General features: G+C 44.8%; 6 protein-coding genes and 6 long non-coding RNA genes across 14 annotated transcripts in view; 2 read left to right on the forward strand and 10 right to left on the reverse strand.

Moving 5' to 3' along the window:
• Nucleotides 1–9,113: 9,113 nt before the first annotated feature.
• Nucleotides 9,114–10,527, reverse strand: LOC144902107 (uncharacterized). Its single transcript, XR_013630366.1, has 2 exons — nt 10,273–10,527; nt 9,114–10,203 (listed from the first exon to the last, which is right to left on the reverse strand). It is a non-coding gene; the product is annotated as an uncharacterized LOC144902107 (long non-coding RNA).
• Nucleotides 10,528–15,752: 5,225 nt separating this feature from the next.
• On the reverse strand, nt 15,753–16,517 carry LOC144902142 (uncharacterized). The gene is made up of 4 exons (XR_013630431.1): nt 16,392–16,517; nt 16,187–16,332; nt 15,940–16,094; nt 15,753–15,841 (listed from the first exon to the last, which is right to left on the reverse strand). It is a non-coding gene; the product is annotated as an uncharacterized LOC144902142 (long non-coding RNA).
• Nucleotides 16,518–21,702: 5,185 nt separating this feature from the next.
• Nucleotides 21,703–24,674, reverse strand: LOC144902100 (uncharacterized). Its single transcript, XR_013630358.1, has 3 exons — nt 24,606–24,674; nt 22,256–24,145; nt 21,703–22,173 (listed from the first exon to the last, which is right to left on the reverse strand). It is a non-coding gene; the product is annotated as an uncharacterized LOC144902100 (long non-coding RNA).
• A 164-nt stretch (nt 24,675–24,838) lies between these two features.
• On the reverse strand, nt 24,839–25,865 carry LOC144902101 (uncharacterized). Its single transcript, XR_013630359.1, has 5 exons — nt 25,740–25,865; nt 25,535–25,680; nt 25,288–25,442; nt 24,983–25,189; nt 24,839–24,906 (listed from the first exon to the last, which is right to left on the reverse strand). It is a non-coding gene; the product is annotated as an uncharacterized LOC144902101 (long non-coding RNA).
• A 3,346-nt stretch (nt 25,866–29,211) lies between these two features.
• Nucleotides 29,212–29,672, reverse strand: LOC144902131 (uncharacterized). Its single transcript, XR_013630415.1, has 3 exons — nt 29,580–29,672; nt 29,414–29,486; nt 29,212–29,332 (listed from the first exon to the last, which is right to left on the reverse strand). It is a non-coding gene; the product is annotated as an uncharacterized LOC144902131 (long non-coding RNA).
• A 2,288-nt stretch (nt 29,673–31,960) lies between these two features.
• On the reverse strand, nt 31,961–33,030 carry LOC144902091 (uncharacterized). The gene is made up of 3 exons (XR_013630346.1): nt 32,892–33,030; nt 32,420–32,666; nt 31,961–31,990 (listed from the first exon to the last, which is right to left on the reverse strand). It is a non-coding gene; the product is annotated as an uncharacterized LOC144902091 (long non-coding RNA).
• A 13,379-nt stretch (nt 33,031–46,409) lies between these two features.
• stag1a (STAG1 cohesin complex component a) lies at nt 46,410–72,168 on the reverse strand. 2 transcript variants are annotated; one of them, XM_058056420.2, is made up of 32 exons: nt 71,965–72,165; nt 56,562–56,724; nt 55,917–56,037; nt 55,673–55,828; nt 55,492–55,588; nt 55,353–55,429; nt 55,064–55,268; nt 54,837–54,988; nt 54,672–54,745; nt 54,200–54,323; nt 54,022–54,120; nt 53,864–53,943; nt 53,587–53,694; nt 53,404–53,518; nt 53,056–53,173; nt 52,869–52,972; nt 52,637–52,729; nt 52,214–52,507; nt 51,967–52,037; nt 51,719–51,887; nt 51,244–51,336; nt 51,003–51,177; nt 49,878–50,017; nt 49,693–49,794; nt 49,410–49,558; nt 49,196–49,324; nt 48,512–48,714; nt 48,271–48,439; nt 48,070–48,186; nt 47,884–47,998; nt 47,709–47,789; nt 46,410–47,434 (listed from the first exon to the last, which is right to left on the reverse strand). In XM_058056420.2, the coding sequence occupies exons 2-32, from the start codon at nt 56,588–56,590 to the stop codon at nt 47,411–47,413; spliced, it is 3,783 nt and encodes a 1,260-aa protein (XP_057912403.1). In that variant the 5' UTR covers nt 56,591–56,724; nt 71,965–72,165; the 3' UTR covers nt 46,410–47,410. The 2 variants fall into 2 exon arrangements, with proteins under 2 accessions (XP_057912403.1, XP_057912402.2); XM_058056419.2 differs by having other exon boundaries at nt 55,064–55,429; nt 71,965–72,168.
• A 1,208-nt stretch (nt 72,169–73,376) lies between these two features.
• On the reverse strand, nt 73,377–78,553 carry pccb (propionyl-CoA carboxylase subunit beta). The gene is made up of 14 exons (XM_058056422.2): nt 78,257–78,553; nt 77,627–77,746; nt 77,462–77,530; nt 77,333–77,389; nt 77,151–77,264; nt 75,892–76,002; nt 75,691–75,799; nt 75,502–75,622; nt 75,041–75,122; nt 74,851–74,974; nt 74,568–74,776; nt 74,193–74,291; nt 74,034–74,133; nt 73,377–73,531 (listed from the first exon to the last, which is right to left on the reverse strand). The coding sequence occupies exons 1-14, from the start codon at nt 78,503–78,505 to the stop codon at nt 73,410–73,412; spliced, it is 1,686 nt and encodes a 561-aa protein (XP_057912405.2). The 5' UTR covers nt 78,506–78,553; the 3' UTR covers nt 73,377–73,409.
• Nucleotides 78,554–78,947: 394 nt separating this feature from the next.
• Nucleotides 78,948–84,404, forward strand: msl2a (MSL complex subunit 2a). Its single transcript, XM_058056421.2, has 3 exons — nt 78,948–79,936; nt 80,439–81,832; nt 83,030–84,404. The coding sequence occupies exons 1-3, from the start codon at nt 79,795–79,797 to the stop codon at nt 83,330–83,332; spliced, it is 1,839 nt and encodes a 612-aa protein (XP_057912404.2). The 5' UTR covers nt 78,948–79,794; the 3' UTR covers nt 83,333–84,404.
• Nucleotides 84,405–84,734: 330 nt separating this feature from the next.
• LOC131107268 (tumor necrosis factor ligand superfamily member 10-like) lies at nt 84,735–90,563 on the reverse strand. Its single transcript, XM_078798971.1, has 6 exons — nt 90,366–90,563; nt 87,248–87,385; nt 86,859–86,904; nt 86,676–86,777; nt 86,197–86,465; nt 84,735–85,895 (listed from the first exon to the last, which is right to left on the reverse strand). The coding sequence occupies exons 1-6, from the start codon at nt 90,483–90,485 to the stop codon at nt 85,686–85,688; spliced, it is 885 nt and encodes a 294-aa protein (XP_078655097.1). The 5' UTR covers nt 90,486–90,563; the 3' UTR covers nt 84,735–85,685.
• Nucleotides 90,564–93,422: 2,859 nt separating this feature from the next.
• Nucleotides 93,423–97,953, reverse strand: LOC131107153 (neutral cholesterol ester hydrolase 1-like). The gene is made up of 5 exons (XM_058056896.2): nt 97,718–97,953; nt 97,015–97,261; nt 96,872–96,941; nt 96,634–96,805; nt 93,423–94,073 (listed from the first exon to the last, which is right to left on the reverse strand). Exons 1-5 carry the CDS (start codon nt 97,850–97,852, stop codon nt 93,459–93,461), a joined length of 1,239 nt encoding a protein of 412 aa, XP_057912879.2. The 5' UTR covers nt 97,853–97,953; the 3' UTR covers nt 93,423–93,458.
• Nucleotides 97,954–106,228: 8,275 nt separating this feature from the next.
• Nucleotides 106,229–142,258, forward strand: part of ppp2r3a (protein phosphatase 2, regulatory subunit B'', alpha) — a 38,324-nt gene continuing 2,294 nt past the window's right edge. The window contains exons 1-7 of one of the 2 annotated variants that reach the window (XM_058057890.2): nt 106,229–106,431; nt 128,034–131,178; nt 140,374–140,679; nt 140,738–140,841; nt 140,945–141,047; nt 141,155–141,229; nt 141,735–141,978. In XM_058057890.2, the coding sequence (XP_057913873.2) occupies nt 128,728–131,178; nt 140,374–140,679; nt 140,738–140,841; nt 140,945–141,047; nt 141,155–141,229; nt 141,735–141,978 (3,283 nt within the window). In that variant the 5' untranslated portion in view covers nt 106,229–106,431; nt 128,034–128,727. Of the gene's footprint in view, nt 106,432–128,033; nt 131,179–138,830; nt 139,225–140,373; nt 140,680–140,737; nt 140,842–140,944; nt 141,048–141,154; nt 141,230–141,734; nt 141,979–142,258 lie in introns of those variants that run through there. The other variant, XM_058057891.2, reaches the window with a different exon arrangement.

A 142,258-nucleotide genomic window follows, 5' to 3' on the forward strand; every position in this document is an offset into this window, starting at 1 on the left:
GCTGGCCCTTTAAGGCTGGCCCTCTAAGGCTGGCCCTTTAAGACTGGCCCTTTAAAGCTGGCCATCTAAGGCTGGCCCTTTAAGGCTGGCCCTTTAAGCTGGCCCCTTAAGGCTGGCCCTCTAAGGCTGGCCCTTTAAGCTGGCCCTCTAAGGCTGGCCCTTTAAGGCTGGCCCTTTAAGCTGGCCCCTTAAGGCTGGCCCTCTAAGGCTGGCCCTTTAAGCTGGCCCTTTAAGGCTGGCCCTTTAAGCTGGCCCTTTAAGGCTGGCCCTTTAAGGCCGGCCCTTTAAGCTGGCCCTTTAAGGCTGGCCCTTTAAGCTGGCCCTTTAAGGCTGGCCCTCTAAGGCTGGCCCTTTAAGACTGGCCCTTTAAAGCTGGCCCTTTAAGGCTGGCCCTCTAAGGCTGGCCCTTTAAGGCTGGCCCTTTAAGGCTGGCCCTTTAAGGCTGGCCCTCTAAGGCTGGCCCTTTAAGACTGGCCCTTTAAGGCTGGCCCTTTAAGGCTGGCCCTTTAAGCTGCCCCCTTAAGGCTGGCCCTTTAAGCTGGCCCTCTAAGGCTGGCCCTTTAAGCTGGCCCTCTAAGGCTGGCCCTTTAAGGCTGGCCCTTTAAGGCTTGCCCTTTAAGGCTGGCCCTTTAAGCTGGCCCTTTAAAGCTGGCCCTTTAAGCTGGCCCTTTAAGGCTGGCCCTTCAAGGCTGGCCCTTTAAGCTGGCCCTTTAAGGCTGGCCCTTTAAGCTGGCCCTTTAAGGCTGGCCCTTTGAGGCTGGCCCTTTAAGCTGGCCCCTTAAGGCTGGCCCTTTAAGCTGGCCCTCTAAGGCTGGCCCTTTAAGCTGGCCCTCTAAGGCTGGCCCTTTAAGGCTTGCCCTTTAAGGCTGGCCCTTTAAGCTGGCCCCTTAAGGCTGGCCCTTTAAGCTGGCCCTCTAAGGCTGGCCCTTTAAGCTGGCCCTTTAAGCTGGCCCCTTAAGGCTGGCCCTTTAAGGCCGGCCCTTTAAGCTGGCCCTTTAAGGCTGGCCCTTTAAGCTGGCCCTTTAAGGCTGGCCCTTTAAGCTGGCCCTTTAAGGCTGGCCCTTTAAGGCTGGCCCTTTAAGCTGGCCCCTTAAGGCTGGCCCTTTAAGCAGGCCCTCTAAGGCTGGCCCTTTAAGCTGGCCCTCTAAGGCTGGCCCTTTAAGGCTTGCCCTTTAAGGCTGGCCCTTTAAGCTGGCCCCTTAAGGCTGGCCCTTTAAGCTGGCCCTTTAAGGCTGGCCCTTTAAGGCTGGCCCTTTAAGCTGGCCCTTTAAAGCTGGCCCTTTAAGGCAGGCCCTTTAAGGCTGGCCCTTTAAGCCCTCCCCCTTAAGGCTGGCCCTTTAAGCTGGCCCTTTAAGCTGGCCCTTTAAGGCTGGTCCTCTAAGGCTGGCCCTTTAAGACTGGCCCTTTAAGGCTGGCCCTTTAAGGCTGGCCCTTTAAGCTGGCCCCTTAAGGCTGGCTGTTTAAGCTGGCCCTCTAAGGCTGGCCCTTTAAGCTGGCCCTCTAAGGCTGGCCCTTTAAGGCTGGCCCTTTAAGGCCTGCCATTTAAGGCTGGCCCTTTAAGCTGGCCCTTTAAGGCTGGCCCTTTAAGCTGGCCCTTTAAGGCTGGCCCTTTAAGGCTGGCCCTTTAAGCTGGCCCTTTAAGGCTGGCCCTTTAAGCTGGCCCCTTAAGGCTGGCCCTTTAAGCTGGCCCTCTAAGGCTGGCCCTTTAAGCTGGCCCTTTAAGGCTGGCCCTCCAAGGCTGGCCCTTTAAGACTGGCCCTTTAAGGCTGGCCCTTTAAGGCTGGCCCTTTAAGCTGGCCCCTTAAGGCTGGCCCTTTAAGCTGGCCCTCTAAGGCTGGCCCTTTAAGCTGGCCCTTTAAGGCTGGCCCTTTAAGCTGGCCCTTTAAGGCTGGCCCTTTAAGGCTGGCCCTTTAAGCTGGCCCTTTAAGGCTGGCCCTTTAAGGCTGGCCCTTTAAGGCTTGCCCTTTAAGGCTGGCCCTTTAAGATGGCCCTTTAAGGCTGGCCCTTTAAGGCTGGCCCTTTAAGCTGGCCCTTTAAGGCTGGCCCTTTAAGCTGGCCCTTTAAGGCTGGCCCTTTGAGGCTGGCCCTTTAAGCTGGCCCTTTAAGGCTGGCCCTTTAAGCTGGCCCTTTAAGGCTGGCCCTTTAAGCTGGCCCTTTAAGGCTGGCCCTTTAAGGCTGGCCCTTTAAGCTGGCCCTTTAAGCTGGCCCTTTAAGGCTGGCCCTTTAAGGCTGGCCCTTTGAGGCTGGCCCTTTAAGCTGGCCCCTTAAGGCTGGCCCTTTAAGCTGGCCCTCTAAGGCTGGCCCTTTAAGCTGGCCCTCTAAGGCTGGCATTCTAAGGCTGGCCCTTTAAGGCTTGCCCTTTAAGGCTGGACCTTTAAGCTGGCCCCTTAAGGCTGGCCCTTTAAGCTGGCCCTTTAAGGCTGGCCCTTTAAGCTGGCCCTTTAAGGCTGGCCCTCTAAGGCTGGCCCTTTAAGACTGGCCCTTTAAGGCTGGCCCTTTAAGCTGGTCCCTTAAGGCTGGCCCTTTAAGCTGGCCCTCTAAGGCTGGCCCTTTAAGCTGGCCCTCTAAGGCTGGCCCTTTAAGGCTGGCCCTTTAAGCTGGCCCTTTAAGGCTGGCCCTTTTAGCTGGCCCTTTAAGGCTGGCCCTATAAGGCTGGCCCTTTAAGCTGGCCCCTTAAGGCTTGCCCTCTAAGGCTGGCCCTTTAACCTGGCCCTTTAAGGCTGGCCCTTTAAGGCTGGCCCTTTAAGCTGGCCCTTTAAAGCTGGCCCTCTAAGGCTGGCCCTTTAAGACTGGCCCTTTAAGGCTGGCCCTTTAAGGCTGGCCCTTTAAGCTGGCCCCTTAAGGCTTGCCCTTTAAGCTGGCCCTCTAAGGCTGGCCCTTTCAGCTGGCCATCTAAGGCTGGCCCTTTAAGGCTGGCCCTTTAAGCTGGCCCCTTAAGGCTGGCCCTTTAAGCTGGCCCTCTAAGGCTGGCCCTTTAAGGCTGGCCCTTTAAGCTGGCCCCTTAAGGCTGGCCCTCTAAGGCTGGCCCTTTAAGCTGGCCCTTTAAGGCTGGCCCTTTAAGCTGGCCCTTTAAGGCTGGCCCTTTAAGGCCGGCCCTTTAAGCTGGCCCTTTAAGGCTGGCCCTTTAAGCTGGCCCTTTAAGGCTGGCCCTCTAAGGCTGGCCCTTTAAGACTGGCCCTTTAAAGCTGGCCCTTTAAGGCTGGCCCTCTAAGGCTGGCCCTTTAAGGCTGGCCCTTTAAGGCTGGCCCTTTAAGGCTGGCCCTCTAAGGCTGGCCCTTTAAGACTGGCCCTTTAAGGCTGGCCCTTTAAGGCTGGCCCTTTAAGCTGGCCCCTTAAGGCTGGCCCTTTAAGCTGGCCCTCTAAGGCTGGCCCTTTAAGCTGGCCCTCTAAGGCTGGCCCTTTAAGGCTGGCCCTTTAAGGCTTGCCCTTTAAGGCTGGCCCTTTAAGCTGGCCCTTTAAAGCTGGCCCTTTAAGCTGGCCCTTTAAGGCTGGCCCTTTAAGGCTGGCCCTTTAAGCTGGCCCTTTAAGGCTGGCCCTTTAAGCTGGCCCTTTAAGGCTGGCCCTTTGAGGCTGGCCCTTTAAGCTGGCCCCTTAAGGCTGGCCCTTTAAGCTGGCCCTCTAAGGCTGGCCCTTTAAGCTGGCCCTCTAAGGCTGGCCCTTTAAGGCTTGCCCTTTAAGGCTGGCCCTTTAAGCTGGCCCCTTAAGGCTGGCCCTTTAAGCTGGCCCTCTAAGGCTGGCCCTTTAAGCTGGCCCTTTAAGCTGGCCCCTTAAGGCTGGCCCTTTAAGGCCGGCCCTTTAAGCTGGCCCTTTAAGGCTGGCCCTTTAAGCTGGCCCTTTAAGGCTGGCCCTTTAAGCTGGCCCTTTAAGGCTGGCCCTTTAAGGCTGGCCCTTTAAGCTGGCCCCTTAAGGCTGGCCCTTTAAGCAGGCCCTCTTAGGCTGGCCCTTTAAGCTGGCCCTTTAAGCTGGCCCTCTAAGGCTGGCCCTTTAAGGCTTGCCCTTTAAGGCTGGCCCTTTAAGCTGGCCCCTTAAGGCTGGCCCTTTAAGATGGCCCTTTAAGGCTGGCCCTTTAAGGCTGGCCCTTTAAGCTGGCCCTTTAAAGCTGGCCCTTTAAGGCAGGCCCTTTAAGGCTGGCCCTTTAAGCCCTCCCCCTTAAGGCTGGCCCTTTAAGCTGGCCCTTTAAGCTGGCCCTTTAAGGCTGGTCCTCTAAGGCTGGCCCTTTAAGACTGGCCCTTTAAGGCTGGCCCTTTAAGCTGGCCCCTTAAGGCTGGCTGTTTAAGCTGGCCCTCTAAGGCTGGCCCTTTAAGCTGGCCCTCTAAGGCTGGCCCTTTAAGGCTGGCCCTTTAAGGCTTGCCCTTTAAGGCTGGCCCTTTAAGCTGGCCCTTTAAGGCTGGCCCTTTAAGCTGGCCCTTTAAGGCTGGCCCTTTAAGGCTGGCCCTTTAAGCTGGCCCTTTAAGGCTGGCCCTTTAAGCTGGCCCCTTAAGGCTGGCCCTTTAAGCTGGCCCTCTAAGGCTGGCCCTTTAAGCTGGCCCTTTAAGGCTGGCCCTCTAAGGCTGGCCCTTTAAGACTGGCCCTTTAAGGCTGGCCCTTTAAGGCTGGCCCTTCAAGCTGGCCCCTTAAGGCTGGCCCTTTAAGCTGGCCCTCTAAGGCTGGCCCTTTAAGCTGGCCCTTTAAGGCTGGCCCTTTAAGCTGGCCCTTTAAGGCTGGCCCTTTAAGGCTGGCCCTTTAAGCTGGCCCTTTAAGGCTGGCCCTTTAAGGCTGGCCCTTTAAGGCTTGCCCTTTAAGGCTGGCCCTTTAAGCTGGCCCTTTAAGGCTGGCCCTTTAAGGCTGGCCCTTTAAGCTGGCCCTTTAAGACTGGCCCTTTAAGCTGGCCCTTTAAGGCTGGCCCTTTGAGGCTGGCCCTTTAAGCTGGCCCCTTAAGGCTGGCCCTTTAAGCTGGCCCTCTAAGGCTGGCCCTTTAAGCTGGCCCTCTAAGGCTGGCCCTCTAAGGCTGGCCCTTTAAGGCTTGCCCTTTAAGGCTGGCCCTTTAAGCTGGCCCCTTAAGGCTGGCCCTTTAAGCTGGCCCTCTAAGGCTGGCCCTTTAAGCTGGCCCTTTAAGCTGGCCCTTTACGGCTGGCCCTTTAAGGCTGGCCCTTTAAGGCTGGCCCTTTAAGGCTGGCCCTTTAAGGCTGGCCCTTTAAGTTGGCCCCTTAAGGCTGGCCATCTAAGGCTGGCCCTTTAAGCTGGCCCTTTAAGGCTGGCCTTTTAAGCTGGCCCTTTAAGGCTGGCCCTTTAAGCTGGCCCTTTAAGGCTGGCCCTCTAAGGCTGGCCCTTTAAGACTGGCCCTTTAAGGCTGGCCCTTTAAGCTGGTCCCTTAAGGCTGGCCCTTTAAGGCTGGCCCTTTAAGGCTGGCCCCTTAAGGCTGGCCCTTTAAGCTGGCCCTCTAAGGCTGGCCCTTTAAGGCTTGCCCTTTAAGGCTGGCCCTTTAAGCTGGCCCCTTTAGGCTGGCCCTTTAAGCTGGCCCTCTAAGGCTGGCCTTTTAAGCTGGCCCTTTAAGCTGGCCCCTTAAGGCTGGCCCTTTAAGCTGGCCCTCTAAGGCTGGCCCTTTAAGGCTGGCCCTTTAAGGCTGGCCCTTTAAGGCTGGCCCTTTAAGCTGGCCCTTTAAAGCTGGCCCTTTAAGCTGGCCCTTTAAGGCTGGCCCTTTAAGGCTGGCCCTTTAAGCTGGCCCTTTAAGGCTGGCCCTTTAAGCTGGCCCTTTAAGGCTGGCCCTTTGAGGCTGGCCCTTTAAGCTGGCCCTTTAAGGCTGGCCCTTTGAGGCTGGCCCTTTAAGCTGGCCCCTTAAGGCTGGCCCTTTAAGCTGGCCCTCTAAGGCTGGCCCTTTAAGCTGGCCCTCTAAGGCTGGCCCTTTAAGGCTTGCCCTTTAAGGCTGGCCCTTTAAGCTGGCCCCTTAAGGCTGGCCCTTTAAGCTGGCCCTCTAAGGCTGGCCCTTTAAGCTGGCCCTTTAAGCTGGCCCCTTAAGGCTGGCCCTTTAAGGCCGGCCCTTTAAGCTGGCCCTTTAAGGCTGGCCCTTTAAGCTGGCCCTTTAAGGCTGGCCCTTTAAGCTGGCCCTTTAAGGCTGGCCCTTTAAGGCTGGCCCTTTAAGCCTGCCCCTTAAGGCTGGCCCTTTAAGCAGGCCCTCTAAGGCTGGCCCTTTAAGCTGGCCCTCTAAGGCTGGCCCTTTAAGGCTTGCCCTTTAAGGCTGGCCCTTTAAGCTGGCCCCTTAAGGCTGGCCCTTTAAGCTGGCCCTTTAAGGCTGGCCCTTTAAGGCTGGCCCTTTAAGCTGGCCCTTTAAAGCTGGCCCTTTAAGGCAGGCCCTTTAAGGCTGGCCCTTTAAGCCCTCCCCCTTAAGGCTGGCCCTTTAAGCTGGCCCTTTAAGCTGGCCCTTTAAGGCTGGTCCTCTAAGGCTGGCCCTTTAAGACTGGCCCTTTAAGGCTGGCCCTTTAAGGCTGGCCCTTTAAGCTGGCCCCTTAAGGCTGGCTGTTTAAGCTGGCCCTCTAAGGCTGGCCCTTTAAGCTGGCCCTCTAAGGCTGGCCCTTTAAGGCTGGCCCTTTAAGGCTTGCCCTTTAAGGCTGGCCCTTTAAGCTGGCCCTTTAAGGCTGGCCCTTTAAGCTGGCCCTTTAAGGCTGGCCCTTTAAGGCTGGCCCTTTAAGCTGGCCCTTTAAGGCTGGCCCTTTAAGCTGGCCCCTTAAGGCTGGCCCTTTAAGCTGGCCCTCTAAGGCTGGCCCTTTAAGCTGGCCCTTTAAGGCTGGCCCTCTAAGGCTGGCCCTTTAAGACTGGCCCTTTAAGGCTGGCCCTTTAAGGCTGGCCCTTTAAGCTGGCCCCTTAAGGCTGGCCCTTTAAGCTGGCCCTCTAAGGCTGGCCCTTTAGGCTGGCCCTTTAAGCTGGCCCTTTAAGGCTGGCCCTTTAAGGCTGGCCCTTTAAGCTGGCCCTTTAAGGCTGGCCCTTTAAGGCTGGCCCTTTAAGCTGGCCCTTTAAGGCTGGCCCTTTAAGCTGGCCCTTTAAGCTGGCCCTTTAAGGCTGGCCCTTTAAGCTGGCCCCTTAAGGCTGGCCCTTTAAGCTGGCCCTGTAAAGCTGGCCCTCTAAGGCTGGCCCTTTAAGCTGGCCCCTTAAGGCTGGCCCTTTAAGCTGGCCCTCTAAGGCTGGCCCTTTAAGCTGGCCCTCTAAGGCTGGCCCTTTAAGGCTGGCCCTTTAAGGCTGGCCCTTTAAGGCTGGCCCTTTAAGCTGGCCCTTTATGGCTGGCCCTTTAAAGCTGGCCCTTTAAGGCTGGCCCTTTAAGGCTGGCCCTTTAAGCTGGCCCTCTAAGGCTGGCCCTCTAAGGCTGGCCCTTTAAGGCTGGCCCTTTAAGCTGGCGCTCTAAGGCTGGCCCTTTAAGGCTGGCCCTCTAAGGCTGGCCCTTTAAGGCTGGCCCTTTAAGGCTGGCCCTTTAAGGCTGGCCCTTTAAGCTGGCCCTCTAAGGCTGGCCCTTTAAGCTGGCCATCTAAGGCTGGCCCTTTAAGCTGGCCCCTTAAGGCTGGCCCTCTAAGGCTGGCCCTTTAAGCTGGCCCTTTAAGGCTGGCCCTTTAAGGCTGGCCCTTTAAGCTGGCCCCTTAAGGCTGGCCCTTTAAGCTGGCCCTCTAAGGCTGGCCCTTTAAGCTGGCCATCTAAGGCTGGCCCTTTAAGCTGGCCCTTTAAGCTGGCCCCTTAAGGCTGGCCCTCTAAGGCTGGCCCTTTAAGCTGGCCCTTTAAGGCTGGCCCTTTAAGCTGGCCCTCTAAGGCTGGCCCTTTAAGCTGGCCCTTTAAGGCTGGCCCTTTAAGCTGGCCCTCTAAGGCTGGCCCTTTAAGCTGGCCCTTTAAGGCTGGCCCTTTAAGCTGGCCCTCTAAGGCTGGCCCTTTAAGGCTGGCCCTTTAAGCTGGCCCTTTAAGGCTGGCCCTTTAAGCTGGCCCTTTAAGGCTGGCCCTTTAAGGCTGGCCCTTTAAGGCTGGCCCTTTAAGCTGGCCCTTTAAGGCTGGCCCTCTAAGGCTGGCCCTTTAGGACTGGCCCTTTAAGGCTGGCCCTTTAAGGCTGGCCCTTTAAGCTGGCCCCTTAAGGCTGGCCCTTTAAGCTGGCCCTCTAAGGCTGGCCCTTTAAGCTGGCCCTCTAAGGCTGGCCCTTTAAGGCTGGCCCTTTAAGGCTTGCCCTTTAAGGCTGGCCCTTTAAGCTGGCCCTTTAAGGCTGGCCCTTTAAGCTGGCCCTTTAAGGCTGGCCCTTTAAGGCTTGCCCTTTAAGGCTGGCCCTTTAAGCTGGCCCTTTAAGGCTGGCCCTTTAAGCTGGCCCTTTAAGGCTGGCCCTTTAAGGCTGGCCCTTTAAGCTGGCCCTTTAAGGCTGGCCCTTTAAGCTGGCCCTTTAAGGCTGGCCCTTTAAGGCTGGCCCTTTAAGCTGGCCCCTTAAGGCTGGCCCTTTAAGCTGGCCCTCTAAGGCTGGCCCTCTAAGGCTGGCCCTCTAAGGCTGGCCCTTTAAGGCTTGCCCTTTAAGGCTGGCCCTCTAAGGCTGGCCCTTTAAGCTGGCCCTATAAGGCTGGCCCTTTAAGCTGGCCCTTTAAAGCTGACCCTCTAAGGCTGGCCCTTTAAGCTGGCCCTTTAAGGCTGGCCCTTTAAGCTGGGCCTTTAAGGCTGGCCCTCTAAGGCTGGCCCTTTAAGGCTGGCCCTTTAAGCTGGGCCTTTAAGGCTGGCCCTCTAAGGCTGGCCCTTTAAGGCTGGCCCTCTAAGGCTGGCCCTTTCAGGCCAGAAACATGTAGCAACATGTCAGTCCACTTTACAAAATTTACCGGTAAATAATCCAACACTTATACATCCAATTCAAGATGGCCATCCTTCATAGTTGCAGTAAAAGTTCACTATTGGCATTCATCCCACTCTACTGTCTAGCAATGTGTTTAGCAGTTGAAATATGCATGTGCTGGAAATGGTGTGTTCCTAACGTCCGAGTGTACTCGGAAGATGAAAACTTGAGCTTCGTTGTCCTTCACATTGTCCCGGAACACATTGGGAGCGTTGTCTCCGTCAAAGGCAATATTAGCGACATCTGGTGGAAGAAGGAAGGCAAAGCAATCTCGCTACAACGAGTGAAAGACAGATCGCCATTACAAACAAAAATGCTTTAATTAGTTCATGTCATTAACAGTTCAATTGCTTGGTGGTCATTATATGCACAAGTTAGCGCCAAAATAACCAGTCCGTTTCAATGCGCGCTGTGACATAAGATGCTCATGACGTCAGCGGTCACGTGATGAAATGGTCACCATTTGGAAGCAGTGTGACTCAGGAAGACTTGACACACTTCGAGGCTTCGGGCTCATTTCACCATCTCTACTAAAAACAAATAGTTGATGGAAAAGCAGAAATCATGAAAATAATGCGTGTAACATCTATTCGCCTTCTTACAGTGTGCATGTTCATCGTTTCGTCGCATGCTTGAGCTTCATGGCCAATTTTTACACGGATTTACGCACCACATTTCCCAAAACGGTGGAAACTTTGGGTCTTGGGAGTTAACTCGGAGTTATGAGGGTGTTAGCGGAGCAATGCTGTCACCTAGTGGCGTTATGGCAGTACTGCAGTGATTTCAAATTGTCACTTTGTTCCAACGATTGAGGGAAGGTTGTCATGTAGCTATGATACCTATTAAGTATCCTCCCTGCTGCGTTAGGAACCTTGGGGGCTGGTCTACAATTGGGTGTGGAGGGGGTGAGGGGTTTCCTTGGGGCTACTCCTTTGCCCTCGGCATGGTTCTGGCTCGGTCACCCTTCTATTTTAACCGCACTAGATACAGGCACGGGACCCACCATAGCCCAGCTGTCCTCCACCTTGAACTACTTGACCAACCCATATATTCATACCGTATATAAACCACATAGAGGCCAGCCCTTTGGAGTGGGTCTCTTTAGTTGACTTATTTTTTATTGCATAATATACACAATGCCATTTCATCACACACATGGGTGAGGCGGGCTTGGCTGGGGTTCCAAGCAGCAATTGAAGACAAGGACAATCCTCCATGTCCAAAGCAGGGATGTCAGAGAGCGGGCGGCAGCAAAGATACGTCCAACAGTTGAGAGTCAGTGAAAGGGCTGCTGGAGTACACGACATCCTCGTCTGAGTTTGCAGCAGAGTCGTACAGCATGGGGTCCACGTCGAGATCCAAATGAGTCTCTAGGATGTCATCGCTCAGTCCTGAACCAACCACAAGAAAGACAGAGGAAGCAAAGTGCACAGTACGGGTCAAAGGTCACAACAACTAACCTTACATGAGACGTCAACACACGTTTGTCTCCATGAAGGTACAGTGCATCCGGAAAGTATTCACAGCGCTTCACTTTTTCTACATTTTGTCATGTTACATTCATGTTTTGAATATATTAAAAATAGAAAACCAAAAAAATCACATTTACATAAGTATTCACAGATCTTTCTACAGCTCAATTGGAGTCCACCTGCAGTAAATTCAGTTGATTGGACATGATTTGGAAATACAATAACTGTCTATATAAGGTCCCACAGTTGACTGTGCATGTCAGAGCACAAACGCCAAGCATGAAGTCAAAAGAACTGTCTGTAGACCTGCGAGACAGGATTGTCTTGAGGCACAAATCTGGGGAAAGATACAGAAACATTTCTGCTGCTTTGAAGGTCCCAATGAGCACAGTGGCCCCCATTATTCGACTAGTCAGGATAGAAGGAAAAATGAATGCAGCAATATATAGAGATATCCTGGATGAAAATATTGTGGGACCTTATATAGACAGTTATTATATTTTCCAAATCATGTCCAATCAACTGAATTTACTGCAGGTGGACTCCAATTACGCTGTAGAAAGATCTCAAGGATGATCAGTGGAAAAAAGATGCACCTGAGCTCAATTTTGAGCTTCATGGCAAAGGCTGTGACTACTTATGTAAATGTGATTTTTTGTTTTCTATTTTTAATAAATTCAAAAAAGTAAAAAAAAAACTTTTTCACATTGTCATAATGGAGTATTTTGAGGTAAGAGATTAAATTAATACAATTGGGAATGAGGCTGTAACTTGACAAAATGTGGAAAAAGTGAAGCGCTGTGAATACTTTCCGGATGTACTGTATGTGCCCTGGGATTGGCTGGCCACCGGTCCAGGGTGTACCCCGCCTCTCGCCCCAAATCAGGCTCCAGCATACCCCCACCCTAGTGAGGATAAGAGACATAGAAAATGAATGAATAACTAAACCATGTTGGTGTCATTCAACAGCTGTACTGTAATCTTACCTTGTCTAAGCTGTTGGGACCAAATTCTTGAGCGTCAACATCCTTCAGTATTCTGTTAAATGGATGGAGAATGCTGCACATGTAATTCATGTGGCAGCCAGAATATCTGTATTCATTAGTGCAGTCCAAAAAAGGAAAAGCAAGGCGATGGGGGCAGAAGGCATACCATGGAGCAGTCCAGAGACAAAAGAACTCCCAAAAACAGCTGGAGGAGGTCGCGGTCCACTGGGCAGTACACTGAAAAAAAATTTGGAGTGCCATTTACTTGAGAAAAGCTAGGTAACAATTTGCACGCACAATTCCCAAGCAACTTTTCCTTGGGAAATACTCTGGTCAAATTTACTTTTTTTGAATGAAAAAGGTACTCTTTGCTAGTAAATTTGACCCCAAACTACCTTTGAATCTACTTCAAAATCCATATAAATGTACTCGCTTTTCAGGATTGTTTAACTAGTTTTCCCTGACTTTATTTGAATATGATTGTGTAGTATTTTTTAAGATGGCCTTCTTTGAATGAAATGATCTTAACACATCTTCTACAAAACATTATTTCAAACCAGAACAGCTTCACTGCATTTGTACTAAAGCTGTATTTACTTCCAGATGACGGTGCACAAAAACGCAACACAGCCACAGGTTGAGGTACCTGTGAAATTAATTCAACATTTCATAACTAAACCAAAGACCTGGGATTTATTCCCTTAATTGGGAATCGTATTATTAGAATGATTATTTTTTGACTTCCACTTTCCTCATGCAGGTATGGACTTCCCACACTAGTGTGCCAGTCGCCTCCTTCTGGACTTTTGGTGTCTACTATACACTCAATTGGAGTCCACCTGCAGTAAATTCAGTTGATTGGACATGATTTGGAAATATAATAACCTTTTTCACATTGTCATAATGGAGTATTTTGAGCTAAGAGATTAAATTAATACAATTGGGAATGAGGCTGTAACTTGACAAAATGTGGAAAAAGTGAAGCGCTGTGAATACTTTCCGGATGCGCTGTATGTGCCCTGGGATTGGCTGGCCACCGGTCCAGGGTGTACCCCGCCTCTCGCCCCAAATCAGGCTCCAGCATACCCCCACCCTAGTGAGGATAAGAGACATAGAAAATGAATGAATAACTAAACCATGTTGGTGTCATTCAACAGCTGTACTGTAATCTTACCTTGTCTAAGCTGTTGGGACCAAATTCTTGAGCGTCAACATCCTTCAGTATTCTGTTAAATGGATGGTCAAATTTATATCTGGCCCTAACGAGCCCTAGCCAGCCCTAAAGAGCCCTGGCCCCAACTCGCCCTAGCCAGCCCTGGCCCCAACTCGCCCTAGCCCCAACTCGCCCTAGCCAGCCCTGGCCCCAACTCGCCCTAACTCGCCCTAGCCAGCCCTAAAGAGCCCTGGCCCCAACTCGCCCTAGCCAGCCCTAACTCGGCCCTAAAACCCTCCTCCAACCATAGCCCTAAAACCCTAACCCAAACATTCAAACGAGATCTATGTTGACTACTTACCCAACGGCGCAGCGCAGACTACTCATGTTTCCTTCGGTTAGCTGGTCCGTTGATACCACCATTCTCTGCCAGTCTGTCTTCTTCCTCTTTTGTTTCAACGCTCCAAGGCGTATTACTGCCCTCCACAGGTTGGGCACAAGTGTAAGAAGGCTGGGGGGGCTGGGGCGAGGGAGTGGGGGGCTGGGGTGTGGGACGGGGGAGGCTGGGCCTAAATGTAGAAGGCTGGGGGGCTCGGGGACTGGGGTGTGGAAGGCTGGGCCCAAATGAGGAAGGCAGGGGGTGAGGGAGGGGGGAGGCTGCTATTTCTACTTGCTATGTACTGCCAACTAGGGGTCACTTTAAAGTAATGCTATTCTACTCGGTAAATACCACCATCTCGTGGTCACTTTAATGGACTGCTGCTTCCAACAATGCAATCTCAATGGGCGACGTTTTTCGCCAGTAACTCCCCAACGAAAGGTCGTATAAACATAGAACCGACTTCTGCCTACACAAATTCAGCTGCAAGCTTTCCGTTGAGACCCCCAAGCCAAACAAACTTGGGTGCCCTCATTCCATCCCAAGACCTGCAAAACATCCTTACCGCCAAAGGACAAAACCCCTGAGACTCCAGCGCTACCCCCTGGGTCAGCACCCAGCGCAAACGCACGAGGAAAGAGAAAAACCTTGACCAAGGTCAGCCACCGGGAGAGGAATCCGGCGATTACGGTGACCAGCTGTCCCTGCTCTTGGATCTGATGGCGCGAGGGGAATCGGTTCCCCCCACTCCCCCACCAACCCGGGCCACAGAGGCCCTTCGGCGTTGGGAGTCAGAATTCGCTTTCTGTTGAGAACCCTAAGAAATTGAAAAATAGAATCCAGGAATCTGAACCTGTAAAACCTGTAAAACCTCATCCCAAGACCTGCAAAACATGCTTACCGCCGAAGGACAAAACCCCTGAGACTCCAGCGCTACCGCACGAGTAAAGAGAAAAACCTCGACCAAGGTCAGCCACCGGGAGAGGAATCCGACCATTACGGTGACCAGCTGTCCCTGCTCTTGGATCTGATGGCGCGAGGGGAATTGGTTCCCCCCACTCCCCCACCAACCCGGGCCACAGAGGCCCTTCGGCGTTGGGAGTCAGAATTCGCTTTCCGTTGAGAACCCTAAGAAATTGAAACCTGTGAAACCTGTGAAACCTGTGAAACCTGTGAAACCTGTGAAACCTGTGAAACCTGTGAAACCTGTGAAACCTGTGAAACCTGTGAAACCTGTGAAACCTGTGAAACCTGTGAAACCTGTGAAACCTGTGAAACCTGTGAAACCTGTGAAACCTGTGAAACCTGTGAAACCTGTGAAACCTGTGAAACCTGTGAAACCTGTGAAACCTGTGAAACCTGTGAAACCTGTGAAACCTGTAAAACCTGTAAAACCTGTAAAACCTGTAAAACCTGTAAAACCTGTAAAACCTGTAAAACCTGTAAAACCTTATCCCAAGACCTGCAAAACATCCTTACCGCCGAAGGACAAAACCCCTGAGACTCCAGCGCTACCGCACGAGTAAAGAGAAAAACCTCGACCAAGGTCAGCCACCGGGAGAGGAATCCGACGATTACGGTGACCAGCTGTCCCTGCTCTTGGATCTGATGGCGCGAGGGGAATCGGTTCCCCCCACTCCCCCACCAACCCAGGCCACAGAGGCCCTTCGGCGTTGGGAGTCAGAATTCGCTTTCCGTTGAGAACCCTAAGAAATTGAAAAATAGAATCCAGGAATATGAACCCTGTGAACCCTGTAAAACCTGTAAAACCTGTAAATCCTCATCCCAAGACCTGCAAAACATCCTTACCGCCGAAGGACAAAACCCCTGAGACTCCAGCGCTACCGCACGAGGAAAGAGAAAAACCTCGACCAAGGTCAGCCACCGGGAGAGGAATCCGACGATTACGGTGACCAGCTGTCCCTGCTCTTGGATCTGATGGCGCGAGGGGAATCGGTTCCCCCCACTCCCCCACCAACCCAGGCCACAGAGGCCCTTCGGCATTGGGAGTCAGAATTCGCTTTCCGTTGAGAACCCTAGAGAAATTGAAAAATAGAATCCAGGAATATGAACCTGAATATGAACCGACATTGCTTCAAACAATATTATGTGTGTTAGCCTGTTAAACTATTCAATCTGCAACATTTTACACACACACTGAATGTTGAACCTGAATTTGCCAACAAATAGTTTAACGTCTGTCACCCCCTTGTGACAGCTCTTAGTTTTCCTCAGTTCCTCGTTCATGCCCTTGTTTTGTATTTCCTTCCTGTGTTGCTCTGCTGTGTTTTCAGTTGATGTCCATTATCTCCCGCACCTGTTTCTCATTATTTGTGATGCCTATTTGGTTCAGGTGCGCGCTCCTTTCTTTGTTGGGTCATTGATGTTGTTTTCTCTGTTGAACATGCTAGTGCGTTGGTCTGCTGCATAGTATCAACAATAAATGCCTTTTTACCTGCTATTGGGTCCTCATCTCTGCATCCTGGGGTCGTGCCGTAAAGCTCCCAAGCCGGAACGTGACAACCTCTCTGTGCTAACCACAAAAAAGAAAATTAATTATCTAACCAGATCATTTAACTTTGAGACAGACAACATGTGGTGCTAAAGTTAGCTTTCTGCTTGTTTAAAGCATCGGCAGCTTACCGGAGCAAAGGTAGCTTAACACACAGCCAGTGCAATCCTAGCCTCAAGAGGCTGACACTGCACTTCCTGCAAGCCCTCCAAAATGCACGCCAGGTCCTCAACAACCAACCCCGCTGCAAATTAAAACAACCATGGCTGCGGTCACATGATGCACCGTCACCGGTACACGCCCAGTAATTTTATGCCTACCTTTCACATACGCTGCTGATGGCACGACAGACCAGAGCCCGCCACCGGAGCGCGCCAACACAGCCTCGACAGGTGAACAGCAAGGAACAATGAGCGCCCCGGTGACGCCAAGACCCATCAATAACCCTGGCACCGCCTCGCAATCGAGCCCCAACAGCTGATGCCAATTCAGGTGGAAGCGCAACAACGCTCAACCTACCAAAAATGCTGCACATGTAATTCATGTGGCAGCAAGAATATCTGTATTCATTAGTGCAGTTCATTAGTGGAGTGGAGTATTTTGAGGTAAGAGATTAAATTAATACAATTTGGAATGAGGCTGTAACTTGACAAAATGTGGAAAAAGTGAAGCGCTGTGAATACTTTCCGGATGCACTGTATGTGCCCTGGGATTGGCTGGCCACCGGTCCAGGGTGTACCCCGCCTCTCGCCCCAAATCAGGCTCCAGCATACCCCAACCCTAGTGAGGATAAGACATAGAAAAGAGTTTCTACCGGAGTGTCCACCAAACTTGACCTAAGAACCCAATGTAGCATGAAAACCAAATAAGACCTGAGACTAGTGTGCTTGGATATACGCAGCGCTCACTTTTGCATCACATCTGCCTCCCGTTTCTGCTGCTCAGTCGAGCGGTCGGAGTCTTTGGAAGTGAATTTAGCCTCATGATCACCACGAGGACATTTGCTCGGAATCAGCATCTGCAACAATTGCATGTGAAGTCTGGTGCGAGTTAAGACTAGAATGAGAGATCGCCTACCTTGAGTTCAGCTCGAAGAAGAATCTGACTCTCTGGGGAGGCGCCATCCAGATGGAACCACTGATCCAGGACCAGTTCTGGTTCCGAGAGCAGCTCTCTGATTGGGACGACTAAGGAACCCATGGGCAACGTCCAGCTGTGAGAGAGCTGGAGAAACAAAGTGTAAAGGTAGTAATACAAGTCAAGTTTGTTGATATCACATGGTGGAAATACTAAAAATAATATTGTTAACTTACCTTGACAACAACATTCTCTTCTCTAGGGTCATGAACCAGGAAGCAGAACGCCTCATTCCACTGAGGTGATGTCGTGCGATCACACACCTACAGCAAAGATGGACGTGTTAGTCCCGGATGCCAATACCCTGGTTATTATTTGGCTAGTTGCCACGCTTAGTAGTCTCACAGTAGTTTTGTGGGATGTTTTTCCAAGAAGCATATCCGCTCCCACTTTTGGCTCTTTTCCACTCTTTTCCACCTGTTGACACGCCACATGGGTCATAATAAAACACAGATCATGCCTCCTCAGTACCTCCTCGACTCACTTACTGGTAAACCATCTGCTTGTTCGATGAAGACAAACAAAAGTCCCACAGATGGAACGGCTTTGTTCTGGTAGGACTGCCTGGAGTAGAACTTGAGAATCTGAAGAGAATGGTTCGATATTAGTATTTTTTATAGTTGAATGAAGCATTAGTACGCTTTTTCTTCTTCTGGAAGCACCCCCCTTATCCAGTTGGTCTGCCTCCGAGGCTGTTGGAAGCCATTCCAGGATCAGGTGAACGCGACCTGACTTGACATCACTGAGCGTGTACTGATACACTGATACATAAAACACACACAATCCTTTGAATGCTTGAACAATTCAATGACAATAATATAAGCCGTTTCCATACCTGATCCGTGTACTGAGAATCAATTATGTCCTTCAGTTTGACCTTCAGCCTGCATGTTGAGAAACATGACAATTATTTCAACCACTTGATAATGGAATGGATTTCTTTTCTCTAATTCATGTTTATTTTTATTTATTTACACTGCAATATTTGATATTTATACATATATATTTAATATCATTTGCGTTCTACATGAATGTTCTAAATGATTCCAACCATATCAAATTCTACAACCTGTCTTTAATATACTGTAAGTGTGTGACATAATTTTTCTTGTGAATCGGACAATAAAGTGTAGATAAAGGAGGATGGCGGTGCTCTTCTCAATACTGGCATCGCTGCGCTGGAGGTAGTAAGCAGTATTATCAAGCAGTTGCAGTATGTGACAGTATCGATAATAACAACACTACTAATGTGTACTGGAAGCAGTACCTTCCCATAAAGTCATCCTTCATGTCCATGTCTTTATCAAACACCTCCAGATGTAACCTGATGGAGCAACAAAACTCATCATTTATCATCTGGTACATGTATTCATAATGTGACGAGTTGCTACTTTACTGTGGCCAGCAAGCTTTCTACAAATGGATTAAGGATTAAATATTCTAAAACAAAAGATTGGGCATTGATACTTTTATGTTGAAAGAACTCAATTGTACATCAATAACTCCTGTAACCACAAATCTCACTCTCTCAATTTCTGCGGCAGTTTTTCCTTGTGTATGGAAGGCATCAGCTGTCATTCAATATATAAGAACGTAGATCCTTGTCCGTTTCCAATTTCAAACCAATCTTCGACTTGAAAAAAGGTTTTGACACTGTAAAGCATAGAATAACCTAAACCATGTTGGTGTCATTCAACAGCTGTACTGTAATCTTACCTTGTCTAAGCTGTTGGGACCAAATTCTTGAGCGTCAACATCCTTCAGTATTCTGTTAAATGGATGGAGAATGCTGCACATGTAATTCATGTGGCAGCCAGAATATCTGTATTCATTAGTGCAGTCCAAAAAAGGAAAAGCAAGGCGATGGGGGCAGAAGGCATACCATGGAGCAGTCCAGAGACAAAAGAACTCCCAAAAACAGCTGGAGGAGGTCGCGGTCCACTGGGCAGTACACTGAAAAAAAATTTGGAGTGCCATTTACTTGAGCAAAGCTAGGTAACAATTTGCACGCACAATTCCCAAGCAACTTTTCCTTGGGAAATACTCTGGTCAAATTTACTTTTTTTGAATGAAAGAGGTACTCTTTGCTAGTAAATTTGACCCCAAACTACCTTTGAATCTACTTCAAAATCCATATAAATGTACTCGCTTTTCAGGATTGTTTAACTAGTTTTCCCTGACTTTATTTGGAGCAATTTATAAGTAATATTTACATGATTTAAGCTACCACCTACACCACTTTTCTAATATGATTGTGTAGTATTTTTTTAAGATGGCCTTCTTTGAATGAAATGATCTTAACACATCTTCTACAAAACATTATTTCAAACCAGAACAGCTTCACTGCATTTGTACTAAAGCTGTATTTACTTCCAGATGACGGTGCACAAAAACGCAACACAGCCACAGGTTGAGGTACCTGTGAAATTAATTCAACATTTCATAACTAAACCAAAGACCTGGGATTTATTCCCTTAATTGGGAATCGTATTATTAGAATGATTATTTTTTGACTTCCACTTTCCTCATGCAGGTATGGACTTCCCACACTAGTGTGCCAGTCGCCTCCTTCTGGACGTTTGGTGTCTACTATACACTCAATTGGAGTCCACCTGCAGTAAATTCAGTTGATTGGACATGATTTGGAAATATAATAACCTTTTTCACATTGTCATAATGGAGTATTTTGAGGTAAGAGATTAAATTAATACAATTTGGAATGAGGCTGTAACTTGACAAAATGTGGAAAAAAGTGAAGCGCTGTGAATACTTTCCGGATGCGCTGTATGTGCCCTGGGATTGGCTGGCCACCGGTCCAGGGTGTACCCCGCCTCTCGCCCCAAATCAGGCTCCAGCATACCCCCACCCTAGTGAGGATAAGAGACATAGAAAATGAATGAATAACTAAACCATGTTGGTGTCATTCAACAGCTGTACTGTAATCTTACCTTGTCTAAGCTGTTGGGACCAAATTCTTGAGCGTCAACATCCTTCAGTATTCTGTTAAATGGATGGTCAAATTTATATCTGGCCCTAACGAGCCCTAGCCAGCCCTAAAGAGCCCTGGCCCCAACTCGCCCTAGCCAGCCCTGGCCCCAACTCGCCCTAGCCCCAACTCGCCCTAGCCAGCCCTGGCCCCAACTCGCCCTAACTCGCCCTAGCCAGCCCTAAAGAGCCCTGGCCCCAACTCGCCCTAGCCAGCCCTAACTCGGCCCTAAAACCCTCCTCCAACCATAGCCCTAAAACCCTAACCCAAACATTCAAACGAGATCTATGTTGACTACTTACCCAACGGCGCAGCGCAGACTACTCATGTTTCCTTCGGTTAGCTGGTCCGTTGATACCACCATTCTCTGCCAGTCTGTCTTCTTCCTCTTTTGTTTCAACGCTCCAAGGCGTATTACTGCCCTCCACAGGTTGGGCACAAGTGTAAGAAGGCTGGGGGGGCTGGGGCGAGGGAGTGGGGGGCTGGGGTGTGGGACGGGTGAGGCTGGGCCTAAATGTAGAAGGCTGGGGGGCTCGGGGACTGGGGTGTGGAAGGCTGGGCCCAAATGAGGAAGGCAGGGGGTGAGGGAGGGGGGAGGCTGCTATTTCTACTTGCTATGTACTGCCAACTAGGGGTCACTTTAAAGTAATGCTATTCTACTCGGTAAATACCACCATCTCGTGGTCACTTTAATGGACTGCTGCTTCCAACAATGCAATCTCAATGGGCGACGTTTTTCGCCAGTAACTCCCCAACGAAAGGTCGTATAAACATAGAACCGACTTCTGCCTACACAAATTCAGCTGCAAGCTTTCCGTTGAGACCCCCAAGCCAAACAAACTTGGGTGCCCTCATTCCATCCCAAGACCTGCAAAACATCCTTACCGCCAAAGGACAAAACCCCTGAGACTCCAGCGCTACCCCCTGGGTCAGCACCCAGCGCAAACGCACGAGGAAAGAGAAAAACCTTGACCAAGGTCAGCCACCGGGAGAGGAATCCGGCGATTACGGTGACCAGCTGTCCCTGCTCTTGGATCTGATGGCGCGAGGGGAATCGGTTCCCCCCACTCCCCCACCAACCCGGGCCACAGAGGCCCTTCGGCGTTGGGAGTCAGAATTCGCTTTCTGTTGAGAACCCTAAGAAATTGAAAAATAGAATCCAGGAATATGAACCTGTAAAACCTGTAAAACCTCATCCCAAGACCTGCAAAACATGCTTACCGCCGAAGGACAAAACCCCTGAGACTCCAGCGCTACCGCACGAGTAAAGAGAAAAACCTCGACCAAGGTCAGCCACCGGGAGAGGAATCCGACCATTACGGTGACCAGCTGTCCCTGCTCTTGGATCTGATGGCGCGAGGGGAATTGGTTCCCCCCACTCCCCCACCAACCCGGGCCACAGAGGCCCTTCGGCGTTGGGAGTCAGAATTCGCTTTCCGTTGAGAACCCTAAGAAAGTGAAACCTGTGAAACCTGTGAAACCTGTGAAACCTGTGAAAACCTGTGAAAACCTGTGAAAACCTGTGAAAACCTGTGAAAACCTGTGAAAACCTGTGAAAACCTGTGAAACCTGTAAAACCTGTAAATCCTTATCCCAAGACCTGCAAAACATCCTTACCGCCGAAGGACAAAACCCCTGAGACTCCAGCGCTACCGCACGAGTAAAGAGAAAAACCTCGACCAAGGTCAGCCACCGGGAGAGGAATCCGACGATTACGGTGACCAGCTGTCCCTGCTCTTGGATCTGATGGCGCGAGGGGAATCGGTTCCCCCCACTCCCCCACCAACCCAGGCCACAGAGGCCCTTCGGCGTTGGGAGTCAGAATTCGCTTTCCGTTGAGAACCCTAGAGAAATTGAAAAATAGAATCCAGGAATATGAACCTGTAAAACCACCCGCACAAAACGAAGATCCGCCACCGACAAACCCTGACATCCAAGGATTGGAACAAGATTTGGAGGAACCTTCCACCTCTGGGAACCCTCCACCTCTGGGACGCCGGAAGGCCATCCATCCCAACCACTTCTCTTCGTTCTCGGCTCGATCCAACAGTTGCCGGGGCCTGCCTGGATGCCGGTATCCAAACAGAACCAGAGGTATCCTCATCCCAAGACCTGCAAGACCTGCAAAACATCCTTACCGCCGAAGGACAAAACCCCTGAGACTCCAGCGCTACCCCCTGGGTCAGCACCCAGCGCAAACGCACGAGGAAAGAGAAAAACCTCGACCAAGGTCAGCCACCGGGAGAGGAATCCGACAATTACGGTGACCAGCTGTCCCTGCTCTTGGATCAGATGGCGCGAGGGGAATCGGTTACCCCCCGGTCCCCTACCAACTCGGACCACATAGGCCCTTTGCTGTTGGGAGTCAGAATTTGCTTGACGACGCCCCACTACTTACGCCACCAAGGGAGTCACCTGCGGAAAAAGGCCAATGGGAAGATATACTGGCGGACATCAGCTTCGACAGCTCTATGTCCGGCTCAATCGGCGGGAGCCAAAAGCAACTGGTCCAGCGTCATCGGCACACCACCAGGAAAATGGTTGATTGGCAACTTGCCGTGCGGAAGAGATTCGTCATCCTGGGAGATTCCAGTTTCCACCAAATGACTTCCCAGACCTGCAGGTGGACAGCTTTCCGGGGGACACCTTCAGGAATGCCAAGGATCTTCTTGCCAACGCAATCGTTCCCACAAAGGTGGAAAAACTGGTGTTGTCCTTCGGGATCAACAGAAGAACCTGGAAGCACAAACACCCCACCTTTGCTAACTTGTGACTATTGTCAGGAGAAGACAGCATGAACATTTCAGTGCATCCTAACCCTTCCATTGGTTAAGACGGGGAGAAGAACCCAGAGTTGAAGCTGCAGATACTGTTTTTGCCCCACAGGCCTGGTGTGAGTGGAGAGCGCTAGCAAGGCTGGCCTTCATCCAGCCTGTAGAAGACAGCACAAACACTTCAGTTCATCCTAACCCCTGACTCCAACCCCGGACCCTAACCCTGGTTGTCAACGGGGGATCATCACTTGTGGTTAATACAAAAATATATATAATTATATTATATATTTATAGATATATAAATACAAAAATAGGGGTCACTGTAATCTACTGCTGTTTCTACTTGGTATGTACCGCCAACTAGTGGTCATCATGCACGTCACATGGCCTACTACAATTTGAGCTTGCAAGTGCAGTAATATCAGAACTGAAAATGACAGATGAGCACAAACTGACAACATGTACATTGTGCAAATGTGGCAAACTAATACATTTCAATGACTCGCGTGGCAAAGAACACTTTCTGGCAGTGTGATCTGGACAATTCTAAATGGGACAGGAAGACAATGGTTGAGAGAAGTTAACAAGGGACACTTCCTATAATTATTGTTTTTGCACAGGTAAATGCTTTGTGGTCAACATTCACCCACCAACTGTAAAATACAATTTCAGGTCAAATTCACAATTTTAGCACAAACTATATACTAGCTATGACTGTACAGCCAGCATAGATGTTCAACAATGGGTGACTTTTTCTCTCCTAAGACTCCTAACTCTCTTCTAAGTTATGACATATGCACTCACACACATCAACTGATGAGATGATAATTAAACTCATTGAATCCCTGAAAGCAACACATCAAGCTGTTGAGTAACACTATCATAAACAAGACCAAAAAAAATGTCCCTACTTAAATGACTGGGGTCAATATCTGGCACCATAGTACTACTGCACCTTTGTTTATTTAACTAACTAAACCAGGTTTAACTAACTATAAACGTTAGCTAAACCATTTGTTAGCTAGAAGGTTAGCCAAAACACTTGTTAGCTAGAACATTAGCACAGTTCAAACAGGCACTTTTGCAAATTTACCATTGGCTTAGCTCACAATACGTCTGTGGTAATGTTGGTTTAATACGAGAATATTACATGATAGAGATAAAGACATGCTACTCACCAGTGACGAAAGCGCACTGCTGCCGTCGGCGGGGTTTGAAAGAAATTCAAAATAAAAGCGCGCGCGCTAAAAATGTACAATAACGTCATACCATTTGTCAACAACATTCCAGCACATGAGGAGCAAATTGCCAGCACATGTCAACAACAACAAAATATAATCATTCACAAAAACAGGACTGGGGCTGCTCTTGGATCAGCTCACCTTGTACAGTATCTACAGTTAATGTCTATAGATACCGTGTTATTAGGAAAATATAGCCAGCCGAAAGCATGTTGATTGTGAGTATGCTCAAAGACAATGTCACTAGAAAAGTCTGATGCAAGACTCCCTTGGTGCACTCTACTTTTATGGCGTTCAATGAAGAGTAGACATTTGTGCTAACTCTAGCACCATGTGTTGTGTCTATTTAAAAGTTAAATGATCTGGTTAGATAATTATTTTATATACTATACCTCTGTCTCGTTCTTTTTTAAGTGTGATCTTATGTGACTGAGGAGTACAGACTGAAAATGGTTGCTCAGATGTGCATAAAGGACACTAAAAAGTCACAATTAAGTATGATATCTTGACAGGTGACTACTCAGTGCACCAAGTGTCTGAAATGTGCACATGCAATCATCATGGAGGCATGGGAGGGGGCTCATTTTTGAAAAGTGGTTGTGCTGCAATCTACAGTGTTTAAATAGATGTTCTAGTGGTAAAAAAAAAAGCTGAACAGAACTTACAGTGCCGAGTCACGTTCGTTGCAGCAACCTGAAAACACATACACAAAATATTAGACAGGGCACCACTTTTGAAGTTTAAACCTCTGTCAGAGCTAGCAAAGTACAACAGAACACACCGACATTGCTTCAAACAATATTATGTGTGTTAGCCTGTTAAACTATTCAATCTGCAACATTTTACACACACACACTGAATGTTGAACCTGAATTTGCCAACAAATAGTTTAACGTCTGTCACCCCCTTGTGACAGCTCTTAGTTTTCCTCAGTTCCTCGTTCATGCCCTTGTTTTGTATTTCCTTCCTGTGTTGCTCTGCTGTGTTTTCAGTTGATGTCCATTATCTCCCGCACCTGTTTCTCATTATTTGTGATGCCTATTTGGTTCAGGTGCGCGCTCCTTTCTTTGTTGGGTCATTGATGTTGTTTTCTCTGTTGAACATGCTAGTGCGTTGGTCTGCTGCATAGTATCAACAATAAATGCCTTTTTACCTGCTATTGGGTCCTCATCTCTGCATCCTGGGGTCGTGCCGTAAAGCTCCCAAGCCGGAACGTGACAACCTCTCTGTGCTAACCACAAAAAAGAAAATTAATTATCTAACCAGATCATTTAACTTTGAGACAGACAACATGTGGTGCTAAAGTTAGCTTTCTGCTTGTTTAAAGCATCGGCAGCTTACCGGAGCAAAGGTAGCTTAACACACAGCCAGTGCAATCCTAGCCTCAAGAGGCTGACACTGCACTTCCTGCAAGCCCTCCAAAATGCACGCCAGGTCCTCAACAACCAACCCCGCTGCAAATTAAAACAACCATGGCTGCGGTCACATGATGCACCGTCACCGGTACACGCCCAGTAATTTTATGCCTACCTTTCACATACGCTGCTGATGGCACGACAGACCAGAGCCCGCCACCGGAGCGCGCCAACACAGCCTCGACAGGTGAACAGCAAGGAACAATGAGCGCCCCGGTGACGCCAAGACCCATCAATAACCCTGGCACCGCCTCGCAATCGAGCCCCAACAGCTGATGCCAATTCAGGTGGAAGCGCAACAACGCTCAACCTACCAAAAATGCTGCACATGTAATTCATGTGGCAGCAAGAATATCTGTATTCATTAGTGCAGTTCATTAGTGGAGTGGAGTATTTTGAGGTAAGAGATTAAATTAATACAATTTGGAATGAGGCTGTAACTTGACAAAATGTGGAAAAAGTGAAGCGCTGTGAATACTTTCCGGATGCACTGTATGTGCCCTGGGATTGGCTGGCCACCGGTCCAGGGTGTACCCCGCCTCTCGCCCCAAATCAGGCTCCAGCATACCCCAACCCTAGTGAGGATAAGACATAGAAAAGAGTTTCTACCGGAGTGTCCACCAAACTTGACCTAAGAACCCAATGTAGCATGAAAACCAAATAAGACCTGAGACTAGTGTGCTTGGATATACGCAGCGCTCACTTTTGCATCACATCTGCCTCCCGTTTCTGCTGCTCAGTCGAGCGGTCGGAGTCTTTGGAAGTGAATTTAGCCTCATGATCACCACGAGGACATTTGCTCGGAATCAGCATCTGCAACAATTGCATGTGAAGTCTGGTGCGAGTTAAGACTAGAATGAGAGATCGCCTACCTTGAGTTCAGCTCGAAGAAGAATCTGACTCTCTGGGGAGGCGCCATCCAGATGGAACCACTGATCCAGGACCAGTTCTGGTTCCGAGAGCAGCTCTCTGATTGGGACGACTAAGGAACCCATGGGCAACGTCCAGCTGTGAGAGAGCTGGAGAAACAAAGTGTAAAGGTAGTAATACAAGTCAAGTTTGTTGATATCACATGGTGGAAATACTAAAAATAATATTGTTAACTTACCTTGACAACAACATTCTCTTCTCTAGGGTCATGAACCAGGAAGCAGAACGCCTCATTCCACTGAGGTGATGTCGTGCGATCACACACCTACAGCAAAGATGGACGTGTTAGTCCCGGATGCCAATACCCTGGTTATTATTTGGCTAGTTGCCACGCTTAGTCTCACAGTAGTTTTGTGGGATGTTTTTCCAAGAAGCATATCCGCTCCCACTTTTGGCTCTTTTCCACTCTTTTTCACCTGTTGACACGCCACATGGGTCATAATAAAACACAGATCATGCCTCCTCAGTACCTCCTCGACTCACTTACTGGTAAACCATCTGCTTGTTCGATGAAGACAAACAAAAGTCCCACAGATGGAACGGCTTTGTTCTGGTAGGACTGCCTGGAGTAGAACTTGAGAATCTGAAGAGAATGGTTCGATATTAGTATTTTTTATAGTTGAATGAAGCATTAGTACGCTTTTTCTTCTTCTGGAAGCACCCCCCTTATCCAGTTGGTCTGCCTCCGAGGCTGTTGGAAGCCATTCCAGGATCAGGTGAACGCGACCTGACTTGACATCACTGAGCGTGTACTGATACACTGATACATAAAACACACACAATCCTTTGAATGCTTGAACAATTCAATGACAATAATATAAGCCGTTTCCATACCTGATCCGTGTACTGAGAATCAATTATGTCCTTCAGTTTGACCTTCAGCCTGCATGTTGAGAAACATGACAATTATTTCAACCACTTGATAATGGAATGGATTTCTTTTCTCTAATTCATGTTTATTTTTATTTATTTACACTGCAATATTTGATATTTATACATATATATTTAATATCATTTGCGTTCTACATGAATGTTCTAAATGATTCCAACCATATCAAATTCTACAACCTGTCTTTAATATACTGTAAGTGTGTGACATAATTTTTCTTGTGAATCGGACAATAAAGTGTAGATAAAGGAGGATGGCGGTGCTCTTCTCAATACTGGCATCGCTGCGCTGGAGGTAGTAAGCAGTATTATCAAGCAGTTGCAGTATGTGACAGTATCGATAATAACAACACTACTAATGTGTACTGGAAGCAGTACCTTCCCATAAAGTCATCCTTCATGTCCATGTCTTTATCAAACACCTCCAGATGTAACCTGATGGAGCAACAAAACTCATCATTTATCATCTGGTACATGTATTCATAATGTGACGAGTTGCTACTTTACTGTGGCCAGCAAGCTTTCTACAAATGGATTAAGGATTAAATATTCTAAAACAAAAGATGCAGATTGGGCATTGATACTTTTATGTTGAAAGAACTCAATTGTACATCAATAACTCCTGTAACCACAAATCTCACTCTCTCAATTTCTGCGGCAGTTTTTCCTTGTGTATGGAAGGCATCAGCTGTCATTCAATATATAAGAACGTAGATCCTTGTCCGTTTCCAATTTCAAACCAATCTTCGACTTGAAAAAAGGTTTTGACACTGTAAAGCATAGAATAACCTAAACCATGTTGGTGTCATTCAACAGCTGTACTGTAATCTTACCTTGTCTAAGCTGTTGGGACCAAATTCTTGAGCGTCAACATCCTTCAGTATTCTGTTAAATGGATGGAGAATGCTGCACATGTAATTCATGTGGCAGCCAGAATATCTGTATTCATTAGTGCAGTCCAAAAAAGGAAAAGCAAGGCGATGGGGGCAGAAGGCATACCATGGAGCAGTCCAGAGACAAAAGAACTCCCAAAATCAGCTGGAGGAGGTCGCGGTCCACTGGGCAGTACACTGAAAAAAAATTTGGAGTGCCATTTACTTGAGCAAAGCTAGGTAACAATTTGCACGCACAATTCCCAAGCAACTTTTCCTTGGGAAATACTCTGGTCAAATTTACTTTTTTTGAATGAAAGAGGTACTCTTTGCTAGTAAATTTGACCCCAAACTACCTTTGAATCTACTTCAAAATCCATATAAATGTACTCGCTTTTCAGGATTGTTTAACTAGTTTTCCCTGACTTTATTTGGAGCAAATTATAAGTAATATTTACATGATTTAAGCTACCACCTACACCACTTTTCTAATATGATTGTGTAGTATTTTTTTTAAGATGGCCTTCTTTGAATGAAATGATCTTAACACATCTTCTACAAAACATTATTTCAAACCAGAACAGCTTCACTGCATTTGTACTAAAGCTGTATTTACTTCCAGATGGCGGTGCACAAAAACGCAACACAGCCACAGGTTGAGGCACCTGTGAAATTAATTCAACATTTCATAACTAAACCAAAGACCTGGGATTTATTCCCTTAATTGGGAATCGTATTATTAGAATGATTATTTTTTGACTTCCACTTTCCTCATGCAGGTATGGACTTCCCACACTAGTGTGCCAGTCGCCTCCTTCTGGACGTTTGGTGTCTACTATACACTCAGTTGGAGTCCACCTGCAGTAAATTCAGTTGATTGGACATGATTTGGAAATATAATAACTGTCTATATAAGGTCCCACAGTTGACTGTGCATGTCAGAGCACAAACGCCAAGCATGAAGTCAAAAGAACTGTCTGTAGACCAGCGAGACAGGATTGTCTTGAGGCACAAATCTGGGGAAGGATACAGAAACACTTCAGCTGCTTTGAAGGTCCCAATGAGCACAGTGGCCTCCATCCCCACAGTGAAGCATGGTGGTGGCAGCATCATGCAGCAGCAGCAGGAACTGGCAGACTAGTCAGGATAGAAGGAAAAATGAATGCAACAATATATAGAGATATCCTGGATGAAAATATTGCTGCATTCATTTTTCCTTCTATCCTGGCTAGTCGAATAATGGGGGCCACTGTGCTCATTGGGACCTTCAAAGCAGCAGAAATGTTTCTGTATCCTTCCCCAGATTTGTGCCTCAAGACAATCCTGTCTCGCAGGTCTACAGACAGTTCTTTTGACTTCATGCTTGGCGTTTGTGCTCTGACATGCACAGTCAACTGTGGGACCTTATATAGACAGTTATTATCTCAAGGATGATCAGTGGAAAAAAGATGCACCTGAGCTCAATTTTGAGCTTCATGGCAAAGGCTGTGAATACTTATGTAAATGTGATTTTTTTGTTTTCTATTTTTAATAAATTCAAAAAAGTAAAAAAAAAAACTTTCACATTGTCATAATGGAGTATTTTGTGTAGAATTTTGAGGTAAGAGATTAAATTAATACAATTGGGAATGAGGCTGTAACTTGACAAAATGTGGAAAAAGTGAAGCGCTGTGAATACTTTCCGGATGTACTGTATGTGCCCTGGGATTGGCTGGCCACCGGTCCAGGGTGTACCCCGCCTCTCGCCCCAAATCAGGCTCCAGCATACCCCCACCCTAGTGAGGATAAGAGACATAGAAAATGAATGAATAACTAAACCATGTTGGTGTCATTCAACAGCTGTACTGTAATCTTACCTTGTCTAAGCTGTTGGGACCAAATTCTTGAGCGTCAACATCCTTCAGTATTCTGTTAAATGGATGGAGAATGCTGCACATGTAATTCATGTGGCAGCCAGAATATCTGTATTCATTAGTGCAGTCCAAAAAAGGAAAAGCAAGGCGATAGGGGCAGAAGGCATACCATGGAGCAGTCCAGAGACAAAAGAACTCCCAAAAACAGCTGGAGGAGGTCGCGGTCCACTGGGCAGTACACTGAAAAAAAATTTGGAGTGCCATTTACTTGAGAAAAGCTAGGTAACAATTTGCACGCACAATTCCCAAGCAACTTTTCCTTGGGAAATACTCTGGTCAAATTTACTTTTTTTGAATGAAAGAGGTACTCTTTGCTAGTAAATTTGACCCCAAACTACCTTTGAATCTACTTCAAAATCCATATAAATGTACTCGCTTTTCAGGATTGTTTAACTAGTTTTCCCTGACTTTATTTGGAGCAAATTATAAGTAATATTTACATGATTTAAGCTACCACCTACACCACTTTTCCAATATGATTGTGTAGTATTTTTTTAAGATGGCCTTCTTTGAATGAAATGATCTTAACACATCTTCTACAAAACATTATTTCAAACCAGAACAGCTTCACTGCATTTGTAGTAAAGCTGTATTTACTTCCAGATGACTGTGCACAAAAACACAACACAGCCACAGGTTGAGGCACCTGTGAAATGAATTCAACATTTCATAACTAAACCAAAGACCTGGGATTTATTCCCTTAATTGGGAATCGTATTATTAGAATGATTATTTTTTGACTTCCACTTTCCTCATGCAGGTATGGACTTCCCACACTAGTGTGCCAGTCGCCTCCTTCTGGACGTTTGGTGTCTACTATACACTCAATTGGAGTCCACCTGCAGTAAATTCAGTTGACTGGACATGATTTGGAAATACAATAACTGTCTATATAAGGTCCCACAGTTGACTGTGCATGTCAGAGCACAAACGCCAAGCATGAAGTCAAAAGAACTGTCTGTAGACCTGCGAGACAGGATTGTCTTGAGGCACAAATCTGGGGAAGGATACAGAAACATTTCTGCTGCTTTGAAGGTCCCAATGAGCACAGTGGCCCCCATTATTCGACCAGCCAGGATAGAAGGAAAAATGAATGCAGCAATATTTTCATCCAGGATATCTCTATATATTGTTGCATTCATTTTTCCTTCTATCCTGACTAGTCTGCCAGTTCCTGCTGCTGAAAAACATCCCCACAGCATGATGCTGCCACCACCATGCTTCACTGTAGGGATGGAGGCCACTGTGCTCATTGGGACCTTCAAAGCAGCAGAAATGTTTCTGTATCCTTCCCCAGATTTGTGCCTCAAGACAATCCTGTCTCGCAGGTCTACAGACAGTTCTTTTGACTTCATGCTTGGCGTTTGTGCTCTGACATGCACAGTCAACTGTGGGACCTTATATAGACAGTTATTATCTCAAGGATGATCAGTGGAAAAAAGATGCACCTGAGCTCAATTTTGAGCTTCATGGCAAAGGCTGTGAATACTTATGTAAATGTGATTTTTTTGTTTTCTATTTTTAATAAATTCAAAAAAGTAAAAAAAAAAACTTTTTCACATTGTCATAATGGAGTATTTTGAGGTAAGAGATTAAATTAATACAATTGGGAATGAGGCTGTAACTTGACAAAATGTGGAAAAAGTGAAGCGCTGTGAATACTTTCCGGATGTACTGTATGTGCCCTGGGATTGGCTGGCCACCGGTCCAGGGTGTACCCCGCCTCTCGCCCCAAATCAGGCTCCAGCATACCCCCACCCTAGTGAGGATAAGAGACATAGAAAATGAATGAATAACTAAACCATGTTGGTGTCATTCAACAGCTGTACTGTAATCTTACCTTGTCTAAGCTGTTGGGACCAAATTCTTGAGCGTCAACATCCTTCAGCATTCTGTTAAATGGATGGAGAAATCATTTCAATTATGGCAACTACAAAATCTAAAATCATCACAATGGTTAGTAGTCCAAACGACAAAGCTGCTTGACAATATTTGTTGGGTTTTTTTTTTGTTTTTTTTTTTTTAAACAAAACACTCAAAATCAACTTAGTTCTTAACCCTAAGATGCATGAGTGACTGGACCCTACACTCTTCCATAAGAGTCCATATTTCTTGAAATGTATAAAAGGTAAGTTAAAAATTTGAATGGTATTATATTAAAAACATGTTTTTTTTCGGAATAACTGGAATATGAAATGATAAAAAAAAAATCATTATGAAGATATTTCAAGAAAACAACCTGACTGGGTCATTTTTGACCCACTTATGCATCTATGGGTTAATACACATTTTTCATCTGTGTCTTGAAACCTAACCTAAACAAAACTCTTTTTTCCTCACAACGGGATATCGTTGAGGAACTCCATTATCCAACTCTTTAAATCAATAAAACTTAAAAGGCTAAACTGCCATTTCCAGATTCAAATAACCATATACATATTGTAATGTTACCTTCTGTAGGGGTTGGCCACCTTGACCCCGGCGGCGGCATCTCTGTGGCGCGTCCTTCACCCCAGGTGTCTAGAGATCGTGTATGTGTATAGGTGAAATTAAAGTTCCAAAATTCACTTCCATGGAATACTTGTCACAAACAAAAACTCCCGCTCCCCGACGGTATCCACAAGACTCAGGTCGCTAGCATACTTCAACAAATGTTTGCGCTACACGCGGTTCCCATGGCTTAGAGGACACTGTTGCTGCCAAAATAATCACATAACATATATAAAAGGGACGAATCCTTACACATTTAATAAACATAAAAATCTCCTGTTCTGCAACCGAAAACAGCTCGCAGTTGATAGCGAGCTAGCTAGCTAGCTAGCTAGCTGGCTGGCAGGCTAAAGGTAAGCTAATGCTAACGTCGCGTATGTCACATTATGACACTGACGTAAACATTGAACAGGAACAGGAAAGGTGACAGAAAACAAGTCAGATAAGCATATGACCTACCCATATGGCTCCACATCGATGAATTTCCTTGTTAAACGACTGTCCACGTCGTCTTCCGTCGTCTTCCATCGTCTTCCCGTGAAAACATGGCGCCCTCGAACTTCGCCTTGGGAAGTCTGAGCTCAAACGATCCTCTGACGCATGCGCAGAATGGCATGGCACAAGGTGGCCATGTTCACTGTGAGTAGCTGCTGCAATCAATTACAGGTGTGACCGGTGGACCAGCCTCCTGCCATAGAAGGGAGTTCTGTAAAACAAAAAAAGGAGGGAAAGCGCAGTCAATATGCTTTCAAACTATATAGAATTCAGCCTGCTGTCTGCTTTAGTTTTTTGAATATGAGCCTCTGAAGTTGAAGGCCGTGTGCTACTTAAGCTAGCTCAATGTATGCCGTTTAAAGGTCACTTAAAGCCATTTAACAATTATAATGTTTTAATAGCGTGTACAAAGAGTACAGAGAGTTTGCGTACTTACTACTCACACTTGTTCAATTTTCTTCAAAGTGCGTAAGAAGCAGGTTGCCCTCAGGCCGTCCCTCTTTTATTTGAAACCGCTCTATAGCGTGCCGGGCGGGGCTTCCGGCCGTCCGTGCTTCATCTGAATGTTGCGACCATCGTTTCCGGAAAGTGCGTCATGGCCCTTTAAGAAAAATGGCATTGTGGGAAGTCTGTGTGCTGTAGTTCTGCGTTTTTGGCACTAGGTGTCTCTGTTCTGCTTGTACACAGTGTGAACGCACTTAAGTGCAAGTATGCAAGTGTATGTTAAAAGTTGGCTTCTGCATGCATGTGCTTCTACCATATAAGACCATTCACTCGGGAAAGAGACGCCCACAGGAGGACTGAGGCTTCCAAAAGAAGACTTTGACTTTGTACCGCCCATAAGCGAGATAGGTCAGAGTCATCCAAGCTCTCGTCCACCTGTTATTTTTGGAGAAAAGGTCTCTGATTTGCTGTGCTAACCCACTGTTCTTTTAAGGAGAAGGACCTTTGGTCAAGCAACTTTTTCCTACGGAGCGACAAATTCTTGGAACTCCGCACCAAGTGCCTGATCTACCCACTATTGCTTCATTTTCCAAGCATCTTCAACTTTGGAAAATCAAACCCGTTGCCACTGATTGTGATCATTTTTAACTTGTCCACTGCTGCTGATTTGTTGTGTGTTATTATCTATTGTATGTTATAATGTTGCATTTTTACATAGTTGGGTAGCCACAAATTATAACTGCTAATTCATTATTGTAGTATGTCATAAGTCTGTAATTCTGTCATCATTTATCTTTTATTCTTAGGCAGGAGAGCAACGTGCAATTCAACAAGCACTTTATATTTCTGTTCTATACACTCTAAAAAAAAATATAGTGGCTCAGCTTAATTCAATGAAGGTAACAATTTGCGTCAATCTTTTTAAGAAATTCCAACTAAAACCTTTCAGTAAATCCAACAAGTCTTTTAATGTTAGAAACTAAGTTATTTAAGGACAACCGACATGATTTACTTCATCCTGCAAACAGTTAATTAAGGTGAACCAACTTCATTTTAATAAAATGGTTCAAGTTCAATTCAGGTGAACCAACTCAATTTTAATAAAATGGTTAAAGTTCAATGAAGTTGTCAATATAATTAATTTAAGCTATTCCAGCTCATTTGTTTTTCATTCCTCATCACAAATATTTCAAATTGTTTTCTCAATTGTTTTTTTTATCAATAACATTAATTTTATGAACATAAATACAGTTCAGTCAGTTTAATGGTCAAACTTGTTTATTACATATAATCAGTGGTGGAAAGTAACGGAGTAAATTTACTTGAGTACAGATTTTAAGGATTTGTACTTTGTAATTTGTACTCGAGTAGAAAATTGATTTCATACTCTTACTCGAGTAACATTTTGACAGAGCTACTTTTACTTGTAGTGGAGTAAATTTGACAAGGAGGATTTGTACTCTTACTCAAGTACTGAAGTCGTGTACTCACTCCACCACTGCATATAATGGCCAACTTGTCCAACTGTTTACCATCAAATAAACATGGAGGAGCTCCAAATGAAGACATGAAATCAAATATTACATATTATACATATTTCTTCCTGAAGAATATTGAAACATATTTTACATAGCAGTCATACTTCTTCCAAAAAAGAACACAGAATATATCAAATGTGTACGTATGTATGTAGGTCTAAATATTGACAGCTAACAGCTCAAAAGTAAAAAAAAAAAATGACAAACTAGTCTTCAAAATGATCCTTCAAAGAAATGACTTGTATTAAACTGCATTAAACATAACAGTGAAATTAGAATGCAGCCTAATTTTCAGTGCAGCAGTTTAGCTTTTAGAGACATTACCTTGGGACTTGCTCTCAGAGCATCCAGCTCAAGGAATATCTTTTGAAATACCTCAAAAGTGCTTTTCAGGTAACTCTTTTGGGTAACTCAGGTTGAGTGCATACATTAGTCCCATGAGCAAGGCACATGCTCTTGGGACAGTCAGGCCATCCAGGACTTCTGCTCCCTCAATCACCACTGTTGCGTTGGCTGGTTCAGATGCCCCTCTGCTCACAACAATCTTCATCACTTCATCACCATTCTGGCATAAGTAGATCAGAGTCAACATCAGTGTTTTTTGTCTTATGTAAAAACAAGAATAATGTACAGTGAATCTGCACTTGGGTTAACTTCAGGATTTAACGTGGGCTTTGGGGACGGCTGTTTAGTAGCAAAACAAACATTTTTAATGACATACTTTTGACAAACAAACGCTGCCCATAAAGTTCTGATAAAACGTAGAAAACTTTCACTTTTCACCAAACTTCCTGAATATATCACTGATGGTCCTGATTTTGGTTCCTATCATTCAGTTGCACCCAGTCATTCAGTCTGCCACCCCTAAATACTGCCCAGGTTAAATCCTTGAAGTTGAAGTGTTGGATTACTTAGCAGCTGTTCTTTAAAGAGATCCTCCTCCTGTTCTCTCAGGTACACGATTAGGCTACGGATTGCAGCTTCTCTCCTACTTTCTACCGACTGGTCCTGTAAATAAAATAATACAAGAAAATGAAACAATCTTTAAAAAGATGAATTTATGATTTATTGATTGAAATATTTATTTAACTAACCCATCAACACCTCCTAAAAATAAAGTGATTTTTTTTTCTATTTGAAATGAACCTTGTTACATTTATTTATACCTCTAGCAGCATGTTCTTTATGTGCTGAATCTCCTCCTCTTGAGGACACCAGTGCCATTATTTTTGGGGTATACTGGTCCAGTTTTGCCATGAATGTTCTCTCAAGGCAACCAGCGGTGATCCTTCTGAATTCTTCATTTATCTGTATAAAATACAAATAAAAAGGTGCAATTTGTTCATGTAGTAAATTGACTGACATAGCACATACTGCAAACCATTTTATAAAACAATATTAACCTGAGTTGCATCGAAAAGAGCCGGCCATCGGTCTCTTATGTCACAGATTTGTGGTGCTTGTGGTGCAACTTCCTGCCTGCGAATGGAGAAAGTCTTTGCCATTTTCTCACTGATGACCTGGCAGTTGTTCCTCTTCTTTACTTCATCAAGGAGCTCCAAAGTTCCTTCTGTTTCTCCTTGTGGGTGAGGAGGTAAATAGTTCACCTCTGCCTGCCCTTCTTGGCTTTTTTTTTGGATATTCTTTGCAGGGGCTTTCTCATGCTCTATGCTCGCTTCTTTCTGAGAGAGTTCACATCAAGCTCAGGGCATCCTAGCCCTCTCCATTTAGATCTATAGCTGGCCATTTTATGTTTTAGTCTTTGTTGCCATGCGTAGCATCCATTATATGACCCTGGTTCTTTAAGGCAAGGATGCTTCTGAATCAGTGCCTCAGCAACATGGTTAAACTGCGCACTAGTGGGGTAAGATGCTTTCAGCCAGCTTCTCAAGGATGTCTGGAGGCAAAGGATTGTGGCAAAGTTGAGCTGAATTCCATCCTTCTTGAAAACTTCATTTCCTGAGGCCAGCACAAGCTCTGTGTCGTAAGCAAAATTAGGTACAGGAAATGTAGTGGGCCAACACTGTGTACGGTGAGTAACCTGTTCAGGTGATGAAAGTGTGATCAGTGTGTCCTGCGATCCAGAGGAACAGCTGCTGCTAGCAGGATGGACAGAGGTCTCAGAATTAGGGAGCGAGGCTACTGATGCACTTTCAAAGGAACTGTCAGTACCCATCAGTAAAGGTCAGAGTAACTGTAGGAGGTTCAACAATGTGAACCACCTTAATGGTATCCTTGTCCTTGGTGTCACTTGTTGAGGTAAGAGAAAAATATTCCTCTCCAAAGTCAGCATCCTTATAATGCAAGGTAAAGTTCCCATCAAGCCCAAATTTCTCCCTCACAATAGACTCAAGTTCATCAGGGATTCCATCCGGTAAGTCCAGTTTGCCAATTTCACGGTCCTGAAGAATGATCCCAAGTTTGGCTTGAGGAGACATCAGGGTATCTATTAGAGAAAACATGACATCAGTTTGGGTTCTAGAATACATGCAGACACATCATATAATCATCATCATTCAGTATGGGAGAAGAATATGACCACTAAAAATGACTCTAGATAAATAAAAGCTTTGGACTTTGAATTTTCATCACATTTATCATATAGTAAACTAGTATGCTGACAAGTACTGGTTGATTCAGTCTCCAAGAAATTTGACATCACACATCCGTGACATTTCCTCATCATCAAACTTCACACCAAGTCTTAGATTTGTGTCCATAAGTATACTTCTACAAAAGCCAATGCAAAGAATCCTATATGCCTGCTTATACTATGATTAAATGTTGAAGACTTTTATTTCTGTGGCAAAGACAAGGATAGGAACAAAGCTTTGTTCACTTGAACATTTCCCCCTGAAGAATAATGTCATAAAAGTCAAACTACAAAGATCTTGTACCATCTTGTTGTCCATCTCGTGTCAGTATTATGGAGCTCATATTTACAACTACTACTAATCATAATTTCAGATCTCCATATTGGCATAGTCATCAAGAGCCTAACATCCTCTCCTCAGCGAGAATCAGTGTGGTCTGGGTTTAAAAGTCTTACCATGCTTCTGGCAAATTGACAAACTAATATTGTCTCATGTTTGATTATAGGTTGAACATTATCACACTTCATCACAAAAATATGATTGGAATACACACATTCAAGGAGTTGTATATTCTCACTACACCTGCAAGTGAAAATGATCATTTGTGCTCAAGTGTGGGGCAAGCACGTTCATTGAAAAAAAACAACAACTTTGTTTTTGTAATGAGACAGTAACCCCATATACAGAGAGGATGATGCCATTTTTGAGGTCTCTCCTATAAACTCAAACAAATGATGAGTTATACTGACCCCTTTGCAATCTATGGTACATTCATGTAGCACTTCTGGGTCACCATACGCTTCCCTGCAACACCGTATGCTGCCATGGGGAAGATGTCAAACAACTCACGAGGCTCAATGAGCTTGAAAACACTTGTTGTGTTTCTAAGATGCTCAATATACCATGAATTGAAACATTTGACAATGAAGCCAACCTTGCCATTTATGACAACAAGCTGCATCAATTCTACAAAATCTGGCAGACCACCTGTTGAACCATGTGCCAAGATCATGCCAGTGGAATAACTGGTGCCACTGTAGCACACTGTGTTTGCCATGTGGACAAATGATTCACCAGGGAATTTTCATTCCACTGCTTTCTTAATGTCTTCCCTCAGCACAGTCAAATCCACTGTTGACACTTTTGCTACTTGTAGAGACTGAACAATTTTACTGCCATGTAGATGGTATGCAATCATTAACTGATGCTTCACTGCAAGAGACAACAGAATGTTTCGGAAGCTATGCGTATGTCTGACCACACGCTTCAAAAAGCTGTGCTTAGCTTCAAAGCGCATAGTCCACAAAGTGAACCAAATGAACCAAGTGGACCAAAAGCTTTCATCTGGCTGGTGTGGGTAGTGTTCAAGAAAATGATGCTTTCCTGAGGGAAAACCTCCAGGAATCTGTGCCGATGCTCAGAAATCTTGCTTTCAAGGAAACAAACAGCGAGGTCTGTGTGAACAGGAGAAAGGACAAGTTCAACTATGTCCTTAAGGTTCAGAAGGATCAGCCATGCTGGTTCATTCTCAGGGATTCTTTCTCCAACCATCAGGGGAAGGAGGCGAAGCAAAGCCCAGTTTTCATGGGCATTTCCACCAACAGTTTTTCTTGCAGCAAAAGTCAGTGGAACTGGTTGCGGTGCATCCGTTCTATCTGTCCATCTGTATGGGAACTCTTTGATTCATTGATTTCATTCCTCGAGTGTGAAATATTTCTCTTTGATGAACACATTTAGGCATAGTGCTAACTCTAAAGGCACAACGCCTTCAAAGAGATCATGTAGCAAATCAGGTGGATAGCCAGATAAAACATTGAAATATTTGAGTTTGTCAGTCAGTGGGCACTGTCTCTTTACTCCATAACAATGAGAAGAATGCACTTGTATCTCTCTGTGCTGTCTGAACATGCAACCTGTGCTCTTGTGTTGTTCCTGTTTTAACTTCACTCACCTGGAATTGAGATCTTTCTCCAAGACAGAACCTGCAGGTGTGTGTACTTGTGAGACGTGAGAAGCTCTCCACAAACCCTCCAATAGAGTGGGCACCAAGGTTATCTGCAACGACACAATACACAGTACCTTTGACTCGTAGACCTATTGAAGGAATGTAAAGTCCTTCTTCTTCTAGGCTGGCAAGGAAGGTCCTTAAGCAGTGGTTCTAACACAGCACTATAGCCAAACTTTTGAACATCATCAGCCTTGCAGAGAATGGCAAGGTAGATTGATGTGAGCGAGGATCTGAGCAATGGTGGCACATTGGCTAAAACCCAATACACAGCAGTCATTTTGTGTTTTTTTCTTGATGTGCCAAGTGGATTACACACTTCAAAATCATCCACATACAGAATGAGAGAAATGGCTGGATTCTTTTCTCATAGCAATTTATTGTTTTTCAAATGTATGCCATCATGAAATGAATTGTAGTGAGTGTCAGAGCTGCTGTCTGCTTCAGAGCTATGTTTGAGCAAATCCTGGATCTCTTTTTTTCTTCAAAACCTCATGCAAGGACTTTCAAATTGGTACATGTTGGAAACTTTTCTTCTCCCTGAGAAGAACTGAGAAGACATGATTAGATATTCTGTAGGTTCCACCATGGAAAAATGCTCCCTTCTTTTGTAGGTGGAAAGGTGGAAAGAGGAGCAGTATGTCCTAGAGCTAATGTCATTGGCTTAGACTTGCACAGATAGGTCTGTCGCCATCTCTGAGATGATCACATCATCAACTTTTCATCAACAATTATGCCTCTTTAAGCATGACTGTAAAATATCTTTCAAAAGAGGACCTGAAGCTGATGAAGAAATAAAGTGCAGTTCTTCCACTAACTCATGAATACACCTTTGTGGTACATTGAATATGCTTTCCATTTTCAACAGCAGGTGGGCTACATTTTTTTCAATGAAGTTGCAGTGGCAGTTCTCTCATTTCTTCATCTTCAGGATCTTCACTCACTGTAACCTCCATATCCTCGTCAAAAGGATCATATCAAAAGGACCCCTGTATTTGAAAGATGAACATACAGTACCTCTGCAAGAGCTCAGGCTTGAAGTCATCCAGGGAATGAGGAGTGTGTTTCCGGCTCCTATGAGAGGCAAATGTTCCAGAAATGTTTGTTTTGAGAGCAAGAGCAATTTTCAAAAACACAAGACACTGTTTCCTGCTTTTTTAAATGACGGCCAATGTGTTCAAAGTATTCTCTTTCTGTGGAGATGGTGTTTAAAGAGCAACATGAACATTTCAAAGACAGAACTTCTCTGCGTGTCCCTGTCTCACGAGTTGAATGGCTTCTTGACAGATGGGTTCTCAGGCTGCCCCATGTTTTAAACGAGCAATAACGCTCCCAATAACGCTCCCAATGGAGGCAAGGGAGAAGTTCTCCACCATGGCCACCATGGTCTAAGCCTATAATGCTTTCAAAGATCACTTTTTCTTGACACAAGTTTACAGGTCCAATTCATTTTTAAAACTAAACAAAGCTCTATTTAAACGGCTTTGAATTTTTTCATGACATTTGGAATTGTTTAGTGATTCATAGCTTTAGTGCTTACAGCGTGTGCAGCATGACTTGGAAAAATATATTGCCTATGATGTGTTTCTAAATTGAAGATGGAAAAACTGTGAAAAATGTGCTTGCAACCAACTGCACAAAAATGATCCTTTGTCTTGGGTTCTAAAGGATTTGAAATATGGTTGAACTGCTTCACAATATTTTGGACTTTTAAAGTGAGCTAAATGAGAAAAAAAAACACTACACACCACTATACACACATTTTGTGTGTATACATTCATTCCTAACTTCAGAAAATGCCACCTGTCTCAATAGCAAAAGAGAAAAATAGCCAGGCCTACTGCAGCCTTACTAAAAGGAAACTTGTTCTATGGCGTATCTACAACTAATGTGGGTGCCTTAACCTCTCATAGACACACACCAACACGTCACTTAAAACAGAAACTACTAGCTGGCCAAACTTCATCAATGTAGTCCAAACTTGGAAAAAATGTGAACAAAACAATACACTCATTTCTCTTACCTTGATAAGAGTGATATACTAACTAACGTTTACCGCTAATTCAAATCGTTCGGCTGCCACAGACGTCTTTGTCTGACGATAAACGGTCGAGGGGCGGCGCTGGGCGAGAGAGCGCGGGCAAAAGGACATTTATGAACAGCTTCAGTTCTAAAGTTTTGTAACATGCAGTTATAGGCAGCTATGAAGCTACCATTTTACAAAATGGCTACATTCGCTTCATTTCAATGATGTCTGCGTTAACACGAATTAGTGCAACATTTGCTGATACAGTTAGTAGCCGTTATGAACAAAATAAAGCAAAAACAGTTACTTACCTCGTATTGCTCCATAGAAACTCTTGTTTTTTTCTTGGGATTTTGGGGATTTTCCAACAGGCATTAATAGCAGTCGCAGTCTGGCTCCTCTCTGTACGTGATTGCAGGATAAAACCAGAAGCAGGAGCAGGAGCAGAGCAGCTTCTGAAAGCTGTTGAACATTTGGCTCTAGCTGTGGGAATATGTCATTTCATCAAGTTTTAACAACCTTTTAAGTGAGAATGTGACCCTGTAGCTTACCTTCATCCAGAAAATTCGGAGAAACGTTTGGTCCTGACATCTCGGAGACATCGTACAATAGAACGTCTTCCCTGTTTTTTTCAAAATAAAAGCTCCCATTACTATGAACATGAAACATGAGCGGTGCTCTTGTTTTGAAACGGCATGTTTAATGTGGCCTTTGAATTACCCCTGGGGACAGATAAAGTTTTTGTATTTGAATTTGTTCAAAAGTTTGCTTCAAAATATACATACATATTTAAGTTAACATTTCTATTTTTCTATTTTCAGCTGGGCCAACTTCTTCAAATAAGTTAACAACTTGTTTTAATAAGTCAGTGACACAAGTTTATCGTTTTATGTTGAAAAAGCTCTTGATTTTAACTCAACTCAACTAACTAAGCCCATATTTTCAGCTGGACCAACTTCTTCAAATAAGTTACCAACTTGTTATAATAAGTCCATGTAACAACCTTATTCTTTTATGTTGAAAAAGCTCTTGATTTTAAGCTCAACTAACTAATCCCATGAATCATTTTTAGAGTCTAGTTCTCTCAGTATTATAAAATGACCATTGTTGGTATTTCATGATTGTAAAATGTTTGGAGAATTGTCAAATGAAAATAGCACTTTACAGCATCTAGTGTGCACTTGGGCAAGTTGCAATATAGTAATACGCATGAAACACATAACCTTGCATGTTTTATGAATAATGTGATTTATATGTTCAAAACCAAGCTGCCAATGGGAAGTGCAAATTAGCCATACGGCTATCATCTCCCATGTCCCATTTTTTCAAAAATCAATCAATCTACACATTTCTTACATATAGTACCTTTAAGACTGACAGCACTCAGTCTGTGACCATCGCTGTCTATGGTCCTGAAGTCTCAGACAGGTCACAGCCCAGAAGGTCCTACAATCAAACACATAGGATTTCTGAACATTTACACCTCTGATCACAACAGTCATAGTACATAGTACATAGTACGGCTGACTTGGGGGCGAGATGCGGGGTACACCCTGGACCGGTGGCCAGTACACCACAACTGTAATGTAAAGTATTACAATATCAAATTGCATTTTGTGAAAACAAACTAAATGATGCTGTAAATAGTACAGGCTATAGACATTAAGCAAAACATCTTAATGTTTTGCTTAAGCTCCAGCTTAAAGGGCCAGCCTTAGAGGGCCAGCCTCTCAGAAGGCTGGCCCTCTAAGGCTGGCCCTCTAAGCTGTCCCTTTAAGGCTGGCCCTCTAAGGCTGGCCCTTTAAGCTGGCCCTTTTAGCATGTGTTTAGCAGTTGAAATATATACATACTACAGATGTAGCGGCTGCAGATATGGCCGGTGAAATGAAAAGGCTTACCTCAAAGTTGTTTTCTGTAGGGATGGATATCAAAGAGGGTTGTGAGCATGCAGCTTGTTGACCGACCACAGCAGGAGCCGCTGATCACCTGCACCTGCTGGCCCTTTAGTGCTTCCCTGTAGCACAGACAGCAAATCATGAGGGGAACTACCGTCAGTTGACCAAGTCATATGGCTGCTCCTGATTAGGGTGGTGGCGAGACATGGGTTACGCTGGCCCTTTAAGGCTGGAGCTTTAAGGCTGGAGCTTTAAGGCTAGCTCTGGCTGGCCTTCTAAGGCTGGCCCTCTAAGGCTGGCCCTCTAAGGCTGGCCCTTTAAGGCTGGCCCTTTAAGGCTGGCCCTTTAAGGCTGGCCCTTTAACGCTGGCCCTTTAACGCTGGCCCTTTCAGGCTGGAGCTTTAAGGCTAGCTCTGCCTGGCCCTCTAAGGCTGGCCCTCTAAGGCTGGCCCTCTAAGGCTGGCCCTCTAAGGCTGGCCCTCTGAGGCTGGCCCTCTAAGGCTGGCCCTCTAAGGCTGGCCCTTTAAGGCTGGAGCTTTAAGGCTAGCTCTGGCTGGCCCATTAAGGCTGGCCCCTTAAGCTGTCCCTCTAAGGCTGGCCCTCTAAGGCTGGCCCTCTAAGGCTGGAGCTTTAAGCCTTAAAGCCTTAAAGAGCCAGCTGACCAAAGTTCAAGGGAACGTCCCCAAATGAGGAACAGGGCGGGGGCTCGTTGGGTCCCTGCTTCCAGGGACCGGGAAAGAGGTCTGGCCCGGGGGAAGGACCGTGCGTTTCCCTCCTCCTCCTCAGCCAGAGGGGGAGGAGCTTACTCAAAGCCTAACCCTAACCCTAACACTAACCCATTAATAAATAAATAAATATATGAATAAATAAATAAATATTTTAATAAATAAATAAATAAATAAAGAAGCATACAGATTTAAAATGATGTGTATATAGGTGTTTGTGTGTATGGGAGGAGTGTGGGGCAGTAAAACAACAGGGAGAGAGATTGGGAAGTTACTATGCTGTTACTTTCTTTTTACTTTCTCTTTAGTTTGGGTTGACAGCAGAAGCCTATATAAGGGAGAAGCAGAGGAAGAGTTGGTCACTCTTGTGTTGAGTGTGGAAGGAGAAGGACCTTTTTGTTTGACTGGTGTGCTACGCCTGAGGAAGATCCTAGTCGATCGAAACGTTGCGACATAGCACACCAACTTTCTAAGTCTAATTTAACATTTTATTTTGTTAAAACCTGTTGTTTGTTGTTTATTGTTTGTTGTTGTTTTTTCTCTTCAAAAAAAACCACAAAAAAATTACAAAAGAAAAAAGAAAAAAATATACATTTGATAATTATGTACCCCACGGATGGGGAATGGACTGTGGTGCGCTACGGTAGGGGGCGCTCTCGTGGCGACCAAAGTTCAAGGGAACGTCCCCAAATGAGGAACAGGGCGGGGGCTCGTTGGGTCCCTGCTTCCAGGGACCGGGAAGGAGGTCTGATGGCAACTCCGGTGTTCTCCGTGAGGGTGTTGGAACGCCGACTCGATACCAAATGAAATTGGCGCCAATGAAAACAATGCTGTTGCAAGACAAACCGTTTACTTCGGCACTTCTTCACGGTCGTGGCGGTGTTAACTGTCAGTATTTTCAGCCCCAAACCGTGGTAAGGGGCGGCTTGACTTCGTCAGAGAAAGAAACACGGTTGCCGGCTGCTTCCGGTCAACTTTATTTTTCAACTATCCAGCAACGAGAGAAGAGCGCGCGCACACACGAGATCCCCGCACTTCCTGGTTCACGCTCAACCCGCCCCACATAGCTGGCCAAACACATGCCTGCAACAGCGTTGAAAACTTCAAAAAAATAAGCAATACACATGTAATATATTCCCAAGCATTTTCAATAAAGAGTTTCAACAAGCACGTCTATTAGTTTTACAAACAGTAGTCGATGAATGTCCAACGGAGGTAAGACTATGGCCTAGCATTTTAGCTTGAACATATAAATCGTCGGTTCTTTTAACACGGTACCTATGTTTCAGCGTTTTTGACATCTCAAACATTAAATAGACACCTACTTACGGCATTCCCTCTATAATACTTCAGCTTGGCTGCCAACAAATTGACACAGCGTAATAGGGATCGTCGGCGCCATCTTCCGGACGAAACCAGGAATTGAAAACAGGAAGTTACATCGCGGATGTGACGTCGTTTTTCACAATGATTTTACACACTATAACAAGAGAAATAATACTTTATACTCTTGAAGCACCTTGGGCACCGTTCGTAGGGTGCTGTAAAAAAGGGGGTATTATTTGATTTGTTGGCTTTCATGTAACGTCACCGCTTACTGGCGGATCAGTACGGTGGCCTGTGAAGGACATACATAGATGATATCAGCCTCTATCGCCCTCCTGTGGCCACTTCGAAAACACACAAACGTCTTTTTGAAGTGTACTGTATTTTGGACTAACAAGTATATGTTGAAAGCACACAAATGACACATGATACAGATAACATAGCCAAGAGTTGCATAAAAGTAATTTTTAAGGAGAAGAAATTCAAGAATTGAAGCCCTTAATTAACATCCTCCCTCGCCGGCATCATAATCAGCAGTTCCTTGTCCTCTTCATAATGTAGGGTTGATAGGCGCACATCCCAGCGTGCTTTTTACAGCCCCACACATTTGTGTGCCTTGTGTATTGCATTGTTTTTACCCATTGATCCGTTCCCATCTGCCACACAGTGTGGATGCAATTTTTTCCAACTCCAAAACCAAGAAAAAAATCCCAGGAGCATTTCCATGTGGACAGCGCCTGAAAATCTACTGTATGGTAATAATGGCCTACATTGTGATACAATATATTTTTAAGTAAATAAAATGATTACAACTAGGGATGCCCAATAGTATCGGCCCCTATATTGGCATAACAATGTAATATCAGTCAATAACAGTATCAGGGTTTTGTTCCACACAATGAAAAAACTATTTAAAAAAAATGCTATTTTCTGTTGCGCAAATGATGACCTCATCAAAAATTGCGTAAACAACCGTGGTCTCCTTAGTGTGATTTGCAAGGACTAGAAAGCGTTGGTTATGCGTGGTGGAACTTCTTCCTTCAAGACTTCCAATTCCTATGGCAAAAGCTGCCAATCGGGAAATCATAGTGTGTATCACACGGGCTAATCAGCCTTGCGAAAGACGCCAAATTCACCATACTTTGCCATCATCACAAGTATTTCTCAGATTGTTGCTTACATTTGTACAATGATGTTTAAAGGCGTGTCCAGAAGGCAACTGCTGATGCTACGTCCGTTAGCTTGATAGCAGATATGTGTTAAAGCCATCGGAAATTGCCAAAAAAGCCAATATCGAAAACCCCTAATTAAAACATAACTAAATAATTGCAGAAACCAAAAAATGGTAAGTCGGGATGTTTTAAAAGTACAAGATACAATTCAACACAGTCTAAGTCAATCAACTGATTACAGATTTTATTTTCTTTAGAAACAATTTAAGGTTGACAGAGGGGGAGAGATGTGAGTGTCTCTGGATATTTACAGGAGGGGGGAAAAAAACAAAACAAAGGAACGGCGAGTGAGAAGACACATTCAAACCACATTCAAATACGCAATAACCCATGGACACACAAGTCAATCAACAGTGTGCGGCCGGCTCTGTCACTTCACACAGACTGAGAGGAGAGAAGAAGCAGTGAATACTGAAGCAGTGAAGAAAAGAACAACAACGAAACAAAAAGTGAGTCGTGACGCTGAGAAGATCTGGAAGAGGAAGTATGTAGGCCACCATTTGGCAACAAACAAGAAGAATACACATTCGAGAAGAAACACTGTACAAACAAAGAAGCACACTGGATTTAAACCTTTAATACTAAAGCTACTAATCAAAATGTCTTTTTTTAAGAAAAAAACAAATGTAAAAAAACTGCTATACTGGGAGGGTGCAGAATGAATAGAGGGGGAGAGGCTAGTCCCTATCTGCACACAAGAGGGCGCTGTTCCGTGTGGACTGTTCTCCTTGCTTGGAACTGGCTGAAGAGGTGGTCATAAGAGCAAAAAGACAGAACATGTAGAGCGGAGAACCGCTCTTTATGTTTCAATTGGAGCGGATGGACCAAAGTGCAACACCAGAAGAAGAAGAAGGGAGGGAATGGGTGCCGAGGGTTAAGCGGGCGGGGCTGTACAGAGTTTGTATGAGTAGGGGGGGACAGCTGTGGAACCCTTTTTCCCCCAAACCTGGCACCGACCAACTGGCGAGGAGCACCATGAAGCTCCAGAGGGTCCACACGTGGTGCCTCCATCGTGTCTTATAAGGACCACGTCTTCTTCTTCTTCGTCTTCTTCTTCTTCTTAAAGGAGTGATTGACAGGTCCTCCACGCTCCCCACCACCATCATCATCACCATCCTGATTAGGATCCGGATTGTTTAGGATTGTTGGTTTCAATCTCACCCCCCCACATCAGAACATGGGCATGCTGAACCCCTGCAAAGACAGGAGAAGATGACGTCATTCCTCACAGAGCCACTAGATGGCATTGTAGTCATTGTTAGCCATTCCCTGTAGGGTTACATAATATGCATCCCTTGCAATAACAAAGCTGTAAACTTTATCATCATATTTACAGTAGCGACGTACCAGAGTAATATGATTTGACTATTTTTGTGTTTTCCATAAGTTCTGAATGGTGAATAATGCAAGACTTTATCACCAATAGTGTCGGGAGGCCACACCCCCTCCAGGCATGCCATTGCCTTACCGACTCATCCTCAATCATGGCTGCAGAATCAAAGAAGTCCGGTCTCAGTTCCGCTCTCTCACGTCTGTTCCTCGATGGCGGCTGTGAGGAGCATTAAGAACACCAACATCGCATGAAGAATAAGAAACGTGACACAATGCAAGTGTAGCTACAGACGAGGGGGGCCCTCACTGACCAAGTCGATGACCATGGTGTCTTCAAACTCCTCATTCATGTCCTCCAGCTGGCCCCGCGATGACATCATCACATCCTCAAATATGGGCTCCGCGTCATCCTCCATCAGCCCGCGCCTGAGCCAAGTCTGTTGTCAGCCATGTTCATTGCTCAAAAATGTGTGCCTGTCTTTGGAAGTCCAACTTACACGGTCTGCCGGACGCCCTGATTGCTGCGTGACTTGATGTAGTTCATGGCCGTCCGGTCCTTCCTGCTCACCTCCTCCATCTTCTGCTGGCCGAGCCATGACATCTGCATCTGAGGGCTGCAAGACGCACGCTCCTGTTAATTCTGCGAGAGATTATGGAGACGCCGCAAAAAACAGTGCGGACGTGTTGTGCGTGCATACTTGTGCACGTAGTCGTTTTCCGATCCGGGTTCCGAATCCGGGTCTGGCATGTGTTCTGCCGGCCTGTTCTCTCGCAGGACCGTGGAGGTGAGCTGAGGAGTTTGCAGTGCCCCCGGTGTCTGTAAGGTGTCGTTGCGCATCAACCACGATCCCTCCACGCTGCTCTCCTCTGTGAGGACCGGAAGAACCAAATTGTTACCGAACGCACAAACACGGCATTCCATGGTGGTGGAATGCTTACCCTCGATACGTTTCTTGTGAAGCGGCGGTCGTCCCTTCTTGCTGCGGACCGAGCCTGTCTTGCTGCTGGACCCCGACGTGACTGACATGTGGTCCTCGTCGCCGCCTGTCAGCAGGCTGTTCCTGTAGGAGATCAGCGGCAGCCACACGTCCTCCCGGCGCTCCGACATGGACTCCGACATGAACTTCTCCAGGTACGAATGCCTGGCGAGACACACAGCACTTTTTCGTCCCTTTGTATTGAGGGTTGAGGGTCTCGGGCTAGCGTTAGTATTAGGGTATTGAGGTGTGGGCTCCTATAGAGCAGACAACACAATAACCAGCCTAGCACAATAGGTCCCCTTGAAAATGTTTATACCATGAATGCTGTCTCTGTTCAATTCAAACAACACTGCAGTTAAACAGCTGCTGCTGTAGGCAACGTCAGATGGCAGTAGCTGGGTTTGAACTATCAAAATTCGGCAGCTTATTTTAGCTCTGCATGCGCTTTAAAATGTGGCGACTAAGCTTTCTGAGTGTTGCGTTTGGCGTACTCTTTACAATGAACTCATCAGCAATATTAATGCTGGCTGAGGCAAATAACAGCCCCCCTGCAATTATAAGTAACGCCCCCCTCCTCATGCGCTTTAGAAAAATAAACGCAGTACTTATGGTAGTATGAAGTAAAATGGCTGGAGGTGCTTACACTGTCTTTTTGTCTTGGCGGATGAGCTTGGAGGAGAACTCGCTTAAGACCTCCAGGAAGGCCAGGTTGATGGGAGGAAACTCTGGTCCTCGAGGATTCTGGTACTTAAAAGCAAACTCAATTCCATCTCTGAGAAAAACAAAAGAGCATTGTCAGCAAAATGAATGGAAATATCATTTGTCAGACGGGTAACAAGACCCGCTTGGGTGCTTACTTGTGAAGCGTGGCGACCGCCTCCCTGGTCTTGATCTGATCCAGGCCAAAGGTGAGGGCGAAGCGGCGCGCCAGCTCCTTGATGCCGCTGACGTGGGACGACGTGCGGTCCAGGTTGGGGCCCTGATCCTGCAGGAGCTCATTAAAGAGCTACAATACAAGCAAATGAAGCGGTTTTATGGGTGCAGGTGGTCTTGTATGTGATGCATATACTATATACTATATATATATATATATATATATATATATATATATATACTACACTATACTTTAATATTGCTGACCTGCTGCAGACTGAGGATGAGAGTCTTGGCACAGAGGATCTTGTCTGTCTGTCTCGTTTTACTCAGAGTCTCCTTGATGATGTCGCCGTAGTCGTTATAATACTGGAGGGTGGAGATGTGAATGACGTTTAGAAGGAAGCAGACTAAAGTGATACTAGATGTCGGGAGAACAATTTAACAGCTACCTTCATGTAGTGTTTGAAGATGTCTGCAGCAGCGGGCATGTCAACGATGTCGTAGATGATGAGCTTGCAGAAAGCTGCCAGCAGGTTCCTCCTCTTGTGCAGGGCTTCGATCTTGTTGGCCTCGTCTTCCTCATCCCCCTCTGCAAAAAGCCATTTGTTTTATATACAGGCGGCGTTCCTAGAGTTAGTCGTATTTTTTTCCCTCATTGCTGTAAATGACATTTGTGGTGCTCCCGTGGGTTGTGGTACAGTGGTTACGGTATGGAACTACCGCTCAAAGGTTTCAAAACAGTCCCATTTCTCTGGAGGAAAAACCTCAATTTTCAAGTGTTAAGATGGTCTGTCTTTCTTCTATCCATTTTTGTAGCACAAAACTACTTTCTGCAGTACAATACTGGTCAACTGATGTTGATGAGGATGTAGTACCCAAGACTAAGTAGTCCGAGTACTTCCCTGTAGGAATTAGTTGCATCAACTTCACTACTTTCCTATGAAACATTTCAAGCTTTTCATTGGACTTGAACAACTTGTATTTAAATAAATCAGGATGCTGTAAAACAGGGGCCTCAAACACGCGGCCCGCGGGCCAAATGTGGCCCACAGGACACTAGTTTGAGGCCCCCGCCTTGATATGAAAGTTTAATGTTAGTTTGATACGGATGCTGTATGGTATCATGTACCCAGAAAAAATTACTACGTTTGATTCATGTTCATGTTAAAGGTTAAATAACTGTTAATAGTTATCCTCCCTATCCATGTGGAAGTGGTACGTTTTTGGCTATTTAAGTTGAAAGGAACCCACCAACTATATGTGGTTTCTTAAGTTTTTATTATTTGCCGTTTTATTGTTATTATTATATTTATTTATTTATTACTGATTGATTGTTTTTCTTTATTCTTGATTTGTTTATTTTTACATCGTCTGCATCTCCGATTTGCAGTAAGTGTATTTTTAACATTTCAATTTTTGTTGCTACCTTACCGTTTTCTGTTCTTTTTTACTTTTCTTGTTTAATAGTATTCTTAGAATGTGCAGCGGGCCGGTAAAAACAAGACGCGTCCCGCAAATGGCACTCGTGCCACATTTTGGACAAAAAATACTGAAAATCTCCTCTCTTCTCTCACCCATGCTCTGGTTCTCGTCATCCTGGTCAATAAAGACGTGGTCCAGGACGAAGTTGAGCAGCTCGTTCTGCAGCGTGCCGTCTGGATTGAAGACCAGCGGCTCGAGGCCCTCTCGCCCGCCGGAGATCAGCTGGTGGCTGAAGATCATCAGCAGGTCGCAGAGAAGCATGAAGGCCTGAGCCAAGAGGCGAGGTGAGACACAGGATGGAAAGAAGACAATTGAGGTGCGCTGTGCAATTACCTGCTCTTTGACGGGCGTGTTGACGTTGGACAGGCACTGCTGGCACACGGCAAGGAAGGACTTCACGACTCTCCTGAGGGCCAACAAGTCGTCCTGCATGCGCACACATGCACACACATGCACACACATGCAGATAGTGCTGTAAATACTAAAGACTCAATCGGGGAGTTCATCGCTGGAAAAAGGTCCCGAGTGCGGGTGTCGGTAATCACACTTGGTGTCAATCCATTATTGAGTGACTCCACAGCGGCATGATAATGAATCAAATTACTTTCTGCCCTCCGGTCGTGTCTGCCAAACGACTTGGAATCAAGTCAATTGTATAAATAGTCTACAAAGTGCCTCATTAATCAAGCAGTCATACACCCCCCCTTGGGGTATGATGTCTTGGTGATTTTGTAGCTTTCTTTTCTATCTCTTGTGGTATCGCATATTTGTTTGACCTCCAAGTTGAGTCTTTGCGTGTATGGTGCACCTTGCTGGGAGCCCCCTCCGTGATCTTGACGAGCTGCCAGAGGATGGAGTAGTGGGAGCACTGCAGCGCCTGCACGGCTATCTGCTCCGGCATGGAGCCCAGCTCGATGCCCGCCTTCAGTAGCCTGTAGCAATTCCCAAACAGATCCCAGCGCGTCAGGTCGTGTGCACTGAAGCAAGAGGAGGAGAGGACAAGTTTACACGGGGAGTTGACAACAAAGATGCTTTCAATCAGGAAGAGAGTGGTACTTGTGGAAGGCTGTGAGTCTCTTGAGGGTGGATAAGACATTGTAGATATCGTCATCGTCCGCTTCCTCGGCCTGTGGTTTCATGAACAAAAGTTGGTGGAGACACTATAACCATGCTCTGTGCAGCGCCATGTATTTTTTCCAAGCAGCTGGTGTGATGCCATGAAGATTTTTTTTATCAGTATGATGTCATAATTCCCCTCATCGGCCTGATAATTATCATGTATTAGTACAGGAGGATTTAGTACCTCCTGCAGCAGCTCTTCCACAGAGTGTGCAAAGCGGTCGGTCATCTCGTCGATGAGCTGCGAGCGGGCGATGTCCACGCGGTTCATGATGGTGTACTCCTCCGAGCAGAGGATGCTGTAGGTCTTGCTGCAAGCCTCCAGCACGTCCGTCTCGATGTGCTTCTCCACCACGTGACGGATCTGCTTCAGCAGCGCGTCCAGGTGTTTCTCCATGCGTCCGGCACTGTACACGTCCAGGTCGAAGAACTGGGGGATCTGCAAGAGATTGGCCACCTTCTCCGAGTCGGCTTGGTACTGTCAGGAGGGAGAAGTTGCAATTAATTATTCTATTACTATATTCATTTCCCCCATAAGACATAATGGAAACCTTCTAAATACTGCAGAGATAATATTTTGAGTAACACTGTCCTTGTCACCCCTCACCTTGGATAACAGCATGGGTAGCGCCATGATGAAGTGCTCTGTCAGTTTGTTCTTGTCGTCTATTTGGGTCTTTCTCTCCTTGGCTGTGAGCACCTGGACAGACACGCAAAAAAAACAACAATACATCACCGGTCAGCACGGTGTACTAAAAGGATAAAAAAAAGCAAGGATACAAAATAAAATGATGAGAACATCCTGATAGCCGCCTTTTCTCTTCTAAAATGCAACCCACCCGCTTGCCAGTGCCTCTGCCAACAGGAGGATGAGCCTCTGCCGCCTGTCGGATGGTGCACACCGTCAGCTCTATTAGTGCGCTCTCCTGTCTGTCTGAAAGCACTGCAGAGAATGTCATTGATGGTCGGCAAAAGTCCAAAATAACGTAAGTAAGAGCGAGATCTAGAGCGGGGAGATTGTCTTACACTCCTCTCCCTGCACAGGCTCCTCCAGCAGCAGCTCGGTCATACACTCCCAGTCTTTCAGCAGCTCCTGAGAACTCTCCCACAGGGAGTCCACCAGGTAGGCTGCATGCTCGTGGAGCTGCGCACACACACAAGTAATCATCATGCAACCAGGTTGTGGGGGAAACATGCACTTTTTAAAAGGTATTCATTTAATAATGTGCTTATAATATGCACAGTACAACTGCACTGCTTCATACTTAATAAATGACAGACAAGGCTTCTTGTATGCAGCAGTGCGGGTCTCCCCAACATAGTATTACATATTTACTACGTGAATGCCTTTTTGACATCAAGCTGCACCGTTACCTCACTCTCCAGAAAGAAGAGCACCAGCATGCGGATGAGATTCCCATTGGGGCTGCTCCTGCCTCTGCGCTTGGCCAAGGCCTCCTCTGCCTGCGGGTCATGACGACTGAACAGCCTGCGAAAGACGGGCAAAGACGTCTGTGAGTTAGACTGTCAAGATCCCGTTATTTGACACCGACTCACTTCCTATGCAGAAACTCGCCAGCAGCCACAGCCACGGGCCTGTGGGCAGAGTAGACCAGGTGGTAGACGTTCTCACAGTCTTCGTTGGACAGCGCATCCTCGCTGCCCCTGCAAATCACACGAGCACGACGGCGTTCAAATTAGGAGTGTACTGCACTTTGTGTATAGTAATATTGGGAATGTGGCAGCTCCGTGTCAAATTATGCTATACTAATACGTATTATCAAACGATAATAGGATAGGATTTTCCCAATGAAGAAATAAGTACCATACTTACTGTAGGATGAGCGTGACCAGTCGGATGGCCTCTACAGCCACGTCATACTCCTTGTCCAGTGTCATTGATACAATACGGTCCTGGTAAGACAGAGGAAGGCCCGGCATCCATAAGAATTCTACTAATTTTGCTGCTTGGTTGTTCTGTTTTGGCGTTACCTTAAAGCGGTTGGTGAAAAGCTCGAGCTTGGGGAACAAGTCTCGATTCGTGTACAGGTTCTGCAGAGCTTTTAGGCACTTGAGACGCACCTCGCCTTGCTAGAATAAGAGAGTAGTACAGCTCAAGCGTCGCAACATACCAAAGCAACACAGCGCTTGTGTTTTCCAGTGAGCTCACCCGGTCGTGCAGCGTCCAGCCCACGTACTTCAGGTAGCTGTCATTTAAGAAGGCATCGCTGTACATCTTCATCCACACGCCGATCTCCTCGATGCAGATGGCTCGGATCTCGGCAATGGCGTCTCTGGAGAGCGACGATCAGAACGACAATGTCATACCAAGCATCTCTCTTTTGCAGGAAGGAACGAAGCAAACGCTTTGTCAAAGTCAGCAAAGGTGTTCTTAAAATATTCTTATGACTGGCAGCCAGGGGTGTCCAAAGTGTAGCCCGGGTGCCATTTGCAGTCCGCAGTTGATTATTAATATTTAATGTGCTCATTACACCAAAATGAATCTTATCTAAAAATTCCATCAAACGTCAAATTAATATTTCTCCATGCATTTTTGTGGATGTGGCCCTTGGTGGAACAAGTTGGGACAACCCTGACTTCCAACATCCAGGAAATAAAATCCTCCCCGGACACATTGGTACCTGTAGCGATGCACAAAGATGCCTTTGAAGATGGAGTTCATCATGTTCTCGATCTCATCCTGGTTTTCTTGAAGCTGTGCCGACCAAACAACAAAAACATTTTACATTCCGCACACGCTCACAGTAAAAAGAAACACAACAAAAGTTTGTATTTGTTTCGCGTGCCTCCTTCCTCTTCTGCAGCAGCAGCTCCAGCTTCTCGTTGGCACGCTTGCCGGCGATCTTGTTCCTCTCGGCCTCGTACTGTCGCTGCGTGTTGTCCTGGTGAATGCTCAGATTTAGAGCCACGTTCACCAGTGCCGTCATGAGCTTCATGGCTACAACGAGGACGGTGGCACAGACAAGTTAATATTACGTCAGGAAATTTTAATTGACCAGACATGTCTTCTTACCGGCTAGCGTGGACGTGTGCCTGAAGGCTCGGACCTGTGAGTCGGACAGTCCGGTGAGGAGGGAGATGACCGTGTCCATCATGTACTCGTCGTAGATGATGCTGTACTGACACTGGCGGATGAGCACGCAGATGAACTCGCAGAAGTTGTAGCGAAACTTTTTCCACAGGGGGCCCGGCATGGTGAGGGGGTAATCGCCGCTGTCCTGTAGATACCAAGTAGCATTATTAAGAGAACCACAAGCCTTGTTGTCGTCTTTCACTGGGACGGAACGTGGGTGAGGAGCTACCTCGTCAAACTCCTCGGTCATCTTGCGAATGATCTCGGCGTTCTGCATGTTCCGGAACATCTCGATCCTGACCGTGCCTGGTGAAAACAATATGTTCATGCACTTGGACATACCGAGGTTTGCCTACAGTGCTCTTTACCTTTGCAACCGGAGCACTGAATGAAAAAGTTGATGAGGTCCAGCAGGGCCAAGTCTCTGTCCTGTTTGTACGACTCGATCCACTCGTCCACGACAGACTGCACATACACAAAAAACAAATTCATGTCAGCTGCCAACACGGGAGGCAGCAATCATGCAGCGTGGCTTCAATTAGACTCAACCTGCATGGCGCTCTTGCCCAGTTTGACAACTTCAAACAGGGTAATGGGGTCCATGCCGTCTCCATTGTGTTGGGCCACGCCATTGGCTTTACCGCGCCCTCTGCCCCCGCCCGTACCCTTCTCTGCTGGCGACTTCCTTGGCTTCTTATTGGCTGTCTGCAAACAGGGGCAGTGAGGTAGCGCATTCATTAGTTGTGCAATGTTGTGTGCAAATGTCTCTTTCTCAACAAAAGTAGACTCTTACAGTAGCTTGTTTTCCAGGCCTCCCTCTCTTCTTCTTGCCCTTCACCTCAGGGTCTTCCATGTCCCCCATGCTCATGCTCAGGCCCACTGCGTCTGTTGCTCCGGACTCATTGGACGAGTCCCTGGAAACACAATGAAAGACTTCAGCAAACTATTTGGGCACAATACATCCATCACCTGCACTCCTCTTATGCGACTTAAAGGTGTAAAACACACCCTTTAATGTGTTGTGGCTTGAAATAACATCAGAAAGGGGAAACACCTCCTTTCCCGTGGGCGTGACGCCGCCTCTGACCCGCCTCAGGACAGCTTTGAAAAAAAGCCGGCTTTGCTATACATATTAAAATAAAGCATGGGGCTCTGTCAATTAGCCGCCAATCAGCTACAGACGGGGCAGCTGGGAGTTTGCTCATTTGCTTTTTCTTTTGTTGCTCTTAAAAATGTGACTGTAATGTTAGCAATTTAGCCCAGAGAGATATGTTGCATCGCTAACATTTGTGTTCTCCCGTCCCATTGCTTAGAGTTACATTGTTGTGTTTGAAATACTTTGGCCAAGTGTAGCGTTACAGTGTCAAAAGTCAGTTGTAAGCTTGTCACACATAATATAGAACTTTTAAGGCGCTTCGATACTGTAGGGTCCACTTACTGGAGAACGGGAAGCTCTGAGGTGATCATCGTTATAGTGTAGCAACGAGGTTCCCAAATGTGTACGTTGAGGTTTTAATGCACAGGTCTGAGGCTTGGATGAGGGGGAGGGAGATCTGGAGGGGCAGAAGGGCTCCGCTCTGGCTCTTAACTTCCTTCAGTGCCTGGAGGAAAAGGAAAAAAAAGACCGGTGAGAACATGGGTATCAATGAATTAAGATCGCAGCTCTTTTCAAGTGGTAGAGTGGTAGTTGACTGCTTATTGACTCTACTGCGTCTGTCACAAAGAGTGACAAAGAGTTCAGTATTTTACAGAAAGTCTGAAATGGCGAAAAAGGCGAAACGATGACACCAACTGGCCACTTTCAGAACTACAGACAGAATAATTCTGGGGCACCTAAAGCTTCGATATTGCAGTTTGTCTTTTTTTTTTTTTTTTACTTAGAACACTTAACTTAGAACACTTCTGAATATCAACTTGAATTCAGTCACACATTCCACAGGCGACTAGCAAAACAGTTGATGACCACATGAACTGTGCACCACTTTATACGGTATGCTAATGAGCAGCAAGCTGCTGCAGTGACACAGCACAGCCACTTGAGGCAGTGTGATCCACAAAGTCTTTCACCTAAAGCACGAACTGCATAATTGGAGGTTAATTGGCCAGCAAATGGGTTTTAAAACAATCCTGAAACACGAATTAAACGCCTTGGAAACGTGTAGTGTGTTTCTGATGGCCGAGAACACTTCTTTTTACCTGCTGTGTGTATGACTACAGGCGTGTGTGTTTGAACGCAGGTCTGGGCAACAGTAGGGGGCAGGCTAAGAGAGTGTGTATTTAAATACTGTCTTGCACACTGTGGTGAGGAATCGCAAGAGTGGGAGTGAGAAAAACACACACACACACACACACACACACACACACACACACCAGCACTGCTCACATATCCATCCAAACCAACTGAGGGAAAAAATGTCAGATTGAATGGGAGCAATTTTACTGTTAAGGTGCAGTTGACCTTCAGCTTTACAAGGAATACAAATATAGATTTCAGCACAAAAATGATGTACTGTATAAATAAAAAAAGGAGCAGATAATAGATTATTATAATTATGTACATTATTACAAAGTGAATGAAATATATATAATTATATCTTAGCAATATTACTGCAATTGTAATCATTAGTTTTTCTGATTCCCACTCTTCCATTTCTGATACATCACTTATCCTATGTCGCGGGTATGCTGGAGCCTATCCCAGCTGACTTCAGGCGAAAGGTGGGGTACAGTCTGGACCGGTCGCCAGCCAATCGCAGGGCACACATAGACAAACAACCATCCACTTAACGTAACCATGAACCTAACGTGTATGTTTTTGGAATGCGGAAGGAAAAGGAAGTACCCGGACAAAGCCCACAATGCAAGGAGAGAACATGCAAACTCCACACACAAAGAGTCGAACCCAGATCTTCCAGTTCTCCTCTCTCCACCACACGACCCAATTTCTGCTACATTTAGTAAATGCAATTTTCATTTTTAAATGATGTGTTGTTGACTTATACTCCAATAATCCAATATAAGCAGCACAATGTATATGGCTCCACGAGGTGTACACTTTATTTTGGGGGAGTGTAAAATAAAATCAAAAGTAAATCAAAATCAATAGGAAAAACTCCAAAATACAGTGGAACCTTGGTTACCGTCATTAATTCCTTCCAGATGCTAACCGAATAACATTTTCTCATAAGAAATCATGTATGATGTAATTCATTCATTCCAGAGAGCTAACCATGTTAACACAAAACACGTTTTCATAATTTTACAATCTTTGTCTGACAAGCAAAAAAACCCTAACCCTAATGCATATAATGTACAGTACATATAAATGATGAATGATCAACATCTTCACCTTCCTGTTTTGCCATGAGTTATTTAAGTCATAACCCCAAATGGAGCCAAAGAAAGTGTCAAGAGCCAGCATTTTGTTAAAGAAGGTAGCAAGCTATGCTAACAAGGGCAAAAAAGGGGTAAATAAAATGTATTCATGGCTACACAAGATCAAGTGTGGATGAAATGAATGAAATGTGAAACGTTTTGACATAACTTCTGTCCCAGGTTAAGATGAATCTCAGTGAATTGGCCTGACATAATGGCAGAGGAATTCATCGACATACAAAGCACCACACTCAGACATGATGTCGCTGCTGAATTCTTGGAGGGCTGCAGAGGATGAAAAAGTTCATGACCATGACCTCAGATGACTGAGGTGACATCCCCTCACAACCCCCCCCCCCCCGCAGGCCAGCAGGAAGCTGCTTGAATATTTGAATATGGGGGGGGGGGCACTATATATATACACATATATATATATATATACAGTGAAGAAAATAAGTATTTGAACACCCTGCTATTTTGCTATTTCTCCCACTTAGAAATCATGGAGGGGTCTGAAATTTTCATCGTAGGTGCATGTCCACTGTGAGAGAGATAAACTAAAAAGAAAAATCCAGAAATCACAATGCATGATTTTTTAACAATTTATTTGTGTGATACAGCTGCAAATAAGTATTTGAACACCTGAGAAAATGAATGTTAATATTTGGTACAGTAGCCTTTGTTTGCTATTACAGAGGTCAAACGTTTCCTGTAGTTTTTCACCAGGTTTGCACACACTGCAGGAGGGATCTTGGCCCACTCCTCCACACAGATCTTCTCTAGATCAGTCAGGTTTCTGGGCTGTCGCTGAGAAACACGGAGTTTGAGCTCCCTCCAAAGATTTTCGATTGGGTTCAGGCCTGGAGACTGGCTGGGCCATGCTAGAACCTTGATATGCTTCTTACGGAGCCACTCCTTGGTTTTCCTGGCTGTGTGCTTCGGGTCGTTGTCGTGTTGGAAGACCCAGCCACGACCCATCTTCAATGCTCTGACAGAGGGAAGGAGGTTGTTCCCCAAAATCTCACAATACACGGCCCCAGTCATCCTCTCTTTAATGCAGTGCACTCGTCCTGTCCCATGTGCAGAAAAACACCCCCAAAGCATGATGCTACCACCCCCATGCTTCACAGTAGGGATGGTGTTCTTCGGATTGTACTCTTCATTCTTCTTCCTCCAAACACGCTTATTGGAATTATGACCAAAAAGTTCTATTTTGGTCTCATCTGACCATAAAACTTTCTCCCATGACTCCTCTGTATCATCCAAATGGTCATATGCAAACTTAAGACGGGCCTTGACATGTGCTGGTTTAAGCAGGGGAACCTTTCGTGCCATGCATGATTTCACATCATGACGTCTTAGTGTATTACCTACAGTAACCTTGGAAACGGTGGTCCCAGCTCTTTTCAGGTCATTGACCAAGTCCTGTCGTGTAGTTCTGGGCTGATTCCTCACCTTTCTTAGAATCATTGAGACCCCACGAGGTGATATCTTGCATGGGGCTCCACTCCGATTGAGATTGACCGTCATGTTTAGCTTCTTCCATTTTCTAATGATAGCTCCAACAGTGGACCTTTTTTCACCAAGCTGCTTGGTAATTGCTCCGTAGCCCTTTCCAGCCTTGTGGAGGTGTACAATTTTGTCTCTGGTGTCTTTGGACAGCTCTTTGGTCTTCGCCATGTTACAAGTTAAAGTCTTACTGATTGTATGGGGTGGACAGGTGTCTTTATGCAGCTAACGACCTCAAACAGGTGCATCTGATTCAGGATGATACATGGAGTGCAGGTGGACTTCTAATGGGCAGACTAACAGGTCTTTCAGGGTCAGAATTCTAGATGATACACAGGTGTTCAAATACTTATTTGCAGCTGTATCACACAAATAAATTGTTAAAAAATCATGCATTGTGATTTCTGGATTTTTCTTTTTAGTTTATCTCTCTCACAGTGGACATGCACCTACGATGAAAATTTCAGACCCCTCCATGATTTCTAAGTGGGAGAAATAGCAAAATAGCAGGGTGTTCAAATACTTATTTTCTTCACTGTATATATACACATATATACACATTTCCCACTTTAGAAGCCACAGCAACATAACTTCATAATTTAAAAATGAAACAAACATGAGTCAAAATGCCTTTTGCCCCCAAAATGTGTGCCTGCCACCCCCATCTTTCTTTTTTTGAGTCTAGGAAAGGCTGCTCTAATCCCTCACAACTGTGTTTAGTGTGCATACAAGATAGTACAAGACGGGGAGAGACGGGGAGAGACAGCGAGCGAAGCCTCTGAGAAGCACTTAACATGCATGACATGTTCTGAGGGAGGCAGGACTATGTCGCTATAGCAACCGGCCTGGGTCATAAGCCCAGCGGTTACGGCTTATTTGATTGGGTGGAAAAGAGACAGGAGGGACCAAAGTGAGAAAAGGAGGGGTGGTGGTCCTGTAAGAGGCTAGATCATATCACTGGTTCATAAAAAAAAAAACAACTGACATTCACAGGCAAAGATATTTCAGGACAGTCTCATCCGCCTTCATCTCTCTAGCAATGTTCGGTGCTTAAACACACAGATCGTGTGCCGTTTGGGTCTTGGCTGCACAGCATCAGCAGCGCTTTCAGCGCTTCAGGAGAGTTATTTACTTCTGGGAAAGCATTACGTTGCTCAAAAAGCCAAAAAGGTACTTTTTCTATATTACTGTACACAGAATTTTAATAAAGCTGGAAAACACACAGGCATTGATTGTCTTTGGGAATTTAATTTTGCGTGACGAGATGGAAAAGTTTCTACGCACATTACACGCACGGCAGAGTATAATAATTCTCTTGAAGATATACAGAAGTGCACAGTATAATATTTAAACATCAGAATGTGACAACGACCTGTGATTGTTTAACTGACCCAGAAGTAGGGACGGGCACGGACTCAATTCTGCAAATGAAAGTTACAGAAGCTGAAATAAGTCATATTTTTAAAGTACATGGATACAATAAAACGTGTTTTAAGTCAGACTCAATCCAAGCCTGGGCATTGTAAAACGCTCCTTAAAGTAGTGAAGTCATCCACCCAGAGTCGTGCATGCAACCACACTAGCACTAGCACACTAGCTTGCATTCACACTCTTTGCCGCTATTTCAACCGATTTGGGAGGAGGCAGTTTAGTGTTTATAATGATTTTGTGCCAGGATTGAGCGGTCCGCCAAGTAAATATTTCCCCGCATGAACTCACACTTCTCTTCACATTGACATTGATTGGGCCCTACTTCTCCACTTGTCTTTGTCCTTTGTCCGTGTTCCCAAACAGGAGACCACAATCCAAGACTCCTGCTAGTCAAAGACTGGGCTGCACTGTATTTGTTGACATGTGGCAGGGAACCATTGCACTTTCACATCAATGAAGTGGACCATTTCAGTCGTTGCTGTCATCATGGGCCTGTCTGTGTGCCCATTGTTCTCTCACCTGGTCTCACCTAAATAAACCCCTTTGACTTATTTCCTTTACAGTATCTACCCCTCTGGCTTGTTCTCAACCCAAATGGGTTAACTGAAGATATCAATGACCTACACACCTCCCATGTTGTCCCAGCTGGGCAGTTGAAGAACTGGATATGACTTCAGTGGAGCTTCCAACAGATGTGTCTGACTTTGTAGACAAGTAAATGTGCAACACATTTCTGAGCTTGCCGCTAATGAAAGGTAAAGTTTTATCTGCATTTGGAGACCGAGCCAGCAATTCCATGAGGGTATTTGACCAGATCAAGAAAAAATGCTGCATTACAATGCGTCCCGCCAGTCAAAAAGTTTGCCCACCCCTGGTCTAGTGTTTGGCATGTTGGCCATGCAGACCTGGGTTCGAATCTCCATTGGATGTCTTTGTGTGACGTTTGCATCTTCTCCCTGTGGGTTGTCTCTGGGTACTCTGGCTTCCTGCAACATTCAAATTGGCTACTCAAGTGTGACTGAATTAAAAGACATTAGGACAAAATTGACTTTGTAAAAAGAAAATGAATTTGGGAAAAATCATAAGGCCCATAGCCCCACAGGGCCCTAGTGATACTGCTGGGCATGATAAACAATTACAAGCGAGGCTCACAATATCATCAATGCACTGTATTGATGTTTAGAACAGTTTCACGGCTAATTTAAAAGGCTTTAGCTCTTCATGCTGACAGTCCAGGGTCCAAGTAAGCATACTCATCCAAATGGGACCAAATGATAAAGATAACTGCAAGCAGCTATTACTATATATCTCAGGTTGCAGAAACAGAAAATAACCACGCATGCCAGCAGAGAATTTACGCTTCGACACCTCTTCAAACCACTTTGCACAAAATGCCTTATGCCTGGTAGAAGTGCATTCCTGCGGCGCTTAAAGGGGACTTACACAAGCGAATGCCTTCTGTATATTATCACTACCAGACTACAGAGGTAATGTTGCATACGGTTACACTGAAGGCGACCTGTGCGTGAGCGCATGTTCCATTATTACCAAGCAAAAAACGCATAGAAAGTCGAGCCAAATGTTACAGAAAGTGGAGATTTTCACTGCTGCATAAGCACTTTAGAAGCTTGGTTTCCGTGGCGACAAACCCTGTGCAGACCTCGTATTATGAACCCCCCACCTGTCATTTGCCACCTGTATTACTTTCATGGGGGGGGACATTTGTGGAAGCAATTAAACCATACTTCGCTGTCTCCTCGCTTGCGTTTATTTTAACAAGCACACTTTCTGGCACTGTGGCGTCTATGAGTGAGAGAGGCGTGGATGGGAGAGAACAGAGAACTGGATTGGATGTATGGATTTAAATAGATGCAGTTAACATGAGCCTCGGTCTCCCTCCTGGCCTGAGGGACGGTCAGACCACCACCAGGCACAGAAACAGTACTTCTTGCTCACAAAAGAAATACTGTATACAGTCATCCCCCGTAGTTGGTTCCAGACCCGACCGCAAGAAATTAACTGTAATAATACGACTAATAATACGACTGTATATAAAACGACTGTAATAATAATCTTCATTAGATTTCAAGTTTAATGTTGAAATGACAGCTTAAAGCTGTGTGCACACCGGACACAATGAACATGATTTTGCCCCGCCCATACTGTTACCCTACCCCTGTTACCCCGCCCTGTTTGGCTTTGGATTAGCAATGAAGCTAAAGGCTTATGACGCTGGGTACAAATAAATGCAGGAAATGAAAATCCACGTCAAGATAAAGCATCTCATCAAACATGTTGTTAAAGTTACCACGCTGCTCCCAGATGGAACTGATGCTAACATGCTAACTTGCTAATTGGGTCAAATTATTACATTTCATTAATTTGCTGTTTTATTATTATTTTACTTATTCATTACTGATTGATTGATTTACTGTCTGTATTCTTAATTTTCTTTTTTGTGTATAGAAAAATAAAAATGAAGATATTTGAGAACAGTGGAATGTTTTATCAGATATTTTGGTGTGGAAAACCGGAACCAAAGTACTGAAAAAGTGTAGGGTATAGCAGAAGCAAAAGCACTGAAGATAGTTTTTTGATAGATTTTTTTTCCAGTTTTTAATAAATGCGTTTTGGGGTTTTTTTTGAAAACCTGATGCGGCCCTGATTTACAGTATTTTATTACAACAGTGTTGTACTATATACTGTAGAGACACCACATTCCATCTAAAAATGGTGTCATGTTCAAAGCTCCTGAACTCCCAGACATTTCTACCGGTCACATGACGCCTGCTTGTTTTACTACAACAGCCTCAAACAATGGCGAATCACATACAGATGCACTTATTGGCTTTCTGACTGGAGAGGAGAGCAGCTGTTTCACAGCTCAGATCTGTAAAATGCATTAAAAGGGAGGTGGGGGGGTGGGGGGGATATCACAGAGGGCAAAATGCAAGTGTGAGCACGTATCACATGTAGTTGCAAAAGACAAAAGGCTTGCAAACGTGAAGAAAAAGGTCAGTATTGACTTCAGAGACACTGCTTGTGGTTATGACTGTATCGTTTTAACGGTGCTGTGATTTAAGCTTTTGCTGAGCTCGGCTCCCAGCAACACAATCCCTGACAGTGTGATGCCGTTAATCTATTAAGTTGAGTCTGCGTGGTGCAACACTACAGAAAGAAATCTTTTCTTCATGTGCATAAGAAAGAAAAATGGTTCAGAACTGACTTTGTAGTGATGAATATAAAGACCATTCCGTGTGTTGTGTTATGAGACAAGTGACCTTTACGCTATATTGATCTGGGGAGTGAAAGAAACATGGAGACCAGCTTTGTTCGGAAAATAAAAACAGGCTTCACTACACATCTTAAAATAAAGCCTGGCTTTCTCACTTAGCACTAGCTTATCCGTGCCTGTACAAATGTGTTAAGGTCCGTGCAGAAATTGGTTAAGTAGCAGTCTTTCACATAAAAAGCCAAATAAAGCTTTACTGGGAGGTTGTGAACCACCGCCGGGCGGCGAGGCCATCAAGACAATGGTTGCTCTTTTATCACGCTGCCAGCCTGAGAGCACGTCCTGCCACAGCAGAGAGACGGACGCCTCGGAGGCCCGTTGCGGCCGCCTTGCTTTAACGGGATTATGGCCATGTCGCACAGGGAGCTCAGTGATCCAACACGGAGTGAGACATAATCGCACAGCCATCTGCTCGTGCCACGAACCACGACTGTACAGTCATTTCTTCTGTTAGGCACAAAGTCTGGAGGAGGGGATGCGGCACTAAGTGACAAGATCCGTGCTGAAAAATGGATTCCCTCCCCCTCCTTCACACACACACACACCTCTGGAGGACTGTCTGCCAATTAAAAATAAATAGATCATAAGGGATAGGTAAGGCAGCAAGGAGAGTAAAAATGGGGCTGCAAGGGGAAGTGGTGGTGGTGGTGGTGGTGGTGGTGGTGGTGGGGAAGCCAGGGGAAATGTGTAGCATCAAAGGAGAAATACTGGTTTCACTCATTGCTCAGTTTCATTTTCCCTTTCTCACCTTGGCTTCATTGTCACACACACACACACACACACACACACACACACACACACACACACACACACACACACACACACACACACACCTTGAGTGCACCATTGTTACTATCAGCAATGTCAAGGACTTAACTTGGAGCTACTGTGAGCGTGGCTGTCAAAGCCAAGCAGTGTCGCGGTTGCAATAAGGTGCACGAACACGGCACCCAAAACAAACAAAGTGGAGGAATCACGAGGAGAGCCTTAACTTGGGGGGAAGGCAGGGTACGCAATTGCCAGCCACAACCGGAAAGACGAGACGAAAAAGAAGAAATACGGTGACACTAACGGGTGGCAAAGTTTGCAAAGAACCCGCTTTGCTGTGGCGGCAAGGACGCGCGCGATAAAAGCCAATGAGCCGTAATAAAGTAGTTGAAGTCATGTGACACGGTGTCGTCAATACACAAACAAACGGACCAATTTTTGCTTGATTGATTGCGCCACATTACAGCTAATTAAACATTGGGCATTCCCCAACATGCTACTGCCTACGATGTGATGGCTGTTAGTGACACTCAAGTATTCAAAAAGCAGGCAGGATTTCCTTCAAATGGACTGAAACATTTGTTTGTTTTTAATCCAAAGCACTTTACAATATATGCCTCTCATTCACGCACTGATGGTGGAGGACCACTTCATTAGGAGCAATTAGGGGTTCAGTGTCTTGCTCAAGGACACTTCGACATGGTCGATGGAGGAGCCGGGGATCGAAAAGATTGTAATTGCTTTGCCAGCAAATGGCCCAATTTATCATGGTGGTGTAAGAAGAAAAAGACAACTGTATTGGAATCAGGCTCCTTGCAAATGTTGTAATGGTTTAGTTTATTCAGAACGTACCTAACAAAATTCATGACATCTGATGCATAAAAATCAAAGTGTGTGCAGCATAAACTGTCAGATTTGAGCGACAGAGTAAATCAAAATGAAAGACAGCCCGTAAAGTAATGACAAGGTTATCTTCATTTAAAGCTCTTGGGCACAGGCAGGCTGGGCATGATAATCAATAAATCAATTATCCATAAGATGATAAATGGAATATTGTCATTGTTAGTGCATAGTAAACCTGATGATAAACAGGATTAGAGCCCTGTAGATATAACATAACACCCCTACAGTTACCATTACACTCCTATTATTAGGTCTTGCGGGGTGAGCAAACCAGCTAGCCTGGAATTTATTTCTTCTCAACTTAAGGCAAAAACTTACCACTTTCACACAGAATGAGAGGAGAACAGTTTTTCATTCTATCATCCGACATGCCATGGCTGACTTCATTCAGTGTTAAGGTAATGTAAGGTAACGTCTTGTTTTGTTCTCGTAATGTTGTGTCATTATTGCCTCCTAGAGACCAGAATACTACATATCACTAAAACAACAAAAAATGAAAATAATCATCATGAAATATGCAAGAATATCATTGGGGATGCTCTGATCTGGGTTTGATGATGAGTGATTCAATTAGCTCGAGTTATTAGCTGAGCCGTCTGACTGTCACATACACACAATTTTTTGTATTTCACTTCTTTTTACGCTTAATAATATTAATGCGTAGCAGTTTGACCCATACCTTTCTCTGTAAAAAGAGCACTCACAACAGGTGAATGCATTATTAATATTAAAAAGCATAAGCATCACAAATAGGAACAGGCTGTCAAAGACACCCACACAGTCACTGGCGACGCAAGAAGCCGGTTATTAAAAAAAAAAAGCATCTCTTTCTGGACTGAAAACTATTTTAAGACAGAAGCGACAATAACGGCTGCAAAACAAGCAACAACGGAGTCTTCATTTTGCTGTGGGAAGCTGCTTAAGTCATAGCCAAACATTTGTCAGAATGTGTGTCAACTTAACACACATTATCACTTCCTGCACAATACACCAGGAGTGACAAATCTCGCCTGCACGTAGTGCGATTGCAATTGCCCCCCCCCCCCCCCCCAGGACATCTGTTGGAGCCTCCTGAAAAGGATTACATCGACATAGATTCACTCATGTAAAAGCAGCCTTAACACTCTGAGAGGCATGTATTACACAAGCGGCTAATTGTCTGCAAACCCGAGCTACACACGCACACACACACACACACACCTCCTCCGATGGCTGCGTAACAGGAATGACATTATTCCTTTGGAAATTACCACTGCACTGGCTTTTCTGCTGCAGGCAGAAAATGAATAAAGCAGTGTGTCCCATAAGAAAAGAATGTTGAAATAGCTGAAAAACAACAACTGCTGCAATTTTACATGAATAAAGTCAAAATATCAAAATAAAAAGTTGTAATTTTACAAGAAAATCGTTGTGATATCAAGGAGAAATAGCATAATTTAAGTAGAAATATTAAAGAAACAAATACATTATTTTACTAAGTCGTAATATGAAAAAACAGTCAGGAGTGTACCCTGCCTCTCGGCCAAAGGCGGCTGCGCAAGACTCCAACATACTTGCTACACTAGTGAGGAGAGGCAGGCTAGATGCAAAAACTAAACAAAAAAGTTAACAATTTTCTATTTTTTTTTTTTCAAAATTATGTTGTGGAAAAAGTTCTAAAGTTGCAAATGAAGTGAAATGACTATGGAAATAAAGTCAGAATTACAAGAAGAAAATATAAAATACGAAGAGAAAAAGTAATAATATTACAAAAAGAAAATTTACGAGGACTATTTAACAAAATTTGGGAAAATGTTTTATATTATATTTATATTTTTTTAAATAAGAGCAAAAATGGGTGAAAAAAGTTCATAGAAATAATATACTTTTTATGGGTTGGTTTACAAAATATGAAAGTGGCTCTTGTATTATTTAGCTTTTCATTACATGGCCCTCTCTAGAAAAGGTTTGGACGCCCTTACAATAGACAGATGCAACAGCCAAGAAGCCGCGTGTCCATTTTGGAGCGCCATCCCATTGCAAACCAATGACGGATGACCGGGACGACACGTTTGATTTGTTAAGGAGTGACTGTTATCCATTATTAAATCACTGTAGCGCCATTATTTTTAAGAATCAGAACTGACGCCAATCATATTTCATCACATCTACACATACAAGTAGCTTGTGCAGCAGAATATGTGTGGGGACCAGCCGGGGTAAAGAAAATAAAACATATTAAAAAGGAGATTCCAGACGTGGGATTGCACGCTTACTTATGAAACTCAATTAGAACTGTGGCATATGATAACAAAGCCAGGAGTGGCTGCTTGAGATTAGCTGTCACTCAAGCAGTGGCACAAACTGCAAGATATTCCTTAAACAGGAAGCGGCCTGAAAACTATTTTGGACTTGTGGAGATATGCACGCCCAGCCAGACGTTTGGCCCGAATCGAGCAAACACTTGTGAGTCCCAGCTGCAGGTAACAAGCGGCCCGAGTGTAGTACAGTATGGAATGCGGGCGACATGCAGCTCAATAACTTCCAGTGTGCTGCGAACACAGCTGGAAGGACCACAAACCGGTATGGCCACTTGTAACGCGTCAATGCCAGTGTTGTTTCAGTCTGCCACAGTCTCATTTGCATAAGTGGCCATGATGTGTGTGCAGTGTGCACGTAACAGAGGCTGTAGGTGAGAGGAATAACATTGTGCCAGAAACAAAAGGCGAGTCAAAACACAAGAAAAAATACTTAACTTTCTTATGTCGCTGCCAGCAAGTTTTTCTGCAACTCTCCATCCACCCCCAGTCAGGGCACTCGAACAGCCCTGCCGCATTTCAAAATTTGGCCATTAATAACTGGCGGGAGTAGTAATGATTGATTATGTATATGATATATGTATATGGTGGCGACTCGCATTAATAAAGGGGGAGCCCTGTCACGCCTGACATGGGCATGCATGTTTGTTGGCGCTAGCGAGTCACGGAGCGCTGCAAGTGAGGAATAACCAACAAGCCAATGAGCGCATTCACAGCCGTGTCAGCAACAGTGCAGTTACTTTGAAGGTGTTAGTCTTTTTTGTTTATTATGTTGGTTGTTTAATTCAATTATTCAAAAAATTGACTGTAGTGGTGTTGAAAAACATAATTACAGTCATAAATTGGGTTTTCTGTGCTCTAAACCCCCAAATATTTCATTTATCTAATGAACTATATCTACCTAGTGGTTTGCATGTTGGCCACATCGGAGATCTGGGTTTGCGGTTAGGGTTAGGTCGGTTGGACTTCTCTATGTGGGGTCTACATGTTTTCTCTGGGCACTCTTCCAAAAACATGTATGTTAAAATTAAATTAATAGCTATGAATGTGAGAAAGGTTGTTTGCGCCATGTGATTGGCCAGTAACCAAACCAGTGAGCACCCTGTCTCCTGCCCAAAGTCAGCTGGGATAGGCTCCAGCATACCCCTCGCAATCCTAAGGAGGAATAAGCAGCATAGAAAATCAATGAAAGACGAAGGTGAATGAGTCATAGACACACAGGAAGTAGCACGAGCCGACCAATCACGGCCTCGACTTTCACACTGGAAGGTTAGATCTTTTTGGGAGATGCACATCACGCTAAGCAGGAGGGTGTGTAGGAGCAAGTGTACCCATGGAATCCATGGAGGTGGCAGAAAGTGACGTGTACACAGTCTGGCTAGAGCAGGGGTCTCAAACTCAATTTACTTGGGGGCCACTGGAGCTAGGGTCTGGGTGAGACTGGGTCGCATCAGGTTTTCTCATTTATTAAAAACAAAAAAAAAATTTTTAAACTTTGCTTTGGTTCCAATTTTCTACAAGAAAAGCTCTGATAAAACATTCCACTGTTCTCAAATATCTTACTTTTTATTTTTCTACACAAAATAAGATAAAAAAATAAATAAACAAATTAAAAATAAAGAAAATCAATCAATCAGTAATAAATAAATATAATAATAATAATAAAAAGTTAAGAAAGCACATATAGTTGGTGGGTAGACAAATGATTTTTTTCAGATTAAAATGAACAAAGCATTATTAGAACCCTGTAGACATGACAAAACACGACTATAGTCACATTTATACTCTTTTTATTTACAACATATTGCGCAACCGCAGGGTCTTGAGACACATGCTAACTCGCAAACTAGAGAGCTAGCCACCTAAACGGTAGCCTTCAAGTTATTTCCTTTCAACTTAAATCGCCAAAAACTTACCACTTCCACACAGATAGGGAGGATAACTATTAACAGTTATTTAACCTTTAACATGAACATGAATCAAATGTAATATTTTTTTCTGGGTACATGATACCATACAGCATCCATATCAAACTAACATTAAACTTTCATATCACTTACCACTTCCACACGGATAGGGAGGATAACTATTAACAGTTATTTAACCTTTAACATGAACATGAATCAAACGTAATATTTTTTTCTGGGTACATGATACCATACAGCATCCATATCAAACTAACATTAAACTTTCATATCAAGGCGGGGGCATCAAACTTGTATCCTGCGGGTCGCGTGTTTGAGACCACTGGGCTAGAGCAAAGAAAAGCCACAAAATATGCATATGCTCCATTTTCAAATGGTGTAGGGGACCATTTAATGTTCTTTCGGGAAAAACAACACAAAAAAACCCTGTAGCCAAAATAAAGACGGCAGGTGATCGGCAACATAAAAAGTCACATGGTTGAGTGTAAACAATGCCATTATGCAACACTCATGCCATACACTGACCCACTATCAACACGAATGCAGGTCATAGGTTAGCAGTGCAAGCAGCTGACAGCTTGGTTGGATGGCCGGTGGAACCCATCCATCCATGCATCCATCCATGCATCCATCCATGCATCCACCCACACCCCCAGACCCTGATGTGACTCATGTTTCCCCTGCACAGAAGGGGGTGGGATGAGGAGAAAACCTGCCATGATAACATTCACATGTAAACCGCATGTGGTGCAAACATACAGCCAACCTCCACGCCATCATTTGTGTGCATTAAGAGAGAGTGAGAAGCAAACTTGGAAGGCAAAGATCTGGGATGCCGCTGATGTTGACACGCAGAGGAAGCAACACATTTAGCACAGCAGTCAGTGTGCCCAGCAGCAAGCGATCACCAAAAAAACCTGACATTAGCAGCAGTACAGTGTTCATTTACAAGACACGACACACTGCGAATGAGAACAAGCGATGCACGACACATGGAGCAGGAAAAAAAACACAGAGGCTTGTTTGTGTTTGTTGACAACTCCGGCGACAGGTGGACAATGGCGGCCACCGAGTCGAGTCCCAAAGTGGTTATTTTGTGTTTTCGGAGAGTGGTGCTCGCTAATGGGCTAACTAGCGCGGCTAGGCTAGGAGGAGGCAAAGCACATCGGCCTCCGTTAACAGATATTGCGCCCATCCCCCTCCCCTCAAGCTAGCACAGCACAGCAGCAGCCTTCCCTCTTTTACCGCGTCCACCATCTTGAATCTGTGCGCCGTCTTCTTCCCCCCCACCTCCTCTCTTCCCGCCTCACAAAACAACGACAAAAAACACCAGGCACTCACCTTTAACGACCATCCCCGGGTCGAGCGTCACCTCCCGAAGCGACGAATCGATCCCCTTTTTATTATTTGGCGTGTTTTTATATTGGAAAAATTTGGCCGTAAGAGCGGAGCCGCGCCTGGTAGAGAAGAGCAGCAATCCTAAACCGCCATCTGGTGGTATTTTCCTCTCTGCGGTGCAGCGGGAGAGGCGCAGCCGCACGCCGGGACGCAGCTGCCCCCTGGCGGACACTCCGCGCAGAGGCCAGGGGGACGCGCGTTCTCTTTGGGAGGGGGACGTGACACCGGAACGCGCACGCCAGCAGAGACGCTTTAACCCCCCCACCTTCCCCTCCTCCTTTTCTCTTCCTGGCCATTTCACCAAGCATTTCTAATCGTGCACATAACTGCAAGTTTATCAATAGTTCTAAGTTATTGTTAAGTTGAACAAGAAAATGGAATCTTGCTGATGCTCAGCTGAAAATCTGTTTAGAGTTTAGAAAATGCGGAAAGACAGGAAACTGACAATATTTGGTATGTGGACATTTTTGAGCCTTAATGTCCCAATAAACATTGAAAGTTTTGAATTGGTTGAGAAATTTGGAAGTAGAAATAATTCTCAAGATCAAAGGGAATATCCACGGGCTGCATGGTGGTCGAGTGGTTAGCACATAGGTCTCACAGCTAGGAGACCAGATTTCAATTCCACCCTCGGTCATCTCTGTGTGGAGTTTGCATGTTCTCCCCGTGCATGCGTGGGTTTTCTCCGGGTACTCCGGTTTCCTCCCACATTCCAAAAACATGCTAGGTTAATTAGCCACTCCAAATTGTCCATACGTATGTTTCAGGGCACCCAGAACACCATTTGCATGTGGATGAAGGGCTGAAACGATTAAATACTTTGCTGTTTTCACCTGAAAACGTTTCTGTGTGGATAGCCCATGTAGTACACCCATGTGGTCTCTCCCAGCCAATCAGTGAAAAGTCATTTGTTTTAAATTCTTTAATTTTCTACCGCTTCGAGTCAAAATTTAAATTATTGTTCAGAATATCTAATAAAGCTATTCTAAATATGTGTCATAATGTTTTGATACATGAACCTGGATTTTTTTATGGATCTCTGCATTTTTAAAAATAATCCACCTTTTCTGTGCAGTAGGATTTATTTCACTGTGATTAAAAAGGCACACTTTTTGTTTGTGACAATTCTTGACCTACAAATGTGAGGAGTGAAGTTATTTCACATGAGGAGCCTGAACACGACACACAAAAATATCAGGTAAATGACTTTTTGGATTTACATTGAAATGTAAATAGTTGCATATAATCACCATTGTATTGCTTCATCAAATGAAGCTGTGATGACCACAAACATGGTCGCCAAGTATCAATGCATCCAGGGGTCATCCACTTTGCAGCTTTAACAGGTTGGGAGAGCGAGAGAGAGACGGAGAGCGCCAGTGGATGTTTCACAGGGGAATGTTGGCGTGCTTCTTCCAGGGGTTGACCTGCTTCTTGCTGGCCAACACTTCCAGGTCTCTGCAGATCTTCTTGCGAGTGGTCGCTGGCTCGATGATGTCGTCCACAAAGCCTTAAGAGAATGTCAAGTACATATTGAAAACTGTTTAAAAAAGGAGAAAGTTTCGTCATTTAAATAAACTTTTTAAAAACTGGTATGTTATAGATTACAATACTTTTTTAAAGCCATTCGTCAGATACTACAGGGGTGTAGTTGGCTCCCAGCATATTCAAAAATAAAATGTCACGTTTGTTTCAGTTCAAACTATTTCAATTAGTTGATGACAAACACAACTGAACAAAAAATTAAATTGAAAGTTTGAAAAAATCCAAACCTACCAAACCACGGCCCTGTATGAAAAAGTCATTGCTTCCCTTTAAAACATAACTGTGATTCATCACATTTGACTTCAACTTGAAAAGGTTATAAAGCCATTTATAAAGTTTTGGGACTCCAGCCAACCACAGTTAGTCCAAGTCCTGACCTGGATCCTATTTACATTTGCTTGATGATCTGAAACATTTAAGTGTGACAAACGTACCAACCATGCAAATATATGTTTTGGTTTTTTTACCTCTGACTGCAGCTGGGAAAGGGTTGGCAAACTTGTCCACGTATTCGGCCTCAGCCTCAGCCTGGTTTTCCTTCCCTCGGAAGATGATCTGAACTGCTCCCTGACAAAACACATGACTGGATTGAACGCGGAAGGACGGAGACGGGGCGACACTCCTACCTTGGCACCCATGACGGCAACCTCAGCTGTGGGCCAGGCATAGTTGATATCCCCCCTCAGGTGTTTGGAGCTCATCACGTCGTAGGCGCCGCCATACGCCTGGAATACAAACATGTCAATATAATTAGGCATTTCATCTACAGTGCTACTTTATCGACAATTAAAACCATTCTCAAAATGACCTACAAATATTCACAGAACATATATTTCACCCAAGGAAACTATATTCAAAAGGATCCAAGGGAAATAATTCAATTGGCGCAAGGAAGGAAGTTTTTCCAAAAATATGTATATTTCAGGGAATATTTTTAGTAATTTGTTTAGCAAAATTCTAAATTCAAGGAGCTGAAGAATTTATTCCAAACAGCATCCCACCTTCCTGGTGATGATGGTGATTTTGGGCACAGTGGCCTCGGCGAAGGCAAACAACAGCTTGGCTCCGTGTCGGATGATGCCGCCGTACTCCTGAGACGTCCCCGGTAGGAAGCCCGGCACGTCCACAAAGGTGATGATGGGAATGTTGAAGGCGTCGCAGAAGCGAACGAAACGTGCTCCCTTCACGGACGAGTTGATGTCCAGACAACCTGATGTTGGGACACGGCGGCGGCGTCAATCGAGTTCTTGCATGGTACCTAATGTGTCCAACGGGCGTCCTCACCGGAGGCCACTTTGGGCTGGTTCCCCACGATGCCCACGGTGCGTCCGTTCATGCGGGCGAATCCCACCACAATATTTTTGGCGTAATTGGGCATGATCTCAAAGAAGTCCCTTTCGTCAACAATCTGGGCAGACGGGACAAAACAACCACTTTCATACTCGCCATTGTCCCCATTGACGCCACGTCTTACCGTGTGGATGATGTCCAACATGTCGTAGGCTTTAGTGGACTCCAAGGGCACGATGGTGTCCAGTGACGGGACCAGCCGCTCGCTGAAGAAAAGCACAGAGCAGTCAAGACATGGGAGCAGTGTCCACCCACAACCAGCAGATGGTGCTAGAGTGGAAAAAACCAGCTTCATGTAATGAGTGGTCCTGCCACCTCTTCTTGTCCTTTTCTCTTCTGTGTGAGACAGTGGGACCCAATTTCAATTGGGCTTTGGCCACAAGTGCCCTACCCCCTCCAGAAGTTGGCACCCGAAAAAACCCCCGAAAAAACAGTTTTTATCCAGCCTTTTTGCATAAATGTCCAAGTGTGTCCATTCTCTTCTTGGTACGGAGGTGGGACCACCAGACCCACGTTCTGGGAACTTCTACAACTTCACGTAGTACTGTATAATTCAATTCTACATTCATTAGAATTTCCAGCTACCTGGAGTCGTGACACTCCCTGACGGGCGCGGGATCCTGATTGCTGAGCGGCAGGAAGTTGAAGAACTCACGTAGGTGCAGCAGGGCCTCCACGTCGTTCTCAAACGCCCGGTGCGCCACGCCTGAGGAGGACACGAGGGTTGTTGCCCGCTCTTGGAAAATCTCAAAACCTGTGCCGTGGCCGGCTGACCTGAGACGGTGGTGTGCGTCTTGGCTCCGCCCAGCTCCTCCTGAGTGACGTCTTCGTTGGTGACCGACTTGACGACATCCGGACCCGTGATGAAAAGGTACGACGTGTCCTGTGTGTGCCGACACCCTTCGCTTACTCATACTGAAGTGGACAAGAGCGCCTGTGTGCAGCTTTGGGGCTAGCGTAGCACATTCCCCTCACCTTCACCATGAAGGTAAAATCTGTCAGGGCGGGCGAGTAGACGGCGCCTCCTGCACATGGCCCCATGATGAGAGAGATCTGAGGGACCACCCCTGAAGCCATCACATTCCTCTGGGGGGGGTAGAAAAAGGAGAAAGCTGCCCTTTAAAAAATAGAAATGACACAAATGACCTACGTTTTTGTAGACAGCCACAACGTACTCCATAGGACATCTGGGCCTTGCCATGAATTCCTACGAAAGCATACTTAAGAGTGTTTGCTCTACCTAGTGTTGTTTCCCCGCCCCAAACACAACGTATTTCCTCATATAGTGGCCAGGGACATTTGTTTACTCAACTGCAGAGAGTACCAGGCATGTGCTCTGGGTCATATGTTTATTGTAGATAAAACATATGACATATGTTTATTATGTTAGACAAATGATTTTTTTCAGATGAAAATGAACAAAGCATTATTAGAGCCCTGTAGACATGACAAAACACGACTATAGTCACATTTATACTCTTTTTATTTACAACATATTGCGCAACCGCAGGGTCTTGAGACACATGCTAACTCGCAAACTAGACAGCTAGCGACCTAAACGGTAGCCTTCAAGTTATTTCCTTTCAACTTAAATAGCCAAAAACTTACCACTTCCACACGGATAGGGAGGATAACTATTAACAGTTATTTAACCTTTAACATGAACATGAATCAAACGTAATAATTTTTTCTGGGTACATGATACCATACAGCATCCATATAAAAAACTTACCACTTCCACACGCATAGGGAGGATAACTATTAACAGTTATTTAACCTTTAACATGAACATGAATCAAACATAATCATTTTTTCTGGGTACATGATACCATACAGCATCCATATCAAACTAACATTAAACTTTCATATCAAGGCGGGGGCCTCAAACTAGTGTCCTGCGGGCCACATTTGGACCGCGGGCCGAGTGTTTGAGACCCCTGCTGTAAAATATACGTATAATTACATTAGTTTAACAAATGCCTCAGAAGGCATTACCTGGCTCCAACAGTAGCCAGCATTATAATGACTATTTATGTTATTATTATTGTGCAGTGAGAGATAACTACAACCTAACAGGCCATATTCAACCACGAAGCAGCAGGAGTTATTAACTTATACGTATATATATATATGTATATATTTAAAAACATGAGAGCAAAATGTCTTGTATTGTGACCTCTGTCCCTGGCTTTATTCTTTTTATGGAACACTAACTGTGTTGTGTTTGTTCTTACCAGGAATATATCTGCATACCCCGCCAGAGACTCCACCCCCTCTTGGATGCGAGCACCTCCCGAGTCGTTGAGCCCAATGACAGGGGCTCCCACCATCATGGCTTGATCCATGATCTGCGCACAAACAGCAATTAATGGAGGTGAAATGTGCTGTGCATTTCTCAGCACTTTGTAATGTTTACCTTGCAGATCTTCTGTGCATGAGCTCCTGACAAGCTGCCACCAAACACGGTGAAGTCCTACCACAAAAAAACATCTCCTTCAGAAGCTGCTGGGCATAATCAACTCACAGGCCGCACCCATGTCGGTACCTGACTGAAGACGTAAACCAGGCGGCCATTTATCCTGCCTCGTCCCGTCACCACACTGTCACCCGGGAACTAACAACAGAAGGCAAGAAGCGACACCGTGACGCCACACATACCAAAGTGAAAGAAAGGCTTTGAAGGGTAGAGGCCAGAAGGCTGGCGGTTGACCTTGTTGTTATCCTGCTCCATGCCAAAGTCGGAGCAGCGGTGCTCCACAAACATGTCCGACTCCACGAAGGACTCCGGGTCCAGCAGGAGGGCCACGCGCTCTCTGGCAGTCAGCTTGCCCTGCAACACCCACAGGGAACATTTCCATCAGTATATGTTCAATATGTTCATGATTAGCCACTGGAATTTTTCACTTCTTGTCTATGTTCACAAACTTTTCATTGGAATTGTAGTTTTGGCTTTGGTTTTGATATTTGGCATATTTTGCACTACTGACTTTATTTTTGTTGGCCGGAGTACAACTAATATAAGGGAATCATTGTATTACTCTTACATGGACTTATACTGTTATATTTAAATATTGTTAGTTCGTTCATAAATTAGTTTGATCTTTTTGCCTATGGGTATCAACAATACCTAGAATGTACTCTGTATTTACTTGATATCGCATAGATACCAAGATGTGCAGTAGAGTTAGCAAGCTAGCATACGAACTCGACTGTATTGTGAATGAATATGCGGGTATTTCGACGACAACTAAAGGCAACCTAATTGTGGCGATGATCGCTGTAAGCATGTAATCTTGACATGACGAGGACGTAACAACAACAAAACTTATCTAAACTTCACCCGTTTGTGTTGAGCATCAATTCGCTTCTGACCTCCCCCGATTAGCGCCGCCTTGCGTTTCTTCTCGATCCTCTCCTTAACCGAGGGGTGGCTGACACAGTACCAGCGGCCGTGCGGGTGCAAGCTCGTCTGTGATGTCGTCGCAGGTGCTGCCACACCATGTTTGACTTGGGCCAAACTCCGGAACGACAGACGCAAGCCACTGAATAGTCCGCAGCCGCTTCTCGCTACACTGTAGGCCGCCATCATGGTCGCGTGTGTTCTCAGGTGACAGAAAGAACACAAAAAGAGAGGCGGGCATATTGGCCAATTGCAAACAGGGGGCGTTTTCAAGTAACCAATTAACTTGAGGATGTCCCTCAAAAGAGGCGGGGATTGTGCTATAGTCTAACGACTCAATGGAAAAGGACAACACTGTAGCTGACTTAAATCTGTCCGGCTTAACTGTTTTCGTTTTAATGAAAAAGTAGCCGAATGTTTCATGTGCAAACATATACTAATGACCTTCCATTATGAATAGTTTCATTTTAAGCCTTTAAAAGTTGCTTATTTAGTATTGTCATGACTCGGGTGAACCGCCACGGGCGAAATACTATTTCCGGTTTTCCTCCGGTGGTGTGTGACTCTGTTGGCCGGCGCGTATATGCGCACAAATCACCAAGGTGGGGCGCTGTGGCGAGACAAAACAATAACACGACGAAATATCGCGTGACTTCCATTACTGTCGTGAGGGGTTGATGCGAGGAAGTGGAAATCAAAATTATTGATTAATATTTTTAGAAAAACGTAACAGGCGATGTTTACGTTCACCGCCTATTAATTTATCGAGTAGAACGCGGGGGAAACAACAAAGACATACGCTACCGTTCGGCTACTGCCAACGGGCACGGTATCAGGCAGCCCAAGGGAATTTTTAAATTTCCGATAGCTGTTTTTGCTAACTATGCTAGCGCTATAGCAGGTTAGCTTTGTTTACATCAGGCGCGCGCCAGGACCGACTTGCTAGCATACTTGCTAACAAAGCAATATATCCACTTTATTAAAACATACATGTATATATTATTTATCAACAACGAGTGGTTATTAACGTGATTATATCAATTCCATGGCCGAGTTGAGGCTTTCGTGCGAAGCGTTTAGCTGACACCGCGAGCTACGCAATGCTAAGCGTCTCTTTGACGATGGCTCCGTTTACGTTTGCTGTTAACGTCGAGCGTTCGCTACGGATAATGTGAACTAATTATGACAACATATAAGTGACTTCATATGGTACTCTCTTGCATCAGAAGGATATCCTGAAGCGAAGCTCAAATAAAAGGGGGACCAGCGATGCTAACGCTAAGCTAGCCACCTGCTGAGCTCGCGTGCAGCGATCATGGCGTTAGCATGCTAGTTCCCACACGATTGTGACACGAAACGCTCGATTGAGGTCCTGCTGTTTTGTTTTTTTTTTTTTTATTTCTTGTCATTAACCCCGAGACTGGACTAGCTTTAAAGCGGGCAGTGAGTGTGTGGATATTTGACACCCGGAGGCGGCGATGAACCCAGTCAACGCAGCCGCCCTGTACGTGTCCGCCAGCCGGGCTGTGCTGCAGTGTGACCCGCGGCAGCCGCACACTTTCTCCGACATGTACACCCTGCTGCCCTTCTTCCGCCAATCGCTTGCATGCCTCGTCTGCGGTAAGCGCCGTTTATAATGTAATGCATGTGCTGTATTGTTGCTTGCCTAAAGGCCACTGTGGAATATTAACCGATCGGGTGGGTGGGCGTGTGTTTGTCACAATTAGCCGCGTCGGTCTCCTTAGCAACCGGGGCCATCTGCAGCCCTCCTTGTCAAGACAGATGACTCAGCTGATGTGTTGTTATGTGACATGTGTTTGCTATTTCAAGCTTTTATTTACACCCGCTTTCTCGGCTCCGCTACGAGCTGTTAGCAATTAGCATACCGCTACACTACAGCTGCAGTCTTATTTTGCTTTTATATTTTCCTCCATAATTTAGTCAGACTCAACATTGTGTTGTTGTTAAAATCTAGCCCTGGTGCTCGAATTGTAACACTTGTTTTGCTCATGCAATCGGTTATTTGCCTTGGCTTGCTGCAAAATAGATTTGGTGCTAACTTTTGCATGATAGGAGGATTTAAGAAACTTAACTCGAAACTAAAATATATTTTTGGCTACAGGTAAGCTGCTGCAGGATCCCATCTCTCAGACACATCCCGAGTGTCAGCATTATGTGTGTTTGGGCTGCAAAGGGCAGAAGATGCAGATCAGGCCGTCGTGCAGCCGCTGTAAGGACTATTCTGGCTTCCAGGAGAACAAGCAGCTCTCCTTGCTGGTGCAGCTCTACAGGAAGCTCTGCCTCTATGTCACACACTCGCCTCTGCTGCAGTCCATCAGTAGCCACGCCGGCGGCAACCCAGAGGTCATGGCCCTGCTGGAGGAGGCGCTCCCATCACAGGACCAGGAGATGGAGGACGCCGGCCTGGATGAGCCGGATCACTCCGCCGTGGAGTCCCTGACTCCCACGGAGGCGCCACCCGTTCCTGCCGAGCTCTCGGCTGCGCCACAGAGCTCCTCATCTGACCCGCCCTTCTCCAACGGACCACAGGAATGCAACGGAGAACTCCTGGAGAGCCTGGACCCCTCCTCTCCTGAGCTGGAAGTGTGCGAGCTGATAGAGGAGCAGCCCCCGGTGGGACTCTCCGTGTCTGACACCGCGACCCTGGAACTGAGTCTGACCACTGGACCCTTCGCCCCCACTCCGGGCACCGTGTGCTCACTCAGGGACGGGGACTTGGGTGGCAGGGAGCTGGAGGAGGGTGAGGTGCTGCTCCTCAGCGTGGAGGAGGTTCTACAGACACTAGATCCCCTGCAGCCGGGACCCGACGCTCCTCATGTGCCGCCGCAGAGGACACACACTCACACGCACATATCCACAGACAGAACGCAAATGTACCTGCAGCTGGAGCCAGCACACAACTATACACAGGTGCAAACAGACAGGACTCACAGCCACGGAGCCCCGGTGTACTCCTCTGCCTCGTTTGCGCCACCTGTGGCCTCCAAGCCGCCACCCGTGCGCCTTAAACGCAAGCGATCGCGGTCAGAGAGTGACAGGGAGAAGGTGAAGCCCCTCCCCATCGCCTCCATCCTGCAGGGCTCGTCCTTGCCCATACAGACACATCACACCACTCACGCCCCGCATGCTCATCACCCACCCGCCACACCCTCCTTAATTGCACCAGCACACACCTACTCTTCCCTCCCGCTTAATGGGGCACCCCCAAAGACCAGCCGACCCGCCCAGAACCACAGCAAAGGCCCCCGCAAGCACGGTGACATGGGTGGCAAGAAGCCGCACACCAAGGCGCGCTCCAGCGGCGGCGCCAAGAACAAGGAACGCAGCAAAGACCAGCGGCTGCAGCTGTCCAGCTGTCTGGTGCCCCCAGCCCAGGTCAGGGCCCCCTACAAGAAACCTGTGGAGAAGAAAGGCTGCAAGTGTGGGCGTGCCACTCAAAACCCTTCTGTGCTCACCTGCAGGGGGCAGCGCTGCCCTTGTTACTCAAACCGCAAGGTGAGAGAGACATTTCTTGTTTAATGATGATTGGAAATTGTTTTATAATGATTGTCCAATAGCAATTTTGGAATTAGGGTTTCATTCCATTCATCATTCCATTATACTAAATACTTACGCTTGAGCTCAGAGGCTTTTTTTATCCTGATGTTTTTACCCCGGCTTTGTATTTTTATTAGACTTTACCTTATGCAGTTTGATAACCTAATCATTTTTTTCCTCTATGTATTTCTTTTCAATTGAATTTTTTTCTACAGATGCATTGTTTAAATTAATATATAAACTTTTTGGGGTTTAAAAAAAGATTACATTTTTATTTTCAATCTGTACAGCTGGATTTTTCATATTTATTATTATCCAGCCATTTTCTATGCCGCTTATCCTCATTAGGATCGTGGGTATACTGGAGCCTATCCCGGCTGTCTTGGGGCGAGAGGCAGGGTACACCCCGGGCTGGTGGCCAGCCAATCCCAGGGCACATATAGGCAAACAACCATTCACACTCTCATTCATTCCTATGGGCAAAGTCGCCGATTAACCTAACGTGTATGTTTTTGGAATGTGGGAAGAAACCGAATAAAACATGCATGGGGGAACACGCAATCTCCACACAAGCGGAGATTCGAATCCAGGTCTTCCCGATCTCCTGACTGTGTGGCCTAACATGTTAACCACTCGGTCAACGTTTTTATCCCATATAACTCTTATTCAGTTGAAGCCTTTATTTTTTCCATTTTTATTTTACCCCAGGGGATAAACATATTAGAAAGATAGATATACAAATAGATAGACTTCCTTTATTGTCATTGCACAAAAACACAGCTGTGAAATTGCCAACGAAATGTCGTTGCTTGGCTCCCGTATAATACCAGAAACTAAAGAAGATAAATAATAATATTATGGAGAATAAATAAATTACAACGAATGTAAACAGCATATTGTCAAAAATATATATTTGAAAATATTTAATCTCATAGCTCCCCCCCAGATGACATAGTACAAAAAAATAATAAATTGGCTATATATTTATATAGCCAATTTATGATTTTTAAAATGTATTATCTATAAGCTGTATTTCATTACATATTACATATATTACATATTACAAATATTACATATTTCCAATATGTAATAATGACTCTCTGTCATTTAAAAAGTAATGACATATACCTTCATATACATATACGTTCTTCCCAGGCGTGCTTGGACTGCATCTGCCGCGGCTGCCAGAACTCCTACATGGCAAACGGCGAGAAGAAGCTGGAGGCCTTTGCCGTTCCTGAGAAGGCGCTGGAGCAGACACGTCTCACGCTGGGCATCAACCTCACCAGCATCACGGCAGCGGCGGCGCTCCGCAGCCCGGCCGGGAGCAGCATCCGGGCCAACACCCTCCTCAATGTTGCCACAGCCACCGGCACCCCCGTCACCACCGCCTTTCTTTCACCCAGCCCGCCACAAGAACCCTCGTACGAGGACAGCCTGGAGCTGCTCATCGGATAAAAGGCGGGGGACTCTTCTTTAAAAAAAAAAAAAACAAACGAAAAAAAAACGGGAGAACTCTTGGTGCTGATTGAATGTTACTTAACAGCCCGCACCTCCCCCTCCCTGCCTGAAGGGGGCGTGGTAGGCATCCATGGCAGCTATGGCTTGTCCTGTCATCTGCTGCTGCTCTTATTCTTCTGAGTAGTGAGACTAGCATGGGTGTGCCAAAGCCTTCTGTATTGTGCCTGTGTGTGTGTGTGTGTGTGTGTGTATGTAGTTTAACGGTTATCCTAGAGGTGCTTTATTTTATCATATGTTTTTCATCTCCACACAGGCCACCGTAGAAGGCTGAAGCACCCTGACACCAGGTGTCATTGTAGGGCTGGACTTTTCCAGCGCGTCCATGTCATCATGTCATCATGTCATCATAGCACTTGACTGACCCGAAAGCACTTAGTGTCAATTATATCGAGCATTGGTTACCATAGCAATAGAAACGCACACACACACAGTTGTTTACAGTACATGCCTCTAAACGATTACACTGCAATGTTTTCCCCAGCATGAGATTGTACACTGCTGTGTGTCTGTAGATTCAACTCAAGCCATAAGACACCGCCATGTTGTTGCGGCACGGCCGTGAGACCACATGTTGTTTCTTTATGTCTACCAAGAAATTTGGTACCATTTTTCTGTTCAAAGCACCTCCAGGTTGTGTGTGTGTGTGTGTGTGTGTGTGCGCGCATCTTGTCGTCTTCACTGTAACCGCAACATGTGACGGTCCCCAAAAAAAAGACTGAAAAAAAGACGACAGAGTCAGGACTCTTGCTATAGAGCATCTTTGTTCTCTATTTACAAGACGTAGCTGATCAGCAGATTCAATGTACCCATATGTGTGTGTGTGTGTGTGTTTCCAAGTATTTCTTTTTGGGCATTACTTGAACCCCCCCCATTTCTCCAGGTTTAGTTTTAGATCTTTTTTTTTTTTAATTGCTAAAACTTTTGTTTGAGGAGTTCTGAAACATTCACTGCCATAATATGGAAACATGTCATGCAAACGGGAATTAAAAGATAGTTTTTTACTTTTTCAGTCGAGCGTCTCTGTGTACACGTTGTTTTCAACGGTTTCATCGGTGCAGAACACCGATGTGCTTTTGCGAAATGAGACCCAAACACCACACCTCAAATAGATAGTCATGATAACAATAAATGTGTACGTCCGAAGAGACCGGATAACATTTGATGACCACTAAACATGCTTGTCAAAACTAGTTTGATGCCATGCCTCCGTTGAAGCTATGCATCCATTTGAATTAATAAATGCCACGCCTCAAATAGATGCATACATTCATAATGTCTCTAATTGATACCCTGCTTAAATCTGTGGGTATGTGCATTTCAATAAATGCCCCACCACTACTAAACATGGTAAAAAGGTCCTTATTTGGTGGGCTCAGTTCTGTTAATGCCATGCCTCGATTAAAGTGCTTGTATGTATTTGAATAAAACACCGCACCTCAAATAGATAGTAATAATAGCAATAAATGTACAATGTACAGTACATTGAGAGAAACTGGAGAAAACTTGGTAACTAATGCAATGCCTCAGTGAACTCCCTGCATCCATTTGAATAAATACCGCACCTCAAATAGATGCGTAAATTGAAAAACACTGGACAAAGGTTGACTAAACATTGTAACAACTGGCTAATTGATGCAATACCACACTTGAAACTGGGGGTATGTGCATTTGCAAAAAAAAGTTCTTAATTGGTGGCCTCAGCTCTGTTAGCACCGCGCCTCGAATTGCTTGTTGTATGTATTTGAATAAATAAACACCACACATTTTTAAACATTTTAACACAGCTCTAATTGATGCCATACTCCACCATTACTTACCATTAAATGTGTAAAATAAGACATTTGACCGACATTGGCGGCAGGTTGGTGTTCACCTTCCTTAAATAATAGTGTAGCTCTACTCGACGCCATGCCTCAATTCATCAGTGGGTGCATCATCCACTTAAATAAATATAAAAGTCAATAGAATAAGGAGAATGGCGTCTGTCCGGTCACCATGGCAACCGGTTTACAGTATTTCAAGGTAAGTTCCACGTCTGAACAACAGGGGGAGCCCTGGAGTGGCTTGGCTGCACACGCCATTCCAGCTATGCGTTGTGGAGCGTTGAGTCTTGTCAACCTCAAGCGTTGCCACATGTCATTTTTCACAGAGAGTCATGTGACCCACGTCATAATGTCAACAGCCGCAGATACACCCAACTTCTTCCCTGTCTTCCGCTCCGTAATCCATCCAACATTTGGGACCATCTCGCTCTTCTGGCGGCCTCCATCTTGGAAGCTACTCGTAGCTTCTAGCCCACCAGGAAGGCTCCAAAGTAGCTGGCCCTGCCGTCCATCTCCAAGGCGCTGGCGTTGCTCACCGTGATGAAGAGGCGGTCCGTGGGTTGGAGGAAGGTGGTGCCCGCCTGGTTGAGGGAGAACAGGCCGGGCTCCTGACCCCGGGGCCAGCAGGCACTCCTGGACGACTTCATGAGCAGGATGGGAGCCGTGTAGGAACTCATCTACGGGAAAATGGTGCGTTATTGTTAAATAAATTGTTAAATAAAACATAACTTTATTCAAAAAAAGAAATTGTTGCTTGTAAAGTGCCTGCCCAAACACTAGGGGATGCTGTCAACTCTAGTTTTAGCAGAAGACGGAAAAAAGTCATAATTCATGATCATGCCAAAGCTATAATAACAAATAAATGATGAAATATTAAATAATAATATAGGGTAAGAAAAAATATTTGAAACTATATTAAAATAAAAATGTTGACATTTTTCACCAATTTGTTTAATCCCACAATGTCGGATGGCGAACCTTCTTGTAAATGTACTGAACCAGCTGAGCTCCTTCCTGCTCCTCTGGCTCCTCCCCCTTGGCCCCTCCCTCCGCCTCCGCCTCCTCCTCCTCCGTGGGCCAGGTGGAGGTGAGCCTGAAGTAGGTCTGGGCGTAGATGTAGTAGAGGCCCGCTCGAGGCACCAGCAGCTCTCCTCCCCTCAGTTCCACGTTCTGCAGGAACGACTGACCCCTGCGACCTTCCCACGCCGTGACGCGCTCGCCCAGGTATCCTCTGCTGCTGCTGGTGCCTGAACGCACCACCAATGACAAAATGCGATAAAGTACAATGCGATAAAGTGCAAAAAAAATGTTTTTGCTTTTCTTGCTTAGCCTGCAGTCAGATTACGCAATCTCATTCTTCACCTCTGTGACCCTGCAGAGGTTAACTCACAACCCTAGAGGTCAGAGGTCAAGTAGCTATTAGAGTTGCGGGTATTTGTCACTTGCGTCTCAACTACCTTGTGCCTGTGAGGAAGCCATGGTGGCGGTGACGTGGGCCGCCACGCGGGGAAGGACAGCGTCCTCGCTCGGGAAAGACGGGGCTCCGGTCAGCTTATCCACTCGAAGAGCGCAATTTGAAAAAAATATTTCATGACACAAAATATCAGATATGCGCCTTTTAAGGACAGCTGTGTTCTTACTGGCCATCGCTGAAGATATCTGCGTCTGCAGTCGCTCAGACATGGTCTAAAAAAATGGATCATAAATTCATTATTATGACATATTATACTATGAATACAATAACAACACAATACATAATAAGAATATTAGCATATAAATTTATGTTATTAAAAATTAAGGTTAATACTGTCATATTATTATTAACAATATCATATTAATAACTAATACATATACGTACATATCATTATTATAATTATCTATTCCTAATTTACAAATGACACAAACCATTAATAATAACTATTGAATTAAAACATGATATTCACATAATATTGTATTATTATGATTAATGATAACAATATCAGATTCATTCAGCAGAAGACTGGATGACAAGCTAATATTCCATCCAAACCTTCTCAATGTGGTAGCGGAGCTGTTCCAGCACTTGCCAGCAGGGGTCACTCTTGTCCTCCGTCGACGCTAAAGCACCGTAGTCGGAGCGAAGAAGAATCGTGTCGGCCAAACACGACGTCACGCTGCCCCCCTGCATCTGGAAACACAATGGATGTTTGATGGGAAAATATATTGTGTGACATACTCGTATTATTTTTGGAATATAATTATAAAATGTTAATTTAAATTCTCATGCATATATCTTAAACTGCATAATTTTAGAATACTTTTAGTTATCATTCATTTGCAAATCTAGATATCTCCATTTTCATCATTACATTTAACTCTGTTCTGCTAAATATGACCTTGAATCCGCAATGAAGAAATATTTCTAAATCCAAAACAGTTTTTTTATTGTGAAGTGGTATGATCCATATTCAAATGAGACATGTATCTTCATGGCTGCCAGTGTGAGTGTAAACTAACACGTCCTTTTTCCTGCCATTGTTTGCTTCTGGCCGAGTGCAAAGTTTTCCCAGCTTTTTCTTCCTTCTTGCAAACATTCCTGCTTGATGAGGTTCAATGCCACGCTTGAATTATTACCCAAAAAGGAAGTTGACAGCTTATTTTTCCTCTGTTCTTCTGTTCCGCTCTTCCTTGTTGATGCCCTTATTTTGAAATCACTTCCTCTGTTACTCTGTTCTGTTTTCCGTTGCCTTCACTGATCTCCCGCACCTGTTTGCTATCGTGTTGCCTATTTAGTTGAGGTGCGCGCTCCCTTCTTTGTCGGCTCATCGTCATGGTTTGGCTTGGACTTGCTAGTTCGTCGTTCTGCTGCATAGCATAAAGAAATATATGTTTACCTACGTTTGTGTCCTTATCTCTGCATCTTGGGGTCGAACCGCAAAACTCACCAGCTGGAACCTGACAACTTCCTGGATTTAACCTTTTCCAATTTTCTAACTGGGAAAAAATGAATAACAATGTGTAATATGAAAGCTCATATGTTTGTGTTATTCATTCACTAATCATGACTGAATTAAGGAAAAATGACGTCATACGCTGTGATTTATCAAATCATAATGAATTAAATGAGGAATTAATGATATCAGGCACTGTGGTTCATTCATCAAATAATAAAGGAATGGAGGAATAAATGATATCAGACACTGGAATTCAACAAATGATACATAAATTCAGGAATAAAATATATCTGATATCTATCAAATAATAATAAATGAATCAAAGAATTAAAGATATCAGACATTGGCATTCACCAAATAATAATAAATGAATTGAGGATTAAATTATATCAGACACTGGCATTCACCAAATAATAATACATGAAATGAGGAATAATGATATCACACACTGACATTAATTAAAATAAATTAAATTAAAATATTAACAAATGAAAGAATAAAATCATGAATGGAAAAAAATACCCGACATTACGGTATTCATCAAACTCATCAAATGAATCTGAGAACGAATGGTATCAGACACTGTGGTTCATCAAAGAAAAATACATGATATCAGACACTGGTATGCATGAAATAATAATGAATGAATTCAGGAATAAATGATATCAGGCACTGTGATTCATCAAAATAATAATGAAAGGTTTGAGGAATAAATGATATCAGGCACTGTGATTCATCAAAATAATAATGAAAGGTTTGAAGAATAAATGATGTCAGGCATTGTGATTCATCAAAATAATAATGAAAGGTTTGAGGAATAAATGATATCAGGCACTGTGATTCATCAAAGAAAAATACATGATATCAGACACTGGTATGCATGAAATAATAATGAATGAATTCAGGAATAAATGATATCAGGCACTGTGATTCATCAAAATAATAATGAAAGGTTTGAGGAATAAATGATATCAGGCACTGTGATTCATCAAAATAATAATGATAGGGTTGAGGAATAAGTGATATCAGGCACTGTGATTCATCAAAATAATAATGATAGGGTTGAGGGATAAATTATATCAGGCACTGTGATTCATCTAAATAATAATGAAAGGTTTGAGGAATAAATGATATCAGGCACTGTGATTCATCAAAATAATAATGAAAGGTTTGAAGAATAAATGATATCAGGCATTGTGATTCATCAAAATAATAATGAAAGGTTTGAGGAATAAATGATATCAGGCACTGTGATTCATCAAAGAAAAATACATGATATCAGACACTGGTATGCATGAAATAATAATGAATGAATTCAGGAATAAATGATATCAGGCACTGTGATTCATCAAAATAATAATGAAAGGTTTGAGGAATAAATGATATCAGGCACTGTGATTCATCAAAATAATAATGAAAGGTTTGAGGAATAAATGATATCAGGCACTGTGATTCATCAAAATAATAATGATAGGGTTGAGGAATAAGTGATATCAGGCACTGTGATTCATCAAAATAATAATGATAGGGTTGAGGGATAAATTATATCAGGCACTGTGATTCATCTAAATAATAATGATAGGGTTGAGGAATAAATGATATCAGGCACTGTGATTCATCTAAATAATAATGATAGGGTTGAGGAATAAATGATATCAGGCACTGTGATTCATCAAAATAATCATGAAAGGTTTGAGGAATAAATGATATCAGGCACTGTGATTCATCAAAATAATAATGATAGGGTTGAGGAATAAATGATACCAGGCACTGTGATTCATCAAAATAATAATGAAGGGTTTGAGGAATAAATGATATCAGGCACTGTGATTCATCAAAATAATAATGATAGGGTTGAGGAATAAATGATATCAGGCACTGTGGTTCATCAAAATAATAATGATAGGGTTGAGGAATAAATGATATCAGGCACTGTGATTCATCAAAGAACAACACATCGAGGGTAAATGAGGAATACGTGGTACGTATGAAATAATAATGAAGGGTTTGAGGAATAAATGATATCAGGCACCGTGTTTGTGGACATCGTGCTTCCGGTGAGGCCGGCATGCTGATGTTGGAGTAGTTTGGTAAGTTCAAACCCGACAAGTACGCGCGTCCCTGCTCTGTTTCCAGCCCTCACAGGGAACTTTCACAGCTGCCAGACCGTGATGTCAGCCCACCCACTTGATCCAGGAAAGAAGAAAGCCTTACCGTGTGGAGGACTCTGTCGAAGAACACAAAACTGACCACCACAGCCAGGATCTGCAGGAGCACGGCTGCCAGGATGATGAGCCAAAGGCACGGCGGAGAGCCTGTGGAAGTGGCCATCATGTGACACTCTTGAAAAAACAAAAGTTACTAAAGAAAGTGGAGAAGTTTCCAATGCAGTCCGGACGAGTCTGATCAGGCACAAAAACGCAGACAGAGAAGCGAGAGAGCGAGAGAGAGAGCGAGAGAGCGAGAGAGAGAGAGAGAGAAGCAGTTTGCATGAAGGAGGAGCAGCAACATGTCACTGCAAGGGCTTGGCTGCCTGCATTGGGATTAGCAGCATAACGTCAAGACTGCTTCACTGTACTCACAAATGTGGGAAATGCAAGTTTTGCAACAAGGTGAGAAAGTGACACAAATGATCAATGACTGTCTGACCCAGGGGTATCCTACCTTGTTCTAGCAAAAAATAAAAGGAGGCCACATTCATATTCATAAATAGGGCTGCTATTAATAGGATCTTTGCAATAGGTCTTTGCAGTTTTTTTTTTCATTTTCCAAATATTTCATCATTCTTCTTTAATAATGTTAATACATTTTCTCCAACATCGGTTGTGGAAATGTGGTCATTCTAGTTTTTGTGGGGCTATCATGTCCGAAACCGTGAGGCCGTGGTTCTCTCCACTTCTGTGGACCAACAGCGTGTCGGATATTTCACATTCATGTTCACATGTTGACAGATGAAAATATGTTTCTTTTGCTGGGAATCACCAACTCCAATTACATCTGCCTGAGCTTGCCTCATAAACAGAGATTTATCCATGATTCTATATTTTGTAAAATTTTTGATACTACTATTTTTTTGTAGCCTTCTTGTTAAATTACGTATATTTACAACAGCCGTTGGCCACAAACCGTCCCTCCGGCTGCCCCCAAATCACATGCAATATATAAAAAAATCCACTTTTCATTTATTTTGGACATGCTTTCATAGTTTTTACTTACGGCTCAGATTATGGCTGCTTCTATTTTGACCAAAGTCACCGTACACACATACTACAAACCCATTTGCCGTTCCCATATGCCGCCAGGAAGAAAAAGTACTTCCTGGTATTGTGTCAGTGATGGAAGACACATTTCACACCACGTGACCCTCCTATTGTTGCAATAACCCTGAATGTTGTTCATTCTAAATGTTGCTCAATGTTTAACTGACTGCGCTCGGAAGAAAAGTGAGTCACTTCCGAGGCCTTTCGGGAGGAGGAGGATGCGTGGGGAGTATTTCCCCTCCGGGTGGGAAGTCGACACCTTGAGAGAGGCACCCGTCTCCTAACGTGGAGGCGAGTCTGGGCTTGTGTGGACATCAACAGCTACCTAGCTGTGACCTTTGAACTCTTACAAACCTGTCTGCGTGAGCACGTCGACCAATCATTTCAAGGCTGATCTTCATTTTATGAGGAGGACAAAGTGAAAACAAAACAACAGATTCTTGTGATGCTTTTTGGATGAGTGGCGCATGTGCAAAGAAAAAAGCCTTTAAATCCTGGTGAGGTTCTGAATGAAGGTACTGTGGGAAGTTTGTTTCCTGTTACATTCCACTTGCACTGGGGGCAAAGGGGTTGCAGTAACCAAGCAGAACCAGCAGATGAAGCTATAAGACATTGTATGAGTTAAAGCACACAATCTAGAAGTCTAATGAAACTACAAAATAAATTAGAATAAAGTTAAAATATTAAGAGAAAAAGTTGTAATCTACCAAGAAAAAGTCATAATTTGAAGACATTCATTTCATTTAATATTCACTCATTCTAGCTGTGAGATCTGCGCGCTAACCACTAGGCCGCCGTGCCGCCTCATTTAATATTATGAGGGAAAATATATATCATTTTTTTTTGTTTTAATATGAGAAATAAAAAAAACATTACAGTCACAATATTATGGGAATAAAGTCATAATTATGAGAAGAAATTTACAAGAAAAAAGTTGACGAACTGGAGAAAAAAATGAGGAAAAAGTTGTAATTCAACGAGAATAAAGTGAAAATATGAATCGAAAAGTCTATAAAAACAAACATAAAATATTAGCAAGTAGCATAGAATTTAAATATTACTGCCTTATTTTCCAAAAGTCCTATTATTATGAGAAACAACACAAAATAAAGTTCTGGAAAATTAGGTTAAGAAAAAGTTATAATATTATGCAAATAAAGTCAAAATATTCTGGAAACAAAATTTACAAATATTATTTGAGGAAAATATTTTTTAATATTTTGAAAAAAAAAAATGGACAATGAAAGCAGTATATTTTTTGAAATATGCCAAAGGTGAGATGCAGTTTTTTCTTGATATAAATATATATATAGTTATCTTAGCATAACTACATGTGTTGCTTTAAAAAAACATCCAAGTGGCAAAGTTTGTATGTGTTTTTTTAAATTAAAAACACAATTTTTTCCACACATTTTTGCGGAATTATTTGGATTTTTTTAAAGTTCAGGTTTGTATTTCTTTAAATGAAAACACCATTTGAATTTTTTTTGTTGACTTCTTGTTCATTTCGAAGGAGTATTTTCAAATAAATAAATAAAACTTAAATATTTTTATTAAATGTATAGTTTAGGAATCTTTTAAAATTTTGTTTGTCCCCAAGCTATGAAAAAAATATTTGCTCAACTGTATTTGTATTTAAATTTGTAATTAATTAAAAACATTACTTAGCTTCTTGTTGACTTGTTTTGATTTTTATTTCAAAGGAGTATTGTAAAATTAAAAACAATTTTAATTAATTAATCAATTATTTTAGATTAATATTTCTTTTAAGTTTGTTTTAAAATGTAAAACATTGAAAAATATTACATTAAAATTGTTTTTATGGCTATAAAAACGTACATTTGGTGGATAAATCAAGATAGAAAGAAATAAGATCAGCTATCAGGTATTTGTAAAAATATACGAATACTGATTAAAATATACAAAAACAACAAAAAAGATTGAAGATATATTTTTGCAATTTTTGTTCTTATTTGCACGCTTGTTTATCCACACCAGAATGACATTCGAAAAAAAAATACAAAATAATTCCCATATGATGAAATTCCTACAAGTTGTCGTTGAGCCATTGAATGTAACGCCCGAGCGCCCTCACCCCGACGTCAAACTGGAAGGGTCGCAGGGTGAGGCTCAGGCACCCGTGGAAGCCGTCCTCGTAGTGGTCACTGGTGACCGCCACGCCCGCATCCCGCAAGCGGCGCGCGTACATGAGGCCGTCATCTCTCAGCACGTCGTACTCGCACGTCATGACGTAAGCCCGAGGGCACCTGGACAGGACTTCCGTCCTGGCTAGCAGGGGCGCCGCCCGCACATCCCGTAGACCCGGCACCTCCTCCCTGGCGGCGCCGCGTGCTCCTTTGCCATGCACCGCAACGGTCGTGTAACCGTCCTTGTATTTGGGTGGCAGAAGGCTGGTCCAATCGACGCGCGCCATCAGCTCTGGCGTCATGGTGGACTGCTGGTGGTTGGACAGAAAACGGGACTTCAAGGACGGGTCGGCGCCGAGGTACTGCAGCCAGAAATGCACCATCAGCGGGCGGTTGAGGATGGGCATGGCTTGGTTCTGCACATAAGATGGCGTGTTGAAGTCCAGGGCTTGGACTACCGGGTAGATCAAAGCCTGCACGCTGAATTTGACCCGCATGCTGTCGTCCATGGCGACCTGTGACAGGAAACACACGCTTTGGAGCTCTCCATTTGGAGCTTCCGCTCGGAACTTTCAGGATAAACATGCCTCAAACGCCAAACAAATCTTGGGAGTACAAACCACCATTTTGCTTTTTCTTTGGCTTTCCCCCCCATGTATTATCCCAGCAGCGCCTATAAAAACACTAGGGGGCGGCGTGGCTCGCCAAAAACCTTCCTGCTACTTTTTTATGCCAAAAAAGTAAATAATGGCAGCTAATTGGCTTAAAAAACTCGTTTTTAGTTTAGAAAACCTGTTTTGCAGCAATGAAGGAGATGCGGCAGAGGATGGAGACCATCACTGGCTGCTGCTCAAAGAAAGGTGAGAAAACCAGTTAAAACCAGTTTTTGAACAGGTTTAACCAGCCCATAAGTCACTAGGACATAAGGGGACCTCACCTCGCCCCCCCCCCTCCACCCCAATGGCTCACAACCCACAGTAGCAGCATCTCAAGTAAGCAAAGTTGTCGTTGTGTTGTCATTAACATTGTTGTTGTGTTGTCACCAACATTGTCGTCGTGTTGTCACCAACATTGTCGTTGTGTTGTCACCAACATTGTCGTTGTGTTGTCACCAACATTGTCGTTGTGTTGTCACCAACATTGTCGTTGTGTTGTCACCAACATTGTCGTTGTGTTGTCATTAACATTGTCGTCGTGTTGTCATTAACATTGTCGTTGTGTTGTCACCAACATTGTCGTTGTGTTGTCATGAACATTGTCGTTGTGTTGTCACCAACATTGTCGTTGTGTTGTCACCAACATTGTCGTTGTGTTGTCACCAACATTGTCGTCGTGTTGTCACCAACATTGTCGTTGTGTTGTCACCAACATTGTCGTTGTGTTGTCATGAACATTGTTGTTGTCACCAACACTGTCGTCGTGTTGTCACCAACATTGTCGTTGTGTTGTCATTAACATTGTCGTTGTGTTGTCACTAACATTGTCGTTGTGTTGTCACCAACATTGTCGTTGTGTTGTCACCAACATTGTCGTTGTGTTGTCATCAACATTGTCGTTGTGTTGTCACCAACATTGTCGTTGTGTTGTCACCAACATTGTCGTTGTGTTGTCACCAACATTGTCGTTGTGTTGTCACCAACATTGTCGTTGTGTTGTCACCAACATTGTCGTTGTGTTGTCACCAACATTGTCGTTGTGTTGTCACCAACATTGTCGTTGTGTTGTCACCAACATTGTCGTTGTGTTGTCACCAACATTGTCGTTGTGTTGTCATTAACATTGTCGTTGTGTTGTCACCAACATTGTCGTTGTGTTGTCACCAACATTGTCGTTGTGTTGTCACCAACATTGTCGTTGTGTTGTCACCAACATTGTCGTTGTGTTGTCATTAACATTGTCGTTGTGTTGTCACCAACATTGTCGTTGTGTTGTCACCAACATTGTCGTTGTGTTGTCACCAACATTGTCGTTGTGTTGTCACCAACATTGTCGTTGTGTTGTCACCAACATTGTCGTTGTGTTGTCACCAACATTGTCGTTGTGTTGTCACCAACATTGTCGTTGTGTTGTCACCAACATTGTCGTTGTGTTGTCACCAACATTGTCGTTGTGTTGTCACCAACATTGTCGTTGTGTTGTCACCAACATTGTCGTTGTGTTGTCACCAACATTGTCGTTGTGTTGTCACCAACATTGTCGTTGTGTTGTCATTAACATTGTCGTTGTGTTGTCACCAACATTGTCGTTGTGTTGTCACCAACATTGTCGTTGTGTTGTCACCAACATTGTCGTTGTGTTGTCACCAACATTGTCGTCGTGTTGTCATTAACATTGTCGTTGTGTTGTCACCAACATTGTTGTTGTGTTGTCACCAACATTGTCGTTGTGTTGTCACCAACATTGTCGTTGTGTTGTCACCAACATTGTCGTTGTGTTGTCATTAACATTGTCGTTGTGTTGTCACCAACATTGTCATTGTGTTGTCACCAACATTGTCGTTGTGTTGTCACCAACATTGTCGTCGTGTTGTCATTAACATTGTCGTTGTGTTGTCACCAACATTGTCGTTGTGTTGTCACCAACATTGTCGTTGTGTTGTCACCAACATTGTCGTTGTGTTGTCACCAACATTGTCGTTGTGTTGTCACCAACATTGTCGTTGTGTTGTCACCAACATTGTCGTTGTGTTGTCACCAACATTGTCGTTGTGTTGTCACCAACATTGTCGTTGTGTTGTCACCAACATTGTCGTTGTGTTGTCACTAACATTGTCGTTGTGTTGTCACCAACATTGTCGTTGTGTTGTCACCAACATTGTCGTTGTGTTGTCACTAACATTGTCGTTGTGTTGTCACTAACATTGTCGTTGTGTTGTCACCAACATTGTCGTTGTGTTGTCACCAACATTGTCGTTGTGTTGTCACCAACATTGTCGTTGTGTTGTCACTAACATTGTCGTTGTGTTGTCACCAACATTGTCGTCGTGTTGTCACCAACATTGTCGTTTTGTTCCACCGTTTTCCAATCTTTGAAGATCGGATATCGACGGTCAATATTCCTGCATGCATACTGTACCTCCTGGGCCACTGCTGCCGCCAGATTGCCCCCCGCGCTGTCACCAGACACGCCCACTCGGCACGGGTCCACATTGTACTTGGCGAGCACCCCCGGAGACAGGAAGTGTTTGGCGGCCGCGAGGCAGTCCAGATACGGCGTGGGAAAGCGGGCCTCGGGAAAAAGACGATACCTGCACAGACGAAGCGGTGGTGAAACGTCAACAAAACGTCTCGCGATGGAGACGACTCGGACTTACTCCACAGAGACCAGAACCATGTGCAGCTTGTTGGACATCAATCGGCTGTTTTCATCATACGAGCCCTCCTCTGGGGATCAGCACAAAAGCACCAGTTTTTAACCAGTCCCGCAAACGTCCCCCCAAAACACAGGACCACTAACTGGCACTGCCGAAGGTCCAGCCTCCCCCGTGGAAGTACAGCAGGCCTCTCCTCGGGCGGCCCTCCTCGCCACACGCACCAGGCTGGTAAACACGCACGGGGACGCCGTCAAAGGTGACGTCGCTGACCCTCAAGACCCCCGCCGAACCCTGCTTGATTAGGTTCTTCATGGTGCCCTCGAAGTGCTTGGAAGTCTGGCGGATCCAAAGGACGTGGTGGCCCGAGCCCAGACGCTCCATCAGGACGGCCTGGAGGAGGAAAGACGCTTTTCTCGTTTATTTTCTTCTTTCTCGATTGTGGTTTCTCATCAATCCCAGCACAAATCTCTCAGACGCTGCAACCAGTTGGGGCGCTGACCCCGTGGGTTAGGGTTAGGGATCCGTGATGAAACCAAACCTGGGAGTGGCGGTTGCTTGGCAACCGAGTAACCAGCCTTTGGCCTGCAGGGCCTTAATTACACAAGTAAAAGTGCAAACACTAAGCTCACACAGCCTGAAGACAACATAGTACTTTAATGTACATCCATCACGGCCTTTGCGGCAACAATACTCATACAATACATGAATACTGTATAGGAGTACTGTGTATGAATTCTGTATTGTACATTTTGTAGTGAAAAACAAAAAAAACACGAACACGGATCATTACACTGAATAAATACATGAATACTTGAAACGAATACATGAAAGAAACCAAGAAGTTACCAGATGGAAGACGACTTTGCAGACAGCATCCAGCAGCATCAACTTCCGGGGCTCCCGGATGCCAGCAGGCAGGGGGGCGTGCAGGTGGTACCAGGCCAGAGCCACGGCCAGGGACAAGACCAAGAGCAGCCACATGTCGTGGAAGTGGAAGAAGACTCGGGTCCGCCTGCGAAGTCAACCCAAACGACGGTGACAGGGGGCGGGGCTAAGATGGCCCCCGAACGGCTGCGCCTAAATAATCACTGCGAAATTATAAGTGTGTCATTAAAAACGTTGAGTAAGTCGCTTTAATTCCACGTCGTATGATTGTATTTTTGCATAAACTTACGCTCCGGGCTTGCTTGGCAAAGTCAATGAAATACACATCCGGGTGTTATTTTCTTTAGCTAATGTGTAGTACACCTTGTTGACCACACGAGGGCGAAATAGGACAAGTGACTGGAGTTCCAAAATGTTCTTTACTGCTTCGGTCACCTCTCTTGTTTCTACGCTGGCAATTTTAGCTGTTAATGCTATAGATTGGACTTCCTCCTATAGATTGGACTTCCTCGTATAGATTGGACTTCCTCAAGGTTGTGACTTTTAAATATAACAAAATAATACTGTGCACATCCAATTGTACCACGTGACACTACCGTATTGGAGCCATTTTGGGCCATTTGAAACGAAAGTGATGTGTTTTTGGATCATTCCAAGCACAGGAATGATCCAAAAACAAAAATTGCATAAAACTAGAAAAGCACTCGGACAGTACAGACCTCCGCCAAGCGGCATTGTTGCCCCCATATTGTGATTTACACCAACATAATAATCCTATATTTTTTTTAAATCAGTCTTTGATATTTTGTTGAACCTGTTGGGAAATTGTCCTGTATTTTTTTTTTAAGTTCTCTGACTATTTTAGTGGATATACATACACAAATACCAAAAGGGTCCTATCTCGCAAAGTTCTAGAGTGGTCTAGATCTCAACGGTGAGCCGTGTCACCCCCAAAATTGAATTGGTTCCTCCATATCCCATTTGTAATATTTCCTGAAAATGTCAGCCCAAACCATTCAAAACCTTTCAAGTTATTTTGAACCAAAACAGACAAACAGATAAACTCCGCTCTGCGCTTGGCAAAGATAACCAATACAACGGTAAAAGGCTGCTTCAATCCCTTCGATGTTGCAAGACGAATGACTTCCTGTTCAGTGACTGCATGTCCAAAAAGCGGGTGCCACTTTTCCCGACTTCCCACGGGTTCAATGTGACCGTGACTTGTCCGACTCTCCGTCCCCGGAGGTTCGCTTGTGAGAACATAAACAACGGCAACGAGGATCTGACCCCTTAGACGCACCGAGCCCCGTTTTCCAAAACACGGCTAAGCTATAAGCGAGGCCGCCCGACTGTGTCAGATTAACCTTTTTGGTCCCCAGTGGAGCCGGCGTGACAAGTCAAATAGTGAAAGGCGGAATGAGGGCTGCTAAAAAAGGAAATCAAACGGTCGGACTTCCTTTTGGCTGCACGGTGATGCTGAACATGCGCCACATAGACAGTTGTGAGTTTGACCCCCTTTTGCCCCTCCTAGCCCACCTCATTGATTTTGATTTACATTGTCAACATTTGATCAATGCTCACGTGAGAAATGCTGTGTTGATCTGTCATTATTATGCCAACATTATCGGAATGTTAGCATACTTTGCTAATGGTGCAAACTGATTGACGTCCGACATGAATTTAATGACCCAACATTGAAAATTCATCATAGATTCTGTTACATTCATGAAAAAAATAATGATGATAAGTAAAACAAAAAAAAATGTCTTAAATAGCGAAACAATTTCAGCAAATATAAATTTTAAATGACTGGACTATAAAATTTTACAAATAAAAAAAAATTAAATCAAAGTGGAAAAACAAAAAATCGCAAAATACAAACAAATAAAAATGACCCAACACTGAAAATGATAAATCCCATGTTATTTCAATGTCACCTTGCTATGATAAAAATGACTTAAATGACCTGTTTAAGTTACTCTAAAAAAACGAGGTATTTGAAATTCATAGCGGAGCTACAATGAAAGACGTAATGCAGAGGTCGTGTACGTCGCAGAGACATTAAAACACTGTAAAAAATAAACACGATGGTACATGCTGACTTACAGTTTTGAGTGTGACTCTGCTTCCTTCCCATAACCTGTAGCAAAGAAAGCCAAAGAAAAAGCAAATAGGATAGCAAATAGGAAGGACTTTCAGTGACTCCACAGACGTTTTTTTTGGTCAAAATCCAATCTTCCAATCTCACTTTTAATACTATAAATACTCAATAAACACCCGCAAATGTTGCATCGGATCCACTTGACGCCTGTCCTGATGTGACGTCCATTAGCGGCCATCTTGATATCCTAAACTTAGGGTACACATTACTCCAAACAGCTCTGCTGAAGTCAGTGGCGGGTGCCAAAAATCTGTCCGAATAAGAGCGTCAGCATTCAAAATGGAGTCAGTCTGCGGTATGGAGGGCCTCTCTTGTGTCGCCAACTGGAATTACACTTCTTAACGGTCATTTAAGTGGCTCAAATGCAGGAGGTTTTGAATTTCATGTCATCCCTTGTTGTTAGGAGCTCGTTATTTCTTCACCCCAAAACATCTCCAAGGCAAGAAACACACTTGTGGTTCGGTCCTCTGGTCAGGACGAAAGGTAAAACATGAAGACACATGGTCGACACTTTGGACATGATTGGACCACTGGAGCTAAATAACAGCAGAACCTTGGTTAGCTTTTGCTTTTGCTTTTGCTTTAGCTGATATTAAAGTTTTTAGAATGTAATTTCACTTTTAGTGAAATCAGCCAAAACAATGGACAAAAACTGCAACAAGGACGCAAAAACTCTACAGCAGACTGGTGTCATAATGAAGAGGCACAGAGGACAACTGCATGCCTTAGCCATGACCTTTAACCCGATGATGCACATGGGGGGGTTGAAGGGGGACAGTCGGTGCTGTAAAAGCCATCAAAAGTGAAGTGTTAAACACAGTGGTCATTGAACACAACACAGCTTCACGCTTCCTGTGCACCCTCCACCCCCAGCGAGCCTTTTTCCAAATGGGATCCTGATGTTCTGTTCAACTCCCCCCCCCCTCCCCGTTCTCTTCCAGCCAAAAGAGTGCTTGTTAAGCTGGATGTCACCCTCCTTCTCCTCCATCCTCCCTCTTGGCTGCAGCTGCTGCACAGCCACCATGACAGGAGGCAGCTGTTGGGGCCAACTACACGAGACAAGAACAAGTACATCAGCAGACACATGGTGGTGTGTTGGGGGGGGGGCACGGAGCAAATTTCTAGCTATATGAGGGACGTTTAGCACAAGTTCCCTCACATTCAGCATTTTTAAGTTGTCCAAATGTGGATTATATTGAGCTCCACAAGGGACGGTCGGGGGCACTTCAGGCTGCTTAAAGGAAGAGATTCTCTAATTGGACTAGCAATAGCCAACACTGGGACACACACACACACACACACACACACACAAGACAATCACCATGGAAACACAAAAATGCCAGAACAACAAATAACACACAGGGCAGCTACTAATAAAGCCAATAATAAACAAGCACCATGTTGGTAAGCTGGAGGTCCATAGGAGGAAGCTGGCAGGTATCTGCTAGGAAGAAATAAGCAAGAGAAGCCTATGTTCATGTTCATGTTCAATATTCTTTCTTCCAGCTTAAGCTCCTGTCAAACGTTAAGCCTTTTCTGTCCCGAGCTGACCTTAAAAAAGCCATGATGCCTTCATCAGTTCCAGGATGGACTACTGCAACCCTTTTTTTCTTAGTCTTTGACTAATATGTACTGTATGTCTAGACACGCCTCGCAGATGATCATGTGACCAAACCTCACGTTAAGAAATGATAGCTGTTGGTGTTCGTGGTTGGACAGCCATGGTGTGTCCTGCTTGTCCTCAGCACCATATGAGGTCGTATTCCAGGCATCTGAGGCTCTCGGCGGCGGTGGCTCACATGGAGGAGCGCGAGTCCTCAAGGCAAGCTCATGTGTGCTTTGTGTGTACGCTCGGGGTGCTGAGTGACGCTCTCTGTTGCATTCTGTCATCGCCCTCATCTCTCATTCTTCTCATCCCGCTCGTCCCCTCTGGCACTTTTCCTCCACAGTCTCCCGTCCTTGCTTCTTTTTAAGGATCATGGATAAGGTTTTTTGTCTTTCTCTGTGTCCTTTTGTTGACATTTTACACTGATAATAGTCTACTAGGTGCCTAACAATCCATTTCTTACTGCTACAGTAGATGAGGACAGCTTTTATATTTAAAAAAAGCAGGCTTTGCTACACGTCTTTTTTTCGCTACACTTGTCTTTTTTCACTTCCTGTTGACAGGAAGAGTTTTAAACCTTTTAAAGCTCTAAGAACCTCTGTGACAACTCCTAATCCAGGACAAGCGATGTCTGAACTCACCATAACAAAGGAACAGTAAGTCGCCGCTAAGCGTTACAAGGCTAGCCGGGCTAATAGCTGCTCCTAGCCCGAACTCCTTAACATCTCTGAATCTTGGTGGAGACTTCCTGGGCTGTAACAACGACTGGTGAGAAAACAACCTTCGCTATAACAACAAGCATTAAACACCGAAGACAGTTGTTAAGGAAGGCAAGCTAACGGGCTAATCGATGGACAGTGTTGATATACGGTGTTGCATAGCAACCGCAACATGCCAAAGTTAAAGGGAAAGGGTTCATGATTATAAGCACGGAGACAGCTTTTAATGATCCACGAGACCCGCTGAGGTCAATGAAAGCTGTTCCCACCTCCAGCCGGTGCAGCCGCAAATGGAGGCCATTAGCACACAAGAGGGCATCACGAGGTTGCTCACGAAAGGTTGGAAAATATGGGACAGAAAATAGAAAATATTGATGAGAAGGTGGATCTACACAATCAAACCCAGGAGACGCAGGAGATCCAAGATTTGAAAGTGGCGAATAAAGACCAAATGGATGTCGCCTCAACGAAGCGACAAGTGGTTGACGTCCCAAGATCTAAAGACATACAGTAGATCCATGGACACTCGCATCCGACTGTACGTCAGTCGTCATCGTCAAGTTCACTACCAGGAAATTCAAGTTTCCGCTGTGCTGAAACAGGGAACGCTGAAAGGTCCAAACGTCTTCATGAATGAGCATCTGACAAAGCTCAATGCTGAAATTGCTAAGAAAGCAAGGAGAGATCCAAGCTACTTGGAGTGCCAACTGCAAAAATGTAATCAAACTAAACGAAGGACCGGAGACCAGAGTGCTTGTTGCCAAAAATATCAAGGATCTGGAAAAATACCAAGATGACTCCAATGTGGAAATGGAAAAAGAGCTTAAACATCATCAGTATGCCACAAGAAGATCTGGGAAACTTGGCTGAACACGGACAAAGGCGTGGACTTTGAGCTGGAAGGTTACGAGATGACCTGCATCCACGGGAAGGACACCAGGGGAGGAGGAGGAGGAGCCAAACGACTACGTTACAAAGTGGTAAATGACACGTCAATGACATGTTGAGATCTGTAAAGACAAAAGAACTCCACGTTCAAGGATAGAAATGTTTGAAGATTGGATCAAAACAACCTTTTCAGACAATATGTATCGTATCGTATATGTATTGATCTTCTAAATCCATACAAGAACAAGGTAATGGACGATTTTATAGACACAACGTATAGCTTGAGTTTGTTTCCCAAAATCACCAGACCAAGTAGAATAACAGACCACTGTGCCACCTTAAGACCAAGTAGAATAACAGACCACTGTGCCACCTTAACGGATAATATATTCACCAATGACTTTGATCACATTACCACTAATGGCCTGGTAATTAATGACATCAGTGATCATCTTCTAGCGTTCACAATTTACCACCATTATTATAACAAACCACCGATGTAGGCTACAAAGACTGTCCAAAGACTACGTTCAGAGGACAGAGTCAAGGCTTTCAAGGATCTAGAAGAACAAAAACGGGAGCGTGTACAGTGCTAATGATGACTTTCTATATACTTATATGAAACTGTACGATAAGAACTGTCCCTAGAGAGAAATGTCTGTAATGTTGTGTTTGTTATTATATACGTATCACCGTAGGGATTATGTCACTGGAGGGATTATGTCTCACAGCTGGCATGGGAACACCTTGGTGTCCTCCCAGTGGAACTGGAAGATGTGGCCCGAGAACAGGAAGTCTGGACTTCCCTACTGAGACCGCTGCTCCCGTGACCCGGACAAGCGGAAGAAAACGAAATGGAATGTAATGAACTCTTGGTGGCAAAGGAAAAAAAACAGCTTTTCTCAGCTTTGAACGTCGTGGGATTCTTGAGCTGCATAAGCAAGGCCTGTCGCCGCACGCCATTGCTGCTGAGGTTGGGCGCAGTAAGACAGTCCTTTGAAATGTCTTCAAACATCCTACAGCAGGGGCCTCAAACACACGGCCCGCGGGCCCGCAGGACACTAGTTTGAGGCCCCCGTCTTGATATGAAAGTTTAATGTTAGTTTGATATGGATGCTGTATGGTATCATGTACCCAGAAAAAATGATTACGTTTGATTCATGTTCATGTTAAAGGTTAAATAACTGTTAATAGTTATCCTCCCTATCCGTGTGGAAGTGGTAAGTGATATGAAAGTTTAATGTTAGTTTGATATGGATGCTGTATGGTATCATGTACCCAGAAAAAATGATTACGTTTGATTCATGTTCATGTTAAAGGTTAAATAACTGTTAATAGTTATCCTCCCTATCCGTGTGGAAGTGGTAAGTGATATGAAAGTTTAATGTTAGTTTGATATGGATACTGTATGGTATCATGTACCCAGAAAAAATGATTACGTTTGATTCATGTTCATGTTAAAGGTTAAATAACTGTTAATAGTTATCCTCCCTATCTGTGTGGAAGTGGTAAGTGATATGAAAGTTTAATGTTAGTTTGATATGGATGCTGTATGGTATCATGTACCAAGAAAAAATGATTACGTTTGATTCATGTTCATGTTAAAGGTTAAATAACTCTTAATAGTTATCCTCCCTATCTGTGTGGAAGTGGTAAGTGATATGAAAGTTTAATGTTAGTTTGATATGGATGCTGTATGGTATCATGTACCCAGAAAAAAATATTACGTTTGATTCATGTTAAAGGTTAAATAACTGTTAATAGTTATCCTCCTTATCCGTGTGGAAGTGGTAAGTTTTTGGCTATTTAAGTTGAAAGGAAATAACTTGAAGGCTACCGTTTAGGTGGCTAGCTCTCTAGTTTGCGAGTTAGCATGTGTCTCAAGACCCTGCAGTTGCGCAATATGTTGTAAATAAAAAGAGTATAAATGTGACTATAGTCGTGTTTTGTCATGTCTACAGGGCTCTAATAATGCTTTGTTCATTTTAATATGAAAAAAATCATTTGTCTACCCACCAACTATATGTGCTTTCTTAACTTTTTATTATTATTATTATATTTATTTATTACTGATTGATTGATTTTCTTTATTCTTGATTTGTTTCATTATTTTTCATCTTATTTTGTGTAGAAAAATAAAAAGTAAGATATTTGAGAACAGTGGAATGTTTTATCAGAGCTTTTCTTGTAGAAAATCGGAACCAAAGCACTGAAAAAGTTTGTATATTTTTCTGTTTTTAATAAATGCGTTTTTTTTTTTGAAAACCTGATGCCTTGCCCAGACCCTAGCTCCAGTGGCCCCCAGGTAAATTGAGTTTGAGACCCCTGTCCTTTCGGATATCAGAAATTCAGAGTCGGAATATATGTGATCATATGATTTTTGGCAAAAAAAGCCAATATCAGACATGGCGAGTCTAAACGCAAAAGGCACAGTTGAACATGCACACACCACACATGGCATCATGTGATGTGTGCCTTCTCATAGTTGATGTTGTTACAGGACACGCATTCCAGTGGGATTTTGCAAGGCCTCTAAGGTGTGTGTGTGTGTAGCAGGGTGCTCTAAATCAAATCCATCACACACCATCCATCAGCGACTCTCCCTGTCACTCCTCACTGTGGAAACTTCACACCGGTAGCAGTTGCGAAGGGGGTGGAGGGACCACCGACCGTGTCCCCATTTAGATGTTTTTAACCCTCCAGGGTCTTGGGTTTTAACCTTGACTTTCAACTTCCCCATCAAGGGGCACTCACAGGTACACCACCGGCGTAGTACCCCACTGGAGGGATTTGAAGTTCCCCCAAGGGTACCAGTGTGTTGTGAGTAATGAGTAATAGTCATGAGTCCTCTGGTAATGATAGCAATCTGCTGCCAAAACGTTAGGTGCCTCCAGGTTTTGAACCGAACCTGGCATGTTGGTCTGACGTCATTCGAGGGTCTCATTTGGCCCGCAAGCCGCCTGTTGAATCGCTCCGCCTTAACAACCGGACCGGCCTGTCACTCTCGACGAGCCCCCGCCCCGGCGCGCGGCTCACGGGAACTCCCCCTAAGTTCCCCCCGGCTCTCTCATCTCCCTCTCCGGGCTCCGTCTCTCCAAACTGGCGGCCACGGACACTCACTAGCAAGAAGCCTCGCTAGCCTCGCTAGCTTCGCTAGCGTGTTAGCGAATCCTCCGTTGCTTCTCCCCAGTAAACCGAGGGGCGGCTGTGCGGTTTGCGGGTCTGCGGCGGTCGTGACACGGCGAGGAAGGCGGAGGAAGGAGCGGTCGCCGGTGGAGGTTTGTAAAGGACGAGGACGAAGGTAAGCGGCCAGTTTTGTGTGTTTTACCTCAAACTTTATGCCGGGCTTTTGACGTGTCTTCCGCTGCGGTGCTTCCGTCAGGGAGATGATAAGAGAGTATTTTAACCCGACTAGTGTTTTGTTTTGGACGGATGTTTGGGACTCTTTCACGTCAGGGGGGATTCACCTGGTGTGTTCAAGTAAGTTTGGAGATTCGACTATCGCTTCATTCAGGACTCGTAGAAGCCATGACATGTCAGTGATATATTTCCCTGCTTGCTAAGATAAATAATAATGTAGCTTTGGACACAGCTCATAGAAAACACAACTTTTTGTCATTATAAGATCAGTAATACGACGAGGTCTACAGGAAATCCCAGTCCTTTTTTACAACACCTAAATGCTGCACAGTTGCAATAGTGTCCAGTTAAAACTGCAGGTTGTGTGTCGCCTTCACTGTTCTCTGTTTCCTTCAATTATGTGTTATTTTTATGATGTGTGTTGCGTGTGTGTGTGGTGATATCTTGTCAGATCCTGGGAGGTGGGGGTCAGTCACTGGGTCTCCTCTCTGGAATTCTCCGAGAATAGAATCCACACACACTCACTCACATGCGCTTGGATACACAATAACTGACATCTTCGCTTCTCGGAAATGTCTTTTCATGATGACCCCGATGTAACCTCGGCTGACTTTATGCAGGAGGACAGTTTGATTCATCCGTTTCTATTTCTGATAATCCTTCAGCGTGGTGGCGCTCTCTTTAGCCGAAGTGGTCAAGTCACCTACTTTAAGTGTAGCCTACATTTTCTTTAGCTTGAGAGCACTCCTGCAGATGCAAAACCGTGAAACCTGACAACGGATGTCTGGCGCGTGTGAGTCAGAGAATGCGTCACAAGGAAAAACAAAACCTGCGTTCAGGGTCTCCTTCCTGGCAGTAGATCTGTCCCTAAAAGATGATGGGAGCCTCACTGTGTGTGTGTGTTGTAACCTGAGACCGGCTGGACACATCTACTCCGGGAAGGCCACAAAGACCAGGCAGTCTGTGCTGTGCGGGAATGTGGACGTTTGTCTGGGGCACAAGCCAGAATTCCCAACTGGATAGAAGATTTTCTACATAAATTGCTTCAAGAAAATTCTACCGGAGGCTAAAAGTATCAGCGAAGTGCTGCTGTGGTGCGTTTAAGGCTCATTAGTGGTGGGAAATCATATGTAAACCACTTGGGGTGAAGGATAGAAATGCGAGAGAGACGCCTCCTTTGCATCATCAGATTTGTTTTTGTGTTTGCAAAAGTGGGTTTAATCTGCAATACTGAGCAGCCAGGACATATGAGTTCTCTTTCAGTTTTTAGGCTTATCGTCAGTCATCGATACGAGAGCCGATACAACAAGTCAGTCATATGTCACAGTCAGTGACAGCACAGTAAAGAGGAAGATGTGCTTGGGAGGTGAGTCCTCTCACATTCCTTTTCTTGTATTATTAGTGTCACCTTATTTGTACTGAGCAGCCAGGACAAGTTTCTCACCCCTTCCTTTGCCTTCCATCAACTCCTGAATAACAATAACCATAAAAAGTATCCGTTGAAGCCTACGTCAACATTCACGGTGGACCGCTTCTGTCGACATACATGTAAGAGCCAACAGAGTTGTTTCCATGAACTTCCTGTTCAGTGCAAAATAAGCTTCACAATCATACAATGGCAGTATTAACCTTGATTCTACAAAAGTGCAGCCATAATTGTTATTTTTTTAGCTAGTTGGCAGGTACGAAAGCTTTATTGTATGTATTATCATGTATTATTATATGGTTGGGTATTATCCATTACCTCATATAAGTAGCTTTTAAAGGACCGATTTCCACTTGCTGAACAATAAATGTTGTTAAAATGTTGCATTGTAGTCTTGAACGATGCCGAAGCGTCCGATCATGAGGTTTGTGCATGTCCCTGCATGTTGTGTTTTACAGTTTTTCCTAACACTCAATGCCATCCGGACTTCCTTATATGGGTTGCAGATTGCCTGCATTTTCATTTTTTTTATTTTACCTTTATTTACCCAGGCAAGCAATTTAAGAACAAATTCTTATTTACAAATGCAGCCTGAAGAAAGAGCAAAAAGAACTTTGATGGGAGAGGGGAGTGCTGAAAATAAGAAGAAGGTTCTATAAAATGACAAATATCAGGTTTTTTATGGTTATCATCACACTTTGCCATCACGGCTACCTGTGTTTTGGCGGCACCACCACACACACATACACGCACACACATCCAAACAACACAGCAACACCTTGCGGCGTGGATCCTTCAAACGCTCGCTAAGATGGAGTCCTGCTGGATTCGCTGAAGTCTCATAGGATTTGCTGAATGTTTGAAATACTCAAGTTTTGAGTTGCATTACATGTACTGCAAAGTGTATTTACTACATAATACACACCTTATTCAGTAGCCCAGCAGTTATGTAATGTTCCCAGTAACAGGAAAGTCAAGGCATCGTGCTGTTTGAACCAAAACAGACACACCCTTATGATTGAGTCAGGACCCCTCCCTGATATCGTGTTAAACACGCCGATGCGACTGTTATCAACGTGCCGGGACGGTAAAGAAATATAACTTTAATGGCTTCTCTTTGGTTGATCATCTCCCGTGGGACCAGTAGTCCACGTTTCTGCCTTCTCATGGACTCTGGCAGTGATGTACGGAGCTCTCACTCTGCATCATTATTAGGGTATCAGACACACGCTCGTCATGCAAAGTGTTACTCATCAGTGTAGCACAGGGCTGCTATTGTGTGTGTGTGGGTGGTCTTCTCATATTCCATGTAGCGCTGCTGCCTGCTAAAAATGAAGATGTGAAAGGGAAAGCCAGCGTCAAAGAGCCAAGTCGGTCCAAGTGCTCGTGTGTGTTTGTTGTTCTTTTAGCCGCTAAAGTTGCGCTTCTCCTCTTGGTTGTCCTCCCGACCAGCGCATATGCAGAGGACATTGCTTTTGCAACGTTTTATTGTCCATAATTCAGATTGTTGTTGCAGCCAAAAAGCCCAGCATGCTTTGCGGGCATTTGGAGCTAATAGTTTTAAGTTATGTCTGATGTTTTTGTTTTGTTGCACCGGGAGAAAGTATGTTGCTCTGTCCAGCAAGTCAAAAAGTTTGCCCCACCCAGGATTAGAAAAACAATGTAGAGCTCCTGACATCCACCCTGGGAAAGGAGGATGAAGGAAAGAATGAATGGAGGTGTGGAGGGAGGGAAATACGTAAATAAGTGAGACAGGGATGCTGAGAGCAGGACATGTTGATTCACAGACCCCCCCCCTGCCCCCCTGCCCCCACCTAGGTTGCTCTATGCGCCGCTTCCCCATTGACTGGCTCCATTGTGAATGTGGCAAAGTTTTCTGATTGGCCGGTCGGTTGCCTCTGAATGTCACCCCGCTCATCCCTGCACAGTGGAATGTGTGTGCGTGAGATGGGCTAGTAGCTAGTATTGAGTGTTTGATTCTGTTGTCCACACTGGCTCTCTTTGTCCAGACACACACACACGCACACATACACATACGTAGACACACACTGAGTATCTGAAGCAAGCATTCCTCCCACCACGAGCAAGGCACTTGCCAAGTAGGAAAGAAGGCAGTAAATAGCAGTACCATTCACGGTCATGTTGGTGTGGTTTCTCCTGGCCTCGCGTTGAGACGTGGCTGGCTAAAAATATTTTATGGCCTCAAACACGTGGCCCGCGGGCCAAATGTGGCCCGCAGGACACTAGTTTGAGGCCCCCGCCTTGATATGAAAGTTTAATGTTAGTTTGATATGGATGCTGTATGGTATCATGTACCCAGAAAAAATTATTACGTTTGATTCATGTTCATGTTAAAGGTTAAATAACTGTTAATAGTTATCCTCCCTATCCGTGTGGAAGTGGTAAGTGATATGAAAGTTTAATGTTAGTTTGATATGGATGCTGTATGGTATCATGTACCCAGAAAAAATTATTACATTTGATTCATGTTCATGTTAAAGGTTAAATAACTCTTAATAGTTATCCTCCTTATCCGTGTGGAAGTGGTAAGTTTTTGCTATTTAAGTTTAAAGGAAATAACTTGAAGGCTAGCATTTAGGTGGCTAGCTCTCTAGTTTGCGAGTTAGCATGTGTCTCAAGACCCTGCAGTTGCGCAATATGTTGTAAATAAAAAGAGTATAAATGTGACTATAGTCGTGTTTTGTCATGTCTACAGGGCTCTAATAATGCTTTGTTCATTTTAATATGAAAAAAATCATTTGTCTACCCACCAACTATATATGCTTTATTAACTTTTTATTATTATTATTATATTTATTTATTACTGATTGATTGATTTTCTTTATTATTGATTTGTTTATTTATTTTTCATCTTATTTTGTGTAGAAAAATAAAAATGAAGATATTTGAAACAGTGGAATGTTTTATCAGAGCTTTTATTGTAGAAAATCGGAAACTAGCGTTTCTACTGCTATGCTCTGATATTATTATGTAGTGCTCCATTTTCATGCTGCCCTTAATCTCCTTTTGGATAAAACTAGTCAGCCACATACGAATATTGCTAGTAGTTAATTAAAAACAGAATAACACTCTTGACATATAGAGGATCTTTGACTGGTGTTTTTGCAGTTGGCCGATTAAAAACTGCAGAACTGCTCCTGTCACAGAGAGGATCTCTGTACTAGCCTAAAAACAGCAGAGCCCTACTGTCATATAGATGATCTTTGGCCGGTGTCATCCTCAAAAACGGCAGACCCCTCCGGTATTGTAGATGATATTTGACTCGTGTTTTTGCATTTGGCTCATTAAAAACAGAATTTCTCATGTCAGAGTAATCCTCTCATATAGAGGATCTTTGACTCCCGCTTTCTGCAGTAGTTCCTTAAAAACTGCAACCTGCTCCTGTCATCTCCGTGAGCTTTGACTGGTGTTTTTACGGTCCAACCTCAAACAGCCGAGCCCTCCTGTGTTGGAGTGAACTGCAGGTCCCCAAAAACAGCAGCGTGCTCTTCTCATAGAGAGGATCTTTTACTAGTGTTTTGCACAGTACTTCCTGCTCCTGACATATAGAGGATCTTTGACTGGAGTTTTTGTTAAAACTAGTGACTAGACTAGACTAGACTAGACACTAAAACACTAGACTAGTGTTTTATTTTATTTGACTTGTTTATTTTTGGAAGAACAGCAGACAAACAGACTCCTTCTGTCACATAGAGGATCTTTGAATTGTTTTTGCATGCTTGATGTGTTAGGAGGTGTAGACGTATTTGGGGAAAAGGGGTCCTATACTTCTATGTCTGTACTATAAATACTTTCCTGGAGGGTGGTGGTCAGTCTGCATCTGAGGGCAGAGCGTGCAGACAAGGTCTTTAAGTGCATTAACATGTGAGGTGGGAGGAGATGAGGAGCAGCGGGAGGGTTTCTCCCAGCAGCAAACCCTTGCTGGTTGTTTTCCTCCCAAAGTGAAAGCATTTACGAGTCTTTTATTGGAGAGATAAAGATTGCTTTGACATGGCGAAGGCTTAATTGCTTTGATTCTTGACTGGATGGAGGAGGAAGTAGGCTGCTGCTAAGATAGGAGTGACAGCCTTTATCTCGGTCAGTAAACACCAACGCCACACTCCTATTTAGAGGACACCAATGCCGCCCGATAACGCACTCGAGCGCACAAATACTATAATTATCTACGCTGGTTGGTTTGTAAAGTACAGCGACACTACATGTCGCTCTGGTATGCAAAATAACACCACAGGAAGTTGCAAAAAACACCATGAAGGACAACAAAGGTCTGCTGTGAAGGTTCGTCTTTGTAAATGTTATCAGAGCAGAGATTGAGGGCGGACAAAAAAAAGGGAGTGCTGCAGCAAAATGGAGACCACGGAGTATAATACATACAGCAAAGGTATTTTCTCGCCGTGTACTTCAGAAATACTGTATATTAGCATCTGTCTGACTGGCTTTATCCAAATGGAGACTGAGGGCAGCAAGAAAATGCAGCTCTAGAGCTAAGTGAGTGATCAGCAGCGGCTTACATCACATACATGCTGTAGGCTGACCAGAGTAATACTAATAGTAGAGTAACAGAGCAATAGTACCTCCTCAGAAAGCGTTATTAAAAGGGTTTTACTTCTTACTTACAGTAGTTCTTGGCGTGTATCTGACATTTTTTATTCAAATTTGGCAAGAAAATGTAGTTCATTGTATTTTCTTGAGAGGTGGGTGTCTAAAAACACGCCTACCCCCCAGTACCTGCTTTGGCCAAAGGGAAATGATATCATTAATGGTGTGTTGGGGCCAGTAAATGTGAAGAAGAGACAGTACTTCTTTGCATGTGTTTGACTAGTTTTATCCAAATGCAGATTGTGGGCAGCATGAAAATGGAGCACTACATAATAATATCGGAGCATAGGAGTAGAAACGCTAGAAACGAGTATGTTACTTGCGTACTTCAGATATACTGCATATTCGTATGTGGCTGACTAGTTTTATCCAAAAGGAGATTAAGGGCAGCATGAAAATGGAGCACTACATAATAATATCGGAGCATAGGAGTAGAAACGCTAGAAACGAGTATGTTACTTGCGTACTTCAGATATACTGCATATTCGTATGTGGCTGACTAGTTTTATCCAAAAGGAGATTAAGGGCAGCATGAAAATGGAGCACTACATAATAATATCAGAGCATAGCAGTAGAAACGCTAGAAACGAGTATGTTACTTGCGTACTTCAGATATACTGCATATTCGTATGTGGCTGACTAGTTTTATCCAAAAGGAGATTAAGGGCAGCATGAAAATGGAGCACTACATAATAATATCAGAGCATAGCAGTAGAAACGCTAGAAACGAGTATGTTACTTGCGTACTTCAGATATACTGCATATTCGTATGTGGCTGACTAGTTTTATCCAAAAGGAGATTAAGGGCAGCATGAAAATGGAGCACTACATAATAATATCGGAGCATAGCAGTAGAAACGCTAGAAACGAGTATGTTACTTGCGTACTTCAGATATACTGCATATTCGTATGTGGCTGACTAGTTTTATCCAAAAGGAGATTAAGGGCAGCATGAAAATGGAGCACTACATAATAATATCAGAGCATAGCAGTAGAAACGCTAGAAACGAGTATGTTACTTGCGTACTTCAGGTATACTGCATATTCGTATGTGGCTGACTAGTTTTATCCAAAAGGAGATTAAGGGCAGCATGAAAATGGAGCACTACATAATAATATCAGAGCATAGCAGTAGAAACGCTAGAAACGAGTATGTTACTTGCGTACTTCAGATATACTGCATATTTGTATGTGGCTGACTAGTTTTATCCAAAAGGAGATTAAGGGCAGCATGAAAATGGAGCACTACATAATAATATCAGAGCATAGCAGTAGAAACGCTAGAAACGAGTATGTTACTTGCGTACTTCAGATATACTGCATATTCGTATGTGGCTGACTAGTTTTATCCAAAAGGAGATTAAGGGCAGCATGAAAATGGAGCACTACATAATAATATCAGAGCATAGCAGTAGAAACGCTAGAAACGAGTATGTTACTTGCGTACTTCAGATATACTGCATATTCGTATGTGGCTGACTAGTTTTATCCAAAAGGAGATTAAGGGCAGCATGAAAATGGAGCACTACATAATAATATCAGAGCATAGCAGTAGAAACGCTAGAAACGAGTATGTTACTTGCGTACTTCAGATATACTGCATATTTGTATGTGGCTGACTAGTTTTATCCAAAAGGAGATTAAGGGCAGCATGAAAATGGAGCACTACATAATAATATCAGAGCATAGCAGTAGAAACGCTAGAAACGAGTATGTTACTTGCATACTTCAGATATACTGCATATTCGTATGTGGCTGACTAGTTTTATCCAAAAGGAGATTAAGGGCAGCATGAAAATGGAGACTATGGAGGATAATACTGCAGTGTCCAGAGCTGTGCAACAGCTTTAGTATAAGCCAAACGTAAGACGGATGACCAATGAGCGACCAGCAGTGGTATAAATCACACATACTACGTATATTAAGTATCAGAAACTGCGTCAGACCAGGTACTATATGCTACAAGTAGTATTTCATAGTACCTGGTAAAGCAGCGGCAGCTTCCAAGTGAGTAAGGGACATTACTTCAAATGTACTTATTGATTGGCTAGTTTTATCCAAATGGAGATTGAGGGCAGCAAGAAAATTGAGCGTTTGTAGCAAACTGGAGACTATGGAGTAAAAGCAAACCAGCAGCAAACAATGAAAGTTAGCACGTGTATTTATGCTGTCATCTCCAGTCATGCATACCCAAACAATGCAGAATACTACCTGGTTGGACTCGGTCACCTTCTACAACAAAACCAAAATGGACCCATTTGGGTCCGCATACCAGAGAGTCTTTCTTAGAGCGTATGGTTTGGATTTCATCATTTCCTCCCGACTGTCGGCGCTGCGTACTTGAGGTTGTCATGGTTACAGACACTGCTGGATCTTCCCCTTGTTAGACGTTCATGCACAAACGTCAGTGGAACACATCAGAGGAACTTCAACTGGTAGTCTGAGTCATGCAGATACCGGCGAAATCCGTTTTTTTTCTCCGGGTACTCCGGGTACTCATGCTAGGTTAATTAGCGACTCCAAATTGTCCATAGGTATGAACGTGAGTGTGAATGGTTGTTTGTCTATATGTGCCCTGGGATTGGCTGGCCACCAGTCCAGGGTGGACCCCGCCTCTCGCCCCAAGACAGCTGGGATAGGCTCCAGCATACCTGCGACCCTCATCAGGATAGAAAATGTATGGATGGATGAAATGAATATGTATATGTCGGCCTTAAGCACAGTGCATAAATAGTTGTTTAGCAAAACTGGAACAGTACCGTGCAAAAAGTACTTACGTCCGTAAGAGACAGCACCGCCAAGAACAATAACAGCTCGTAACTTTCCGGAAGCTTGTTTTTTTTAGCATTTTTTTACTCTGACATTTGGAAGTTTTTCTTTGAGCGACCAGCAGTGGTATAAATCACACATACTACGTATATTAAGTATCAGAAACTGCGTCAGACCAGGTACTATATGCTACAAGTAGTATTTCATAGTACCTGGTAAAGCAGCGGCAGCTTCCAAGTGAGTAAGGGACATTACTTCAAATGTACTTATTGATTGGCTAGTTTTATCCAAATGGAGATTGAGGGCAGCAAGAAAATTGAGCGTTTGTAGCAAACTGGAGACTATGGAGTAAAAGCAAACCAGCAGCAAACAATGAAAGTTAGCACGTGTATAGTTGCACCTGTAATAGTTGTTTAGCAAGACTGGAACAGTACCGTGCAAAAAGTACTTACGTCCGTAAGAGACAGCACCGCCAAGAACAATAACAGCTCGTAACTTTCCGGAAGCTTGTTTTTTTTAGCATTTTTTTACTCTGACATTTGGAAGTTTTTCTTTAAATCCCCGTGACATTTGGATGGGAACACTGTTCCTTCCCTAACCCCAACCCAAACTCAACTCAAACTCAAATATGTACAGGTTAGAGTGGAAAATCACGTCTTCGGCGAAGGTAAAAGTAACCTTAAATGTTTATTTATTGCTTCCATTCATTATTCATGTGTATGTATAAGCGTTTCTAATTTTTTTCTGCATGTAAAATTATATTTTTGAAACTATAAAAACATGTTTTGGGAAAAGTTAATTTGGTTAGCATTCGTTTTGGTTAGAGTCAAAATGAATGACACAAACCAAGGCGCCACTTTTCTTCTAAGACTTTAAACCTGTTGACCAACAATAGAATCGAACCTTTAAGACCAAACGAGCTTCAACTTCCACACTCTGGCAGCCTTTTTGCCTGCGTCCTAATTAAAGGTTGAAGCACTCGGCTCGGAGCGCAGAGAAAAGAGCAAATGTGGCGTTGCCTGTGTTGATGTGGCACAAACGTAATGACTATGTCATTTCATTTCATGCTAACATTATGATTATGGAGTGATTTACCGTCTTATTTCTAGCAACATTGTACTCTGCTTCACAATTGAATGCAACACAGGCCAGTCGCCGAGACTGGGGTTTAGTGTTCTGGTTCGACTGGTCTTGAGACTCGGACACACGAGTGCCTTTAAATATTCCGGCTGCTATGAGAAAGGAAATGGAGCACAGTGTTATTTATTGAAGAGTCAAATTTGTTATATTATTTATTATATTATATTATATTATACATTTATTATGATAAATATTTATTGATGGTAAACAAGCTTAGATATTTCATGTACGTCACACATAGCAATGGTGCAAAACGCACAAAAGCGATGCAGGTTTTCTCTTTTTCAGTTACTGTACATACTGTAGATATCGTGTGTTGTTATTTTTCACTCGTTTCCCGTTGCCCTGATTCTCCTTTTGGATAAGATTTGTCTCCTTAGCCTTAAAATACTGTATATAAATACGGGAGACACTGGTTCTCCTTTATTGCCATTGTTTGTTAGCATGACCCGTTGACTCATTTCAATGATTTAATCATGCTTCATGTGCAAAACGGCTATAATTAATATAATGGCTATAATTGCAGGTTTATATCTTATTGATATCTACAGTAAGATATAGATAAGTGTCATTGTGTTAGCCAAAGCCAAGTATACAAGTATATATTGCAACATGCAACGCTTCAATTAAGGATCCGCTTGGCACCTGCAGAAGAAATGAAAGCTAACATTTTGTCTCCGTGCAGCCAGGCAGGCAATTTGAGTGAAAGGGAGCCCTTGACAGCACAGGAGGGGATCTAAGGTGTCCATCATTTAGGCTGAATCAGGGTACTGAGGCCACCTTATCCCTCTGGCGTCAGCATGTATTTATAGGCCGTACACCTCGCTATTCCATGGCATGGCCCTCAACTTGCCCAACGACACCCAAAGCCCCCCCCCCCCCCCCGCACCTTGGGTTTAACGTAAACCTGCCGTATATTAATCACACGCTAAAGCGCTGATAGACCGCGGCGGTGGTTGTTTTCGTACGTCCACCTCTTGAGGCACGATGACAAGGGATGATGGAGATCATTGGAGAAGATGCTTGTTGACTATTTTCTTCAGTTTTGTCCGTCCACAAGGCTGACGTGTGAGGCTCCGATCAGGAATGTGAGTATCTCCAAAGGACAGATGTTTTTAAATATCCTATTAGCGTCAAACGTCCTTACTTTGTCCCCCTAAGCTTGACGGACTTGCTGAATTCCCCCCTTTTTTATACTCAACTGTGCTGAAACCCAGACGGTCTTAATCCCAAACACAAAGAAAAGGCATCAGAAGACTCCACTAAACCAGGAGGATTCAATCTTTGGATACGTCTCGACACAAACACGGCTTTGAAATAGTCCATCAGGCGACGATGGAGTCGGCAAAGCCTCTTTTGGCTGAAGGTCTGAGATGATGCAGTGGTTGCGATCCAAGTTGCTTGAGGTTCGCTGACTCTGAAATTTGACTCAACAGTCATGTCGCCTCCAAATCCATCAGAGCAAAATGTGTGCGTGTGCGTGTGGGTGAGTGAGTGCCCATCTGCGGGCTACTGATGTGAAATGTCAATTGTGGTTAAATCAGGGGTCTCAAACACGCAGCCACATTTGGCCCGCAGGACACTAGTTTGAGGCCCCCGCCTTGATATGAAAGTTTAATGTTAGTTTGATATGGATGCTGTATGGTATCATGTACCCAGAAAAAATTATTACGTTTGATTCATGTTCATGTTAAAGGTTAAATAACTGTTAATAGTTATCCTCCCTATCCGTGTGGAAGTGGTAAGTTTTTGGCTATTTAAGTTTAAAGGAAATAACTTGAAGGCTACCGTTTAGGTGGCTAGCTCTCTAGTTTGCGAGTTAGCATGTGTCTCAAGACCCTGCAGTTGCAGACACGGAATCAGAGACGGAATCAGAGACGGAATCAGAGACGGAATCAGAGACGGAATCAGAGACGGAATCAGAGACGGAATCAGAGACGGAATCAGAGACGGAATCAGAGACGGAATCAGAGACAGAATCCCAGATAGAATCAGAGACAGAATCGGAGACGGAATCAGAGACGGAATCAGAGACGGAATCAGAGACGGAATCACAGACGGAATCAGAGACGGAATCAGAGACGGAATCAGAGACGGAATCAGAGACGGAATCAGAGACAGAATCCCAGATAGAATCAGAGACGGAATCAGAGACGGAATCAGAGACGGAATCAGAGACGGAATCAGAGACGGAATCAGAGACGGAATCAGAGACGGAATCAGAGACGGAATCAGAGACGGAATCAGAGACGGAATCAGAGACGGAATCAGAGACAGAATCCCAGATAGAATCAGAGACGGAATCAGAGACGGAATCAGAGACGGAATCAGAGACGGAATCAGAGACGGAATCAGAGACGGAATCAGAGACGGAATCAGAGATGGAATCAGAGACGGAATCAGAGACGGAATCAGAGACGGAATCAGAGACGGAATCAGAGACGGAATCAGAGACGGAATCAGAGACGGAATCAGAGACGGAATCACAGACGGAATCACAGACGGAATCAGAGACGGAATCCCAGATAGAATCCCAGACGGAATCAGAGACGGAATCAGAGACGGAATCAGAGACGGAATCAGAGACGGAATCAGAGACGGAATCACAGACGGAATCAGAGACGGAATCAGAGACGGAATCACAGACGGAATCACAGACGGAATCACAGACGGAATCAGAGACGGAATCAGAGACGGACTCAGAGACGGACTCAGAGACGGAATCAGAGACGGAATCAGAGACGGAATCAGAGACGGAATCAGAGACGGAATCAGAGACGGAATCACAGACGGAATCACAGACGGAATCACAAACGGAATCAGAGACGGAATCAGAGACGGAATCAGAGACGGAATCAGAGACGGAATCACAGACGGAATCAGAGACGGAATCACAGACGGAATCAGAGACGGAATCAGAGACGGAATCAGAGACGGAATCAGAGACGGAATCAGAGACGGAATCAGAGACGGAATCAGAGACGGAATCAGAGACGGAATCAGAGACGGAATCACAGACGGAATCACAGACGGAATCAGAGACGGAATCAGAGACGGAATCAGAGACGGAATCAGAGACGGAATCAGAGACGGAATCAGAGACGGAATCAGAGACGGAATCAGAGACAGGAGAGAACAAAAATGTGGCCATTTTATAAAGATACTTCAAAACACAGCCAGAACTACTAGTTCCTTCGTGTGTGTGTGTGTGTGTGCGTGTGTGTGTGTGCGTGTGTGCTGCCACACTATTGGCCAGCCTGCAACCTAGTTTGATGCCTCAGGCTTCCGTTGCCTGTTGGAGTCGTAGTAAGAACACGATGAGCTGCTGTTTTGCTGCTCTCGTGGTGGAATGATCTTTTATTCCCAACAGTACACAAACAGTACATGGCTGTCCTTGTACCCCCCCCCTTTATGATGGGACCTTGGTCTTTTTAGGACATCCTAGCTTCGTTCGTTTTTCAAAATGGATGTTTGTGTCAGTTATTGTCTCTCTTAAGAATGTTGGGATGCGCTCCTTGACACTTTTATATAAATGTTTGTTTGTGTGTATATATAATCTTATTGCTTTTTAATCTGATTGTTCTTGTCTCTTCCAGGACTCTTTGTGGGGCCTTTTTGTGGGGCCTTTTTGTGGGGCCTTTTTGTGGGCCTCTTGTACTCTGTTGGACTCTTTGTGTTGATGTATTTCTATCTTTGTGAGGCACCAGCCTTTCATAGCCCACCATTTTATTGAGGGGGTCTGCAAATATACAGACCAATTAAACATTTAGACCCCCCTTTCCCATGCTGCTGAATGGAAGTGTTGTGGCTGACGCTGTATGTGGCCCCATGGCGGGTGTACAGTCCATCCGGTATCCCCCATGAGTCCATCATGCTGAAAACTTGCATGCCTGTTGAGAGATTCTCTGTATGCATGTGTGTGTGTGTGTGTGTGTGTGTGTGTGATGACAGCCAAGACAAGTGGTTGCAACCTGCCTCCAAACCCCCCCACCCCCTACCAATTCCACCGTGCCTCATCCCCCAAGTCCCGGTTTGACACTCCTGGAGTCTAATAAGCCGGCTCCAGTCAGCTCAGGCTGTAAATCTTTGTCGTGGTGCGGACACGTTCTAACCAGATGTGTGCACATACTGTAGCGTGTACACACATACTGTAGTTGTACTTGGACGTTTTTAGACACAGTATATGTACACGTATATGTGCAGTATTTAAGTCCAGCATACGGTGCAGTAAAAGAGGCCTGCTTCTCATTAACAGAGTCTAGACCTAAATCCTGTACACATGGTCTGCACTAAAGCACAGGATCATGCTCTGGGGGCTGAATGAGAATTCTTGCAACTTACTTTGTTTGCATATAGCAGTGGTGTCCACAATGCGGCCCGGGGGACATTTACGCTTCTCAGCTATTTTTTTACTGGCCCGAACATTTTTAAAAACAAAATAAATGAGAATATAAAAAAAAAAATTCCATCCCGGGATAACTGTGCTTTCAATTCTAAGCCACCAAATCGTCAATCCAATTTTTTGCAGAATGGTGCAGTCCTAATAGGTGTGGAAGATGTTTTTTAATCCTTGCAGTGAAGTTCTAAAATGCTTGAAAATGCTCCTGAATCAGCTAAAAATAGACACTGTGAATGCTACATGAGGTCGTAATCGTGTTCACAGTGAACTGATTTGTTTTTATGACACATTAATAACAACAATTTAGTGCTAAAATGCTTTAAAATGGTCAGTCGTTAATGAAAATGTGCATGTAATTGACCGTGTGGATGGTAGATTGGTAGTTTTTCCGCTGAAAAATTGCTACGTTTTGCAAAAATGTAGATTTTTTTATTCATGGATATATTTAAAAACAAGCTTTGTGACATTTTTAGCTTTTTTTCTTTACAATTTTGGTTGCGGGGTTGTGAGATGGGATGGGATGAGATGAGAACAAAACGACAGCCAAGACATGTTGGTCGTCATACAACATTTAGTTCTTGTTGTTAGAACTTTGGATACCTATTGGGTACCTATTATCCTCATTTCCTTTGTATTAAGTAGTGGACTCCTATAGAGCAGCGACACATAATAACCCGCACTTCCACAAACTGCACCTATTCCAGCTGTATTAATTGTTGTTTGATTTATTCCATCCACAGCCTGCCAGGCTCTGCCATGATTGGTCACACTCGGATCGTACAGCTAACATATTAGCGAAATCCAAATCCAAACCTCATTATCTGAAGGTTTTTTTTAAGGAAAAGTGGAAAAAGTATAATAAGCCCCTTTTAAATATTTATATTTACGCTAAATGGCTAAATGGGTATCGGCCGATTTGACTCATGGAATATCGGTATCGGAATCGGCATTCCTAATTATGACTACTTTTTCCCCAACCTTGTTTTCCAAAAATGACAACTTTATTTTGTTTGCATTCTGTTTGTTTGTCAAAATATTATGACTCATGTAAACGTTATGCTGCAAAACAACAATTATCACCAAATAATAATAATAATAATAATTATGACTTAGCAAACCACTTTTTTGGTTCTTTGAGGGAGGGGGGGTTGGTTTTCCCGATCGCCTGACTGTGTGAGCTACATGCTAACCACTTCTCCACCGTGCAGCCCGAGACCACAGACAAAAAATGTCAAAGAAGAAACTAAACAGTTTTTTTCTTGAACTATAAAAAATGTCTTTGCGTGTCTCCATGGGTTGCTTTCAAAAGTGTAAAAGTGGCATCTTTTGATTTGTCAGAATGCGGGCCTTGGTGATCCAAAGTTTGGACACCCGTGATGACTGACACAAAGGGATGGGATTGTATCATGTTTGATTCCGGGTGGGGCAAACCGTTCCAAGCAGGAAAAGGGAAGTTTTCACCGAGAAACAAGCGGCTTAAAATGTTGGTGCTGGCGAAGTGATGGAGCCCATGAGACATCCCAATTTAGATGTGGTTTCCGGAGGGGTGGGGGGTGGGGGGGTTCATGCCAATCCAGAACACCGACCATCTCCGTGATGACGGGCGGTGGCGACGGGGGTTTGCGGTTAGAAACCTTAATCTGCTCCTCACATGACCCCTTGATGGACAGGAACAGCAGCACACACACACACATGCATGCACACGCACACACACACGCACACACACACGCTTTATTCACCCTCCAAGATACAATAAAGACAACTGCAGTTTAACGTTAAAAGAAGCTATGAATTGTAACATGAAGCATTCAATGGAAACTGGATCAATGCTTGAAATAAATGAACCATAAAAACTTCAAATCAACAAGACAGCCTCGTTTCACCTTGATGAAACCTTTTCCTTTTGGAACATGTTGCAAAATAACCCCACAAAAAGTCAAAGATCCTCTATATGACAGGAGTGCAGTGCTGTTCTTAAGCACCTAATACAAAAACGCTACTCAAAGATCCTCTATATGACAGGAGTGCAGTGCTGTTCTTAAGCACCTAATACAAAAACGCTAGTCAAAGATCCTCTATATGACAGGAGTGCAGTGCTGTTCTTAAGCACCTAATACAAAAACACTAGTCAAAGATCCTCTATATGACAGGAGTGCAGTGCTGTTCTTAAGCACCTAATACAAAAACACTAGTCAAAGATCCTCTATATGACAGGAGTGCAGTGCTGTTCTTAAGCACCTAATACAAAAACGCTAGTCAAAGATCCTCTATATGACAGGAGTGCTGTGCTGTTCTTAAGCACCTAATACAAAAACACTAGTCAAAGATCCTAGAATGAAGCGTGTTGCCTGGTAGGACGAAGACATGTTGGTCGTCATACAAGTTCATACCTGCACACCTGAAGAAAAAACAGGGTATAAAATGTGAGGCACGCCCACAGGCAGAGTGGGAAGGGGCGGGTTGATGGAGGGGGGGGGGGGGTGATTGTCTGGAGAAAGAGACTCAAACACTTCCTGCTGCTGATTCACGAGCAGGAAGTCACACGGAAATACACTCGTGTAGGATGGTAGCAACATGTTCACATGTTATCCAAAAGGAGACTGAGGGCGGGGCAGCAAAGCAGAGACTGTGGAGTGCTTTTGTGGCAGTTAAGCGTTCAGAGACCATCGTGAGATGGGTTTAGACCATCGTGATATGGGTTTAGACCGTTGTGATCTGGGTTTAGACCGTCGTGATCTGGGTTTAGACCATCGTGAGATGGGTTTAGACCGTCGTGATATGGGTTTAGACCGTTGTGATCTGGGTTTAGACCGTTGTGATCTGGGTTTAGACCGTCGTGAGATGGGTTTAGACTGTCGTGATCTGGGTTTAGACCGTTGTGATCTGGGTTTAGACCATCGTGAGATGGGTTTAGACCATTGTGAGATTGTGAGATGGGTTTAGACCGTCGTGAGATGGGTTTAGACCATCGTGAGATGGGTTTAGACCATCGTGAGATGGGTTTAGACCATCGTGAGATGGGTTTAGGCCATCGTGAGATGGGTTTAGACCGTCGTGATATGGGTTTAGACCATCGTGATATGGGTTTAGACCGTCGTGATATGGGTTTAGACCATCGTGATATGGGTTTAGACCATCGTGATATGGGTTTAGACCATCGTGATATGGGTTTAGACCATCGTGATATGGGTTTAGACCGTCGTGATATGGGTTTAGACCATCATGAGATGGGTTTAGACCATCATGATATGGGTTTAGACCGTCGTGATATGGGTTTAGACCGTCGTGATATGGGTTTAGACCATCGTGATATGGGTTTAGACCGTCGTGATATGGGTTTAGACCGTCGTGATATGGGTTTAGACCATTGTGAGATGGGTTTAGACCATCGTGAGATGGGTTTAGACCATTGTGAGATGGGTTTAGACCATCGTGATATGGGTTTAGACCGTCGTGATATGGGTTTAGACCATCGTGATATGGGTTTAGACCGTCGTGAGATGGGTTTAGACCGTCGTGAGATGGGTTTAGACCGTCGTGAGATGGGTTTAGACCGTCGTGAGATGGGTTTAGACCGTCGTGATATGGGTTTAGACCATCGTGAGATGGGTTTAGACTGTCGTGAGATGGGTTTAGACCGTCGTGAGATGGGTTTAGACCGTCGTGAGATGCGTTTAGACCGTCGTGAGATGGGTTTAGACCGTCGTGAGATGGGTTTAGACCGTCGTGAGATGGGTTTAGACCGTCGTGAGATGCGTTTAGACCGTCGTGAGATGGGTTTAGACCGTCGTGAGATGGGTTTAGACTGTTGTGATCTGGGTTTAGACCGTCGTGAGCTGGGTTTAGACCATCGTGAGATGGGTTTAGACCGTCGTGAGATGGGTTTAGACCATCGTGAGATGGGTTTAGACCATCGTGAGATGGGTTTAGACCATTGTGAGATTGTGAGATGGGTTTAGACCGTCGTGAGATGGGTTTAGACTGTCGTGAGATGGGTTTAGACCGGCGCACTCTTCTCCAGCGGATATCTGCAGCTGTGTGTCTGTCGGACAGGATGTGTTTTCATTGTGCCACATATGGCCCCCGGCCCAGACTTCTTATATGCTGCAAATTGTTGAGCTCCCTTTCAGTTTAGCCTAATTTAAGAAGCTTTCGAGGTTGAACTTGACCCGGCCAGGAAGTACTAAGTCAGGTCTAAGCCAGGGTACGACCCAGCCACTAAAAGCATGTTTGTGCATGTCGGCATGAGTGAACATGCAGTAGAGTAGCAGAAAGAAAGTTCTGTGGACTCCATGTTGTTTTGCAGCTTCACAGCAGGGGGGGGGGCACAACACGGCCACAGGGGGTTCCCGTGCGGAAATGCGGTCTTTGTGAAGGCGTAAATAACCCGGGAGGGAAACCTGCCGTTGGTATTTTAACTATATTTACACACAGACGGGCTTTGTGTACTCGGGGAAAAAGGCCAACCATTGGCGACAGGCTTGATGGAGCACGTCTTGGCTTCAGGACGCAGCCTCACGGAAGGCAGCTGGAGGCGGAGTCAAGGCGTTCTTACAGTAAACACGGAGGTAAACACGCGGCAGACACAGTGGGACTTTTTATTTGGGCGGATGCCTTTTAGCCCAGGACAAAAGGGTTCCATTCGGAAAGAGAAAAACTCCTCATGTGAACATGGCTAATGTTAAAAAGTGAGACCCGAGCGATAGTCCGTGCCTCTTTACCTCCGCTTGTGCTTGGTAGACATTTTGTGTTTTCATGTTGTCCAATTAGCAGTGGTGAACTATTTCCTGTACAGCTAATCAAGGTTTTGTGAAAGAATGACATCATGACTTCCTGGACCGGCTGGACAAATGCTAGGTCTAGCGTCCCCGGTGCTTGGAGCGGGTGGCCCCCCTGTCCAAATCCGGGAGCACCTGTTGCCTTAGTAGACACACATGACAAACGTCTGTGGAGAAAGGCCGTGTGAATAGCTCGCCACCTCGTTATGAGCGACACCCCCCCGAGGACTCCAGCTTGGACGGACACACGATATTCGCCCTTTGGGAAGGTGTTGAGGACAGGAAGGGAAGAGGATGTTTTTGTGCGTCTGAGCTCACCAGGTGACTCGGAACTTAATGTTTCCTGCAGAATGAAGATGGCGACATGAATCCATCATAAACCCGTCAGACCATGAGGGGAAGATGATGAAGGCTGGCTTGGGAACAAGCACACGCGCATGGCATCCATATTTTAGATTGACACCTCCACATTGCGAGCACATAAACGCAACGCTAGCTCAAAGCTTAGCCTGAAGCGACACGCCCTCCGCTTTAAAGTTGGTCGATGCCATGCTCTACAAGCGGCACGCTCATAAAAACGTAATGTGCAACGACAGGTGACCTGATTTAGGGCCGTCACTGCTTTTATCTGCTGACAACACCCTAACCTGACCCACAGAAGGCCTTCAAGACATACTGGACTCGTACGGGACCGGGATGGAAAAGTGGGGTCACGTAACCCTGCTTATGAATGAATGATTGAAAGTGGGATTTAATATCAAATATCATAAAAGGCTCCTTGTCATTTGGCTAGTGTGCAGGAAGACGCCAAAAAAGAGGCTGAGATTTATCTCAAACTCAATTTACCTGGGGGCCACTGGAGCTAGGGTCTGGGCAAGGCTGGGTCGCATCAGGTTTTCCGCCCCAAAAAAAACGCATTTATTAAAAACAGAAAAATATACAAACTTTTTCCGTGATTTGGTTCCGATTTTCTACAATAAAAGCTTGATAAAACATTCCACTGTTCTCAAATATCTTCATTTTTATTTTTCTGCACAAAATAAGATGAAAAATAAATAAACAAATCAAGAATAAAGAAAATCTATCAATCATTAATAAATAAATATAATAATAATAATAAAAAGTTAAGAAAGCACATATAGTTGGTGGGTAGACAAATGATTTTTTTCATATTAAAATGAACAAAGCATTATTAGAGCCCTGTAGACATGACAAAACACGACTATAGTCACATTTATACTCTTTTTATTTACAACATATTGCGCAACTGCAGGGTCTTGAGACACATGCTAACTCCCAAACTAGACAGCTAGCCACCTAAACGTTAGCCTTCAAGTTATTTCCTTTCAACTTAAATAGCCAAAAACTTACCACTTCCACACGGATAAGGAGGATAACTATTAACAGTTATTTAACCTTTAACATGAACATGAATCAAAGGTAATCATTTTTTCTGGGTACATGATACCATACAGCATCCATATCAAACTAACATTAAACTTTCATATCAAGGCGGGGGCCTCAAACTAGTGTCCTGCGGGCCACATTTGGCCCGCGGGCTGTGTGTTTGAGACCCCTGATCTAGCTATATATGGCAATGAGCCGAGTCAGGGTTGCAGCACTCCTGCATGTAAATCGTGCATTTAAAATGTCAGACTAAGATATATTTTTATTTTACGTGAATGCTAAATCTTATTAATTAAACAAAGCCAGTGTTTGTTTCACTATGCTCTCCCCCCCGTTCTGGTATTTGCATCTGGCTCGCCTTCCTTTGAACGTACAAAAGTGTGTGGTGAAAAAGGGCTTCAGACAGATGGAGGATAATGATGGCAGAGCAGATGGTCTAAAAGTGGAAGTGCCATCTGCAAGCGTTTCAAAGTGACATCGTCATGCGAGTGTAACCTCTCAGGTGTTGGCCCACAGGCCCGGATATCCCGTTTTGGAAAAAATAATGCTAACAATTCTCCTCCTGACCTGCTGAACACAAAATGGGGAAAATTAGTCACGCCGCCATGAATAAACTATCTTTGAACGCAGGCGGGACATACTAGTTCTATAAAGCATCCACTGTAAATTTGGGGTGTTTCGCCAATAACCCGCAACATTTGGCAAATCTTTTTAGGAGACTGACTAGCATGTTTATAAAATATGAGCAAGATTGGTTGGAAAACATGGCCGTCATCAAGCAAAACGTATTAGCAGCCATAAGTTGTTGACCATTTTCCTAATGATGATAAAACTTTGAGGATGTGTCTTCCTCGTATGCTAGCATGTCTTCCACAACCCACGGGGGGAGCCACAAAGTCATGTGATGACATGTACAGTATGGAAGTACACAATCGGTCATGTACTAATGGTTTATGTTCTTCTGTTTTTCCTTTCTCCCCCTTTGTCATTCTGCTGACTCACAGGTGGCGTCCCCCTGCCAGAAAAGCACGACCCCCCCTCTGACACATGGATGACGGTCGTCTTGAGGAACCAGAGTGACAGAAGCCATCCGGACGCAACATAAGCTCGGAGGGAGCGAGAGGGCGGCGAGCCATCTGTGGTGGCTCCCCTGCTATCCTGCAGCTGCGTCGGAGTCAGCAAGTTCTTCTTGGCTACCTTGGGACTTTTTTTCTAAAGAAGAAGGCGGATTCCTTACAGTCTTTCATTGCCCAGGGGACCAGCCGGGTCCGGAGCAATGCTAAAGCCTGGCTGGCTTTGGATCGGGCCCCAGGGTCTGCTTCTGTGGAGGCTAGGGTGCTAGCCCGGCTGGATGTTCCGCTGTCGCCGTCATTAGTGGATAATGAGCTGCTGCTAGGGAGGAAGCGGAGCAGGAGCCTGTGGAGAGAAAGGAGGAAGAACCTTGCAGCTGTTATTAAGAAGCCATGAGACTTTTCTTCTTCACACAAATCTTTTTGTTTTGCGATGGGACTGATTCATTTTCATTTTGGAAATCGTTGCTCTTCACGTGTTGATTGCTTTTGTTTCAATTCTGGAAAATCGGAATGAGGGGAGACTTTAATCTGCAAGATGATTCTATTTGACTTTTAGCTCCTTTTGCTACTTTCACTTGTGGTTGTTGTTGTCTGGATCTTTCTATGCCCTGACGGCTCTGTTGCCATGGCAGCAGCATACCGTGTGGTGGTGAGCAGCGTGAGCTGCTACAACAGCGTGGTGGTGGACCGGCGCGCTCACTCCCATGCCGTGCACTATTGTTCAGGACCATGTGGGGCGCTCTCCCGGGGCCTGGAATGCACCGTGGCCCACCACGGAACCTGCTCCGAGCTGCTGGTTGCACCTGACTCACCCGTCCAGTGTCGGACGACCCAGCATGGCAAACTCAGCGCCGCGATTGAGAGCGGTTATAACTGCGGTGCGCTGGAGAGGGCCGGCAGCAGCAGCAATTTGTCCGTAGGAGAGGACGGCAACATGTGGCGAGGGAAGAAGACCCCGAGTGGTGGAGGATCTACAGGGAACCTGAGTTGCTACGGTAGCCTTAAGGACATCACCGAGGAGGCCATCAATCTAGCCAGTGGTAAGCTCAAAGAGTTTTCCTTTGACAAGCTCCGCCTCTCTTCCTCCAGCCAGGTAACATTTCGAAAAGGCCGCAAAGTACGACCCGACTCTTTGAGCCGTCGCTCCACCGATCTGGAGATAATCTACGGCCACTTCAGTTCCAATATTTCCAGTAATGGAACAGCAAATAGCACCTCAACGCCCAATGACGAGAACACGCCTCCGTTTGGGCTTGGCAAGGCAGCAGGACTCGAGGAGACCAAGTTGAAAGGCTCCCTGTCCACCATTACCAAACTAAACGGCTCCACAAGCATCAGCAGCGGCTCACTGGACCAGACTGTGAACACGGTGGCCTCGCTTTACCGCAACACCTTAGGAGAAGAGAACCTGATTGCCCGCTTGCTGGAGAAGACTTGGGGGGAGGCGGGCGCCGGTGGTGCCGGCGGGGAGGACATCCGAGCCTGCCTCGATATCCTGCTCAAATGCTCCGAAGACCTGAAGAAATGCACCGACATCATCAAGCAGTGTATCCGACGCAAAGCTGGCGGAGGTCCTCAGGATGACGGAGCCAGTCCGGACAGCGTGTACCGGGCGTTGATGACCAGACTGAGCACGTACTTGAAGAGACTTCCCTTGGAACTGGAGGGGTTTGGAGGCAGTGGGCAGGCTGGTCAGAGTCCACACGGCAGCGGGCACGGGGATCTGGTGGAACTGATGAACAGTCTCCACACCCTCCAGCAGGCGCCCTTCTCGCCCATATTTGGCAATGAGCAACCTCCTCGTTACGAGGATGTGGTCCAGTCGCCTCCCATCCCAAAGACTACTACTCATCCTGGAACATCTGCTCCCTCATCTGTTCCATTATCATCCCGTCCTCACAGCTCCCCATCCAAACCTCTGGGTCTTTCCAACGGACTCCAACATTCACATCCTTTGCCATCCATCTCACGCCACAGCCTGTCTCCTACGTCTGTCATGAGTTCCTCTCCCTCTCCAACTCACTCGCCATCCCCTCTACGCCTGTCCCCCACCCCACCGTACAGCCATACCCCTGCGGGGTCCCCTATGGAGGCGCTGTACATTGAGGAGGAAGATGCAGACATGGGTAAAACGTCAGAAGAAATATCTCCACAGACCGTTTTAGGTCAACCTGTGCATCAACCGCAGCTGGACTCAGCCAACCCTGCAAGGCCCACGTCCTCCAGAACTGCAGCACATAGAAATGATGATATCGACAAACTCCTCATGGATCTGGAGAATCTGTCCCAGAGCATGAGCAACCCCAGAAACACAGAGCCCCCCCTTCCAGTCAAAACCAGAAAACGAGGCCAAGGCATTGTGTCCACTGAAGCCACTGCTCAGACTAAAACGCCCCAGTTCCAAGTCCGAACCCCTGCTAGCAACCTATTTGTGAATGGCACCGGTGCCAAGGCTCCCCAAGGAGATAACGCTCCAGCAGGTGAGGAGGAAGAGGATGGGGCCCTGCTACTGAGAATCCTGGAGAGCATTGAGAGTTTTGCCCAGGAGCTGGTGGACTCTGGGGCAGGGAGCACGGGGAGCGCCGAGAGGAGCAGCGGGAAGGAAAGGGAAGTGATGAGGCTCCTGCAAGACACGCTGGCTACCACCGGGAGGGCCGAAACCCCGGTGGAGACCACCAATGTCCCAGCGTCTCTTACTGACAATCATGTACAAGTTCCAGCCATACCGCCAAAACTCTCTGCACGCACGCCTACGCCAACACCTAAAACTGAAACCTGCACTGCTTCACTGGCATCTAAACCTACATCTGAGACCACCTCCACATCTGCACCTGCGACCCCAGAGTCAGCCGATGTGGTCTCAGCCACTTCCATGGTGGATCCCAAACTTATCTCTTCATCTGCGACCTCGCAGACCTTCACGCATTCTGCCGAGCCAACACCTGACACCTCGCTTGAAGCTGTGCCCGTTGGTTCCAGCCCACCTGGGGTTGCTGAGCCAGATCCTGTGGACCTTGCAATGCAGAGAGAGACTGGTTCAACCCTCCTCATCCAGCAGAGTCCTGAGGTGATCAGGGTGAGTCCCTTATTTACCTTCCTGTCTACAGTTGGGTGGTTAGATCTTTGCAAGTGGACACCATGTTGACATAGATAGAGAGCAGATAGAAATGATCCTGATTTTGGAACAAACTTCTGTTGTTGGATGACGAAGACGCTCAGTGATGGGAAGTGTTGTGTACTTTGGAGCTAAGGGGACTGTAGATGTGGGCGTACTCATGAGCTAAGGGGACTATAGATGTGGGCGGTAAAGACAGGAAATGCGGGTGACAGAAGCCGGACAAATTGGATAGATTTAAGGGTGGCGATGCACCGGTACATGGTCTAGCTGGCATTCAGAACCACTGGTTCAAATTTTCTGAATGGTGCCTATTTTTCACGTTACCATGGTTACTGATTCCCAGAAAAGAGCAACCAGGCTCTGAGAGCACTGGAGAAACTTGTTTCTCTTCCAGTCCTCCAGCTAATGATACAGCTAATGATGCATTTTTTGAGTGGGGACATGTGCTTTTTTGGGGATTGTTTTGGCCTGATTTGGCCCCTGGACCGCCACAGTCTGCACGAGTGCTGCCAGCAATGGCGGAGCTGGAAATCTACACATGAAAACTGTATTCTAAGGGCTGTAGTCATTTTTGTCAGATATTTGATCTCGTTACTCGTCCTGAGAATAATGTCTTCACGCCAGAGTCCACAATAAGACGCCTCAAAAGTGCGCTGGAGTCATCGGTCTCCATTGACCCAGCACCCTGTGATTGGCTCCGGTGTTATTTCGGGTGTGTTGAGTAAGTGTTGTTGCCGTGCGGACGGCAACCCAATGGGAGGCGGTGCCCAGCAGGCGGGCGGGTGACACGGAGAGGGAGCGCAGTGGTTGTTGGCACCGGGAGTGTAAACTGTATCGTTGCCCCCCTCCTCCTGGCAGATCGAGGTGTGAGGGCGACCTAAATCTGTCCGCCGCCCTGTACTACGGCATCCCGCTAACAGACTTGCTGTCGCCACAGTGCAAATGGACGTGTGTGTCTTTTGTCGGGCATACTGTATGTGTTATCGTACATATGGAAATCTGCTGACATAGATTTGGTGTATTTGTGCTAGCAACTCTTTAACTCCTGGGCACAAAGGTAGATCGGTAGAGAAACACGGCCACAATCAAGGAGAAGGCACGGGCGCCATGAGTTGGCCAACACGGCGGCATAGCTGTAGGATCTTTCAAAGCATTTGGGGGCCGCCACTAATGGGGTGTCCTAATGTTTTCACATGCCATCTTATGTCCAACCCAAAGGGTGTGTTTGGAAAGTGACCCGGCGCTACTGTAGGTCACAGCTGACTTCCAGAATAGATCTCCGTCACCCAATATCAACGGGACACTCTGGGAATTATGCTAATATTCCTCTGGCTCAGTCGCACATAAAAGTGTCAGTCAAGCGTCAAACAAGGCTCCGACACAAGTGACAAAATACCCTGACGCTCTTAATAGGCAAGCGTGCCACCTTTCTCGATTTTCACCGCTTAAGTCCGACTAAGCTTGCGGCGATGTCATCATCACGGATGGCGTCCTCGTGTCTTCACGGGTGATGTTGCAGCTGACCGCGCTTAGCCGCACCTGTCAGATCCCACCCGTTCATTTCCATGGCGACGCCATTTCAACCCCGGGCGGGGGTCCAACTCAGCAGGGAAGCGGCGTCGAAATGAATCTGCGCTGTCCTGCTCGCTGCTATTTCAGACGGGTTACGTTCTCGCTCGCTTACATCGCTTTATTTGCGGGGATGTGAGAGGACGGCTCGGAGATAAGTACTTTGACTTCTGTGCAGCTGGCGGGCCTCGTCGCCTGAGGTCAACTGCTCCTGCCGTGACCCCGAATGGGATAAGCGGAATAGAAAATGCACGGATGGATGGATGGATATTTGAGAACGTACAGTACATACATTCCTGGCGCCATATTGGGTCAGTACATTTCAACACAGCCAATAGTGACATGATGTACACACGAGGACATGACAGTCTGATGGCTCACTTAAGCACTGAGGATTTTACATTATACAGTATATACTACATAGTTGTAGTAGTAGTATTCAATCTTTCTGTCTGGATTTGTATTCAATACAAACACAATGTTTTTATATTATTGTCATTATCAGTATTACTAATAGATCCTGAGAGCCGTATTGAACAGTGACCCCTGTATGGAATGGTTTGATCCAAATACCCGTATTGGCATCATTGTTATCCAAGTACAGTACATGTGTATTTGTTTGAAGGCAGTCTGGGTAACAGCAGCTTGTTTGGTTTCTCTTGACCTTTTTCTTCCCTCGGCCGGTGAAGGAGAACTGTTGACAGCTTTGGAGGAGGGCCTGCTGCTTTTTGGGAACACGGAAAAGGGATGAAAGGGAAGCTTATACAAAGTATGGCGATACGACGCTAATCACTGTCTGTCAGAGACAACCAGAGGATTTTAGTTGGAGGTTGGAGGAAGGAGTTTTGCAGGGTGCTTGGGCTGGGGGGTTTCCAGCAGCGGTGCAGTTGTTGACTTTGCTTCAGCTTGGGAAAATGACATCATTCCTCGGCCGGCTCCACAGGAAATAAGGTCACAGCTGGAACGCTGGCCAAGTGGGGGAAGACGCCTGTTTGATGCGAAGGTGCTTGAACACCCTGATGAATGCGTGCTGTCCAAAAGCTCGCCAAGGCCACGAACAAGATTTCCCACAGCTCCTTCCAAAGTCCCAAAGCCCTTAAAATACCTCATGTACTCCCTTGAACATGTATACTATACTATACTATATACTATACTATATACTATACTATATATACCACCCAAGGAACAACACTTTAGAGTCGTGAGTGTACCACTTTCTGTACTGTTGTCCCTCGAGGAGAGTTTTGCATGAAAGCTATGCTCATTTTTCGGCCCTTTGTATTGACTTGTGGACTCCTATAGAGGAGCTACACACAATAACCAGCACAGAAAGCTTTCTAGATCTTCCACAATGTGTACCTCTTCCAGCTGTAATTCTTTGGATTTCGTGCTGTTTTCATTTATTCTACCCAAGGACCGCCCCCAGGCACGGCTGCTGCACTGTGGTTGGTCACACTCACAAGTGCTTAGAAAGACGTCCAGTGTTGTGCCACTTGTTTGGCTAGTGTGGCCATGACATGTTTTTGGGGGACTACCAGTGTTTAACTCAGGTAGAGCCACTGATTGAGGTGGGGCAAGGCGATTAGCAACCATGTTGCCTGTATGCACACTCTATAGTGCTACACAGACAACCACTTTTGTTCCATGATTTACACAAAATAAACATTTAGGACAAATTGATACATTTTTACTGACTGCTTGCTCTTCCGAGTGTCCCAACGTTAACGCTACGTAATGTTAGAAAGGCGTTCAGCAAATTTGTCGGCTAGTCCAGATGCATACTGGCCCATGTTCACAAACCAGTCCAGTGTGAAATGCTGTTGATAGATTGCATTGAATGCATTAATGTTGCTGGTAACTAGCTAGCAACGTAAACAAACACGCAGAGCTTGGGGGAAGGCAGAGAGCACATCTGGCTTACAGCCACGCCCATATAAGGAAGTCCACTCCTCTGTGACATCACAAAGGAACAGTTTTGCAACGCCCTGTGGAAAGGAGCATTTTGAGCCATCCCATACTTCTTAAGGACTCGCTTCCAAATGCGCAAACCTCATAAACTGAAACTTTGGCGTAGTTTAACACGAGACTACAACAAATAAAAGTGGAATAAACATAATAGGTCCCCTTTAAGTTAAGCTCAGAACTTTGTCCTGGTTCTTGGAGGAGGTAATAATTGGAGCCAAATGCACACAGCGGATCGTACCACCCATAGTTGCTAAGTGTTTTGTACTGTAGTGCCTTTTGCCACGTAGTCTTCCTATGCAGTACAGCCGTACAAGTCAATTGTGGGCACCCTGGGGGGCAGAGCAGCGTGGGCGCTCCATTGGAAGGCAATGTGCTGTGTACTTTTGACCTCTTGTAGAGTTTTTATGAAAAAAAAAAACACTGAACCACTTGGCTCTTGGCTCATAGTGACATCATCATGAGCCACTCCCCTGCAGGCTGGGACGCCCTCCAAACGGCTGTTCCCACTTTAGTGTGAAGCTGGCGTTCTGTCTTCTTTTTTTTAAATCACCTTTTCATCTGGAAGGTTTTAACTCAGCTGGAGGCGCCGTGCTAGCGCTGCATCACCATGGCGACCACCAAAACATGTTTATGAGCACCATGAGGGGAGGCTGCTGTCGGTGGGGGTCGGGGAGGGGGGACTCTCCTCACCCCCCCGAATGATAGTTGTGTAATGGCTTTGGAGGAGGAGATGGGACTCCCTCGCTAGAGTATCGGGTGGGGGGGGGGGGGGGGGGTTATTTTGAAGCGTGTCAGTTGTGTGACTATCAATTACCAATCTATTTATTTATTTACAATTATTACATACAAATTTTATTAAAATGAATATGTTGCCAGTCGAGGTAGTAAAATACAACAAACTACAACAAAATGTATGTACTGTATCGATGGTGTAAAGTTAAAACATGATGATAAAAAATGCTAGTAATTGTGTAAAATTCATTTCAAAATGTAAAAAAAAGGATATAAAAATCAGGATCAAATACATAAATGGCAATTTAGTAAATAGTAATTTGTTTTCATGCAGCTCAATTGTAAATAATGTTTAAAATGAATGTAAAATCACAAAAAAATAGATAAATAGTGATAATGATGTTGACACATTTCATGTATTTCATGTTTTTCATTATTTTTTAAAGCTAAATTCCAAAGAATATTTGGCCATTTGGCGATGATGGTGATAGTAAAATACAATGACAACAGTATTTCTGTGTTGTCTCGGTTGCCAGCAGTCCGCTGCTGCCCACTAGCGACGATAGGGTGCTATGCAGGCACATGTTGCTGCAAAGTCGTTTGGTGCCTGCAGCGCCATCTAGTGGAGGGTGTGACACCTTCCACCTTCATTTCAATAATTGTATTGAATTTGATTCAGTTTGATTAAATGACAAGATTAATTTGAATGGTATCATTAATATTTCTGGTAAAGGATGTATTTCATGGAATTTGTACAGTGTGTGTATATGTATATATTTGTATATTTTTTAATGTTGAAAATATTTTTTTCATATTATTGGACTAGAAAAAATATTATATTATAAATACTTCATATTTACAATTATTTTATTTTGTAGTTACTGTTTATAGGGCATTTTAATTACTAAGAAGGGAGACTAAAATTGTAAATCTTTTGTTTGTTTCTTTTGGCTCATATTAATATATTGATAGTTATATTATAGTTACATTTTGTAATCTACAATTTTACTTTTGTTTAATATGTATTTTCCATTTGTTTATTATATGAAATGAAATCTGGAATATTTATTATACATAGCTAAATATTATTATATTATAATATTATTAAGTTGAGCTTTGGTATAATGATATTAGATGTCATTTTTCTACAATATTATTTTTAGATATTTAAAATGTTATCATCTATAATTTTACTTTTGTTCTGCAAGTGTTAAAAATATTTACAGCTGGGCACTTTCCACTTTACCGAGATAATTATATACATTTTAATATTATTTTGATTGATTGATATATTCTGATACATTGAATATAAATATTATTTTATAATTAATATTATTTATATTTTATATATTTTGATATTGTATTTTGTTGTTGTTATCGTAACCATCAATGTTTTTGATGTGTTTATGGCCTACAAACTGCACGAAAAGCCCAACCCTTGAAAAAGTATGGCGGTAGCGGAGCGTTTGAGGAGGCTGGGAAAGACGAGGTGTTAAATGAAGCGACATGTTGACACATTGTCGCCCTTCCCAAATATCTGAGTCACGTGACCCTCTGATTGTTTACTGCCGTGTTGACCCGTACGTCTTTAACTGCCCAAGTTCTGTTCTGGCTGCGAGGCTGCTCGCCGGCCAATCGGGTGGCGGTTGCCGTGGTAATGGCGAGTTGTTTGCACGCCTGTAGAGGAAGCCCGAGCGGGAACGCTGTGCTCCATTTCCTGCTGTTGTCATGGCTAACCCTCGGGTGGCATCCCCCGGAAGGGGCCTCGCCACGGCGTGAGGAGCCACCTCGTGTGTGCCGGATGACATTTAAGATCCATGACGACAACATGGATGTCACATTCCCATACGTGTCCTGGCGTACTGTACGTGAAGTCTGCCCAGCGCCTCAAGCAGAAATAAACGTGCTAGCGGATCCTTTTACACGCCGCACGCAGCCAATAGCTAGCCGGCCGGCCAGCAGGTGTCGAGGAAGTTGTTTTGTTCACGCCATTCAGCGTCTTCTCCAAGTCGTTCCCGGGATGCCAGGATGAGGAGTTGTGGCGTGCATGTAACACTTGGCCAAAGGTCACTTGGTGGCAGGACAGCTGATTGCTCTAATCTTCCCATCGTGCGTTCACTGGCCCACTCACCTGTTCCTCTCCACGGCCGTGAGGGCACTTCGGGGACCAGGACAGGAAGTGCTGTCCTCAACGCACACCTGCTGTGCTCGCTCTTAATACTCAAAACCACCAAACGACTTTTTCAATGCTCTGTGAAAATAAAAATATGTATTTTTGTAAATTTTTATTTGAAAATTATTTATTTATTCATTTTATTATTGTTGTTGTTATTTTATTATTTATTACATTTTTATGTTTTTTTATTATATTTTTCTATTTTGTAAATAATATTTTTATATTTTCTTACATTTCTATTCTATTTGTATTTATTAGGGCTGTCAAATGATTAAAAATTATAATCCGGTTAATCACATATGTTGAACTAATTAATCACAGCCGCTAGAGGGCGCCAGACTGTTTGTCAGTCAGTCAGCTTATGTCCTCGACTCGTCTAACTCAGCAAATCTTTATGACTGAAGAACGCCGCCACGCCACGCCATGTCGACATAAACGTTTCTATGAAAAATGTGTCCGTTTACGTCGACGCCATGTCGTATTGCTAGCTCGATTGTTATCGCTAAGCACGGCGAGTCCTGTGCGAAGATGTTATACGTATATACAGTTCAAGAAAAAAGTGTTGCAGTTTTTAAATGAATCGTTTTATTATCAAGGGAGAAAAAAAGTGCTTTCAGAAGAGGAACATCATAACCAGAGTAAAATATGGTGGTGGTAGTGTGATGGTCTGGGGCTGTTTTGCTGCTTCAGGACCTGGAAGACTTGCTGTGATAAAGCAACTTGGGTTCTTCAGCAGGACAAGGATCCAAAACACAGCAGCAAGTCCACCAAACCAAAGGAAGACTTTGGAGTGGCCTAGTCCAAGTCCTGACCTGGATCCTATGGAGACGCTGCGGCATGACCTTCAAAAGGCTTCAATATTTCACATAAAACTTTGGGTGTTTTTTTTGGACATCAAAATCCAACATCCGCTATGTTGAAGTTCCTGGAACAGGTGACCGTCTTCCTGGAAGATTCCTGATGGTCAGCACGTGCTGATTCATCATTCCATCCCAAAATGACTTCTTTGGAAATATTTCCTCTTGGCTGACTCCGCCCACTCACATGGACGTGGCCTCGACAGCCGCCTGCCTGGGTTTTTTAGGGTTGGTTGCCGGTCTGTCCCCCCACCCCGCCCCTGTCCTCTGTGTGTGCGTTGCTAGACTCGGGCCTGGCTCAGGTTTCTCAGCGGTCGGAGCCCATCGAGGCGCAGCAGGCACCAGAGAGACTGCACACGCTTTGCATGACGGGCTGCAGGGTTCTGTAGCCGGGGTAGAGGTCGGGACCGCACCTCCAGCGGACCATGCTCGGGTGGTCTTCAGGCCTCCGCAGGAACTTACCACAAGTCAACCTGGAGGAGGGGAGACCATTAGCTCTCTGAGCGTTTGTCGGATATCTAACCGGGGGTGGTTTGTGCCCCCCCCCCCCCTCCCACAACTATGATGATCAAGGAGACGTCGCTGCGCCGGGACCCTGACTTAAGAGGCGAGCTGGCCTTTCTGGCCCGGGGTTGTGATTTTGTCCTGCCATCGCGATTCAAGAAACGACTGAAGTCTTTTCAACAGCAGCAACAGCAGCAGCAGGTCAGTTGCCGAAACGGGCTGCATAGACGGGCTGCATAGACCAGCTGCATAGACGGGCCGCATAGACGGGCCGCATAGACGGGCCGCATAGACGGGCTGCATAGACGGGCCGCTTAGACGGGCCGCTTAGACGGGCTGCATAGACGGGCTGCATAGACGGGCCGCATAGACGGGCTGCCAGACGCAGCCTTAAAAAATCAACTTTTCTGCATATTTTCCCTTCTCATGCGCTGAAACACGCCCGACCTCCGTGCCGACAAACTATTCCGAGCCGGATACCAACGAGGTATTAATAGGCCCGGGAGGCGCAGGAATAGAGTGATAGAATGAATGCTGAGAGGTTGGGGGGGGGCATGGTGGGGGGTCGGCTACAGCTGTCAGGCTCAATACTCCCGTGTATGTAAACGGGAAGAGGATACATCCACCCTGCACCCCGGGGCCCCATGGAGGAAGTTTTTGCTTGCCTCACCTTTGATGTTTGGATATTTAAACCTGACTCAATAAAACTCAAATAAAGTCAAAATAATCACTCCTGTGAAGACGCCTGACGGAGAAAGGTCACCTTGCCATGTTCATACAAAAATTAGCTACATGCTAGTTACGCTTCGGGGCTCGAATGGTGGTGACAAAGTCATAATTCTCTAACGACGAAAATATTCAACTTTTAAATATCATATCCTACTTTGGGGAAACCGAGGTCGGGTCTGGAACCAATTAACGACAAGCGAGGGACTCGGTTCCCGTCACTTGAACAGCACTTTTCCACCTTCAATACAATCACAAGAGGACAGGGAATCGAACTGGCAACAATCAGGTTAGAAGGCGACCACTCTACCACCTGAGCCATGCCCCCCTTTCTGGGTTCTTGCAGCGCGAGCTGTCCCAAATCCATTGTTGTCATTGCATTACCATTACAATATTGGGGATTTAGGTCTGGGTTCTGACCGGAACAGTCTTTGGGTGGTTTGGGCTCTTTGTCACGCTGACAGCTGACGTTTGTCTTTGGCTTTTTAGCTTTTGGACCCAAGTTGGTTGGCCTTCCTGGAGGGTCCCCCCGCCCCCTTGGCTAAATGAGTTCCACCTCAAAGATACGTCACTTGGCGTTCTTCTGATTCTCTGGCCCTGATCGTCCCGCTTAATTCATTTCAGGTCCTGTCCAAACCGGAGAAGAAACCCGGTACGCCACCCCCGGCCCCTTCACAGGCCCCCACTGTCCCTCACGGCCCCGCACGGCGCTCACCAAGCCCGCCGCCCGCTCCGGTGGTCGTCGCCCCTTCGTGTCCTCCTCCACCTCCTCCTACCGCAATCAACATTCCAAGGTTCTACTACCCCCGCGGGGTCCCCGTCGCCGGCCCAGACGCCAACCACGATGCCGCCATCGCCGTCGTGGAAGCGGCCTTCGCAGAGTTTGAGGAGGAGAAGGCCGATATTTACGAGATGAGCAAAATCGCCAAGGTGAGTCATTCGGGCGTGAGGGGTTGACGGTCCAATCACGTCTCTGGGTTTCTTCTAGGCGTGCGACTGCCCGCTCTACTGGAAGGCCCCCATGTTCTACGCGGCAGGCGGCGAGAGGACCGGCTTTGTCTCCGTCCACTCCTTCATCGCCACGTGGAGGAAGTGAGATCCCAACTTTTATTTGGATTCAAGTCGGATTCATGTCGGATTCAAGTCGGATTCATGTCGGACTAGAAAACGTGTAAACATCTCCTCTCTCCCACAGGTTGCTGCACGGTTGCCATGACGACGCCTCCAGGTTTATTTACATGCTTGCCAAACCTGGCTGTCACTTCCTGGAGCAGGAAGACTTCATTCCTCTGCTTCAGGTATCATCTTATTATTATTGTTATTACTATTATTATTATTATTATTATTATTATTATTATTATTATTATCTGTTTTTTTTCAAACCTTTATTTGTTTGTTTGTTTAGGACATCGTGGATACGCATCCCGGACTCACCTTCCTAAAGGACGCACCCGAGTTTCATTCCCGCTACATCACAACGGTAAATCATGGTCAACTACTCCGATGGCGGTTGGACCTCCAGAGACTTTGGAAGTGTTCATTATTTGCATACAATATTAATATTTAGATTATTTATTTATTAATATAAATGATGCAAAACTGTGGTGAGACCAGCCATGTTGTTCTAGTGACAGGAAGCAGAACTTTCGGTAGCAGAGATGAGGATGAGGTTCTCATTCGGAGTGACCAAGATGGATAGGATCAGGATGGAGACATTCCATGTTAGAGGCCTTGGAGATGAAGTCCTTTAGACCAGGCTGAGATGTTTGGGACGTGTCCAGAGGAGAGATGGTGAATATATTGGTAGAAGGACGCTGCCAGGTAGGAGGCGTAGAGGAAGACCAAAGAGGAGCTTTATGATGTAGTGATGCTCAATGTTGTCAAAAAAGCCAAAGAAAAAGCAAGAAAGGACAGCAGTTCCGTACATGGGAGGCGGCTAAGACGTGATCCTGGTGCTAAGATGTTCCCTCGCCGTGTGGGCCCAGGTTATCCAGCGGATATTCTACATGGTGAACCGCTCGTGGACGGGCCGCATCTCCATGACGGAGCTGCGACGGAGCAACTTCCTGGAGACGCTGGCCCTGCTGGAGGAGGAAGACGACATCAATCAAATCACCGACTACTTCTCCTACGAGCACTTCTACGTCATCTACTGCAAGTTCTGGGAGCTGGACACCGACCATGACCTCTACATCGACCACAAGGACCTGGCCCGCTACAACGACCACGGTAATAATCATCGCTGCTAGCTTGGATAGTGTAGTCATTATATACCATTTGTACTATAATATCAACTAGAATGTACTATATAATAAATGTAGTCATTATATACCATTTGTACTATAATATCAACTAGAATGTACTATATAATAAATGTAGTCATTATATACCATTTGTACTATAATATCAACTAGAATGTACTATATAATAAATGTAGTCATTATATACCATTTGTACTATAATATTAACTTATTATAATATTAAGTTGTCCTTCATGTATGCCTCCAAA

This window comes from Doryrhamphus excisus, linkage group LG19, assembly GCF_037039965.1.
Source record: "Doryrhamphus excisus strain RoL-2023G ecotype Guam linkage group LG19, RoL_Dexc_Guam_v1.1, whole genome shotgun sequence".
NCBI lineage: Eukaryota > Metazoa > Chordata > Actinopteri > Syngnathiformes > Syngnathidae > Doryrhamphus > Doryrhamphus excisus.

Coding starts and splice junctions, on each gene's coding strand:
- stag1a (XM_058056419.2), bottom strand. CDS start 56,590: ATGATCACCTCAGAGCTTCCCGTTCTCCA. Junction 52,730..52,868: donor GCAGAGGCACTGGCAAGCGG/GTGGGTTGCATT, acceptor GTGTCTGTCCAG/GTGCTCACAGCCAAGGAGAG. Junction 51,337..51,718: donor CGGAGGGGGCTCCCAGCAAG/GTGCACCATACA, acceptor GTGCGCATGCAG/GACGACTTGTTGGCCCTCAG.
- pccb (XM_058056422.2), bottom strand. CDS start 78,505: ATGATGGCGGCCTACAGTGTAGCGAGAAGCGGCTGCGGACTATTCAGT. Junction 77,747..78,256: donor TTGATGCTCAACACAAACGG/GTGAAGTTTAGA, acceptor TGGGTGTTGCAG/GGCAAGCTGACTGCCAGAGA. Junction 73,532..74,033: donor TTTCCCAGCTGCAGTCAGAG/GTAAAAAAACCA, acceptor CATTCTCTTAAG/GCTTTGTGGACGACATCATC.
- msl2a (XM_058056421.2), top strand. CDS start 79,795: ATGAACCCAGTCAACGCAGCCGCCCTGTACGTGTCCGCCAGCCGGGCT. Junction 79,937..80,438: donor GCTTGCATGCCTCGTCTGCG/GTAAGCGCCGTT, acceptor TTTTGGCTACAG/GTAAGCTGCTGCAGGATCCC. Junction 81,833..83,029: donor CTTGTTACTCAAACCGCAAG/GTGAGAGAGACA, acceptor CGTTCTTCCCAG/GCGTGCTTGGACTGCATCTG.
- LOC131107268 (XM_078798971.1), bottom strand. CDS start 90,485: ATGATGGCCACTTCCACAGGCTCTCCGCCGTGCCTTTGGCTCATCATC. Junction 87,386..90,365: donor TCGACAGAGTCCTCCACACG/GTAAGGCTTTCT, acceptor TTGTGTTTCCAG/ATGCAGGGGGGCAGCGTGAC. Junction 85,896..86,196: donor TTCAGTACATTTACAAGAAG/GTTCGCCATCCG, acceptor ATTTTCCCGTAG/ATGAGTTCCTACACGGCTCC.
- LOC131107153 (XM_058056896.2), bottom strand. CDS start 97,852: ATGTGGCTGCTCTTGGTCTTGTCCCTGGCCGTGGCTCTGGCCTGGTAC. Junction 97,262..97,717: donor GCAAAGTCGTCTTCCATCTG/GTAACTTCTTGG, acceptor TTCCTCCTCCAG/GCCGTCCTGATGGAGCGTCT. Junction 94,074..96,633: donor CGGCAGCAGTGGCCCAGGAG/GTACAGTATGCA, acceptor TTCCTGTCACAG/GTCGCCATGGACGACAGCAT.